Genomic DNA, 122,474 nt, shown 5'->3' on the forward strand with positions numbered 1-122,474 from the left:
AAAAACAGCCTTGACCTGAAAAAGGGCGAGAGGTGCCATATTTATGGATTCAGGCTAAATTCAAAATTTGTATAAAACGTTTGGTTTTTGATTGATTACAAAAATTCATTTTTGTCATTAAAAGAAATTGTATCTGGCGTGAATTACACTACAATTTTTATTCATAGGGCTCTTTGATTTCTTTAAATATTTTTTTTAATGATAGAGTGAATCCCCTGGCCCTCTATAATTACGCACAAAAGAGCGACCCCCCTTTAGTCAAATCTCTGCATTGAAGATCTGCTCGGAAAAGTTAATTCAACAGCAGTAACACTTTGTCTCAATAGAAAATGTATACTGTATTCATGAGCTATGAGTGCTTAAGTAGGAGCTTAACTAACAACATTTTAAATAAAGCTGGTATTCTTGATGGATGAAAACTAAGAATGGCTCATGAGAGACTAGAATAGCACATAAGAGAGAGGAGTAGAGAAGAATGGTATGTGTGATTATATGGTAATTGGTACATATACCCCGAGAGACAGAGAGAGGGTGGAAATAGAGAGAAATACATGAGGGAATTAGAGTGAGCAATAGATCATTAAGTCATGCATTAAAACAATATGGTAGGGGTCATATAGCTCGATCACAACAGTATGTTTGAGTTCATACCGTCGGTCGCAACACATAGTGGCGTAGAGTGATTTTTCAAACTTTCCGTTTCACATAGTGGCGTACAGGTTTAGAGCTAGCTATTATCATATAATAGTTATTTCTTGTTTACTATTAACGATACAGTGTTATAGTTTTAACCTTAAACTTCAATTTAAAATGGAATCGGGCCACTGAGAGATAACAGTGGACGAGTATCGACTCAGTTACTAGTAGCATATCCTTCGAAAACGTTTTGCTTGGAGACGTATTTTGTCCTTCACGTACGCCACTATGTGTTGCGACCGACGATACTCATGTCGACAGCCTGTGTGCCGTTTTATATTTTTAAGTTCATACTTGTGTTGACAGTCTGTGTGTCGTGTATACGTTTGAGTTCATACTTATGTCGACAGCCTGTGTGTCGTCGTTTAGACAGCCTATGTGTCATTGTTCTAGACAGCATATGTGTCATTTATCTAGACAGTCTATGTGTCATTGTTCTAGACAGCATATGTGTCATTTATCTAGACAGCCTATGTGTCATTGTTTAGACAGCCTATGTGACCATGTTTTAGACAGCGTATGTGTCACTTTTAGACAGCTTATGTGTCACTTGTTTTATGAGCTATGTGTCACTTTTTTTTAGACAGCTTATGTGTCTGCTATTTTCAATATTGTTATGTGTGAATGTCCATGCATAATAATCTAATGTGTCTAATATAAAGCCTGTCAAATTGTCAATATCGTTAAAATATGTTGATGCCGTCATCGTCCGTTTCGTTTGGACTATTCACCTACTTCATTCTTTTGGAAGACGGCATTGATCTGTGAGGTTTGATGTTTGTTGGCTTTTAGACACACCTGTGCAAAGTGGTTCATTTTACCACATGCAGTGTACTGGGCACCAGTGTTGTAGGTCTCGAGACCAGGTCTCGGTCTCGAGACCATCTCGAGACCTTTTTTGTAGTGTCTCGGTCTCTGATGTCAAGGTCTCAGTCTCGGAACTCAAAAGTCTCGGTCTCGGACCTCAAAAGTCTCGGTCTCGAACGTTTTTTTGTTCGAGACCTGTCGAGACCTGAAGAAAAAGATATGATTTTCTGTTTTTTGTTCATTATTTCTTCCTTACCCAAATTCCAATGAATGTTGAAGAAATTGTTAAGAATAAAGATACAGAAATCATTTTATAAGGTTATAAAAAGTTATAAATGAATCATAAGTGAGCTTGTTCGGATGTGAGCTTCCAATTTCAGTTCATGATTAAACATAGGTGGGCAGGTGGTGGAAGTGAGGATCCCACTTAACTTTTGCAAAGGGAACATTCTCCACAAAAGCAAAATAGATGAACAAATAGTTGCCCTGTGCAGTGCATGTGCATCTTCTTTTCAGCACGAAAAACAAGTGTGTTTTTGGCCCAAATATGGTAAAATTGCTCAATTTTGCACGCTTCGCGTACTCTGTTGTTTCCAGCCCTTCACACACTAGCCTAATTTTGCCTCCACTATCACCAACATTTTTGAAATTTTCCCAAAATTTGGAGAAAAAATTGCAAAAATTAAGACAAAAGTGTTAACTGCAGGTCCAAAATATTTGAACAGTTGGTACAATGATGGGTTCCCTTTTAAATTCTCAGCGGCACACCCCTACCCAAACCAAACTTGAGTATCCCAGGGGATTAAACCAAGGTCTCGGTCTCGGTCTTGGTCTCGGAACTTAGAGGTCTCGGTCTCGGAAGGGGTGGTCTTGGTCTCGGAAGGTTTGGTCTCGGTCTCGGTCTCGGTCTCGATCTCGGACGGGCAGGTCTTGGTCTCGGTCTCGGTCTCGGACATAGAGGTCTTGACTACAACACTGCTGGGCACCGACCTTTGTGTGGGTATTCGTTTCCGCAAAAGAAACACAGCTGTTGTGGTTGACACTCGGCTACGTCGGAGCTTGTGCTTGCTCTGTTGTGTGAGTTCATATACTGCTTGCTCTGTTGTGTGAGTTCATAGGTTTACAGGGTTGAGACACTCAATGTCTTGCAGCAGTGGCGGATTGAACCTTGGTAGAGATGACATGAGATTTTGGGCCCTAGTTGTTGACAGTTCTACGGTTCTAGCCATTTCAAGAAGTTTTTCCAGCGAAATGTCCTTCTGTAGTGCTTTTTTTCTTAAGGTATCAGAGTTACAATGGGCAAATTGTGTTTTCAGTTCTCGTTCAGTAGTATCACCAAAGTCGCAGTGGATGGCCAACTTGCGCAGATGAGTGCAGAATTGACCGACGCTCTCACCATGCAGTGTCTTGAGTCATTCTCCGAAACATAATTGTCTTGTATATTATGTTTTTTTGGATTGAAGTATTTTTGTAAGCACATCGATTGCTGGCTTGAGCTCGGTTTTGGTGCCAGTGTCTGTTAGTGTATCAAAGATATCATGAAGAGCTGCGCCACCGTAATGGAGCATAAGAGAACGCTGTCTAGCTTCTGTGTTAATATCAAAACCGGCCATCGCTGTCTTAAACCAGCTAACCCACTTATCCCAGCGTATGGATAGGCTGGCAGGAATCTCTCTTCTCTAGCTCCCCTGGGTCATGTGAAGGTACTTTGTTTTCATCACTATCAAGATTCTGATTTACATTTCTTTTATTATTTTGCACTTTTCTAGTACTACCTGTGCTTTCTCAGAAACCATTTGTAAAGTGTTTGATATGTGGGTACATATTTCTACAAGATTTGATAAAAATGTCTCAACCAATGGACAACTGTCTCGATCCTTTCACTTCTTCCAAAAGTGCATTTGCTGTGCATTTGCTGTCTGTAAATCTTTAACTTGTCCGACGGCGAACCCACTAAAAACCCACTAATTGTTATGAATTCCCGTCATAAAAGCCTATCCCACAATTCAATATTTCTACAGCGCAATTTGCATCACAGATGCCCCATTGCACTTTACAACTTAAAACGGAAATGCACACACATAAAATAAAATACAATATGAAATTTACCCATACAACAGATTCAACTTGATTGATGACACTGGATATTAAAAACTACACCTTAAAAGTAATATATATTGTTGATTCATTCTACCTGATTCTCTCTTGATTCCATGTCATTTTCTTCATGGTAGGTCGTCTGCATCTTCATATTGTTCAAGTGCTACGTGTGCTTGCGTAACCATATATTCAAAATCTGATGGGACCTGGTGGATTAAAAATAAAAGGTCTTTTTGGACTCTACATCTGGTACACAGATTAGTAGGTTGATATCTGTCAGAAACGCTAGTATATCTTGGAGACGGGGATCCATACGCAAGTGGAATTCACCACATGGGATGTCAAGTCAAGAGCAGATTCACTATAGTCTCGGTTATTCTGGTGGGTTGATTAACCAATTGAGTGAGATCAAACATATTGCAAAAGTGTTTCATTGCCTTAACAATAATACTGTACTTAGTGTTTGTACATATTAGCATCAGCATTAAAGTCACCGAGGATTGTAACTTCCTGTTACAAGATACTTAAAGAATAAAGATCATTGAAAATGTATAATACTTTTGCGGGCAGTAAATATATACCTGCCAAGATAGGTTTTGACTGTAAGCAAGTGACTTCATTCTCACAATGCCAGGATGATTGTCATGCAACTCATCGAGGAGAAATTTTCTCCCTTGGGGTGGGACTATTACCCGTGCTCCCCACATAAGACAACCTTGATGAAAACTTATTTCATCTTTGCGAATGAAGTACGGTTAAACTTCCGGATCAGTACATTCTTTAGGCCATCCAATGTCAGCGAAAAAGCTAGTGGTGGACGTACGACGTGGCTTTGTTTTCACTAAACAAGCCAAGCAAAGGTTTAATGATCTGTAGTTATCCTTAAGTCTCTACCATATACCTGTAGGTAGTAGTGGCACTTCTTGACTCCAAACACTACTGCGAGTCCTTCGCAATCTAGTTGGGAGTAATTTTGTTCCACTGAGTTTAAAGATCTCGAAGCGTACGCTACTGGGTGTTCATGTCCATCCTCCATTTGTTGCATTAACACTGCCCCAACATCATATGGACTAGAGTCACATGACAGCACCAGGGCTTTTGGGATCATAGTGCTTGTTTACATGCATCAAATGCTTCCTGCTGTGCTATATTCCATGACCAGTTGGTGTTCTTGCACAATAACACATGCAGCATGGTGCCAACAAAGTGGAAAGATTGCACATGAACTTGCCGTAATAGTTCACTAAACCCAAAAACGACTTGAGTTTAGTCACATTCCGAGGACTTGGAGCATTAAGAACAGCTTGCACCTTGTCAACTGTAGGCTTGAGACCAGTTGACCCAATCTTGCATGTGTCCACGATATGTCACTTCTGATTGGAGGATACACACTGCTCTTGATTAAGCAGCAGTCCTGCTTCCTTCATCCTGGTTAACAGTGTCCCAATTTTTGAAGATGTTGTAGCACCTGTGATAACTACAACATCGAGAAACACTGCTGTATGTGGAATATCAGTGAGTAAACTGTCCATTGTGTGCTGAAATACGACTGGAGCTATAGAAATGCCATAAGGCATGCGCATGTACTGAAACAACTCGAGGTGCGTATTGATGGTTACCAATTCTTTACTCTATAGTTGTCAAGTTGCAGCTGTTGATATGCATTACTCATATCTAATGTACTAAAACATGTGAACTCGTAGCCATAAATAGAGTTACAGAGGAAAAACACATGTAGAGTTACATATAAAGTTGAAGTAAAAGTTTTAATGTTCACTTGCTCTTGTTCATTCTCCGCAGTTGCTGTCGCTGTGGGTAGAGCTGTTGTGAAAGCTACACAATTTTGTAGTGACTTTACGTACCTTGTTTGAAGAGGCTGTTTTTGATCAAAATCTCGGGCGAAGTGCCCTCGTCGGCCACAGGAATAGCAGACTTTGGTATATAGTCTCAGGCCTTGCATCACTAATTTTCATTATATTGTCAGCCGTTTGAGGTTTTTTCAGATTTTCAGTTTCCTCATTGGAGCGTAGACGAGCTTTAAACTGAGGGAAAGTGATTTCACCAGCATCAGATCCTTGCGAAATATTGATTGAAAAAGGTTTATAGCTTGGAGGTAAACCCTTCAGGATCATGGCGATGATCAGACCGTCGCTTAGGGTTTTGTTAGGATTTCACAATGCTGACATATGATATATGCTCAGTACGTATAATATAATCTGTTACAGTCTTGTTTTCCTCCTTTGTAAGTGAGGTTAAATCTGTATAAAGTGATATCTCACATGGCTTGCTTACTCCAGCATAATGATTCTTGAGAATTTTCATCGCTTTCTTTCCGTCGTCAGCAGCATCTCGTCATAATCAGTACGAGTCCCAAGCTTTTGTCGTCTAGGCAAGTCACCAATTCGGAGTAGATCCACCCATTTATATCTGGCTCCTCTTCAGCCCATAGTTGCATTGTCCGAAGATACGCCAAGAATCTTGTCTCCCGGAGTTCATAATTTTCTTTGTTTCCGTCGAACAATAGTTTTCTTTGTTGGTCTGCACTGGGCCCATGACCTTGAACTTGTAACCATCTCAATTCTTTATACAGTTATAAGAACAGAGGAAAAACATTTTTGTATGCCTTGATTGGTCGGCATACATTTTCATGTTGTGTTTGGATTATTTGTCATTTTGACGGATAGCATCGTTAATTTGGGAGTGTTGTCATACGGAGGGTATGTGGGGTACGGTTGTGCGTGTTCTCATGAAACGTTCAACATGTAGTTCCATATGGTCATAGGGGCATTATCCTATGATGTCTGAATTCTAAATAGTTGTAGAAGTCTTGAAAATTTTTGCTTTAAAACGGTGGTTGTACCATTGTCTGATTTGACTGTCTCTGAAATGTTGTGTGTAACAAAGATCTGGTCCAACTTGGGAAATGTAGCTCTTGCTGATGTTATGATTTCTGCCATGCCCCCATTGCCCATCCTGGTAGCGCTGACATATCTAGTGGTTCTCTTTGTCGTTGACTCGTTGTCGCCTGACATATGCAGTCTCTGATAGCGTGTTCTGTTTTCTTGTCAAGGCCAGGAAACAATACTTAGTGCATAGGTATGGTAGGAGTGCTTTGGTTTTCGAAATGCCTTGGTGTCTGATGTGTGCTAGCGAGATAAGCAGAGCATTGCTATTTTGACAAATCATGCTTGCCTCTACAAAATTTAGTTATTTGTAAACCTTATTTGACTTTTTTTTCCCTTTCAGTTTTACAATGTCCACAATGATGGCATTTGTCTGACTCTTGTGTACTTCTTTCAAATAATCATACATTTTATAGACATAAATTATCACCAAAATACTGCACCGTGCAAAATACAATGTATGTTGGAAAAATACCAGCCACTCTCGACACAATACTCACACATTCATGCCTACAAACACCCTTATTGCTAGGTTGGTAAACTGTTGATTGGTTGATTAATTTATGATTTATGGATTGAAGTCTTTAATAAAAATAATTTACACATGTACGTCATCAATTTGAATCCTCCTGGGGGTGTGGCTGCATGTATTACCTGTGCAATCAATGCCACATTTTCAATGATGTTACTATGTCTACTTGTTTCTGGTTATGTGACAACATGCAAATACATGTTCATGATAATTTTCCATTCATTCATTCATTCATTCATTCATTTATTTCCATATATAAAAATATACAACTACATCAAAAATAAAGAAACACAATATGGCGGAAAAGGCAGGAAGGCCAATAAGGCCTGAGAATTGCCTAAAAAAAAAAAAAAAACAAAACAAAGATTATGAAATCAACAAAAATAAATAAAATGACTAACAGACATGACAAATTACAGTGCTCGAGAATGGCCTAATTGTACTTAGAGATAAGTTTTTGTTTAAGGTGTTTATGAAATGTTTTATGGACTTTGAGTCTTTAATTTTTTTATCTAGAGAGTTCCAAAGTATGGGCCCGCTGGTTCGAATGGAATGGTCGGAAAAAACTCTTTTATTTTTTGTTAACTGGAGATCATTATTTCGTCTTGTCTGGTAGTCATGGATGTCAGAACGTTTTGTAAAATACTCATTAAATGAATTGGGTAACTCATGTATGGAATTCTTGTACATAAATACACCAAGTTCAAGAGAATACATATCTTCTATATTTAAAATGTTGTATTTGGCAAATAAAGGTCTGGTATGACTTCTATAATGACTATTAGAAATTGTTCTTATTGCCCATTTTTGGAGTTTGGACGTCAGTTTATCTAAATAAAGTTTACATGTATTCCCCCAGATTAGAATTCCATAATTGAGGTACGGCAAAATAAAAGTACAATATAAGGTATATAATATTCGATCAGGAATAAAGTGTTTTAATTTGTTCATGATACCAATATTTCTCGATAAAGTTTTGGAAACGCAGTCAATATGACATTTCCAGGTGAGGTTTTCATCTATTAAGACACCTAAAAATTTGGTATGTTTCACTCGGTCCAATAGTGTGTTGTTTAGGACGATGTTTAAATCTTGCTGCACTTTGACTGATGTCATATGAGGCGTTCCTAATAACATATACTTTGTTTTGCTTGCATTTACTGATAACTTGTTTGCTCTAAACCAATTGCTTACTTCTTTCAATTCAGCATTCACGACATTTGTTTGATTCTCAATATTTTCATGCGAGTAAAGGATAGTGGTATCATCAGCAAATAGTATAAAATCCAGAATATTAGAGGTACTAGTGATATCATTAACATATAATATAAAAAATAGTGGACCTAATATTGATCCTTGCGAACACCACATACAATATCTTTAAGTTGTGAGTCACACGTGTTGTAGGATACATATTGCTTTCTATTACTTAGATAATTTGTAAACCATTCCAATACCACACCACGAAATCCATAATGCTCTAATTTATGAAGAAGTATTTTGTGGTCAATTGTATCAAACGCTTTTGATAAGTCTAAGAAAATTCTAATCGTTGCTTTATTTTTGTCCACTGCTGTATTAATTTTATCCACCAGCTGTAATATAGCCATATAGGTAGAGTGGTTGGATCGAAATCCAAATTGTTTGTCATTAAGGATTTCGTGAGTATCTATGTAGTTAACACATTTATCAAATACAAGTCTTTCTAAAATCTTTGAAAAACATGGTAAAAGTGACACTGGTCTATAATTGGAGAAGACTTCAGCTTCTTGTTTTTTTGTATATTGGTATAACCTTAGCTATTTTTAGTTTTTCAGGAACAATACCTGTTGAGATTGACATATTAAATATGCTTGTAAGAGGTTTTACGATTTCCTTAGCTACTCTTTTTATAATGAAATTTCCTATGTTATCATTACCAGCACTTTTATTTTGGTTAAATTTATCAATAATTTTTATAATATCCATTTCCACAATTGGGCTCATGTACATGCTACTAAATCTTGGATCATGAAGGTAATCATAATATTTTTGTCGGAATCTTGAATACTGGATGCAAGTTCGGGCCTACATTACAAAAAAATCATTAAATTGATTTGATATATCGTCAGAGTTTGTATATATGTTGCCATGACCATCCTTAAATTTATTCTGGGAAGATTTCTGCTTTCCTCGTCCAAGAATATTATTTATTGTATTCCATGTTTGCTTCATATTATTCTTGCTATGTTCGAATTTCAAGAAATAATATTTTCTTTTAGCTTTACGTATAAGCATGTTTAATACATTTTTATAAGTTTTAAATTTTTGAAGTCTATTTTGACTTGGGGAGTGAAGATATTGTTTGTATAATTTATTTTTCTTATTGATACTTTTTAGTAGGCCTTTTGTGATCCAGGGAGACATTGGTTCCTTCTTTCTATTATTAGTGCATTTCTTAAGTTGTACGCATTCGTTATATAACTTATCAAAAGTTTCTAGGAACTTATTGTAATCATCATCTACATTGTTGTTATCAAGAACTTCCTGCCACTTAACTTCTGATAACCTCTTTTTAAATTTTGCAATATTATCGTCAGTGTGATTCCTTTTGTAAGAAATTCTTTTAGAATTATTAGATGGACTAGTTTGGGTATTACGAGTTGTTAACACAGTTGGTAAATGATCAGTTATATCGGTAACTATTATGGAGGATTTAATAATATTTTCATCATTGGTTAAAATATTATCAATTATTGTTGCAGTAGTTTCAGTAATCCGTGTTGGTTTGTATATCGTAGGTAATAAGGAATAGGAATAAATGAGTTCAAGATAATCATGAGTAGGTCTATGGGTATCTACCTTTAAAAGGTCAATGTTAAAATCTCCCATGATATAAACTGATTTTTTCTCTGTATTCAGTTTCTTAAAGACGGGCTCAATATCTGTCATGAAGTCATCAATAGACGTATGTGCTCTATATACAACTCCGACTACAATGTTCTTAGCATTATTACATTCAATTTCAATAAAACAGGATTCGTAATTACAGTTTGCAATACAAAGATCTTTTAAGTAGTTTATAATTAATTTTGTCAGATACATACATGCATACGCCACCTTTCTCTCTTGCAATTCTATTTGTATATTCTACTTTATACCCAGATATGTTATAAAAGTCATTTGGTTTGTCTTTAAGGTGAGTTTCTGATATCCCAATTACACTAAAGTCATTTTTCAATATATTAATGCATTCTTTGAGCTTTTCGAAATTTTTTGATAGGCTTCTAATATTAACATTTAGGAAACTAAATTTGCCAATACTAGAATTAGAATCTGAGGAAAAATGTTCAGGGGTAACATATGAGCATTCATGACTCCTTTCCGTATCATCATTTACTACATCGTTATATCTTTTTCCGTTGAATTACAATCAAATCGTATAGGATTAAAAACCATTTTATCATATTTTTTAGGTCTACCTCAGTAACATTAAATTGAGGATTCTCGTTTAAGTCATTTGCATCTTCTTCAAAATCAGAATCAGGAATAGTGTTGTTTGAGCACTTTGAGCACACCCACTCCTTAGGATTTAGACATTTTAGTTGTTTTGGCTTGAGTTTTGTACATTTTTGTGCACATATCCTGCATACACATTTGGCATGATATATCTTTGTGGCATTTTTTACTATTTTCGAGCACACAACACAGACATCACGAGTATTTAAATTAGAAACAGACATAGAAAAATATATAAATATACACAAATATAAATAGATTAAAAATCAAAGGTTTATATAAAATGAAATAATGAGGATTGCTAGTGTGCGGATAAGGTTAAGCCGATTTTGAGGCGTTGCCACCGCAACCATTATATTAAACATATTCAAGTAGTAAATTGTATGAAGTTTTTAACGGGTTACTTGAGCTTCTTCTACTATTGATTTTGCTTCACGAAGTTGTAGATCACTTTTATTGAAATAAGCGCAAAGCTTGTCAACAAATTATTAACGAATCGAACATGTATCGATATATAATCAAGTTAACAATTACATTTGTGAGACATATTTTATTATACAGTTCTACATGCATGATGATTGTATTGCTTTTCAAATATGAAAACAAAATGGCGTGCTTGCCAGTTTTCCAATCTGAAAATAATATGATGTACAGAGTTCATTTGAAAAAAAAAGAACTATGTACAACTTTAAGTCACTCTCTCATTATAAATACATTAACATAAGCATAGTTTGTTTAAGTTTTTACATGAAACCTCTGTATGTACGTATACTATGAGTCAATTAGACCTCATAAATCACGAATGGATTTTTTACTGAACAATTTAATATATACATCAACAAGAGTATCTATATACATAAGATATTTTTCTGTTAAAGTTTCATTTCTAATTCAGACATAATTATAAGTGCCTGTCAGCTATCTTCCTGATCTCCTCGACAGTTGAAACTTTGTATTTGATTTTCTTGCCCCCGTCTTCCACCAGAATTGTGCATACCCCATTCCATGTCCACACTGATTTAGCTTTTTCAACGTGTTTTGCCATGTCTCTGGCCTCATTGTATATTGTTTGGTTTGTTTTTGTGAGGATTTCATGTATTCCAATTCCTGTGCCCTTCAGTGATTTTCGTGATGAGATAACCTTTTGCCTAATGACATTTCTTGTGAACTTGACCTCAATTGGTCTCGGGGCTGCTGTGTTTTGCTGTTGTTTAGGTTTTTGCAATCTCCTGGCATAGTCTATATCTTCTTCACGTACTTCTACTCCCGTTTTTTGGGCTATGTTTTTGACTACTTCCACCACGTCCTCTGGTATGATCTTGTCTGTCTCTGGGTCTTTCTTGACAGGTGACTCGGCACGCCCGTTATCCCAATGGAATTAAGAAAGGACTGTTGTTCTAAATAGTTCATACCTTGGTGGTTGAGTAGAGTATTGTTTATAGATGTGCTACAGTTCTTATTAGAGTTCTCTCGCAGCTTTTCATGTGATTTTTCAAGCTTCTCGTGTCCTACACGCGCATCGTGCAATTCTCCTTTCAACTCCTCAATCTTCTCATTGTAGTCTGCTTTCATCGCTTCCATCTTTTCATTGGTTTCAGCCTTTATTACATCCATTTTGTCACTTAAGATTTTGAGTTTCTCGTCTAAGGATTCTGATAACAGTGACTTCAACATTGTTCGAAATTGATCGCTTACAACAAGTGCATCAACAACACTCTTGGCAAGTTCGTCATTAGATTCCATTTTACTTACTGTCAAGTTACTTAGTAAATTCCAATGTCAATTCCTTCAAATTAGTAAGAACAGTGTACAATAATTGATAATATAAATAGTCAACGACAGTAGTACAGTTGTAGTATGCAATATTAATGATAAACAGCCGCAGTGGCAAGCCCCATCAGCTCATCGATTTGCTATTATCCGCTACATGTTTTAGCAGAGTCGTGAAAACACGTCTTCTCTCATTGAAATCGCAAAAAAAAACATTCTTCTGCGTTCTCCTGAAATGTTGTTTAAGTCTATCAGGTATGATGTAGCAGGGGTTGGAGATGAAGTTTTCGGAGGTAATTCTCACAAATAGAGGACTCATTATACAAGCACTTTCTTCATCAATTTATGTGAACTTGTGTAAGGATTTCTCTGTCCACATCATGAAATTCACATCCCTTGGCAAGTTCTCTGAGCCCCCGTCTGAGCCGTGTACACATTTGGTCAATTGTTTCCCCTTGTTGCTTGCTGTGACGGAAAAGAATTGTTTCATTTTGTTCTTCTTTGGTGTGAAGTATGCGGTAAGTGCATCAATTTCCGTTTTGTAATCTCCAATATCTCCTGTCTTTGGTAATTAAGTCTTGAAAATATCTGTCAATGGTTCACCACCAAAATGAAGCAGAAGTGCACGTTTACGCTGAGCAGTCGTTATGCTAAATCCAATCATCATATTGTTACCGGCATAAAAAGGTATGAAGTGTTGGTCCCAAACCGCTTTCCCTGAAGATTTCCATGCTTGCATCCCTGTGCAAAATGCTCATTACTGCCGTACTTGTAACAGTGTTTGCAGTGCTGACTGACCCCATCCTTCTGGCATTTTTCACAGCCTTGGGCTGAAGCTGGTCTCTTATTCCTGGATCCTCTCATGTTTGATGAGTTTCCAGCTGTTTGCTTAACTGCATCTTGCAGTGATGACACTGTGCATCTGAGCTCCTCCATGCTCGCCATCAATTGCTGTATCTCTGGGTGTGGATTTGTTTTAGGTGTCCTGTTCTTTGGGTGTTCTGCTCTATTCGCAGTAGTGACTTGGCTGATCTTTAGTTTCAGACTTTTCTTCTTCAGCTGCTGCTTTTTTTCAAGACTAACAGCTAAATTCACAGACTCCATCCTCATCTGATGCTTCCCACTCCTTTCATCTCTGCACAGATAGATTCATTTAAATCGGTATGAAGAGTCTGAAGAAAAGTGATCTGTGGATGGTAGTGTTATCATATATCAAGGGGGATGAGTCTCCTTGAGAAGCAAATTCCAACTTGTGTTCATCACCCTCATGACAAACTTTTGCAGTAACTCCTGCCTTTAGGATGTAGATGTCATGTCTTGGTAAGGGCTGTAGCAGTTTTGGCAGTGTGACATTTTTTCTGCTCTCCAGGTACACGCGGAGTGGCATTCCATGACTGGTAGCATTAATTAACGGTTGCCACTACCTCCCTATTTCTTGACAAGATTGTCTTGTATTTGGCGGATCAGGCTGTGATAGGACAGCTTTTCGTTATGTTCGGGCTTCCCTATCTGTCCATGAATCTTAAACTCCTTGTGATGAAGGGTAGCTGCAAGATTGAGAGCAGCTTGGAGTTCTTTAGTTGAAGGATCTGTCGTAGTGGTGGTTTAAGGATCAGAAGTTGTGGTCGTGGTCATTATTGTTGTTTGTGGGTCAGTGGTTGGCTGATCTTTCATCAGGATAGATCCTCTATTGCACCAAGGGTGCCCAAGCCTCCATCTTTTTCAGATGTCAATGGCTCATTATCCAGATGAGCCAAAATGTTGTTCCACATTGCAGAGTTTTTGAATATCTTGTGACAGGTACCTTTGGTGCGTTACGTTTTTCTTGGGTACACAGTACTGCTCGTACTTCAGCATTTCTGGCTCTAGTTTCATTTTTTCATCATCATTCATGAATTCAAATGTATTATATAGGCTAAGAGATTCATCACCCTGCATCGGTACTTGCCGACAAACCTGATGCAACCCTAAACAATTCAAACCTTTGTTTGAATTTCTTCCAATTTTCTGAAAGATTCCCATCTAAAACCAGTGGTTCAGGTTGTGTGAGGGTTATGTGACTAGCAACTATTACCTGATGGGCCATGGCTGTTTGTGTATTTTAACTGTGTATGTGTTCACCTATATCGCTGTATTGAAGCGCGCTTGATTTTTACCCGAAAATCAAGAAACGTAGAAATGCATTTCGCCAGTCGCTCTACCTCCTTCTTGGCCGACTCAGGATACGCCTTATGAGCCAACTCTCGGATGATCCTGCCAAGCTCCTGTAGAGTCTCTCCGTCTGTCCTCTTTCTGTTCTTCAGCTCCAGAAGATATTCCTCGCTCAGCTTCCCTGTCCCATACGCTTGCTCCAGAGCATCAAGAAGTTCCTGGAGGGTGACCTTCCCAGGCTTCTCGAACGCCATCATGACTCGGACGGCCCCTTGCGCAAGGATGCGGCTAGTGCATCCTTCGCCTCTTGATCTGTCCATTTGTTCGCCACTTTACACATCTCAAAATGTAGTTTGTAGGTTTCCCAGTCTTGGGGTTGCCCCTTGAATTTTTCAGGGACGATGTCCTTTCGCTCGGCTTTGTTAATGTGGAGTGGTGCATAGTCATGGTTCCCACGTTGCTCAGATCGAGGTCTTCCTTTCGAAATAATATTTCAGGATCTGATTTTTCACAAGTGCACTGGCTCTTTTCCTTTGTGGTGATTCAAACCAAATCGTTCATCTCTTCGCGGAGCCGAATCCCTTCTTCCTGTTTAAGCTTTCGCTCTTCTTCCAATTCATCGTATACTTCTTGTAACTTCCGACAAGCATTGTCGCTCATACCACCTAGTGTCCGAAAGATGTATAGTTTGATCGTCTTCAAACCCTCTTTAACTGACCCTCTCTTGGTGTTCATAAAAACCTTCACATATTGGTCAAATATTTCACTGCTCCTACAATAGTATACAACGTCTGGTTGTCTCGTGTATTGTCCTGTACAAACAATTAACAAAAGATACTGTAATCAAGATGATAATGATGAGATTAGGATTATGATATTTTATGCCATTTAAAATATCAAAAGTATCAAAAGTCCAGGGGGCAGAGCCCCCGGCGGGGGTACGGGGGCAGCGCCGCCGTTGGAAAATTTTGTTATTTTAGCCTCAATTATAGTCAATTTCATGCACAAAAACTGTTAATTTCTTCCATTTTCCATTCATTGAAAAAAGGGAAAAGTTACCATTTTAAGGGCAGAGTAATGGGAGAGAACATGGACCTTTACGAGCTTCATTATTTCTGAATTGTATGTCCAAAGTATATAAAACTATACATTTTGGAAAGGAAATGAGTCAAGGAATCCCATGGTGACGCCAGATTTGTTCAAAAATCTCAAGTTTTTGAAAAAATGACAAAAATTCACTTTTTTACCCCAATTTTTTTGTGACAACTTAGAAAAAAATCCGTTCAGTAGTAAAAAAAATTCAGTTAGCTTTTCATGAAGAAGAGACATGAATTTAGGGAAGGTTTTTTTATTTTTTTGAAATTCGTCTCTTTTTTCAAAAAAAAAAAAAAAACATGTGAAAAATGCCATTTTGTCACTCTATTAAGCTAAAAAATGCACATAATGTTGTATATTTTTGTTTAAAACAAATATTTTGAAAAAATGAAAAAACCTTTCCTAGACTTTGATGTACTCTAAAGGATAGTGCAAAAGGTTTACCCTTTGCTTGCATATTTTTCGAGTTATCTTGTCACAAAAATCGCGCGATATTGTCAAAAGTGAACTCTGAGAAATCGACGTTTTAGTAAAAAAATGTCAAAATTATGCACAAAATGTCCTTAAATTTTAAAACGGTAAGACTTTCACACTTGTAAAAGCTGTATCTGGTGCATGGTCTAAATATGCATCTTTTTGCACCAATGAATCTATAATGTCTGCTTTCAGTGCGTCAAAATTCAAAATAATTAAAAAATCTAAGTGGCATTTTGACTGCAAATTTTTGTTTTGTTTACACCACATTTGCTGGCGTTAACAACATACCGAATGCGCCTTTACTGCGTTGGATATACGCGCAGAGTTGCGCCGCGTTACGCGACGCGAATCCCTCGCGTAAGCACAATATTTTGCATCCGCGCATTTCTGACTCATTATTTCCCGCCAATTTACTAAGCTGTCTTGAGCCATGTGACATTTTAGAGTTGAAAAGAGTGAAATAAATCAAGCAAAAATACGAATAAATATTAGCAAGTTGTATTTTATCAGTTTCAAGTGAAAGAATACATCTTAGTGTTGATAAATATCAAAATATCTCAAATTCGGTCGTGGACGAATGTGTCTTCCATTACTCTGGCCTTAAGCAGTATAAACATCATAAAGTACATCTTCTATTTTTCATGTAGAAGAAGTTTTCCATCAATGAAAAATAGAAATACATGAAAAATAGATTCTATTTTTCATTGATGGAAAACTTCTATCTTTCAATGATAACAAGTAATGAAATAAAGGTGCATGGGTACTTACAGTTACATCTTTCTCTTGGCATTTTTCCTGGCCCTCCTTGACTCCTGCTGCAGCTCTATCCTCTGCTTGATTTTCTTTGCCAGTTCGTGCACAGTTGCTTTCTTCCCAGTTACTTTTCCAGTTCTATTTCTTTGCATTTTAAGTTTCCCAGTAGCTGCGCTTGTGCAAGGTTTAACTGGTTTCCCAGTTCTGTCTCTTTTCACTCTCTGTTTTCCAGTAGCTGTGCTTGTTCCTTTTTGACTTCTCATGTACCTGGGGGTGCTTAACGTTTACAGTTCTTGGCTGGTTATGTGATTGTAGCCTTTTCTTTGCAGCTACACTTTCTGATTGCTGCTTCTGAAGAGCTTGAACTTGCTTCTTCCTATGACGGCTGTGGGCTGTTCTCATGTGGTATGTGATTGACACATCTACCGGTGACTTGAAGATATCTTCATGGTGGTACCGTTTCAACGAAGTTGTTCCTTCTGCCAGTAAATCGTACTTTACAGTTTGGATAGCACATCCAAACGATTTGTCTTGGCGGTAATAACATTATTCATAATTGAAAAACTTTGCTCCACTCGTGGACCAGTAAATATTGACAGAGCACATTTAATCACCGATTTAGTTGCTGGATACATATTAAACACTTGGCTCCACCACTTGTCGATGCGCTCTCCAGCACCAAATTGAGGAAGATCATCAACCTGCAAAGCTCTGATTGCCATATCAAACTCATCCCCTTTATCAACGCCCATGTGTGCTGCAAACTTCTGACCCAGTTCCTTAAGGTGGCCATAAGTCATGCTGTTGCCTTGAGCAGCTGGGTCTAATGCTGTCAAAGCCTTTAGTATGCTGTTCTTCAGGGGCAGTTTCTTTTGCATGTACTCAGCTGTGTCAATGAAAGCCTTTTGGACTTTGGCAAGAACAAAGTCCACGTTTCTTGGATGCATTTTCAACAGAATGTTTTCAGCCTTTTTTCCGATGAAAATGTCGGATTTCTTGAGCAAATTTGACGCCTTCCTGAGGGCAAGATCACACAACTTCTCAGCTGACAGTCCATGTAGCAGTTCTTGTTTTATCAAACAAGCTAAGAAATTGCGAAAGAGAGAAGCAGTCTCCTGATATAGCTTGTGCATCAATGGCTCGGTCTGTTCAAAAGTCAATACAAATGACTTAAACAAAGTTTCTGAACAATTCTTTCCTTCCTCTTGGTTCCTAGGTCTGTCAAATTCTTCTTCTTCAGTTCACCCATGATAACATTTATCCTTTGGCATTGCTTTACTCCCAGTTTGTCAACAAGGTTCTTGTACAAGTTTTGATATTTAGTTTTATCAGCGAAGGCGAAGTAGAACACAGTCAAACTGTCCATCATATCCAGATTTCTACTGGCAACGTCAAATGCGGACAGCCACCTGTGCGCCACTGTTCTAGGGGTATTTTGAAGTCACTTTCAAGGATGTCAGTAATTTCTTTAAGGTATTCCTTCAAGTCTGGTGAATACTGAAAATCCCTGTATAAATCGTCACAGAGATGTTCGACATGGTTGTCGAAAGTTGAACAAAATTTCTTGACACTATTATGCATATGATGACAGATGTCACCATCCACATCCAAAAGATCGGGATTCTCTGCTCTCAACCTGGTCTCGAATGGTTTCAACCAACAGAATGTTGCTTCACTGACTTTGCTATCAGGATTTTTCTTTAGGCTACTATTTTGATGTCACAATGTTGCCAATATTGTACCGGCCCTGACCAAAAATGGTTGGTACCAAGTTTCCTCATTATTCTTCATATGGTCTTATTGATATCATGGCGCCCAACTTGACCGAGCTGTCATATCTGAAAGGAAGGTATTAAACATTGTCATAGAAGTCACATTTTTGGTCAATTCATAGGCATACTACATGTAGCCACTTGCAAACTATAAAATAAAAGTTAATAGACTTCTAATAGATACGGAAGAAATTATTGTTGTGGAAAGAACATTTACATTTTAAAAGGATTATTGTTGACAAAAACAACAAGTTCAGATACATGGAATAAACTTATTGCTTTCTTTTTATATCCCTTTATGTACCAGCAGTCTTACTGCCAGGGCTGTAATCTCCTCCACGGTACTACTGGTTTTGTTATTTATTCTTCACTGTCCTCAAGGAGCATGCTGGTCTCCACTTACCAATAGTGTGTCCGACTGATGTGCTGTTGGGCATCTTCAATCTTTTGAATTTTAATGAAGATTCTTACTTGAAAGCTAGCTGCAATGATACATGTAAATAATCAATAATAATAATAAACAAATGATAGTTTTATTTTGAAGAAGAATGCTTCATATAAATTCTTGAGAAATCTTAAAATAAACTTATAATCTGGAGTAGATTTTCATGTTACTCATGTTATTTCCTTGGGTTGTATGCAAACTGGGTTTGGGTCAACTGTAGCAGATGGTCTAGCAGATGCAGGTGCGATTTGGATTTGCTGGTTTGGCTTGACTGCAGCCAATGGTCCAGCGTGACTGAGGTCCCGCGATTTGGATTTGTTGGTTTAGGTTGATTGTGGCATGATTATGGCATGGGCCATTTCTTCCTTTTTCTTATCAGTGGATTCTGAATGATGACCAGACACTGACATTATGTCCCTGTCTTTAAAACCTGCATCTCTCAGGAATGTGATGCTTGTTGCACGCAGACAGTGATTTGTATACACGCTGGTTCCAGCTTTCAGGAAATCTCCTTCATCTTATCACCCAGCTTATTTTTCCCGAGTGGAGAGTTGCAGTACCATGGACCTGACGCTGGCACTTTTGACCATTCACACTCTGGGTTTAGCTTTTCCACATATGACAAGAACGAAGCTACTGCACTGTGCATTATTTGTTTCGATCATCACACCACCTTGGCTCTTTTCAAGATCATCTTCACGGTTGTTTTTTGTGAGAGTATCTTTCAAAGTCATGCATTGATCACTTTCTACTCAACTTTTATCTCAAAACTATCGCGTATCATTTCTCGCAGACATGATGAAATTTGCTCCGTTGTCCTACAAACACAACACATTTGGCTGATTCTATTTAAAGTATAGGTTGGGACATGTGTTAACATTATAAGTATGCCAAACAATTATGTTTGATAAAAAAAGTATCCAATTTCAGTTTCAAAAGATTGTACAATATGGCTTGAGCCATGTTAACTGTATAGGCTACTTGCCATGACATCATGTATGAGCCTTTAAAGTATGTTTATAGGAAACCAAGTTGGGGTCTGCTGTTATGGGGAAATCTAATGTATTTATTAGAAAAAGAGTATATTATAGCTATTGTATGAAGATCAAATTATTATACTGCATTGTAGTACTATTAATTTTACAAAACGTGTGTATAATAATTATATTTGTACAGGTATAATAAAATGATTTTATGTTTTTAAAAGAGCTCTCTGGTTGAAATCTTATTTTAAGCTTGATGTGTATATGGGTGTGATCTTGTATATGCATGTTCACTCATTACAAATATCCGCCATCACCCACATCGTGAAGGGGAGGGAGGAAAATGGAGGCCAAATTTTCGATTTTGAAGCCATTTTTCAAAACGTTGTGTATGTGAGGGTCTATACGTCACATTATTGGGTATAAGATGCCTTCAATGTATCCCCGGGGTGGGGAAATTCATTAATGTAACCGTAGAAAAGATGACCACCTGGCCCCCTCCTCTGTTATCTGAGGGTAGGGGTCTTAATTGTGATCATTAAATGGCACAGAACGACAGAACATATAGAGTATTCAATTATGCATTGCGTTGCACTATTAAGGGAGCTCAATTATGACCCCTACCCTCAGGTATGTGAGGAGGGGCTGGGAGATCATCTTTTGTGCGGTTACATTAATGACTTTCCCCACCCCCGGGGATACATTGAGGGCATCTTATACCCACAAATGTGACGTATAGACCAAAACACACATCACATACACAAACCCATCTCAATATGTGACTTGACCTTGACCATGGTGACGTTGAAAAATGGCTTCAAAATCGAAATTTTAGCCTCCATTTTCCCCCCTCCCCTCCCCTCAAGATGTGGGTGATAGTGGGTATTTGTAATGGGTGAATTTTGTTTACAACTTAGGGAACAAGTTATGTAATGAAAGATCAAGCACAATAATATTATCATCATATCCAATGTTTTCAAAAATGCTGATTATATAGAGGGTATTCAATATGACATCACTCATGACAGAGTCATCCTTATTTAAATAAAATTCTGTCCTCCATAAGGTAACACAGGGTAATTTGCATGATAATGCAATAAAACAGGTGATAGGTATGAATGGTTGTGGAATCGATCTAGAGACCTGTCCATCTGTCATCTTAAGCTATCTTAGAACTGTCCTCCAACGTCACTGCCATTTCAATTGTTACACCATTCTGGCTGGTTTATTGCATACTCTATTGAACTGATCCTTTTAATTCTTTTGAGGAGTGTAGTTTTTTTGGGGAAAATGTTTATGACAATAGGTCAAAATTTTCAAAAAGTTGGCTTTTCCTCATGCAGCTACATACATTTTTATTCTATATTATTAGATTTATAAAGTTTACTTTGAGGACTGTTAAATGTCAAAATTATCAATTTTTGATAATTTGCCATAACATTTGTACTATATTGCGAATTAAAAAAAATAAATTATTTGATATCATCAGGAAGCAATTTGGTGTGGCTTTTGGGTCCCACAAAAATACTGTCCAAGAGTCGCTATCTGATCCTTAGTATGTTTTATGTTTTTGCTGGGATCAGATAAATCGCCCAAAAATATAAATGAGTCCTACAATTCACTGGGATCACTTATTAATCACCCATAAATATTAGTGAATCCTACAGGCATTTCCTAACCATACCACCCTTGGGCTTAAATATTTTCTTTATCTATTTTTAGAGGGAAACTTTCGAAAATTATTTGCATTTGTATGGATATGGCCACAGCTACCGTATTTATTGCAAGCAATGGCATTGACTACGATGACAAGGTGAATTACAAAACTGTGCTACAGTAAACAGGCATAAATTCCACCCCTACCTAATACACCTGTTCAAACTGATTCGTTCCGATTGAACCCGAAGCATAAAATAATTTCTCGAATGCTTGTGTATAAATCGGTATCTCTTAGTATTATGTGCAGTGAAGAGTTCCAACGTGTACCATGAAAGACACGATCAAGCGTGGGTTATGTCTTGTGTAAGAGATGTCAATACCATGAAAGACACGATCAAGCGTGGGTTATGTGTTGTGTAAGAGATGTCAATTTGTCCAAATCTAAAGAGCCAAAAAATGATGATAAACATTTGCACTTTTCTTTCTCCATATTGACTTTAAAATGTATTTTTGCTCGAAGGATACTATGATGATTCATGACATTTCTTGTCTGCAATTTTGACCCCCTATCAATGCACCTGGTTTCCAAACTTTTCCAATCTGATTTGAAATGGTCTGTGGAAAGCTACACCCAAATTAAGTAAAGAGTTCAGACCCTGCCATGTTTGCGTGTCGCTCTTGGAAGGCAAAATACTCAAAATAGTGTACAAATTTTCAATGTGTGTATGTTTGCATTCTGCTTTGGTTTGTGCTGACAATGCACTCTACATATCGTCAGCCTGCTACGCTAAATGCCTAAGTCATTCTTACATGCTTCTCATTTGCAATTTTGATTTTCTAAGTAATAAACCCATAATTCATCAAATTTCCAGCCGCATTTTTCATTACAAGTTACGCAAGTTAATGAAGAATACTGCTGGAAATTTGATGAATTATGGGTTTATTACTCAGAAAATCAAAATTGCAAATGAGAAACATGTAAAATGACTTAGGCATTTAGCGTAGCAGGCTGACGATATGCAATGCACGCTACACATGACATGCAAGCTTAGAGATAACCAACATCCTTCAATGTTGGCTTTTGAAAATAAATTTTGAGAGTAAACTATTTTGGTCTCCATTGTAACAATCCAATATGTCGGATTCGCTATAGCGTTACGTACAGGCTATTCAGAGTCTGGATTCTTTGCATCTATCTCTTTAGCTAAACTACAAGCCAATAAGTACACCTTGCTACACATTTCATCTTCAACTGTAGACATGTTTATTCATCAGTGTCTACTCGTTTAAAACATTCAACAATCTTTAATTGGTAGGCTGGCGAATACCAGGTTACAATAATGGTCCGTTCATACTATGCTGCAATTGCGATGCGTTGCCGCACTGCATTGTACTGCAAACTACTGCATTGCGATATCGCAATACAATTTAACTTGGAAATGCGACGAGTTGCTGCAAAAAATAATCAATATATCGGCAACACAGCGCAAAGCAATTGCGGCGTAGTATGAACGGACCTTAACTGATTCCTATATTCATGATATAACCTATAAGTTCATTTGAAAGAACAGTTGCCAACAGACCGGAATTACAAAATACAACGCACAAGCTTGCTACTTTAATGAATAAACTAACCAATCATGAATGAGAAGGGTTCACATCCGTGTAATACGCATTACGCACACGCAGGTGTTCATCACTTGGTGCACATGGACAATCATCATGCTATTCATAGACCTTCAAGCTCTATCATGAGCTTGGAAGGATGTGATTTCCAAAAGTTTTCATCCATGACTGACAGCCCCATTATTATTTTGCTTCATCTCAAGTTAAGTAGTGATGTATGTGCATATTTCGCTGGCCGCAGTATCGAATCATGTACGTAAAGTTAAACGCTCAGTGTACACACACGCGTACATGGGCAGTTTATCGGCTCGCTTGCTAAACAACCACGGAAGAGCATTGACGTCATTACCAAACTTGAGGTGAACCAAATTATATACAGTTGATATTTTCCTATTGTGCAAAAAAGATACAAAGTATGTCTCGCAGATTGCAAAGGTTTTGAAATTCAATGCGAAATGTTTTTTCCTCCTTCCCCACCGCACTCAAACTAGATGCAGATCTTTGAAACTTTTATGACATTCTTATACACATCATGAAATATTCTACAAATTTAAAGTATATGGTGTTAATAATACACAACTCTTCCATCAAAATGTTTATAACATACTTTGACTGATATGTTAGACAAGTAAAATGTGAGGCAAATGCGCAGGCAACTACTTTGTTTGTCTATTATCACTCAGTTTTATCACAAAATCACAAATGTTTGTTGACAAAGTGTAACCCATCCCAAGTAGCATTTTTTTTTCCTAGTCAACATTTGTATCACATTGGACTATTCCAGTTGAAATCTCTACACCCCCTGGACTATGGAAGACATGACCTTAATCTCCCATACACAGAGTGTGAATTTCAGATTGAATCACCCATTCAGCTAATCCCATTTGATATTCACACTCCCTGTGTGGGAGATAAAGATCATGTCTTCCATAAGGCTGCGATCACATAGAAGTATACTGTATAAGCTCACTCGATCAGGTTGAGTTCACATGGGAGTATGCTATATGAACTCAACCTGATCGAATGAGCATATATCGTATAGTGAATACCGTATACTTCTATGTGATCGCAGCCTAATGGTTGTATGGATTTCAACCGGAATAGCCCATTCAAGTATGTGAAGCTAGATTCCACTCGTGGTATTCATATCACCAATTTATTTGCTGTAAATTCTCTTGCTTAAAAAAAAGGAGTTGAACTAAAATTCCTATACATACGTTGACTAGTTACAGAGTTCACACCAGTAAATACAAGTCTCCTACACCTTGGGAGAAAAAATCAGTGTTTCAAACGAGGAAATGTGCAATACAACTGAATTAAATCCATTAGAAAAGGCTTAAAACCCAACTATTAGGCCCTGATTCATATTTAATCCTCATTTAGGCCTGGGAAATAGATTGTCTGTGAAAAATGAGCAGGATCTGACTTTTTATTACAATTTGGCTAAACTTTCAAAATGTGTTACATTTCAGAAACACCAAGCTATTCGTGAGGTGGCGTACGCTGTATGGGCTATAGGGTGATCTAGTCGGCATTTTTCTGGAAAAAAATGCTGGACTCCGTATATAATTTCTACAATAGATGACTTCATCTGACCTTCGACTTGCAGAAAGGGTAAGTTTTGAAGAACTGAGTCGCTCTTATTATGTTTTCCTGGACCCTGTTTGTACAGAAAGTCAATGGGAGCTATTTACTGGTGTGCACCCTACAGTAATAAATATCCCACCTGGCCGTCACCTGATATGATTAATTTTTTATGAATGAAAGAAAAGTAACCAATTCTTATTCATTTTATTATATATATTTGTATTAATCACCTGATTATGCACCATTTCTTTCTCATTTTTAATTAAAAATCATTTCACAGCATTTTGTGCCATTTCACAGCATTTTGAAAATGACAATACAAACTGATTGTTAAATTTCTCATGTAGTCAAAATTATCAAAGATCACTACACTTACAATAGCTTCATATAGATGTGTAACCATAGATTATCATAAAAACATGTTTTTGATGATCTATGGTCTATGTGATTGGTATTTATTTGTTTTTCAACTTTCAATATATTAAAACAAGATATTTGCAAATGCAAATTATTACCATGTTTATACTGGGCAAAACTTGTTTTCAAATTTTATTTTGTTGGAATTTAACTCTACGGATTAAAGCAAATAAAAACACAAACCCATGTAATATGGGTGGATGGACCATTCATGTAGGCTCACCCAATTTTGTTTGTTTTGCAAATGACCCTACAAAATCACCAAACAGCTGTAAAAAAATAGCGATTTTTGTCACTTGCTTTGCTCAAAATTTTTCTGTCAAAATCAATCCACTTCTGCTGGTTTTACATGCAAAAGATGACAATAAATCATCAAAATGCAAAATCTCAGGTGGTGGTTGTTTTTGTCGTATTAGCATATACAGTAAAACCTCATTATAACGAAATCGGATACAAGAAAAACCCTGTTATAAAGAAGTATTTTTCCAACACCAAGATACAAAATTCTTTTGTTATTTATTGTTTTTACAACCCTGATATAACGAAATTTGGATATAAAGAACTAATTTCTCTGTCCCTGACAACTTCGTTATAATGAGTTTCCATGTACATTAATTGGGTAGTGGTAGTGAATTGACAGAGATAGGTTGACATCTGTAACCAGTTGCCTGCATCAGCCCACAGATATTGGCACACAATATCTGTGATCAGCCATGGGTTGCTTGTTATGGTTGGTCAATTACAATTGGTTTACATCAACAAAGTCATCACTTATGATAACTTCTTCAAATTCACTTGATGATATGAATGATGAACCAGTCACCATTGGAATTACATCTTTTGAATTACGATGAATAACACTTTGCTGGTATAGAATTCTGTTTCACAATGGGCGATTCTAGTTGAAATCCATACACCCCCTATAATTGCAGGGACTGCCTATGAGAGCAATCACTCCTCTACAGCTCTTCTTAAGTTGCATTTGCAAGAGCGATTTATAGCTCCTCTAAATGACTCGTTAAATTTTAAGCTTTAATGGCCACAGGTGCAACAGCTCTTCTAAAGCTCTTCTTGAAGAGACCAGTGCATTCTACAGCTCTTCTCTCATTTTCAAAAGGCAGTCCCTGCTATGGAAGACATGACTTTAATCTTCCACACAGGGGTGTGAAATATTAATGGGGTAGCATCTCTGGGTGACACCATTTGCTGTGAGATCTCCCTTTGTGGGACATTAAAGTCACATCTTCCAAAAGGGGAATATGGAGTTCAAATGGAATAGCCCAATCTTGATTTGTTATTAGTTCGCCCGCCCCTAATGACCTCCGTGCACTTTGTCACAACTGATGATTGAAATTAATTACAATCTAAGTGAAATGATTACAACTTTTGCCCAGTGTAAACAGGGATAAAAACAACAGGGTATAAAAACAATGTGAACAACAGTTTTTTAAATGTCCATTTATATATTAGCTGTCACTGTTATCATCTACCATGATCATCAACATACATTCTTAAACGGGTATAATAATCTTGGCAATCTGATTGGCTTATCCTACATGTACCTCTGCCATGCCTGTTATATCTTGCAATAGATATGCATGCACTACATATGGCGTCTACACACAAGAATACACTTGTAGCGCACTGATGCGCAGCAGTGTCCACAGTGCATGGTATTTTGCATTTGAAGTGTGAATGAGGACTCGTTGGATTCGCCACCTTCATGCATGGGAATGAACTTGATAAAAATGGTCATAAATGTGGACGTAACTAATTACATCTAAACATAATTTTAAGGTTGATCTGTTTAAGAATGACAATAAAAGTTTGCTATGAGACCTAGATGTGTATCTATTGTCTCATATATTAGACAATAGATACATAGCTGGGCCTAAAAACAATACTTTTTTCTAATCAAATTCAAATATGTTAAACAATGATTTCCAACCCTATAGGCATAATCACAGGATTAATGATTTTGTTAATACCAGCCAATGTCTTACTCAAAATTACTACCATCATCATTGACTGGCTATGATTAGTAACACATGTAAATTAAAGATAAACTGCAATGATTTACAACACTGCAGTAAATTTCTTCATTCTTCCGAGTACCAAGTATGCATTGTGATCGTCGATCGCGTAAAAGAGACATGTCTTCCCCTTCTATGTGTCAATTGTTACGACTGCTGATCAGCCAATCAGAATGATTGTTTATCATTTCTGCATTCATGTCCGTATATGCTCGACGCACAGTACATACTCAGAATAAAAATATTTACTGTAGGCAATATTGGGTTAGCGACTCTCCTCTATCCTCTAGATGACGTGTCTACAGTGTTTATAAACAAAGACCAGGAACTGGTCTATCGATATACTTGAGGGAACAGACATGATTACTCACTGTTCAATAGCATTGCCCTATATATTTGGTGCAGGTTTGTAAGCATAACTTTCTGCACATGACAACTGCCAACCAACTGTTTGGTTTGACATCACATGACATCTCATCTTTATTAAAGCAATATTGTAACATTTCCATAAAAACTACATTTGTATTTCTTTTCCTCAAATGTTAGTATCCATTGCCAGATATGTCCTCTTTTAATTATGAGCCAAAAAAATGAGCTAAAACAAAGAAAAGTGCTAATTGCAGTGCAAATGCATGTTACTCTGGCGGTTGTAGCCGAGGTTGGTCCTCTTGATGTGTTATGATCACATATACATTCAGCTAATATTTTGATCACATGAATTAAAGGACATCCTTGTATTCAAAATCTACAGCACCTTGATTTTTGCAGGGTATGTTAGTTAAAGTACGGTAATGACAATTGTGTAAAAACTAAAAATTCGAAATTTGAAAAAACATCCTCAGTAAATGTTACAATATTGCTTTAAGGAAGTTTTCTCCTTACATCTTAGAACCAATGTTTTGAGTTCAGATCTATGCATTGGGTAATCATGCCATGCTCCTATCACAATCTCCAACAATGGTTCACACATCTTTAACAATACAAAGTAGGCATTTTTGTAGCACTTTAGATCTGTAGTTAAATGGATATCAAAGCGCTTTACATTTATTCTGCTGCCACTAGGATATATCATACCATTTGACAGCCAACAATAACGATGCCTGAATGACTACCCCCAACAGCTCCCCATTTTACACCTAGGTGGAGTGGGACAAATGAGATAAAATGCTTTACCTAAGGACACAACATGATGACCCTGATGGGATTCAAACCCACAGCCTTGCACTCAACCGTCCTAACCATTGGGTTAACATCCTGCTGGACTGTGTGATATTGCCAAGTTTGTAAGCACTACAGACCTTTTCCCTATATCCCATAATACTCTTATCTTACAGTGGTGTTTTCAAAACGGGGCACAAAATGTATTGAGAGCTAAAATTGTTACACTCTTTTGATAAGGATTGCCTCCAAATCAAATTTAATTAGTTCTAAAAAAAACCACTGGAGCAATACATCACTGTATGCCATATGCATCCCTTAGGATTAGTAGCTTATCCAGAAAATGTGCCCCACATATGACATATAAGTTTATGTCCTAAATTACTTGTTATTTAAAGGGGGGTAACCCTATTGGTTTTGGATATGGATTGTCTTTAAAATTACATAATAATATCAAATATCGCCCCCTTTATGCTGCTTTGTGAAAAAAGCGAGAGCATTTTCAGCGTAAATGTGAATAAATAGCCAAATTTGCAATCCAATACCTTGGTATACGTGAATTGCATTCTGGGTAGGCAAGCAACAACAACCATTTCCGTGCGTATGACGAATTTAATGCTGACATGCTGTACAATCAATGCCCGGCCCGTATTGAACGAAAAATATTTGTTTTTTTTTTTTTTTTTCATCAAAAAAAGGAAACAAAATATATTTCCCCTTGCAATATGTACAATTCAAATGAATATAAAAAAGTTTGGGTTAAAATGGAGAGGAAAAAAAACCATTCCGCATGCGGATTTTGAACCGGTACCTCTCGGTAGAAACATGAAGCCGCTAACCGACTGAGCTAATCCGCCCGCTGCCTCCATCGTGGAAATTTTATAATTAAATACGGCACACCGCCTAGACGCGTCTCCTCAGCAGTTAGTGTGGTTCGCTTTTTTCACAGAATGTGTATGACGCGAAACCAAAGTAGCTGTTGAGGAGACTGATATTTCGAGCTATTTCGCTCATAATTCCCGCCCAGAAATCCAAAGTATTTACCATTGTTTACAAACCGGTAGCCTGTGAAAGCCGTTGTGTACCATAATTTCTACGGAAATACATAGACTTGGAGCGTCAAATTTCAGGATAGTAATGAGAAAAATAGTATCTATTATGTGATACCAAAACCTCATCAACAATGAAAAAAATCGGGGATGATGCTGTCGATCGGGTTACGGACCTTTAATGTTTGGAAACCATAGAAATACTGCTACTTAAAAAAAAATTGCCAATTTATGTTTACAAAGTTGGATAAAGTTGTACATTACTTTTACTTCTACTGAACAGCTAGCAGTATACTAATTCAATGTGTTCCTGACTGTTCAATAGAAGCAAAAGTAATCAAAATGTACAACTCTATCCAACTTTATAAAATAAAATTGGCATTTTTCCAACCTTGAATAACAAGTAATTTAGGGCCTATAACTTGCTTTTTTGGCAAAAAAATTTTTTGAAAATTAAAAAAAAAAAAAAAAAAAAAAAAAAAAAAAATTTTTTTTGGAAAATCAGATTTTTTTTGGAAAAATACAAAAAAATCGGAAGATTGGCATCTCTGATATGTGATCTGATCAAGCAAAATCAGCCTGACGTTGGATCAAAACAAATTCCACATTTTTATATTTTTAAAAGTAGGAATTTGTTAGCTTGATTTCACTGAATATCCCATGTTTCTATTATCTAGTTTCTATCATCTGTTTAGCAATAGAGGTTATCCACTTTACTCATGTGTGACTTCTTACAAAAGGCGCTGGTTCCCGTAGTATTCCTCATTCAAACCAATTCAATGCACAACCTCGGAGTTACCTGCATGACTTTGGCGGGCTATTTTGAAACAGTCATGGTTGCACATTCAGGTACTTCTTTTGAAAGTCCTAAACAAGGTATAGTAGTCGCTGATAGGATATGCAGCTTATGAGATGCCAGTCAGTTTCACTCAAAAAACCTGAAAAAGCGCATGAATGCAGGCCAAAAAGCCCCAAAACAGGCTGAAAATAAATAAAAACACATGAATTTGAACTCACAAAAAACCTGAATTCAGGTTAAAACCTGAAAACTGGCATCTCTGTTAGAACACGGATAACCTCTATTACCAAATCAAAGTAATTACATAAAAAAAACACACAACATGTTCCCTGTCTGCAAACCAGAATGTCCGACTTCCGACTGATTTTCCACTGCCTATTTGCTAATTTGATGATACAAATGGTGCAGAAGTGTTATTTCTTACTCGTCATTGCTTAAGCAGGCATGACATTTTCACAAAAATTAATAAAGGCTAGTAAACAAAATATTTTCGTGAAGTGTTGTCTGTAGCAAAATTCATTAAAATTCCATGCACCCAAAACACTGGGCTATTCCAGTTGAAATCCATACACCCCCTATGGAAGACATGACTTAATCTTCATCACAAAGGAGTGTGAATTTCAAATGGAGTTACCTGTCGAATGCGTAATTCTATATGAAACCTACACCCCCTGTGTGGGAGATTAAGGCAATGTCTTCCATAGAGTGTATGGATTGCAACTGGAATAGCCCAATTGTAAAAGTGGACATGGATTTCTGCACTACATTCATTTTTGCATATTCATTTTGGTGTATTCTTAATTCCAGCTTTCATAAAATCAAAAATGCTCCAAATATGTGACCATCCATCTCAAACCGCTCGTAAAGTCGGCAAATTGTATTTCGAGTTACAGTGCAATATATGCATAGTGGTTGTATTCATATGTCCCTAATATTTGTCCGACATGTTTCTCATTTTAGCCAAACACCAATCTTTAATCCTATTGTTGAAGAGGATAATAAGCTTATATACTTATGTATAGCATTAGTAAAAAGCTTAAGTCTTTGTGTGCTTTGGCTAAATCCTGTTCAAGTGGTGGGTTAACCAACAATTAAAGGACATTCCTGAAACTCGTTCAGTTGAGGATGATTTGAAGTGACCGCCAATTATGACCATTTGATATTTAATACCAGCAATGTGGAAAAAAAGAAATAATGTAGTGCCAAAATAATGTACCCTTTTACTGAAAGAGCAAAGTTTAACAAGTTATAACTCCGCTTCTGGATATCGTTTGAAGTCAAATGATATATCATTGTAAATAGTAAAGCTTATGATATATATTTTCTAAACACTGAAGAAAACAAATTTGACCAGGGGCCGACTTTACGAGCGTTTCGACCTGGACGGTCACATATATATGGTGTAAGTCTATGTAGTAAACTTAACCCCATGGGAACCATTTCTTACAGAGCCTCAAATTGGTTAATTACCTGATAAAATCATCTGAGTAATCATTCAAAATAGAGCTTTTTGACCAGAGCAGATTTTAAGCTCATATGTGACACGATCATGGGGAATGAGACGGATGTCGCTAATATTGATTTTGAGATATTGGCAAAGAAGGTGTTAAAATTTTTTTATTTTTTATTGTTTTCAGCGATTGATAAATTGACGTAACTTCCAAAGAAATGTCGTATCAACATGGGGTTTTCAGTTTCTGAAAGCTCTAAATGTTCTCTTTAGAAACATATGTAAAACTCTTTTTTTCTTTGAACAAGTTCATTAGGAATGTTGATATAAACTGTGAATTTTGTTCATTTTGAACAATTCCAAGTAAAAACGTAGTTGTTTTACTCACGTTTTAGTGACGTTTCACCACTACACTAGTGGCTTCTTCAGACTGGCAACTCATCACATCTGACTGCTTGCTTTTATAGGCAACAGGAAGCACCGTAGAGGGCGTGATGAGTTGGTCAAAGATGTTGTTGAGTGAGTAGGCCCCTCGTCCTTGTTTAGAGTGTCTTGTCCTTTTCGGCGGATCCAGATGGCTTCTTTCAGCCACCTGGTGGTCTTGTCTGCTTCACGATCAATCACTTTTTCCTCAAAACGAAAAGATGATAGTGAAAAAACCAAAGGCATGGTTGTGGTTCCCTATATAGAGGGCGTATCCGAGCGTGTGTCAAGGGTGTTTAAAAAACACGGATTTTCCACAGCCATGAAGCCGCATCGCACCATCCGCAATATGCTCGCCCATCCAAAGGATAAACTTCTCCCTCAACAGAAAGCGGAAGCCATTTATGAAATACCCTGCGGTGACTGCCCAAGTTCCTACATTGGTGAAACTGGTCGCCTTTGGTATCCGACTCAAAGAGCACCAAAAAGAGGTGGAGAAATTTGAATCAAAACCATTCACTCGAAAGCAAAACGCCAATCATCTGTCACAGACATTCACAAATCCGCCATCACTGATCATGTAGCCTCTACAAATCACTCCATCAATTGGGAGGACTCAAAAGTGATTGATCGTGAAGCAGACAAGACCACCAGGTGGCTGAAAGAAGCCATCTGGATCCGCCGAAAAGGACAAGACACTCTAAACAAGGACGAGGGGGCCTACTCACTCAACAACATCTTTGACCAACTCATCACGCCCTCTCCGGTGCTTCCTGTTGCCTATAAAAGCAAGCAGTCAGATGTGATGAGTTGCCAGTCTGAAGAAGCCACTAGTGTAGTGGTGAAACGTCACTAAAAACGTGAGTAAAACAACTACGTTTTTACTTGGAATTGTTCAAAATGAACAAAATTCACAGAATATGTAAAACTCATTTTCGTCCAGGGTCGACATGTGACTCATTCCCCTTGATCATGTCACATATTGACTATTCATACCATAAGTTATACTGAATGGTTTAATACGTAATACAATAGCTTTATTTCTAACCAATCAAAATAGTTCTTGGCGCCCAAAAACTTGACCACTGGTTCCAATGGGGTCAAATTTAGTATAAAAAAAAAAAGCAAAACATGTTTAAAATTACTGTTGCACAAACATTAAATTAGGTGACAATTTATCCACACAACAGTCAATTCAAAATCACATTAACCCTGCAACACAAATATCAACATAAATATCTTAAATACTGTTGATGTGTTGGAAATATAAACAATATATTTTCTGAGAAATAATGTCTTGAAATACATCTTAATTTAATATTACAATGTCTTTTCCATTAGTCAATACCACAGTTCTTGACATGGTCATTAAATTGGCACTAGGTACAATTGGAAATGTTTATCACATAAAAAGAACCAGGTCCTGCCACTGTCACGTGATGCTACATGGCTTGTTCAGCAAACAAGTTGTCAATGTTTTAAGTTCATCACTCATACATATTGTATAAATTCTAGACAATTCATGGGTTGATCAATTTTACCAATAACCACCAGTTTGATACTTTTTACCATACCAACTACCGTATTTCCTCGAATAGTTGCCCCCCCTTTATTAATTAATCGTCCCTGCCACTATTTCATCCAAGATGTTTCAAAAATGCTTATTTTTCCGTGCTATCTTACCAAGGTGAAAATCGAAAACCCTTTAGTGAACCAGAAGTCGTCAAGAGTTTTACACTTACCTAATGACTTTAACGAAAATTATCTTTCTAAAAATGACCTCTAATAAACGCCCCCCTTTTGGAAAATGCAACACCCCCGAGGGCGACTATTCGAGGAAATACGGTATGCTTATGCCACTTTTAAATAAACCTGTTCCTTGGTCTGTCACAGTATGCATGTCGTGTATATGCAGGAAAGAGGCTGCTCCATAATGCGAGCGTTACTGTATGGATTTGTCTGATAAGTTTAAAGGGTAAATAGGCACCATGGCTGAACATGACAATGTGTTTTCTTATAAAATATAAAACATTCTTGTAACATTATTAAATTTGAATATGTGTGAGTAATATAAAGCAACTATTAACTGTCTTTAATTTGCCAGCTCATGGAATTGAACAAACCATCTTTCACCTTGTGACTATATTTCAACCATTACACTCACAGAGTTAACATTTGTAGAACGTGATTCAATTATTAAATCCTAACCAGGCGGCGGATGACATGATCGAGCCGGCAACTCGTGAAACCGCCCGGCCGTATGGCATTTTCCATGTACTCGGTTAGTTTTGTGGGGTTCATTATCGAACCCCAACGGTTTTAGCTTGTAATTATATTATTTATCAACATAGGCCTATTTGTTTGTGATATTTCAAGCGTTTTAAAATTTCAAAATAATCCCATTCAATTACACGGTTGACGATGAAAATTTACTGAATTTAGGGACTGCACGTCAGTACACCACCTGATCCTAACCCACTTCTATACTTATGCAGTACACACAATACATTGGTTAAAAACTGGCAAAGAACCTGGATGAAAAGTGTAACATTTTAAAAACAAATCTGAGACTATGATAATAAAATCTTAAATATATATGTCCTAACAGTAAATACAAACATGACATGATACATGTGATATATATTATCATTAAGTGTTGTCATCAGCAAGGGCAATATCTAATATTCCTTTATGCCAATACAATTAAGTGCAGTAACATTATTGTAATTATTAAGTTTAAGTAAATTTCCTAATTGTTTTGAGTCATGGATATGCGATGGTGATTATCAAACACTTGAGGGGGAGTCTCTTCCCCTTCTACGTGCTCATGACCAATTGGATAATGGTCTTGTTGTAAATGATTGTTGATCATCAATCAGCATGATTGTTTATCACTTCTGCCTTCCTTCAAGCTTGTATACACTCAATGTGCCGCACATAACTCCAAACGAGTAGGAAATTTACTTATAATGCTCAAAAAATGGTGCTTGACAGGAAAAAATCAAACATTTACTTACATCATGATAAACAGGAATAATATGCAGCATTCTGATATTGTTGTAAAATAACATAACAGTCTAACTTTGTTGTAACATCTATCAATGGCACAAAAAGCTTGTATGAGTAATACTGGAGATTGCCTTCAAATCAGTATGGATCAAGGACGAAAATTTGTCAACTACTCTCACATGTATAAGCCAATAGACGACAATGTTAGGCCATTACAATGTACAGTAAATTGTTTGAGCCGTGTTTGAAACTAGATATAACACTGTGTGTACCTATGGTAAGTATGCCATACTGGATTGTCAACCTTGAGCACAAAAATAGAAGTGCTCCTCTGGTATTTATCAGCAAAAGCCCAGAGGTGAATCATAATTGGTGTTTCTAAGCTTGTACAAAGGTTTTGCACATGCAGCATTTAGTGTACATTATCACCACAATATAGCTCAAAGAAGCATGCACTTTTAATTTACCTCAACGCTTGCCATGGTAATGAGGAAATAATTTGCAGGTAACACTATTTTGCCCTCTATGAAATACACACAAATGTGGAGAAGTGCAGACTCTGTCATATCTACCTCTTTGTCTGTTTTGATACAGTAGTGCGAGTAGTTACTTTTGTGGAGTAGTAATATAACCTTTTCCAACAGAATCTCTGAATGTCCTTGCCATAATCATTTTGAGATGATCAAGATCATGAGTGTTTTGGTGTTAGTCTCGGCCGACTTTCAATGTTTAATCTCTTGGTTAATTTCAAGTTCCAGCTCTACTTGGATTCCGCACCTTCATGAATTTTGGTATCACTGACTTTATTTTTAGGTTGACTCAGTTCCAGTTCCAGCTGCATTTCTTAAACATTTTGTAACAGTAGTTTTTAATAAATAGCACCAAGCTTGAACTCATCTAGGATGTAGAAAAATGGTTCCATAGTCTTCCTATTTCTTCCGACTTGATTTACCTGTACACACAAAAGATGTAAGCAGAAATTAAGAGATTGTTAATATTTGAATTTTGTTTGCTTCGGTTCACATATTTTAATTTATCTCATAACTCATAGAAAGATTCTTGTCATTTACTATCATAGGTGGCGGAAGTTGGGAGACTTCCCTCCCTATACTTTTACAAGGGGGAGACGTCCCTCCTAAAAATCACAAGAGAATAAAAAATAAAGAAATAATTGCACAAAAACACTGTGTTTTGGGTCCTAAAATTGCACAATTTTGCTCGCTTCACACGCATTGGCACGTCAAATAACAAAGTACATCTTCATTTGGGACTAAAATAGTCTGAGATTGATTTTTTAAAATGCAAAATGGATCACCGGAACAAAAAAATGCTTGCCCCTCGACCCCCTTTAAATTTCATGCTTCCGCCGCAACTGATTACTATTGATTAGTTTTGTTATATTTAGCAAAAGACTTTTGCACTCCATGTGAGTGCAATAGTCCATTTTCCATTGCATTCACCCACAGCTACCATAGCAACGCTGTCAAACGCGAGCTAAAAGAGCATGGTGACCATCTCAACTCGCCAATTAAACGGTGTGGGTGTTGCTTCTAAAATAAATTTATATTAGATATATTTTAATTTATTCCGTTTTCCTGGTGATTTATGTGACTATGATCGGATGATTGCCATAATTTTAGCAACACATGCCTCGTGTTTCTTGGTCATTATTTACATACGTTTACTCTTCAAAGTACTGCTAGATTCTTGCGTTTGACTTGGTGAACGTGATGGACTCGGCCTGCTAGATGCGTGCGATGGACTTGGTAAGGGTGATGGACTTGACCTGCATGGATACAATTACCGTATTGAAATAAATTGTTGTGTTAGTGCAATAAAGTTGGCCAATTTTTGGTCATTTTTGCAGAAAAAACATGTTTGTGTTCACAGACTTTTGGCAGTCAGATGAAAATCAAAATGTCAGAGCACAAAGAAGAAAATTTCTTAATTTGCTAAAAAAATTTGCCATCAAATTAATTCATTTGGCAGAAAATTATTGATTTGTACAACATGTAACTGTTTATAAAATATATTACCGTCTGTTGGTTGCGCAATCAAGTCATATGCATCACATAAAACATTTTTATAAAGGATCACCCAATATATTAGTGCAAGAAACTTGGATACAATAGATATGTACTCTTGATAGTTGTTATTACAGCATTTTCAAGTAATGAAAACCAATTAATATTTACAAAATATAAATATCACAAAGTTTGAATTGAATCTTTCACTGGAACTTACTTTCATTACGACCTGCTACGTTGCATCTGATACCCTCGGACTTCATCAGACACAACGTAGCAAGTTGTAATGAAAGAAGTTCCAGGAAATTGATTTTTATGATCTTTGGTACCAGTAAAGATTTAGTTCAAAACTTGTGATTTCACAGACTGGATGACTGAGAATAGTCACTAATTAAATATAAATATCTTGTGGATTAATTTGAACCCCAAATAGTCACATTGTAAAATGAAAAACAATCTGCTGTATGTAAAAGCACTTATCCAGGTTAGTGCAAGGAAGTCATATGATCCATGGTGTGACAACATGAAAATGTCCAACGGATGAAGGCATACTAACCTTGGTTTCTGTGCTGCTCTTTTTTTCTTTGGTTTCGGTACATCGTCATCCTCTTCATTCATTCTGTAATACTTCAACTTCCTCATGTCAATATCTCTCCTCAGTAACTGAGTAGCTGTGATGGACTCCTGACTAGCCATGATGGGTTCATCCTGAGAGGAGCTCTCACTTATTCTTCTAGATCTCAAGGTGTGTGCATATCCTGTACCCGGCAGCAAGGAAGAGGATTGGGACAGTGACTCCTCCCTTTTCTGTTCTTGCCTTGTGGCTGAGCTGGGAAGTGGATATACACCAGATTCTTGAGAAGAATTTATGAAAGTTGAATACAGCTTTCCTGCAGATTGAGACAGCGCACTTCTTTTGGAGACTGATGGAACTGAAAGTTCGCTGGCAACTGAGCTTTCACTGTTTCTTTTAGAGCGACGGATCCTTGGTGGGCTTGCAACAGGGAAACTTTCGAGTTGTTTCAAGGTTTCATTGTTGGTTGCAGCTGCTCGTTTTTGACTGGAATGAGTTTTTTTCAATCTTTGACTTCTTTGAGGGCTTACATGTTCACTAGCTACAGAGCTTTCACTGTTTCTTTTGGACCTGCGGATCCTTGGAGGGCTTGCAATAGGGAAGCTTTCAACTTGTTTCAAGGTTTCGTTGTTGGTTGCAGCTGCTTGTTTTTGACTGGAATAAGACCTTTCACTAGTTTGTTTAAATCTTTGACTTCTTTGGGGGCTTACATGTTCACTAGCTACAGAGCTTTCACTGTTTCTTTTGGACCTGCGGCTTCTACGTGGGGGGCTTGATGGCTCATCCTCACTAGTATGTATAGAGTGAAGTGCTCTCTTAAGACTACCTTCAGATGATGATCCTGCTTTTATTGACTTTTTCGACCTGGAGTTTGGAATTGGAGGTTTACCAGGCACTAGAGTTGCTACTGGTTCAACGTTTTGATTTTTTCGGGGGCTTACAGGTACCGAATGCTCACTTGCGATGGCACTCTCACTGTTTCGTTTAGATCGTCGGCTCGTAGGTGGACTTGATGGCTCATCATCACTCGTATATCTAGATCGCAGCTGTCTCCCTTCAGATGCTGATGTTGCTTTCACCGACCGTCTTTTTGAGTTGGTGCTTGGAATAGGTGGTTTACCAGGTACTAGAGTTGATGATGATGGCCCATGGTTTTTACTTCGAGAACTTCTCCTGGATACGCTTGTCTCGCTAACCTGTGAGCTCTCACTAATAGTGTGGCTCCGTAAACCCTCGACAGGATTATCTAAACTACCAATATTATCAACGTCTTTGAGGTCTGATTTTGTCACATCAGAATCCTTTGTGGGGAATTTATTTAGGAGTACTTTAGGTTCAAGTCGTGATTTCTTGCTAGTGTTGGTCAATTTGAAGTCTTCTAGTGATGCTTGGTCAGACTGGCTGTCCTGTGATGACAATCCAATCCCTGCCATCATCCTATACACATTCCCAAAATCAGCTGCAGCTTTTTTGGCACTTGGTGGTGAAGTTACTCCGGATGTTCCATGTCGAGTTGAGGTACTTCTAGCTTTTTGTTTTTGCTTTTTCTTGCTCTGTGTAGGTGATGGATAAGATTTACTATCATCAGATGCTCTCTTAGACTCCTGGTCATTTTCAATGTCTTTCTTAGACCCTAATAAAATACCATTGACCTCGATGATCATCAGTGGTGTTGGGCTAGAAGAAGTCCTCAGGTCTTTGCTCCTATTTTCCACTGTGTCTTGTTTGCGTTCATGTCCAGCAACTTGACTTTGCATGCGTCTCCTTGGACTTGGACTCTGTGATGGAGAGCTTGATTTCCTTATCTCCTTTATACCTTCAATCACAACATCTTCAAGTTGTTTGTCTTTGCTCTTTAGTGCATCTTCACCATCAGACTCTGGAACCACTTCTCCATCAGGATGTGTTACAACTTGGCTTAACTGAGACTCTGTCAAATGAAACACTGGAGACAATGACGCTTCCTTTGCCGTTGTTTCTCCCTCCTTCACTCTTCTGGACAATCTGCTTGGCTTTGTTTTTGATACGGACAATCGCTGCTTTGATTTACCACTACCAGCTTGACTCAACTTTTGTTTACTTGGAGGAGGAGTTAACTTTTTAGGTGATCTTGTAGCGGTTATGACACATTCTTTATCTGCACTTCTTAACACCTTAGACTCTGCTCCTTGCTCCTCATTCTCGCTCTCAGAATTTGACAATTGTGTCTCTGGAATAACAGTTACAGATTCATCTTTGGATACAGACTTTGGTTGTGGAGAGAAAAAATGTTCAAGCGTAGTTTGACCAGCTCCAGATTTAGACCCGTTCATGTTTAATCTGGTCGATCTTCTTTTACTGTTACTCAGATACGTATTTGGCGTGTCCATAAAATTCCTATGTTCGGCAGGCATCGCTTTGGATGGAGGTGTCTTTTCCGGTGATTTATTCTTAAAGCAAACATCTTCATCGGCATCAAAGAATACATCCTTGTCATCCACCTCCTCAGTACAAGTAACAAAAGTTTCATCCCCATTTGATGTAAGTCCATCTCCACTTTCACTTGCTTTACTTTTCTGACGTGTACTTCTCATTCGGGACAAACTACGCAACTTTTTCTCTTGTCGTTCCTCTGTATCAGCACCTTTCATTTTAGGACTTCCAGCTGCAGACTTTAACCTCTTTGGCGATTCTTTCACATCTCTTCTTTCATCATCACTTTCTGGATCTTTCTCATTCTGCTGTTTTTCTTTATCGTCTCCCGCATCATCGTCGCTTTGTTCCTCACTGTCATCAACCTCACCGGCTTCCTCATCTTTATCATCACTTTCATCTTCTGACTCATTTTCTGGAATTTTGTCATCCTCTTCCTCAACAAGTTCATCCCCTTCATCCTGCTCCTCTTCACTTGAACTTTCCACCTCTTTATCCTGACTCTTTCTTCCTTGATGTGCTATTGATGGCTCTTGTTTACTTTCATCATCATTATCATCCTCACTGATCATGTCAACATCACTGTCTTCACTTTGGGATGTGTTGTCGCTATCAGGGCTCTTGTCCTGCAGAAGAAATTTTAAAAACATTTAGTTAAGAAACTTGCACAAGATTCTTGTCTATTGATTTGTTACACAAAATACAGACTTTTACTTGACTGTGAAAATTGCAACGTGTCAACGTGATATAATCAAGTGAGGCAAATTGTAAATACATTGAGTTTTCATTGCAAAATAAATGCTCATGAAGCAATCTTTGAAATGCTGGAAATTATTTGTAACACGTTCAGTTGTGAAGGTAAGGTTTAGCTCAAGATGAAGCTGTTTGCAGGCTCTGTTTAAGCCCCAAAACAGTTTGAGTTGCAACAGGTTCAACAAATAAAGGGTCAGCCGGTCAGATTTTTTTTTTCACATCTATTTGAAAAAAATTACTGGCTTTAAAAGAGATCAACAATTTATCTGTCTGTGCTCTATATAGGACATGCCAAAAACATCTTGTTCTCATGTTTGAACATTAAGGACATTTAAAAAAAAATTTAATAAAAAGGTCTGGGTCAGAGATTGTTAGGTTACGCCAATCAAACAGTTTTTATACACCTTTGCATGAAAAGAACCAGTGGATATCATGGTCACAAGATAACATTGTATGGTGGTGAATGAGACCAAATGGCTCATAACAAAATTGCATAAACCAACTGGGATCCCAACCTCTGCATTTACACCAGTATATTGGGGCTATTCCAGCTGAAATCCATACACCCCCTATGAAAGACATGTACATAAAGAGTGTGAATATCAAATGGGGTTACCTGAACAGTTTGAAATTAAGACCTACTCATTGACCCAATGGGCTTGGAATCCATACATCCCAGATGGAAGACATGGATGACCTTAATTTCCCACACAGAGTGTGAATTTCAAGTAGGGTTACCTGAATGGGTGACTCCATTTGAAATCTACACCCCTGTGTAAGAGATTAAGGTCTTCCATAGGGGTTGTATGGATTTCAATTGGAATAGCCCATAACATCATTCTGCAAATAGTATGAAAGATATCTGATAAATGGTATATACTATGATCAGGCGGGAATCATTCGGTTTTTGTTACTGCGCGAGTCAATAAAGTTCCAACTTACGCATGCGTAAATTCACAAAAGCACGCGTCATTCACGCAAAACGCAGGCTCTGCGCCTAGCTGTGTGTACGCCATTCTGTATCAATCCACAATGTTATGAGTCCCGCCTATTAAGAGCTGATCAGAGTATAATAATGTTCACATTTATCCATTTCAAAAACTTACTTGTGTGCTGTCAGAGTTCAAACCAAGTACCAATGTATTGATGTTCTTTCTTAATGTTTTGGTGTTATCACTTTCAGACTGAAAAAAAGAAGCAAAAACAAACGAGAATCAGACAGGATACTGGCTGGACCACACCACATTGGGCTATACCAGTACCAATCCATACACCCCCTATGGAAACCAACACCTTAATCTTCCACACAGGGAGTGTGAATTTCAAATGCGGTTATCTAAATGGGTGATTCCATTTGAAATCTACAACCCTATGTGGGAGATTAAGGTCATGTCTTCCATAAGGGCCCAAAAGGGGTGTATCAATTTCAACTGGAACAGCCCAATTAATTTAATTAATTTGTCTGTTAATCATGTCATGCCTTTCATCCAACCAACGGTGCATTTCACTCAACTTTTATGACACTTCCAGAGTCACAAAATCTGTCTCAAAATATTATGATTGTAAGTGTGTGAAACTTTAGGTATCAATTTTGTGAAACTGGCCCAGTCCATGGCAACCATCAACAGGCAAATCAACCAGAGAATATGATTTTCATTTTAGGTACATGTACGTTACATGTTTTAATTATCAGTTATCTTTCAAACTAGATATAAGTATCTATAGTGTGTCTTATCTCAAGTTGAGAGTAACGCCATGTTGGATTTCAGTGTCATATTCAAATCAGTGCGTTTACGCCGTTGCATCGCATTTCTATGTGTCTATACATTACGTGCGACTTGGTTAGCACCCACGATTCTAATCTGCCACTACAAAATTCCAACCTGATGCTACTCTCAATTTGAGATGACACCGATTATAGTCACAGGTTTTAATTTAAAAAATTTTGACGAACTTCTGATGCTTGTTTGAAGGTGTTTTTTTTTAAATATTTACCTCTGTATTCATAGAAGTATCCATAAAGAACAATGGCTGTTCAACCTGCTCCTCTTCTTCCTCCTGTGATGATGATGATTCCTCTTCACTGGAAGAATCCTCTAGAAGTGACAAGCCCTGAAGGGATGGCAAGTAAACAAAATGAAAATGTAGGCATTTATATAGCACTTTTAGAACATTTGTTATATAATCACACCATTTGTCTGCAAACAATAACAGCAGCAGTACAACCCACGCCCTAACAACTTCCAATTTTACACCTGGGTGGAGTGAGACAAGTGAGATAAGTGTCCAGGGTTTGAATATGCAAGATTGTGACCGTGAGTTGAATGCCCTAACTCGTTAGGCTATCATGCTATCTCTTTTTGTATTTTTTTTCTGATTTTGACACAAGTTACAATGACAAATATCTTTCTTCTGTGAGGAATTATTGAATATCTGGAGTAATAAGCTTTGCACCTGATTTGTTCCAACAGACCATTCAAATTTCAAATGGCATCACCCATTCAGGTAGCCCCCCATTTGAAATTCACACTCCCCGAATGGAAGATTAAGGTCATGTCATCAAGGGTGTATGGATTAGGCCATTGGGTCAATGTGTAGATCTTAATTTCAAACTATGAATAAAATTTGCCAACAGAACTTCACAAATTATGTCAAAGTAATACTGCTAAAATATTTAGCTATTACAGAGTTTTTTTCAGACTGTTGGTATCTTTGAAAAGATATGCATATTTAGCAGAACATGCACATGTCAGATGTAATAAAATGGGTTATTCCATTTGAAATCCATACACCTCTATGGAAGACATTACCTTAATCTCTCACACAGTTTGTGTAGATTTCAAATGGAGTCACCCATTCAGGTAAACCATTTGAAATTCACACTCCCTGTGTGGGAGATTAAGGTAATGTCTTCCATAGGGGGTGTATGGATTTCAAATGGAATAGCCCAAAATACATGGCTAAACTGTACACTTACATCTAGTAGACTTTCACACACATCCTGTGAGGCTTCCTTCAGGAGGTAGGTTGTCAATGCGTTAATATCTCTCTTGACCTTAGTAGGTAGCATCTCAACAGTGTCTGATGTCTTATCTGACAGCCAGGATATGATGTCTTTGGGAGTGTCTATGGACAGACAGGTCTGAAACAAAACAAGGTGGAATAACAATTAGATTGGATTGGAGCAATTTGCATTCAAATTGCTGTTCAGGGACAAAATGAGGAACAACAGAAAAAATGGAACAATTTTCTTTCCTGTAGCAGCTTGTGAAATATCCTGAAGTATTAGAAAATCCTGAAAATGGTGTGAAATTGGGCTAAAATACACCAAAACAGACTGAATAGAATGGCATAAATTTTGGCCACAAAAAATCCTGAAATCAGGATAAATCCTGAAATCAGGATAAATCCTGAAGAATCACACCTGCTGTAGATGACCTAAAACCCAATGGCCACTCTTCTATACATACATACATACATACATTATAAATATTTATATAGCGCTGCTACATTTAGAACGTAGCGCTCAAAACAAAAAACACAAAACAAAGCAAAAGAAGAACATGAATCTATCATATGTGACACGATCTGGTCCATGGGGGCCAAAGGAGGCATTTTTGAAAATTGAGTTACTGTAATTATTACATTATACATACAATGAGCTATCATTTACTGAAAACACCAAAGGTCTAGCATACTTGGTTCTAAAGTTATGAAGTTGATGTCTATTTTCTTATGTTTTTACTCCATATTTTTACCTTTATCTCTATCTTTATCTTTATCCCCATTGACCAGATCGTGTCACAAATGTTCTTTTGATCATGCATATCAGTGGCATAGCCGGAGTGGGCATGGGCCACCTGCCCCTGTGAGAAGTCTTGCCCTCCCCTCTTTCCCCCCTGTGGGATACTGGCTGCCCTAAAATTTAGCACTTTTTTGTACTTTTTAGCCCATTTTTTTACCATTTTTGTCAAACTTTGCTCCCCTTGAAAGTAACTTTGCCCCAATAATATTGAACATTATTTGTGCTATTTGAGTACGAGGTTACGTTGTCCTTTTTACCTGCAAAATTATTGCGACAATTTGGTGCCGTAAAGTCTACTACATAAAATACTTAAGTCATGCAACCCTACTTTTCAGAGGGAACCCCACCCAACCCAAACCGACCTTACACAACCCGGCCCAAGCCACGTACCCCAATCCAACACACTTACCTGTACAATGTTGGTGCTTTCCTGTGGGTACACATCTTTGAGTGTATCATAAGCTTGTCTACAACTGAGCACAAAGCTACAGTAATATGCACAGGAAGACTCACTCACATGGCTAAGACAACCCAACCCAACCCAACAACACACTTACCTGTACGATGTTGGTGCTTTCCTGTGGGTACGCATCTTTGAGTGTATCATAAGCTTGTCTACAACTGAGCACAAAGCTACAGTAATATGCACAGGAAGACTCACTCACATGGCTAAGACAACCCAACTCAACCCAACACACTTACCTGTACAATGTTGGTGCTTTCCTGTGGGTATGCATCTTTGAGTGTATCATAAGCTTGTCTACAACTGAGCACAAAGCTACAGTAATATGCACAGGAAGACTCACTCACATGGCTAAGACAACCCAACTCAACCCAACACACTTACCTGTCACGATGTTGGTGCTTTCCTGTGGGTATGCATCTTTGAGTGTATCATAAGCTTGTCTACAACTGAGCACAAAGCTACAGTAATATGCACAGGAAGACTCACTCACATGGCTAAGACAACCCAACTCAACCCAACACACTTACCTGTACGATGTTGGTGCTTTCCTGTGGGTATGCATCTTTGAGTGTATCATAAGCTTGTCTACAACTGAGCACAAAGCTACAGTAATATGCACAGGAAGACTCACTCACATGGCTAAGACAACCCAACTCAACCCAACACACTTACCTGTACGATGTTGGTGCTTTCCTGTGGGTATGCATCTTTGAGTGTATCATAAGCTTGTCTACAACTGAGCACAAAGCTACAGTAATATGCACAGGAAGACTCACTCACATGGCTGAGACAACCCAACCCAATCCAACCCACTTACCTGTACAATGTTGGTGCTTTCCTGTGGGTATGCATCTTTGAGTGTATCATAAGCTTGTCTACAACTGAGCACAAAGCTACAGTAATATGCACAGGAAGACTCACTCACATGGCTAAGACAACCCATCCCAATCCAACCCACTTACCTGTACAATGTTGGTGCTTTCCTGTGGGTATGCATCTTTGAGTGTATCATAAGCTTGTCTACAACTTAGCACAAAGCTACAGTAATATGCACAGGAAGACTCACTCACATGGCTAAGACAACCCAACCCAACCCAACAACACACTTACCTGTACGATGTTGGTGCTTTCCTGTGGATATGCATCTTTGAGTGTATCATAAGCTTGTCTACAACTGAGCACAAAGCTACAGTAATATGCACAAGAAGACTCACTCACATGGCTAAGACAACCCAACCCAACCCAACAACACACTTACCTGTACGATGTTGGTGCTTTCCTGTGGAGTGCACGCCTCTTTGAGTGTATCATAAGCTTGTCTACAACTTAGCACAAAGCTACAGTAATATGCACAAGAAGACTCACTCACATGGCTAAGACAACCCAACCCAACCCAACAACACACTTACCTGTATGCGATGTTGGTGCTTTCCTGTGGAGTGCAGCATCTTTGAGTGTATCATAAGCTTGTCTACAACTTAGCACAAAGCTACAGTAATATGCACAAGAAGACTCACTCACATGGCTAAGACAACCCAACCCAACCCAACAACACACTTACCTGTACGATGTTGGTGCTTTCCTGTGGGTACCCATCTTTGAGTGTATCATAAGCTTGTCTACAACTTAGCACAAAGCTACAGTAATATGCACAGGAAGACTCACTCACATGGCTAAGACAACCCAACCCAACCCAACAACACACTTACCTGTACGATGTTGGTGCTTTCCTGTGGGTACGCATCTTTGAGTGTATCATAAGCTTGTCTACAACTTAGCACAAAGCTACAGTAATATGCACAGGAAGACTCACTCACATGGCTAAGACAACCCATCCCAACCCAACAACACACTTACCTGTACGATGTTGGTGCTTTCCTGTGGGTACGCCTCTTTGAGTGTATCATAAGCTTGTCTACAACTTAGCACAAAGCTACAGTAATATGCACAGGAAGACTCACTCACATGGCTAAGACAACCCAACCCATCCCAATCCAACCCACTTACCTGTACAATGTTGGTGCTTTCCTGTGGATATGCATCTTTGAGTGTATCATAAGCTTGTCTACAACTTAGCACAAAGCTACAGTAATATGCACAGGAAGACTCACTCACATGGCTAAGACAACCCAACCCAACCCAACAACACACTTACCTGTACGATGTTGGTGCTTTCCTGTGGGTACGCATCTTTGAGTGTATCATAAGCTTGTCTACAACTGAGCACAAAGCTACAGTAATATGCACAGGAAGACTCACTCACATGGCTGAGACAACCCAACCCAATCCAACCCACTTACCTGTACGATGTTGGTGCTTTCCTGTGGATATGCATCTTTGAGTGTATCATAAGCTTGTCTACAACTTAGCACAAAGCTACAGTAATATGCACAAAACGACTCACTCACATGGCTAAGACAACCCAACCCAACAACACACTTACCTGTACGATGTTGGTACTTTCCTGTGGATATGCATCTTTGAGTGTATCATAAGCTTGTCTACAACTTAGCACAAAGCTACAGTAATATGCACAAGAAGACTCACTCACATGGCTAAGACAACCCATCCCAACAACACACTTACCTGTACGATGTTGGTGCTTTCCTGTGGATATGCATCTTTGAGTGTATCATAAGCTTGTCTACAACTTAGCACAAAGCTACAGTAATATGCACAAGAAGACTCACTCACATGGCTAAGACAACCCAACCCAACCCAACAACACACTTACCTGTACGATGTTGGTGCTTTCCTGTGGGTACGCCTCTTTGAGTGTATCATAAGCTTGTCTACAACTTAGCACAAAGCTACAGTAATATGCACAGGAAGACTCACTCACATGGCTAAGACAACCCAACCCAACCCAACAACACACTTACCTGTCACGATGTTGGTGCTTTCCTGTGGATGCGCCTCTTTGAGTGTATCATAAGCTTGTCTACAACTTAGCACAAAGCTACAGTAATATGCACAGGAAGACTCACTCACATGGCTATTAAAGACAACCCATCCCAATCCAACCCACTTACCTGTACAATGTTGGTGCTTTCCTGTGGATATGCATCTTTGAGTGTATCATAAGCTTGTCTACAACTTAGCACAAAGCTACAGTAATATGCACAAGAAGACTCACTCACATGGCTAAGACAACCCAACCCAACAACACACTTACCTGTACGATGTTGGTGCTTTCCTGTGGGTACGCATCTTTGAGTATATCATAAGCTTGTCTACAACTTAGCACAAAGCTACAGTAATATGCACAAGAAGACTCACTCACATGGCTAAGACAACCCATCCCAATCCAACACACTAACCTGTACAATGTTGGTGCTTTCCTGTGGGTACGCATCTTTGAGTGTATCATAAGCTTGTCTACAACTTAGCACAAAGCTACAGTAATATGCACAAGAAGACTCACTCACATGGCTAAGACAACCCATCCCAATCCAACACACTAACCTGTACAATGTTGGTGCTTTCCTGTGGGTACGCATCTTTGAGTGTATCATAAGCTTGTCTACAACTTAGCACAAAGCTACAGTAATATGCACAGGAAGACTCACTCACATGGCTGAGACAACCCAACCCAATCCAACAACACACTTACCTGTACGATGTTGGTGCTTTCCTGTGGATATGCATCTTTGAGTGTATCATAAGCTTGTCTACAACTTAGCACAAAGCTACAGTAATATGCACAAGAAGACTCACTCACATGGCTAAGACAACCCAACCCAACCCAACAACACACTTACCTGTACGATGTTGGTGCTTTCCTGTGGGTGCACGCCTCTTTGAGTGTATCATAAGCTTGTCTACAACTTAGCACAAAGCTACAGTAATATGCACAGGAAGACTCACTCACATGGCTAAGACAACCCAACCCAACCCAACAACACACTTACCTGTACGATGTTGGTGCTTTCCTGTGGGTACGCATCTTTGAGTGTATCATAAGCTTGTCTACAACTTAGCACAAAGCTACAGTAATATGCACAAGAAGACTCACTCACATGGCTAAGACAACCCAACCCAACCCAACAACACACTTACCTGTACGATGTTGGTGCTTTCCTGTGGGTACGCATCTTTGAGTGTATCATAAGCTTGTCTACAACTTAGCACAAAGCTACAGTAATATGCACAGGAAGACTCACTCACATGGCTAAGACAACCCAACCCAACACACTTACCTGTACAATGTTGGTGCTTTCCTGTGGGTACGCATCTTTGAGTGTATCATAAGCTTGTCTACAACTTAGCACAAAGCTACAGTAATATGCACAAGAAGACTCACTCACATGGCTAAGACAACCCAACCCAACCCAACAACACACTTACCTGTGCGATGTTGGTGCTTTCCTGTGGGTACGCATCTTTGAGTGTATCATAAGCTTGTCTACAACTTAGCACAAAGCTACAGTAATATGCACAAGAAGACTCACTCACATGGCTAAGACAACCCAACCCAACCCAACAACACACTTACCTGTACGATGTTGGTGCTTTCCTGTGGGTACGCCTCTTTGAGTGTATCATAAGCTTGTCTACAACTTAGCACAAAGCTACAGTAATATGCACAGGAAGACTCACTCACATGGCTAAGACAACCCAACCCAACCCAACAACACACTTACCTGTACGATGTTGGTGCTTTCCTGTGGGTACGCCTCTTTGAGTGTATCATAAGCTTGTCTACAACTTAGCACAAAGCTACAGTAATATGCACAGGAAGAGTCACTCACATGGCTAAGACAACCCAACCCAACCCAACAACACACTTACCTGTACAATGTTGGTGCTTTCCTGTGGGTACGCATCTTTGAGTGTATCATAAGCTTGTCTACAACTTAGCACAAAGCTACAGTAATATGCACAGGATGACTCACTCACATGGCTAAGAACTTTCCTGAAGGGAAACAAGTGTATGAAGATGACCAAGTGTTATTGACAAAGTAAAGTACATTCTTATAATTCTGATGAAATCTACAAATGTTTAACACCGTATTACTGATTAATTTACACTGCATGCCAATGAGGGAACAAACAAGTTCAGGACATTTGTACAGAGTATTCTACATGTCTCTGGCATTTAAAACCTAATAACTTGAGAAAACTTGATAACATATCTGAAGGCTGAAGACAAGGAAAATCTAAAATGGCCATATTTCTGAAACCGTAAGTCTAATTATGATGGGATTATCAGCACTGGGAAATACAATATCTTGTTCAACCTGACACTATTCAGTCCTATTGGGCTATTCCAGTTAAAACCCATATACCCCCTTAATCCCCGTTAATCTTTAACACAAGTGCAAATTTCAAGTGGAGTTACCTGAATGGATGACTCCATTTGAAATCTACGCCTGTGCAGGTTCTATGACTTACTTGTATATAGGCATCATGAACTGTGCATCTTGATGTCCTGGTTCTGATAGCTGTAATAATACACACAGCATAGATAACGGAGCATGACCTAGTAGCAAATGAAGCCTACATAGTGCTCTCTTCCCATAGTGACTTGGTGCTTTGTTCCGACTCCTGTGACACATAGAAAAGAAAAGAATTACAGACTGACACTAAGGTACCACCAGTCTCACCTGCAATAACAGTGCAACAAATTGGGTAAATGAAGCATTTTTTTTCCTTTTTTGGTGAGAATATGGGTTCAAACATGGTTGAAAATTTCCTTAGGCCTAAAAAAAAAATTGTTTGATTGGCATAACCCCACCGACCCTAAAATAAGCCCGACCCTGACTTTTTTCTTTCTTTGCAAAAAAAAAAAATTTAATTAAAAAAAAAAAAAAAAAAATTTAAAAAGGAAGAAAAAAAAGTTTCAAAGCCTTTGTCAAACAAAATTTACAGCTTAAAAAATAAAGTGAAAAACAAAAAATCCCGACGGACCTATCCCAATTTTTTTTAATGTTACGCCAATCAAACAATTTTTTTAGGCCTTATTATCAAAACTTGATTTACTTTGAGCCTAATGTTGTCATTATTTAATGCTGCCAGCACTTGTTTGAAATCATATTACATGTATGTGATCACTGTGCAACTAACATTTAACCACCACATTGTAAAATTGTATTTGTAAAAGGTAATGTTTAGTTTGTATACTTTGTGATGGAAGGCTTCATCACTGGCAACACTATTTTTATCATTTCCTGGCAGGGTCTGGCCTGTATATATTACTGTCACAGACTTTTGAACCAAATTGACATCATTAAACCAATCAATATTTTACTTATTCCCCAAAAGGATGTCTTAAAGGATGTCTCCGGTAATCACAACATTGTGCCTCATATGTTAGAAAATTAATTATGAAGCATGAATCATGTGATTTTATTTTAAACAAACTCATATTGACCATAAAAACAAATTAAAACAGCCGCCTCTCAACATACGATATATTCAAAATTTGCAGGCGCCAAGATTGTCGAGTGCCATGACGTCCCAGTAATACAATTAAAGGTGAACCTCATTGAAAATAAAGTTATATATCAATGGAAAGCTTATGATGTCAGGAAGCAGAAAATAATATTTTTATTTGCCTAACGTACCAGGCTAGACATAATCTCCATGCAAAGATTGGATATTGGCACCCCCTAAATTACAAAAGCGAAATCGTTCAAATTGGGCGCTTTAGTTGATGACTTCAGCTTCGAGGACACACAGTTACTTCCGGGTTCGATTGTAAACACAATGTCCATGCATTACTGTGGCATGCATCGGGGCAATGCACTTTACTTTACATGAAAAATATCTTCAATAAAATAAGAATAACATGAAGGAAACGTCATGATCAAATCAAGAATGAAGTTCCTGAATAAAGTGTGTGGATAAAAATAGAAAAAGTGCTGGCCGGGGTGATTTGGGATAGGCCAAGCTATCCACGATATGCATAGGGAATATTACAGTAAAGCACGTAGAGCGAAGATTCACCGAAGAACCGGAATGAAAACAGATTGCAAAAAATAACTGCTAGTGCTACCAGTTCAGATCGTCACACCAAGTTGAGATGAACTAATATCACAATGAGAAAATGAAGGAATAGAATAAGGTACATGTACAGGATTTTTTAATTATTTCTTAGCTTTACAACCCCGGGTTACAACCAGTCATGTATGATAGGCGAACTCGTAGATACATACGGGATGAACTCAGTGACTGACTGAGTCTCAGTCAGCGAGTGTTCGGTATCCGCGACTGTACTGTACTTGCAGACAAAAAATGACTGATTTGATATTCACATTCTGATATTTCCAACTTACTGCTACTTCATCAGCAAAATTTATTCCTGTAAATGTTCCAAATATAAGGGAACAATTGGCTTCTGCTTAAACACACAGCGCAAGTGCTACCGGAGGACGAAGCGAGTCGCCGTGTTTGTGCATTACACCTTGATTGGCTCCCTGCAATTTCTTCAGCAGCAATTTACGCATCGTGCTCGGTAATCCATAAAACATGAATGTTTCACTTTTTCAGTACCGTACACTGATTGTACTATCATTAAATAATCGTGACACAAGTGACACAGATTTCAGAATTCCATCAAATAACGGTCTACTAAGCCTAAATTGTATTTATTTTATAATAAAGTATCTGTTTCTTTCAATCGTGATTGTGTGGAAAGAATGTATTACCGCAATGCGCTAAATATGAAAACCTTTATATGGGCTGAATTTTATGAAATCGGCGGTTTTTTATTAATTTTTTGATTACTGCAAGACGATATTTAAAAATGAATCAAATGACGAGACTTATTTTGCGTTTATAAAAGTGGGTTTTACCGTACGGTAGATATCCGTTAGGGAATGTCACAAACAAGTATTCGATCATGTTTATTCAGTCCATGACATGAGCGGTAGCAGCAAGCATTTAGCATGGAATTGATCCCAGCCCAAATTCAAACTCAATTACCCAATTATACCCAGCCAGTTATGACTGATTTTGTCAAAAATTTACGGAAAATTTATGTGTTGAAAATAATTCTATTATTTCTAATATACAGCGTGTCCCAAAAGTAACTTAACATTGTGAATTTGCCATATCTCAAATATTTCCTACTTCATACCAAAATGGAGAACATATTCACATAGATTGATCTTTTAGAATTATTCTGATACCAAAAACAGCATTATTGATGACCCCTTGACCTTACTGTGCGACTTTACATATGTGTGTATCAAACCCACAAAAGCAAGCTCATATGTTATTTGTTCAAGCACATGAAAGATTTGTTTCCTTGAACAATAGAGTTGGGTTAACTCACTGCACACGCTACATTTAGGTATGAACATTCATGGATTACATGTCCTAGCGTAAGCGTGAATGCTGTTTTAGATTATAATTAGGATATATTGACAATATTAAACTTTACTTTAAAACAGTTTAAGTGAAGATGAATTTCCTATAGATCAACGGATTCAGATCGTATGGTTCTTTGCCGAGACAAAGTCGGACAAACTCGCTCAAGCAAAGTTTAAGGAACATTTTAATGTAAATTATGCACCCAGCGAAATACAAGTGCAGAAATTCCTATCAACTGGATCTGTTCATGATCTACCTCGGGCAGGACGTGGAAGAACAGGAAGATCTGCTACAAACATTGATGTCATACGAAGAGCGGTGGCGAAAAGCCCAAGACGATCAGTACATCGACTTTCAATGGAGAACAACGTACCGAGTACAACTGTTCATCGAATCCTCAGAAAAGATCTTAAGCAGTTTCCATATAAAATCCAGATAAAACAGGAAATGAAGATTACGCATTGAAAACAAACAAACAATCAAACAAACACAGCAAAATTAAACAAAACAGATTTTAAAACGATACGTTATATCGTGTTATCACGCCTCAAATGACGAGACTTATTTTGCGTTTATAAAAGTGGGTTTTACCGTACGGTAGATATTCGTTAATTTTATGCAAAAGGGTCATGACCACATAGGCATGTTTGGTATTATAACATTTCTAAAAGAATTGTCTACATACTGTGCAATTTTTGTAACAACACTATTAACCCAACGCAAGTTATGGCAAATTCACAATGTTAAGTTACTTTTGGGACACCCGGTATATAGAAGGAACCAGCAACTTGAAGATTCCTCTAATTTCAAGCTTTATCATGTTTATTGTGAAAATCAGACTTGCCGGGCAGCTTGCAAAGTACAGGAAGCAAGTCTTGTTTACGTGTTTCCGAGTAGGATCATGTGACTGCGAACCCTGAGCTTACGTCATGAGCATTCGCAATTCCCAAGGTCATAGACGATTGATTTGGGTGCTTTTTGGGCACCTTAAAAAAGGCCAAAAATTCATTAATTTTTTTAATTTTTCAGCTTTATTGGCCATCAAAAAATCGGAAAAAATAATTTTTAGTATCCTGACATCATAAGCTTTCCATTGATATATAACTTTATTTTCAATGAGGTTCATCTGTAAGGCTGACAAAAATTGAGCACAAATAACCACAACGTCATTGCACTGGACAATTTTGGCGCGCAAATTTTGAATATCGCATGTTGAGAGCCGGGCTGTTTTTATTCATATTTATGGTCAATATGAGATTGTTTTAAATAAAACCATGTGATTCGTGCTTGACAATTATTTTTCTAACATACAAGGCATGATGTTGTGATTGCAGGAGTCATCCTTTAATCTGTAAGCAATGTGTACACCATTTTCTATTTGGGTTAAGTTGTTTTAAACAATATTTTACAACTATAATATAAAACAATTTCATGACAATATACAAATTATTTAAAAAATTTGATATTCAGTCCTCAAAGTAAACTTTCTAATGATATGTACATAAAGTGTATGAAGCTGAGAGGAAAAGCCGAAAATCATTAAAAAATTTTTTGACCTTTATATTTCCCCAAAAGACCTAAAATTTTTCTTCAATACAAAAGGTCAATATTTTTAAATGGTGGTCGACTTTTCCTCCCAGCTACATACACTTTATGTACACATCAACAGATTTAGGAAGTTTACTTCGAGTACTGCTAAATATCAAAAATTAAAACAATATCAATTTTTAATAACTTGCCATAAAATTTGCATTACTTCTCGATTTAAAAAAAAAATTGATATCAGAAGGACATCCACCGTATTCAGATTGCAATTTGATATGTCTGATGTGCTCTCATGTCCCAGAAAAATACTGTGCAAACGTTGCTATCCTAGGCCTTAATGAGGTGCTGGAGTTACCATGTTGAAATCAACACAATTTTGAGTTACTCATTTTCACTACTAGTGGAGCCTTGGATAACAATTATAGCAAATGGGTCAGTCGGTTACTGAGTGCTTATTGTTGTACACAAGGACTCAGCCTTGACAAGAAATAACAATGACTCTGCTTTTCAATAACATTACCAAGCGCAATCAGCATCCCATGGTTCACTTGTTTAAATATGACCAGTTTGTTCTTGACCGTGTACTTACACCAGGAACTAAAGCTATTCCATTTATACTCCAAACCCCTTCATGTGTATCACAGATACACATGTGAGAGTTTCCAATGTTCTTTTGTTACATTATGACATAACACAAGAACATATTTAAATCTGTTTTCTTTGACTTGAGATTTAAAAGACTTGAGTCATTCTACTTCTCAGTCATTGGCTTCACCGGTCCTTGCCTATATTTGGGGGGGGTTCAAGCAGTAAATAGAACAGCCTGCCTCCTCTCTATTGCAGAACAATGAATTACAAGAACAACTCCTTGCAAATTGCATGCACAGGCTACTGGACATGGAGTCTTAATTTTTACAGCAATGTCTTGTAAAAATTGTAAAAAAAACAGCACTTTTTCTCTCTCTCACTCTTAGAGCGCCTAAGTATCACTGAAATCTAAGGTTTTACATCATGGATCATACAACTCAAAGTGGGGACAGTTGGAGGAAGAAACTCAATAGAATTTTGAGGCGAGAATTCAGCCCAGAATTGATTGGATTTAATGGAGTTCATGCCAACAAATTTGCCACACCACTGGTAAGCAGCATTTTAAAGGTGTAATATGCATATCCAAATAAGCATGATTTAAAACTCGCTATAATCCACCATTTATTAACTTTTTTCAAAGTATTAAAATACAATACAATACTTACTCCAATTTACTGAATGTTTTTATTAAATGTGGAATATATGTATTGGTTATGATTTTTACTTCCAAAAACAGTCATCTGCCATTTTTTCTACTGACAACTGAAGCTGTTTAAATATGGTCGCATGTCATGAATTGGTCATCTTTTGTGTAACATAATGTAAACTGATAAAAATATCACCAATTTTGATTTACTTCAACACAACTTTTAATGAATACATTTTAGACCATTATATAAGTATATATTTCTGGAAAGCTTATATTACAAGGATGCCAAATCAACAAAGTATAACATCATAATATAGGGTGGGTAAGAAATATACAGGGTGGAACATCAACAAAATTAGCATCTTTATTGTCATGGTGAACCCCATATTTTCCTTTTCTGAAAGCTATGTAGCTCAAAATAAATATGGATTCAGAAAGACATTACATGGGCCCTTCAAACAAATTAGGAAGAAAGAGCTTGGTATCCCTTGCGTTAAACATACAGGGTGGTCAAAAATTGTAAAATAATTTTACAATTTTTATGACATTATCAATCAAAACTTTTTTCCTCCATGTCTAGCACTAAAACTAATTGCATAATTGAATTCCTCATCAAATTTTACTAAAAATATGTGTATTTTTGAACAGGCCGCGATATTTTTTTTTTTAATTGCCCGATCGGGCAGCCATAACAGTAAAATGGCTTGCCCGAACTTTGCCCGAAAAATCACATAATATTTTCAAGGTAGAATAACATTAAAAAAACACTTCTTGTGCAACAAAAAGAAGGTGAAACTGAGTGTTGACTTACCACACTATGATTTTTTAAACAAACTCAGTGTCAAAACCAAAACAAGACACATACAAAAACCTCACATGCTACGATCAGTCAATTACTTGCCATTCGTGCATAAGTTTCATACATAAATTATGCAAATAATGGTAGATAGCTGCAAAGGTCATGACATGACGCTGATCAACCAATCGTAGAACGTATGCTAATGAGCGCACCCATTGATGATAGCTGCACGTGGATATCACCCAATCGCAGAACGGGCAATTAAAAAAAAAAATTGTCGCGGCCTGTATGACTGTATTATACTAATGAGCGCTCCGTAGTGATGATGAGTGCATGTGTGGCCACGAGGTCAAGAAGCTGCACATGAATTTTTGATACGCATAATTATTTAGTTTTATTTCAATTTTCGTGGAACAAAATAAGGTGAAGAAAAGTGAAGTCAGAAGTCAATATACATTAAATATGAGATAATAGTTATAGATTCACTCCATTTCCTCGCTCTTTTTGATGATTTGATTGATTTCTTATGAATACAATGATTAATGATTGAATGAAAATTAAATTGCATGAAAACATTTTTTCTTCAACAGCTGTAAAAATCCTTACCGAACTAAAACATTAGAGACACTGATTGGACGATGAAAATCATGAAATATCAAAATACGGGCTATTAGCCAATCACGTGTATCGTAACAAACAACCAAAATACGACTCGGAAAAAATGGCGACTCGTTTATTGTAAACATTTAGCGACTGTATACGGGAAGGGGGGGTATGATTTTAATGCATTGCACATGCATGTTACACTTTTTCGTTAAAATAAACAATGTCTAGGATTTGATAGTCACACTTGAGGACATTGAGGTAATGTTCTACTTTGTTTGCCGACTTTTAGTGGTGGTAATAAATCACATGTAAGCTTATCTGAAATATGGTTGCCCGATCGGACAGGGGTGTTTACATTTTTAATTGCCCGAACAAAAAATCAATTGCCCCGGGCTATCGGACAGGCGATTTGTCGCGGCCTGTTTTTGAATAAGCAGGGTGACTCGGGCAAGAGATAGGGCATTTAGAAATGTCGGAGCATTACGTGCACACTTTGTACAGTAACATATAGGAAAACTGTCTTAATTAGCATTTAATTAGGCAATTAATTAGTTCATCTTTTGTTATAGTTGATCTAGTATGAGGTAGATCTACAATCCTGGATGATATATGTGCAATTTGTGGTCCATGCTAGTTGTACTTTTTAAGATACAAAGGTTTAAAGTTTGCCATATTTTCACAATTTTGTGTACAACCCTATGGGGCTCCCCCGACCCGGCTCCTCCATTGACACATCTTACATTTTGAAGTATAAATCTCAAAGTAGTTGTCCGATTGACTTGGAGTTTTTTGTATTTGACAAAGAACATAATTATCCACAAAATTACACCAAACTTGCTACAATAGGTATTATACTTTTAGAATAAACCAAACATGAAGTGTGAAGAAAGCATTTTCATGTTACAGCTCCTCCATTTTTGGGTGACCTATTTGTGACATGCGATCATATAGCCAAACCTTAGTAAAATGCAAGAGAAACACATGCTGACAATGGAGTATTAGGTAAATTGGAAAAAATCAAGCTCTTCAATTCATTTATGTACAAAATAGGCCTAGGTTTTAAAAATAAAGTGAAAATTGCTGCCCATATTCAGATGTTCTGCTATCTCTTTTATATAACATTAATATTAAGAGCTTGTTACTGGGCTCGTGCATTAGATGCATCAACATCTCAGTACGTGTTGAGAAGTTTTAATATATCAAAATTAAATACCTCTAAGGTATAACACTCCCTTTGGAAGCCCTCAATGTTTCTAAAATTTACGATTTACACGTAATGATTTAGCTTTTTCCTTTCATTTTACCCATGAATTTGGCTCAAAATGGAAAGGGAACATAATTGATAGTGAAAATAATATCAATTTATCAATTTGCGAGAAAGTTTACATTAAGGGTATACGAGGTATTGTTGGTCGAAGCAGCCAAAAAAAAATTTCATTATCTAAATATTTTCAATATCTTATTGAAAAATAACACGTTGGTGTTTTGCAAAAGTTCATTCTACAAATCATATACTTTGAAAACTTGCTTAATTTATTGTTGTTTATGAGTTATGTATGTTTTACAAAAGTGTTGTTGTTTCAGCCCTCTTTACAACATAACTCAAGAACCACAGGACCTACAAAAGTATATCTGTGATATTTGAATTCTTCTACACGCTTATGAATTGAGCAATGCAATTTTTGCCAAAGCTTACTACCATTCGCAAGATGCTGTGAACTACTTTTTTCTGCTGCTTCGACCAACAATACATCGTAAACCCTTAATACTGCTTTCAGAAAAAGAAAAAAAAAAGGAAAAAGAAAAAGAAAAAAGAAAAATAGGCCCTAGTATTTTGAATAGGTAAAAGTTATAATTTGTTTGCATGTCATATTCTATTAATGACTTCAAAATGCATTGAACTTGTATCCATTGTCAACAATTAATGACCCTAGCATTTAGCTCTAAATCCAAAAAAAAAAAAAAAAAAAAAAAACAAAAAAAAAACAACAAACTTACAAAAAAAAAGCAATTTTTATGTTTAAGCGGTTAGTGATTTTCCTAATCGGATAGTGCATTTACATTTGGTTAAACGTGCAATGTGTAAACATAGACACCCCTAGATACGAGATGACATTATATAATATACAGACAAAGAAATACGGCAAGAAACATTTTGTTCATCGATGTTATATTGTTTTTATTCATTGTTTGATTTGCTTGTCATCTTCTGTGATCACATCTTTACACACAACATTGACTCGATCATGGCTCCAAAATATGAAAAATGGTGCACCAAATCACATCATTTTGGTACAGGGATGAAAACAAGCACTGACATAATTTCCTGAAACTGCTTTAACATTTCCTGAAAATGTGTATTTCCCTATCCAAGCAAAATTTCCTGAAGATTTACATCCATGTTGGTGTCATTTAAAAAAAGAATTCAGCTTGGGGGGGTGGGCACATCCCCTCAGACACCCCCTGGTGCCACATTTCCAGCCCTGAGCAGGTGTATTGATTTCAATTGGAATAGCACAATTTGCTTTTTTCTTTTCAGATTTATATACCCTTCCAACCCTACTCATGGATACTATATCGGTTTGTCACTGCATTCTACCTTAAACTATGGATGGTGCTACACATCATGAATTGGGAGAAAAACTACCCGCGTGAATCTGACAGCAAAGCCAAGATGTTTCTCTACCTATCTAACTGGGTCTATAGCCTTCTCTGTGCATATTTCCTGTTCAGTGCCGTGTCCACTTTGGTACACCATTTGAAGACTGCGTGTAAAGGTACTCATGAGCCATAAAGCCTGCAAATTATATTCTGAGTTAGTGTAAAATGTGCCTGAAGGTCATATTCATAGGTACCTCAATTTGTTGTGACATGTTTCTCATTTGATAGCGTGAGTCAAACACTGTTTAAACCAATCAATAATCCTATTGATGAAGAGGATAATAGTCTTCTAATATTCTATAGAATCCTTAAATAGCTCCTGTTCAAGTGGTGGGTTACAAAGTATTGTATTTTGTCTAGGTATGTATAATTAGGGATTCAATCATGTTTCACCGTTGTTCATCATCGATTAACAACGATGCGTCCGCATCATGCTTCTTTAGCTGCCCGAGCGAAGTAAACCACGCAGACGCGAGTTGTTAATCGGTGATGAACAATGGTGAAACATGATTGAATTCCTTTCAACAACGAAAAGAAGCTAAAGATCGTATAATTCACGATTATTTTACGAGGAATGTCAGTTAATCATTGCCACTCAGCCTTACAAAAACTTCAATGATTTCTCTTTTGATATCAGCAATGAAACTACAGAATAAAAGGTACCATTTTGTTGAAGGAGCAGAGTTCAACAAACCATAACCCAGAGTCTGGATATTGTTTGAAGTCAAATGATATACTATTTTAAAGCTTATGATGTGACCCGCTCTGACGAAACCCGCCATAAGTCGCACTCAGCCATTTTGAGATACGCCGAGTCAAAGTTGGGAAAGGGATGACAAACCTTGCAGATTTTGTTTTTCAGTTTTTATTATTTTTTGATTCCTTAATATGTTTACTTTAACATACCATTGAAAACAAAATATTCTTTTACATCTAAATCACCCAAATGAATCTAGCATTTTCTGAGCCAAACCAAGTCCTTAAACATGTCATTTTACAACTTTAAAGCCATTTTTCTTGCATTTGCCTTTTCTTCATGTGTCGCTCCCCCCTTCCCATTGAAAGACCGTAGAATGAGGACCACATGTTTCCAAAAACATAATTTTGGTATCAAATGAAAGCTGAAGACCTATACTAAATGATGACATCAAAAACTCAATTTTCAAAATTAGTGACTTATGTCTGGTTTTGTGGGAGCAGGTCACATATATTCTCTAAATACGAAATAAAACAAAATTGACCGGGCCGACTTTATGGCCGATTCGTAGTAGTGTACGGTCATATTTATACTAGGGCTGTTGTTGAGTAGAATTTTCATTGTCGACTATCACCCAATCTCAAGATCCAACATCGTCAACTTAAGTCAAAATATATTATATGTTCAGAAACCATGTTATGCATCATTTATTTGCATCAAAATATAATAGTCTCAGATATTACCATTTACCCCATGGGGCAAAATCAATAAATTTTTCACAAAATTGCCGCAAAAAGTGAATTTTTATTTTGGGCTTTTCACCTTAAAAGTGGGGGGGGGGGGAAGTGGGGGGAAGAAAAATGGCAAGTAACTATTAAATGTGTTGATAGTTCTAAATAGTGAAGGCTTATGAAAAGACAACTGATTTTTATATTGTTCTATTAATTACTGATTGATATTCTCTTTTTGTTTGACAGACACATCCACCACAGTCAACAGGGAGGATCAGCAAATCACAAAATCCATAGAATGCAGCGGTCAAGATCCATGCAAGAACATCACGCTCCCATGGTACTTCAAAATCACCTGGTTTTTGCAGAATCTTGCATTTGTAGGAACTATTATGGTAACAATATTGCGCTGGGGAGTTGATATCGGTGACAATCCAATGAAGCATGCATCTGACATTCACATTCATGGCATTGGTCTCATTTTTGTTTGCATAGATATATTTGTCATAGCATCACCATTTCGTCTTCAACATGTAGTTTATCCACTGATTTTTGGCTTAATATATTCAGCGTTTACTGGATTTTTCTACTTGGCAGGCGGCACCAAGTTCATTGATGATGATAAAAATACCTCAATTTATGAGACAATATTGGACTGGGGTACCTATCCAAAAGAACAGCAGTTGTTATAGCCATTGTTTTCTTTTTTGTAGTACCAATACTGCATGTGTGCATACATCTGATGTGTCACCTCAAACATTTGTTAGTGGGGTGGTTCTTTCTTTCAGGCATGAAAACTGGTCTTGGGAAAAAACACTGAAAACCATGTTTTTGTACCATTTTCTGTGAATTTGATTCAAAAATAGGCTTCAAAACACTGAAAACAATAACAAAAAACACTGAAATCAGCTAAAACGCTGAAAATTTTCATGCCTGTTCTCTGCAAACATTTTGTGAGTGAGTGAGGAGGTGGGTGGGTGGGTGGTGGGTACATGTATGTGTGCATAATTATACTTGTTGTGATAAGCGAAAAATGTTAGTGGAGTAGTTTCCTTTTCTTTGCAAATATTCAAAAGATAATGAGTGAGTTAGTGAGCGAGCGAGTGAGCATACTGCAAATCTCACATTTCTGCCAGCATCAATTTTGAAATCCAGTTTAATTTTCTTTCTGTAATACTGTAGGCCTTGACAAAGGCCCTCACAATCCAGAATCTTATTGCCAATGGCATGATGATAAGCACCACAATCTAGCAGCACCAGCCGGTCAAATTTTCAAATTATACTTCGATACAACCTGCATGTACAATTTACATGCTGGCAGTATATTAGTTTCACAGGCTGTGGCACAAACTCCGAGTAATAGTGTAAACCTAAATTATTATGTGAATATATTTGAAATGGGCATGACACACTGATTACACCAAAAGAGTTACTCAAATGTAGATTTATCATAAGATTTCACTAATTTTATTTCTTTCTGTGTGCAGTCAGTAAGGACCACGTACTCCAAATATATCCCCATAGCAGACATGACCCAAACATACAGGGTCATATAGGGCGTCCGCATTCTTCTTCTATATTTCTGTGGTTCATTATAACTTAATTCTTCCCATTTTGATTCAATCCCAAGTGTGGTGAAATGAAAGAGGAAGCCCCACCAGAGCAGTTCTTTTGGGTGAACCGAACCTGCCTGGTTATCAAATTTATCAGTAACATGGTTATCTGTGAATATGATAGGTGCAATAACATTTTATTAGCACCTGTCAAATTCAGAGATAACCTTGTTTGTTAATGTTACTATATAATTTGATAACCAGGCAGGTTTGGTTCACCCCAGAAGAACTGCTCTGGTGCGGCTGCCTCTTTAAGCCCATGCAAACTTACCTTGATAAGTAGATAGAAAGATCAATGAAGTGTGCCATGATGACTGCCATAAGGTCATCATAACTGGGAATAAACACCTCATCCTGCAACAAGTGGGATATCATATTGATGAGTGTCAGATTGTATGTTATCTAGCTCATTGCATTAGTAATGCCCCCCATCATACTAAACAATCCCAAGGAGCATATCGTCACCCTGCATATAAACATACTTATTCACCAATCTTTGGACAAGAACAAATGATAATGAGACAACCTAAAAGAAATGATCAGAAACAATAACTGATACATGTGACTTTCAGAGACTTTGACAAACAGCTAAGCTAGGCATAAATTCTGCTGTTAAAATGTCTAACTCACTATTTGTCACCCGTAAAAATGGCCAAACTCACCCCAAAATCTCCTTTATGATTGGTCAATGTCAATGGCATTATTACAACAGGTGCACATGCTAATAGAGACATGATTTAGGCAAACAGCTGAGTTTGGCTGAAAAGTGAGTTTGGCAATTATTGTAACAGAGTGACGATATGAAAAAGGATCAGATGTCGCTAGCATGCCCTGGCGTCAAATTGCAACCAGTTGACTTCAAGGCAACTGCTAGCAACATCGCTAGCCATGACTGAACACTGAACAGAGACAGCATTTAAAGATGGCTACTAGCATTTGGTCACCAGCAATTTGTTGTCACACACTGCGATTGTCAATTTGATATGGGCATTAGATATTTACATCAGGTTCTGGTATTTAGGCAATTCCATGCGCATCATTCTACAATGCGATGTTTGCATATGAATTTCTTTTTAATGTAGTAGCCAAACAAACTATTTTTGGTAAGTGAATGATTATAGGAGAAACTTTTCCAAACCACCCTAATTTCCTAATTGTATATATGCAAACTTGATGCGCTTGGAATTGCCCATTTAAAGAAAATGGTTTGTCTCGGAAGAAAATGACCCCAAATTTTGGTGACTGACCCCCAAGTTTTGGATTTTCTGTTGACTAGGGTGCAATGTTTTTAGCCTGTAATGCTAACCTGCTGGGGGACAGCATTCTAGGGTAGATTGAATAAATTATTGTCTGCCAATGGTATACTTTGATCAGCTCGTAATCTGTGGGAACGTTGAAAAGTAGACCCATGTTAAGAGTGATACAGTTGATCTGATCTGATTTTGTGTGTTAAAGAAAGTAGACGAAGTATAGGACTTTACAAATTGATAATTTGTAATACTTCTGGCGAGATGTCGCAAGACAATTCTCCAAATAAAATATATTGATATCAATCCACAATATGTTTTACAGCCCGCCGATTAAAAGCTGATCAAACTATATGTTCTGCTTGTTAGTGACACCTGTGTGACCCAGTTTGGAGGTGTGTTTTCATACAAATGTCTTTGATTGACAACACCCATAGACTTACTTTGTGCTTAAATTGCTCAAACTGAAAATGGCCAAATGTCAAAAAGTCCAGGAAAAAGTCTTGTAACTTGCTTCCACTGAAAAAAAGAAGACATTAAATGAAAACTTGTCAGATTCCAGTAGTTGGACATCCAGGCATTATTCATCTTCACACTTACACCAAGACTACCATACTCATTTAATTGTAATAAATGAGCTGTCAAAAGTAAGGGACCGTTCACAAACACTTGTAAGGGGAGCCTGATGCAAAAAGGGGGGCCCTGAAAAATGTTGACCCTCCTAGGGGGAGGGGCCTGAAAAAAATGACCACAAATTTTCCTTGGAAAATTTAGTTTATATGCTTTTCTATGGGGTTGACCCATAATTTTCATGTCAAAAAGGGGGGCCCTGAAATTTTTGAGATCTGTAAAGGGGGGCCCCGAAAAATGTTTGTGATACAAGTGTTTATGAACGGTCCCTAATTGAATTTTTTTCTCCCCTGGTGTCTTTAAATACCAAATACAATTAACAATTTTATAAAGTTATAGGCACCAGGTCTTTAAATTACATTTACATAAGAGGCAATTTTGTGATGAAATTAACACTCAATATGAAAACCAATGAGTTCTGTAGACAAATAGATGTGTTCTGAGCAATTTGAGACCTTACCCTATGACTTGATGAAAAGATACTCCGCTGAATAAAGGTAAGGTTTTAACAAGAGCACCAATGGTGCTGTAGTTCATTTGTTATGGGTTATGGTCAGGAATTGAAATTCATTGTGTTGGTGGTTGTGTGCAGGTTTTATTTGTTATGTTGTTTGTAAGTGCAGTTGTTAATTTTTATTAGTTTGTTGACAGGGCTGTGATAAAGAGTGTATATAAATGTCAAAATGCGGTGTGTGGTGCAAAAGGGCAACCCGCCAAACAGGCACACAGGCCCACTAGATGGGGTCCCTTAAACACACACCAAATAAAAGAACTGAAATTACACAGTAAATAATTGTAAGTTTTACACATTTAAAAAACGTGTGCGGTGTGTATTGCATGGAGATCACTGGCTTGCACGATGCAATGTTGCGCAATTTGTATTGGAAGGTGATTGGTGGCTTGAGTCACCGTTTACCAGAATATGATTGACGAAGAAACATTATTTACTACGAGGCGGTCAACCGTATTTGGCGGTTCTCGGCTGTCACGATTACCTGGCTAATGGTAACTTTACCCACCAAGCTTCATGCTGATGTATTTTTTTTTTTTTTTAAAAAGAGAAGAAGAATTGTCAGCAGCAATTTCTTTTGACCAATAAATAAACAAATTTTATTTGGGCGCTTCGATGATACCCAATCATATTGGAACTATCCCCACTTTTATTAAAGTTATTGAAAGCAACAATGTGTATATAATAGGCCTATGCAGCGCTGCTCTTTACTTCCGGAAGTTACTCCTAAGTATTCTATTACTTGCGAGGGTCGTGTTAAATTTAGCTGCGAGGCCATGGCAAATTAGTCAGAGTAGGGGTGTGTGTGTGTGAAGTTGGGTATATTCTGGTGTAAATGTACGCCAACTAGTACCCACGTAAGCGTCTGAACATGCCTTTTTACATGTTTACCTAAAATACAATTCTGTTCATCAACTGCAACCATTTCCAATTAAGGTGGTACAGGTGTTTAATAGAAACCCAGAAATCCATCATTATATCAAAATTTGGTTTTTTTTATTAGTAGTACATACATGTACTTTAGATATCTTGGAGACAAACATCTAGGTGAGAAGGAAAACTAGAAACAATTATATTGAGGGTTTAGGACCATACACTGCAAACCCAAAGTGCCTATATTTCAGCAAAACGTCTAGAATTGGTTTGGCAGTAACAATGAGTTATTAATTACTAAATATAGGCACCTCGGATAGGCACAAATTTAGACCACTATTTGGGGAGTATACCTCGAATCCAGAGAAGATCAGACCTCAAATGTAGTCTGATAAATACACTCAAAATTAGACACTATCAGCCCAAAACAGCATAGGGTGCATTTTACACATGGGTGGTTCTAGAATAAGAAGCAAACATGGGTATCATTATGGGCTCTTATAAATCATTGCAAAGGAGCAATTTCCAGTTCAGTGAATTAATAAACAATAGCAATTAATAAACATGGATTTGAATGGTGATGTTATTAAAAGTATTATTTGAACAGTAATTTTACATATAGTTGTACAACAATCAACATTGAATAATAGATAGTGATCTTTAGAAAAAGTGTAAAACAAAACATTTGGGCTGGTAAATTGGGAGCTAGCAGACCATGAATGTGTCTATAATTGTTTCCATAGGTAATTTTGTCCAGTATCAGTTTAACAAAGGCTAATAGTCTATTCATAAATCTCCAATACTAGAAGTTTTGCTGATTTTAGACGTTCTGGGTTTGCAGTGATAGCTGCTCCATAGACAGTTGGGTAATTTCTGCATTCTATATTGTACACACTTTACACCTGGCAGCTATTGCAATTTGCAGATATGGTTTTCTTGCCCTAAACCCCTAATGTGTATTTTATCTCTTATACACAAAATTGTAAAAACACATATGGTTTATGCAATAGCTGTCAGGTGCTCTATTTTTAAGATTATGTACAATATAGAATGCAGAAATGGTCAAAATGTCTATAGGGTAGCTATTGCTGCCAGATAAGACCTTCTCCATATCATTAAAACTTTCCCAACATGTTTGCCTCGCCTAATTCAGTGTATTTAATTAGCTCTCAGTTTATTTACTCAGTATTTTATGACTGCTAAGCCTTTATAGTTGTTTACTGGTCCCTCCCAAATCCTCCCAATTGGAAACATTACACATATTAGCACATAGTAGAACCATTGAGTTATTAGTTGGCCTTGGTGCGATATCTATGGACTTGCGAATGTACGGCAAAGCAACCCTGAAAAGCAAACATTGAAGCAATTAAATGCAGCATCTCTTTTACAAAATGCAACAGCATCGCCAGATCAAGGAGTTTGTACAGTGTTTGTAATATGATCAGCACGACAAACAGTCTGCAAAGGAGACTATTCTCTGAAATTTAATACAAATTTTCATCACAAAATGCTCCAAAAATCACACTTCCGGTCCGAATTTTTCTAGCTAAATAAGTAACAATCATGAACAATCATGCAAAGATCGCCCCCTCAAATTACCAGCTCCATTACTCAAACGATGTAGCAAGAGAAAGTAAAAAACATAGAGAAATCTAGACCATAACAATAGTCTCATTTGCGTTGCAAATGAACTAAAAATGACAAACTGAGTTATCACTTCTCCAAAGCGCTTTCCTGCTTCTTTGCAAAACAGATTTACTGTGGCATGACAGATTGAGATTGATTTTGTGGCCTACAACTGAACCCTGTGGTATCCCATAACTAAGTGGGCGAGCTTCGGAGAAATATCCATCAATGTGGACCTGTGTGACCCTGTTGTTAAGATATGAATGCACCCATTTCAGGACCAATGATGGATGTTAGTGAAATGAAATTAGTGAAATATTCAAAAAACTACCTTTGGATGAAAGAGTGAAAAAAATGACCACAAATTTTCCTTGGAAAATTGAGTTTATATGCGTTTCTATGGGGTTGACCCATAATTTTCATGTCAAAAAGGGGGGCCCTGAAATTTTTGAGATCTGTAAAGGGGGGCCCCGAAAAATGCTTGTGATACAAGTGTTTGTGAACGGTCCCTAATTGAATTTTTTTCTCCCCTGGTGTCTTTAAATACCAAATACAATTAACAATTTTATATAGTTATAGGCACCAGGTCTTTAAATTACATTTACATAAGAGGCAATTTTGTGATGAAATTGACACTCAATATGAAAACCAATGAGTTCTGTAGACAAATAGATGTGTTCTGAGCAATTTGAGACCTTACCCTATGACTTGATGAAAAGATACTCCGCTGAATAAAGGTAAGATTTTAAAAATGACAAACTGAGTTATCACTTCTCCAAAGCACTTTCCTGCTACTTTGCAAAACAGATTTACTGTGGCATGACGGATTTAGATTGATTTTGTGGTCACTGTTAGGGTGTTAGAAAAAAGTTCAACTGAAATTTTCTCATTTTTGCCCTTAGTTATTAACCCGTAACCACTTTCAACTGGCTTGGTTGCATTGTCTGCTAAGCTATTTTATTTAGTGGTATGGACTCTCCAGGGCTGATAAAATTTCATTTCCTGGGAAGATAAGCCAAATTTCAATTCAACACAGGGTTTTCTTCAATGCACAAATAGCGCGTATATACACATTCACACACTTTTTGTACCTCTTTAGATCCACAGAAGTGCACAAAATCTTGAAAAAGAACGTGTTCAAATATTCCATGATCTGCGATAGAAGGACCCAAATATTCTCATCTGGGGATGATGGGGTTTATATCTGCCTTCATCTATTAAGCATTGAATCATTTGAATGTCTCTCAAACGAGAAAGTGGTAGTATGGGAGAATGAGACAGTATTATACTTCACTGATAGTAGTTACTCATGAAAAAAAAAAGAATTGTTTTGTCTGAATCCTCCACCCCCTTTAAATTCTTGAGCACCCTGGCGAAAAAAAATTGGGTCAACAATTCAGTGAAATTTAGAAGAACAAAAAAAGTCTTCATAAATAAAATTATCTCCTTGGCAACGTGTTATATACCCCTTCAGAGAAAAAAACTCACTATTGAAAGGGTACAAAAATTGAATACACCCTTTCAGCAAAATGCTTTAAGAAACCCCTGCTCCAAGATAGTAGAATTCCCATAATTTCTAATATATTTCTTACATGGGGAAGGAAAATGTCCTTCCAAATTCTAAAAGTTTGATTCCCCACCTTATCCAGGCATTCCCTCCCCTCCCCAGATTATGAACAGCAGTACTACTAACTATTTCTGATATTATTTTTAAACCTTACCGTTTGGCATCCTTTTTCTCTATTATATCCTCCACCACTGGAACCATATTACTACAGATAAAGAAAACAATTAAAGAATATAAAACAAATACAACTATCCAAGCATATGCTGATAAACTTGAAAGCAACCTATTTTCACCCCTTGTCTAAAATTACACAATTAAAATTACATTTTAACAGGTGTGCTCTAGAACTCTGAAACCCTAACAAATATTTAGCTATTTTTTAACCTACAAAATGACCGATTGAATTTTTCTCAAATCCTGACCAATGTATAGGGATTTAGTTCTCAAATCGGGACCCATGTTTAATTTTTCTTACCTAAAAAATGGCTGATTTGACAGTTTTTGGCCAATTTTTTCTCAAATTGGGACCCATGTTTAGGGATTTTTCTTGCAAAAAAGTGACCCATTAGAGTAGCACATCCCAGTATATCTTCTATGCAAGCCCCCCCCCCCCAGGTCTAAATCAGCATATTGAAATTCTGGTAGGTAAAATGAATGTACATATATTTTTTACTAAGGGTTAACCCACGCTTTGAGATATGGATACTATTTTTTTGGCCATAACCCTAACTTTCCCTGCGCTTTTTAGCTATGAAAAAGGAAAGAAGGAAGGAATAAACAGAGAAGATGAACAAAACGTTATTTGTTTCCCTCGGGGTTTGAACCCCACACTGCAAAAGCACTCCATCGGTGACCAGTAGCCACTGGGTGTTTTGCTGGCCGGGCCAATAAAACTGTATGACTTGAGGTGATTGCATTTTCGCTTCACATGGGATGCAATCATGCATGCATGCCCAGTAGCTTTGTGCTGTTGGGTTTTGTTGCATAAGGGAGGGTAAGGATTAAGAGAAAAATAAAAATAAAAATTAGGTTACTCTTTGGTGATATGACTCACATTATAGGATGAATCTGACAGTTTTTCCAACCCTGAATATGATTCAAGGTAGGGTCAATAGACCTTTTTCCAGGACGTTACAATTAATCAAAATTAACTCCAAGAGACAGCCTGTAGTATATTGGATCTATATGTAAATAATCAATACACACAATTGATGTGAAAAACAGAACTCATCGCTTTTTTCTTAAAGCTGTTCACAAAATTGTTTGTTCAAATGTGATCCCCATAAACTGGTTTTGAACCTACAAAATAGAAAATAAATGAAATTGTTTTGATTCTTTGATCAACATTTCATCACTTGCTTATTTACATTGTGACGTCATGAAAGCAATGAGTATTGCGCGATAGTCACACAAGCATGTCGCAGCGCATCACGCAAACATATCTTTCACATTGGCTTTGCGTTTGCACAAAGATCATTCTGAATGTTGTTTTTACACTGGGCGTCTCTTGAACCCAATTTTAACTGATGACGTCGCTGGAAGAAGGTCTATTAACAGATTAACATGCTTACTTGTGAAATCTGTTAAGACATTGTAGGAGGGCTTTCTGCTCACGGTTACCAACAAGGATCATCATCTCCGTCCGACATAGCTTTATTAAATCATCCAACTGCTGGGGTGCTGATGTTGTACCACTGGAATTCTGGTAAACAGAGAAAACATAACGCAGTAAGATCTGGTCATGCTTGTTGTTTTCTTTGATAAAAATGGTTATTGATCATTCTTGAAGTTCTTTATTATGATTGTATGCTCTTATAAATTACTCCAATACCCTAATCTACACAGTGATTCACCTGTTTAAACTTTGATTTTTAGATTTGAATGAAAATTCCTGAAAATTCCTGTTAATTCCCAAAATTGCTGGTGGAAACTTTCCACTCCGAAAATTCCCGGGAATTTTACAACCCTACTCCATCGGTGACCAGTAGCCACTGGGTGTTTTGCTGGCCAGGCCAATAAAACTGTGTATGCATTTTCGCTTCACATGGGATGCAATCATGCATGCATGCCCAGTAGCTTCGCGCTGTTGTGTTTTGTTGCATAAGGGAGGGTAAGTGTTAAGTAAAGGGTTAAATAAAAATAAAAATTAGATTACTATTTGGTGATGACTCACATTATAGGATGAATCTGACATTTTTTTCCAACCCTGAATATGATTCAAGGTTCACGCATACAAAAAATGTATGTTCTTCCTTGTATTTTAATATTTTAGAAATTCTTTCAGACTCACCAAGTATCTTAATCACATTAGATGGAATAATTTTTTTTTTACTCAAAACAAAATGCTGCATTTTCAGGAATTTGGAAAGAAGGTTTGAAGTTGCCAGAAACATAACCTGTGTGAGCCTACCTAAACCCAGTCTCAAATTGACTCCCTCAATTATACACTGCTTTTACAGAGTACATCAGTTTTTAGTTGTTATTTATCAACAATATTTAGTTGTTATTTAGTCATAAATTCAAATTGTACATAATGCTCACCTGAAACAGGGCCTTTATAAAAAAAAAAAGAGGGAAAAAACTGAAAATGCTCAAAAAATGCTGAAAAACAGCGTAAAATTGGGGTAAAATAGTCTGTTGGGTCAATTTAATTTTGCTAGAAATCAAGTGTCTTTATAACTAGAGACTATGATGCACACCTGCAAGGTATGATAAACCAACATTATCCAAAATAGATTTAATTTTTGTCAGCCATGATAAATCCCTTATCAACTATGGACCTTGCCAAATAGAGACCTAATGCATTATAATGGGCACAATCTGATGTTTCAGTCAATAGAGGTCCGTAGCGGTACAGACACTATACAGAAACACATAATTCCACAGAGTTTAATGTTTTCAACACTGGTGTTATCAAATGAAGTAAACACATGAGTTTAATCGATGAATCCTCCACTTTTAAGCTATTCTTACAAATTTCAATTAAAATTATTACGCATTTGCCTGTATCACTAATGAAGCCCATAACACAATGATCAAACATACCTTCAAACTGTTCAGCATCACCTGTGATATCCTGACATCAAGGCCCTCATGTGCCCTGTGAGCTTGGGTTAAGAGGTTTGGGGCTGAGAGAGCAAAGTGAGAAATGTATAAAACAAGAGTACTGATGGTGCTGCAGCCTCGCCTGAAATGACCATTCACTATTGCCAAAGGGTGATGCCGATGTCTGACATGCCATTTTCAACCAAGTTTCAGTCAAATCAGAACAATTTACAACTTGACCTCAAGATGACTTGACTTCATATGACCTCTGTTTATTCTTTTTCCAATTCAGCTTTCGACATGAAAATTTTGAGTATTTCCTAGTATGTCATTGGTGGTATTTACCAATAAATGCCAATATTTCGCACCAGTTAGTTGTGCCAAACATTCAAATTTACTAGCTTTCCAAGTACTTGCAATGCAAAATTATGAAACATGATCTTCATCCATGGCGTTGTCTTTTTAAAGACATTTCTTGTTACATATCTCCCAAATTAAGAAGTATTTTGACCAATCTCAGTGGCATGGATTTTTGTTTGACATTGGGGGGGGATGAGGTCGGAAATTATTTTTAAAGTTCAGTGAATCCGGCACCTTTTGGCGCTAGAATAAGTTTATGGTATAAATGCACGCGAAAATGTTTGCCATATTGAAGCTAAATTGACGAAATATGGTGCAACATTGGAATAAATTCGTGCGAAGCGGGAAAAATTTGCACTTTTGGGGGCTAACATGGTCAAAAATGAGGTTAATTTGGTCAGAAACCCACATACAGGCGTCAACAATGGGGGAGTTGATTGTATGGACCATCCCCCCTGGTAAAATATTGGGGGGGATTTATCACCCACCCCCTGGGGTCTCGGCTATGACCAACCTTGATAATCAGGTACTGAAATAGTAATGTTTGGCTTAACTCAAATGTAGCATCCACACAATGTTTTTTGGTATTTTCTATTTATCTAAGACCTTCAGATTTAGAATCTAGTGGGAGCCAAAGATTATATAGGGGTAAAAAAATGGAAGGAAATCTAAAACCTCTATTCTGATTTGTTACTTCAGATCTTTGATTAAAGCATGTAATTAACCAATAGGGGAGAAAGCAGTAATGCCCATGGGTTAACCAAACCAAGGGATTCTTTTATGTGTAGGCACCTACATTTGTTCTACTTCTTAATAACCCAAAGGTATGTTTGGGACCTTTGATTGGTCGGCAAGACACATGATACCGGTACTCAAACCTTTGATGTATGATTTGGTACCACCAGCTTTTTAGGTATCGTACTTCATTAAAACTGGATGAATTCGCTAATCGGACATAAGCAAAACACACAATCAGGTATTAGTATGTGTGTACCTACTCACATCAAGTTAGATAATTTTGTTAATTGGATGTTGATTGCACACCTTCATGAATATTGATGGTAACACAGCTTTCAATTTGGTACAGGTCCAGACAATAGAGGAATGGTTTCACTCTGCTGGGATTAACAATGTCAATAGAGGTTATCCATGTTACTCAAGTGTGACTTCTAACAAAAGGCGCTGGTTCCCATAGTATTCCTCATTCAAACCAATTCAATGCATGACCTCAGAGTACCTGCATGACTTTGGCGGGATATTTTGAAACAGTCATGCAGGTACAGGGTTCGGTTTTTGCCGGCAAAAACCTGTTTTTGCCTGCAAAGTGGCAAAAACCTGGCAAAAACTGTTTTTGCCAGTTTTTGCCTGGTTTAAACCGCAAAAATGGCAAAAACTGGCAAAAACTCACATATAGTCATTCAAATATTAAAAAGTGACACAGAAAGCTCATAAACAGTAACACACAACTTTTAATGAATCATTCAACACATTTTTTGTCTCATCAAGTCCTTAAAATGAAAAAGTTTTGAATTTGATAAATGCCACATTTCGATTAATTGCACTTGAGCAATGAAAATGCATGCCTTTAATGTCTTAATATATTACTTATAATAACAAAATCTGGCTTTGTTACACTCAGGAACTTATTTTTGTAACTTAATGAGATGAAAAAATGAACTATAAATCACTTTTTAGTTTTTGCCATTTTTGCCGGCAAAATTGGCAAAAACTGTTTTTGCTAAGTGGTTAAAACCGCAGTTAAAACCACGGTTTTTTCCACCTGCGGCAAAAACCTGCGAACCCTGTGCAGGTACTTCTTTTGAAAATCCTAAACAAGGTATAGCATTCGCTGATAGGATATGCAGCTTATAGAACACGGACAACACCTATTAGATTTCTTGTATATACTCAATGTCATTTTGGTCCACTTGCTGCGACGGTAATTCATCAATATTTCAGATCAAAATTTTTTGAATCAATAACACTAAAAAACTTTTTTTTATTACATTGTTCAAATAACACAAGTTGTTGCAACCGTTTTGTGGCAGCATTTGAAAATGTTTTGCTAAAGTTTGTAAAATGTTGTATAACCCAAAATTTTTAAATTGTGGGTTATTTAAAAATGCTTTCTGGCAACCTTAAATCATCCATTTTGAAAATGTTACAAAAACATTTTCTGTTTTTTGGATTGCTTCACTCACCTGATGCTACATTAATTTCACCTCTTTCCAATCCATCCACGGCCCTAAGAAATCCCCCATCAGCATGCAAGTTGTATGCAAATTTTGTGTCACTTTTTTCTTTCTGTTTTTTTCTTGGTACCGGTACATCTTTTTCTAAGGACGCCTGTTTCTTGGCACTTTCTTCCTTCTGTTTTCTTCTTGGGGTGGCTTTTTCTAATGTTGCCTGCTTTGTGGTAGTTTCTTCTTTCTGTTCTTTTCTTGCTGTGTCTAATGTTGCCTGCCTAGTGGTACTTTCTTTCTTCTGTTCTTTTCTTGCTGTGTCTTTTTCTTTTTGCTTTTTGACTACCCATCTGGAAAGAGAAAAAAACGAGCTTTAAGCATATAATCAAAAATATATTACAGCCCTAAGAAATCATACATTAGATTTGTCCCACTTTCCCCTGTCAAAATAAGGTATAAGAAAAATGTCTAGCTCTATGACAAATAAAACACAATATTTTTAAACAAATTTCTGGGGGAAAATCCTGGTGCGGCTGCAGTATTAATTAGGCAATTCTGTAACACTTTCTTCATCAGATCTGTCCTTTTTTCATGTGCCTTTAGCCAAGGATGCTTGTGTTTTTGCTACCAGTAAAGAAGTGGGCATGTTATGCACCACTGCAATTTGTATCAATAAAGAATACCAAGGAAATTGAGCAAAAAATTGAATTTGTGGATACCAGAAGAAGTCCCTATTCTGAACTAAGAGTAGATAAAGCTGGATACATAACATTTTAATTACTTTGCTTCTATTGAACAGCTAGCAAATGTATGTTAATTCAATATGTCCCTGGCTGTTCAATAGAAGCAACAGTAATTAAAATATACAACTTGATCCAGCTTTGATAAAAACACCTCAGAATTTTTAACCTTTTTTTGTTTTTGAAATAGCAGTATTTCACTAGTTCTTTAAACCCTTATCAAATTGATTCTCAGTAATATATATATATATATATATATCCAGTGAAAAGTATGCAATCACAAAGGTAGAGAGTGCTCGATGTCCGAAAACAGAGCTAATAATATTCCATAAGGGTTGAACTTGGCTTAATACATTACACTACAGTTCTGTTTCAGATGACAGACATTAAAACCCTGCCACACTCCTCAGGTGCATTTGTATAACTGGCAAAGGCCCTAGATGAGAGAAATGCTTGGTTGAAAAAAGTTGAAAAAAGTTTATACACACTATTGATCAAGTGTAAAAAAGGTTCAAACACTTAGTTATTACACAACAAAAACTTCCTCCTGTGCCTGCAGGCCGTGACAAATTCACTTCTACTGTTTAGAGTGCATAATTCAGGGTGGCACATAATAACAAATTTTTCATATAAACATAAATTACATCTCTTAGAGATGTTTGTATATATTTTACAACGTTTGATGATTTTCCATTTGATGGAGTATTGCACATTTGATTCTTTAAAAGTCCATATGTATTTACTTAGTTCAGTACTGTTTTTATATTTGATGTTTCTGAATGAGCTTGTATGATTTCTGTATCTAGTTTTGAATTGATTTTCTGTTAGGCCGGCGTGGGTGTCCTGCTTGGCGATGGCGGATCGGATCTGGTGACAGTTGCTTGGTATATGATTGAGTCAGTGAGACATTTGCCCTCCAAAGGGCATTCGACTTTCTTGCGGCAATTACAGTTGCTTGACTTTGGTGTGGTATCTGTGGGCTGTGCTTTTGCAAGTGTTGATTTGTTGTGCATGTCAATGACCGATTTTAAGTTAGGCATGCAAGAATAGCTTAGCTTCAGTGCATTTCTGTTAAAGATCTTATGCAGCACATGGGTCTTGGGAAATGATTGATTGATTGCTTGGAAGAATTGATGTCCGATGTTGGTGGAGACATTGCAGCTGTAGGGGGGGTTGAACCAAATAATTTTTCTATGACGCGGCGCTTTTCTTTTGGTGGTTCTGGATTGAAATTAAGTTCGTAATCATAACCAGAATTCCTCAGGGCTTCCTGGTATGGTGGCGTGGCAGCATCGAGCGATTCCTTATCAGGCGAGATGGAAGAGAGTCTTCTGTTGATGGATGCTGGGATGTTGCGCAATATAGATGGTGGGTGATTACTTTGGTGATGAACGTACAGGGGTACATTGTTTGGTTTGTTGCATGGTTTGAAGACTCCTGTGCTTAAGTCCAGCGTTATATCTAGGTAGTCAACTGTTTTCTTATTTGCTTCTATAGTCAGGATTAAGTTGTGATCATGAAAAACCTTGCAGATTTCCTTCTTGATTATATCTATCTTTCTGGGTGACTCATTAAACACTGCCAGGCCGTCATCTCGGTAAAGGCCTATTTGGTTACCGTACTTCTGCAAGCTTGGATAGAAGATAGAGCCCACCAACTCACACGTTTGGCACCATCATGACTCCCCATTGTTACATCAAAGAGGGAGTCAGAGTTTCTTTAGCGCCATGGGGAATTTTTGTGGAAGACCAGGGTTTGTTTGGCTTGGATGATGATGTCCTATTCCTCGTCAGTGATTGTGTCGTACTTTGAAGCAAATTTAAGGGATTGCCTTAATAAGTCAACTATATCGAAACATATGAACGAGTGGTTTGCCTTGTTTGGTATGCCCTTGTACCATTCTATAACAGATTGCGTGCTCTTCCATTGGTTGACATTGGTGGCGCTATAACTTTGCGATTTATTCTTTCCAGTATCTGTTTGCTTATGATGCCAATGTCTGATTTTGATGGATTGATGAGTCTGGTTTTGGGGTTGTTACTAAAGTTTGGTTTGTATCTTTCAAAGTTAGGAATGAATCCTTCTGTGCAATGTAATCTATCCTGTCAGATAAGTCCAGTTTTTTGGCTGTCTTTTTCTCATTACTCACGATTTTTGATGTCGCTGTTTCACGGGTTTTCCTATATGATTGTGTGACGTTTGATTCCATGAGATTATTGTATGCGGGTGCTTCCATGCGATAAAAGTTGGTGGTTTTATCTGCAGGTACATACACTTTGTTATCCTTTTCAATGTTGTTGACATTACGTGATATTTCCTTTTGGAAGTCATTGCTGTGTTGGTTGAACGTAACATTTTGAACAAGAGTCTGCATTTTGTTCTCAAATTCGCTCATTTCAGGGACAGGCATTGGTGTTTTGGTGGTGTTAAAACCAAATGTTTCCTTTTGTGGTGGTGAGGCATCTGGATTTAAAAAGAAAAATGCCTTCCATCTCATGCGTTGTAAGAGAGATTCAGTTTTTTCAATCAAGCATCGCATATAATCCTCGGGTTTTGCCATCGGGATGTTCTTAGTAGAGTGTCCGAAGTTCATTTGTTCCATAGTGATCACAAAAGAGTGCTCAACAGTTAAGGAGCGATATATATTTAATGTCAGACTCATCAATCCATCAAAATCAGACATTGGCATCATAAGCAAACAGATACTGGAAAGAATAAATCGCAAAGTTATAGCGGCCACCAATGTCAACCAATGGAAGAGCACGCAATCTGTTATAGAATGGTACAAGGGCATACCAAACAAGGCAAACCACTCGTTCATATGTTTCGATATAGTTGACTTATTAAGGCAAGCCCTTAAATTTGCTTCAAAGTACGACACAATCACTGACGAGGAACAGGACATCATCATCCAAGCCAAACAAACCCTGGTCTTCCACAAAAATTCCCCATGGCGCAAAGAAACTCTGACTCCCTCTTTGATGTAACAATGGGGAGTCATGATGGTGCCGAAACGCGTGAGTTGGTGGGCTCCTATCTTCTATCCAAGCTTGCGCAGAAGTACGGTAACCAAATAGGCCTTTACCGAGATGACGGCCTGGCAGTGTTTAATGAGTCACCCAGAAAGATAGATATAATCAAGAAGGAAATCTGCAAGGTTTTTCATGATCACAACTTAATCCTGACTATAGAAGCAAATAAGAAAACAGTTGACTACCTAGATATAACGCTGGACTTAAGCACAGGAGTCTTCAAACCATTCAACAAACCAAACAATGTACCCCTGTACGCTCATCACCAAAGTAATCACCCGCCATCTATATTGCGCAACATCCCAGCATCCATCAACAGAAGACTCTCTTCCATCTCGCCTGATAAGGAATCGCTCGATGCTGCCACGCCACCATACCAGAAAGCCCTGAGGAATTCTGGTTATGATTACAAACTTAATTTCAATCCAGAACCACCAAAAGAAAAGCGCCCGCGTCATAGAAAAATAATTTGGTTCAACCCCCTACAGCTGCAATGTCTCCACCAACATCGGACATCAATTCTTCCAAGCAATCAATCAATCATTTCCCAAGACCCATGTGCTGCATAAGATCTTTAACAGAAATACACTAAAGCTAAGCTATTCTTGCATGCCTAACTTAAAATCGGTCATTGACATGCACAACAAATCAACACTTGCAAAAGCACAGCCCACAGATACCACACCAAAGTCAAGCAACTGTAATTGCCGCAAGAAAGTCGAATGCCCTTTGGAGGGCAAATGTCTCACTGACTCAATCATATACCAAGCAACTGTCACCAGATCCGATACCGCCAAGCAGGACACCTACGCCGCCTAACAGAAAATCAATTCAAAACTAGATACAGAAATCATACAAGCTCATTCAGAAACATCAAATATAAAAACAGTACTGAACTAAGTAAATACATATGGACTTTAAAAGAATCAAATGTACAATACTCCATCAAATGGAAAATCATCAAACGTTGTAGGCCATATACAAACATCTCTAAGAGATGTAATTTATGTTTATATGAAAAATTTGTTATTATGTGCCACCCTGAATTATGCACTCTAAACAGTAGAAGTGAATTTGTCACGGCCTGCAGGCACAGGAGGAAGTTTTTGTTGTGTAATTGTGTAATAACTAAGTGTTTGAACATTTTTTACACTTGATCAATAGTGTGTATAAACTTTTTTCAACTTTTTTCAACCAAGCATTTCTCTCATCTAGGGCCTTTGCCAGTTATACAAATTATGCACCTGAGGAGTGTGGCAGGGTTTTAATGTCTGTCGTACGAAACAGAACTGTAGTGTAATGTATTAAGCCAAGTTCAACCCTTATGGAATATATATATATATATATATATCACATCATTTATTGAGCGCTATATCAAAAATTACCACAGCGCTGTACAATAGCAAATAACATGGTTAAAAACACAATAACATAAAATTATACAGCAAAAATAAATATCACTTACATGTACAACAATAATTATTAAAAAGCAACACGATAAATCATCAATAGACCCTATTAACATGATTAAGATACAAGAAGTACAATTTAAAAAAAACCAAAGCAAATAATCTCATTGATCTACGCAACTTTTAAAACTAATTTTGAAAGTCAATGCATCTTTTTGAATGCAAAACACACATTGTATGATGCACTAAATTCAGTGATTCCTACTTGGCGCTAGACAATTTAACTACTTAGCAAGAGACATCAACTTTATAGTACAGTTGCAGCCAGTTTACAAACCTGTCCAATTTATTAGTATACGTAGCAATATTTCTCTGCAGCTCTGTCTTGAGTGGATCCTTTTTTGGCATGCGATTTATGACTTGCTCGAATACATGCAACAGGTCTTGACGGGATATTTCATGACATCCTGTGTATGACAAATAAAAAGAAAAGAAAATGAAGAGTTAATTTATTTTCAATGCACAATATACGCTTAATCTAGAGGTCTCATCACAAACCTCTGATGGATATTTCAGAAACAACACAATAATTTTTTTTTCAACAATTTTATATTTTATCTGTAGGAGACCTTCGTTTATATGGAGCTCAGTTACTTGCTCTCCTGGGATAACCAAGGAGGAGTTGTTTGATGACGTAAAATCGATAATATGTTACGTATAATATCTGGTAGAAATATATTATCGATTTTAACGTCATCAAACATTCGTTAGAACTTAAACATTACTGGAAATAGAATGGCAATAGATTAAATAACATAGATATATATGTTACATACAATATTGTACGTCTGATAAAAAGTCTGCATACTGCTAAATGCAAAGCTTCACCTAATTTCATGCAACAAAAACCGGTGGACCATCATATCACCTATAGAACCTATCCAATAACCAGATCGGTATAACAATTGAAATGGCAGGACAGATTGGTGGACAGATTTTTTTGCTAAATTTGATAGGGTCTATGCCCTAAGTTAAGAATGGACCGTCCCACTCGATTTGTGAAAAGGTCCCGAACCCTTTTGGTGGACCCAAGTAACTGCCTAAAATGAGGCAAAATTGAAAAGAAATGAGGTTTTAAATAATTGAACTTTGGAATTTGAAAATGTAAATCACCAGGGTTGTCACTACGCCGGACGGGGCCGGACGGCACTGTCCGGGGCCGTCCGGCACTCACCAAAAAATAAAAAAATAAATAAAATAAAATAAATAAATAATTTAAATTTTTTTTACATTTCCGGAAGTGGATGACGATATTTCATCATAAAAAGAGCAAGAATTTTTTTTTAGTGGGGTGGTACCCTCAAAGCCTATTCCCCAATCCCTAGCGTTCACTAAAAAGATAGTGCGAGGCGCGAGAGCTTCGCTCGCTACGCTTCGCCTTCAATATTTTAACCAGTACTTTTTTGGTCCTGGTGACAACCCTGTAAGTGTAAATCACGTTGGGTCTAAGGCTGTGCTGACACTTTTCTTTGATGAGTTTGACCACATTTTTTTATTTTTTCAAATATCTTAAAAATACAAGAATCTAAGCTAATTGAACAGACAGTAGTTGTTTGTATTGTGTAATATGCCAAAATATGGTCAATTGTCATAAATATTGTGATCTTGTTTCTGTTTACACTTTGGGTTGCTAGATGCAATGGAGTGGCAGCACTGTTTGGGATTCACTATAAATAAGGTCGTGCGTCATGAATTGGGGGCCAAACGCGTTACATGCTCAAAATTAGAAAAATAATCACGCTTTCACACAAAAATGATTGCAATTCATCCCATATTTGTCAGAAACATAGTTTTTATATCATCATAAAGCTGAAAGTGTAAGGAAGACAACTGTGCAACTTTTAAGTTGATATACAGGGTGCCACAAATATCATATATGGTGGAAAAGTATTCGCCGAGGAGGACAATTTTGACCTCCTCGTTTGTTTACAAACAGAGAGGTTCTAGACAAAAGGCCTGCCAAAATTGTTCCGCTTGTCCAAATACTCAAGTATCAAAAGGATGGTCCACAATAGAGTGATTCACGCAACATGAATAGGGGATTAAAAAACTGTGAAGTAGGACCATGTGCTTCTTTTGTCCAATTTGGCATCAAGATTTCGAATGCAAACAGTTCAGACCCAGAACACGATCATGTCAGAAATTAATATTTTGTTCTGGGTCTGATTCTTCGGACTATACGTCGAACAACTGAGTACATGCACAACGTGTGGACCAATATATTTTTGTAAACATTTTAGGCCTATAACAAAATGTATATTTTCAGTACAATTGTACAACTATCGTTTCTACCCTATGACCTATAAAAGTTAACTGTTATCAAAGTGTCCGCAAAAAACTGGTCATCGCAAGTATCTTTGATGCTGAAAACTAAGGATATTCATGCAGGGACAGGCCGAAAACCTTACCTCGATCGTAAAACCCAGCCCATGCATGTCATAAATAATTCATTATTCCATTGTGTAAATGTCAGTGATTGTGTCCATGTATTGTTATTGCACCTGCGAGTGCAGTTGTCACGCTGAATTTATACTCGATCGCTGGATCACCACGTGAATTCGCCTCTCGAAAACCTCTACGAGGTTGTTAAGCATCGAGCACGCTGACTGGCTTAGCAATTATCAAAGTAGTTTTGTAAACCAATCAGGTTAGACATACTTTACTGGCGGGTCACATTAATTAAGGCTGTCGCGTTCATTGATTGGCTTATGATTGTAATTAATAGTTTTTGCAACCAATCACAAAACAGGTTATATGGCGCCCGCCGCCCGGCCGTCAGAAATTTTACACACGTCCATGATGACGTCATGCCCCAGCGCCACAAGGTGGAGGCTTTGTTTTTCTGCAAAAGCGAGCGAGTGGTATGAAGTCAGTTTCACACCTGTGATTTAATGAAGCACATCATAAAATCTCTGAGCACATCCACAGCGCATTTGACAGATAAAAATGAGATTTGCAATTCTGAACAACGGGATTCCATGAAATTGACAATTACAGTTATTCTGCAGGATAGGTAATAATTAACAGCTGGTCTGCTTTATTTGAAGTGCATATTGAAGTTTGTAAGTTTGTGACTTCGTATGTCATGTGCAATTGATATTACAAAAATACATGAAGCTTAAATTGGCACGCTTTCCTGCAATTTGTCTGTCGCTTCCGAGAATTATTTGAGGTTCTGGGCACGTCCCGGGGGGGGCGGGGGAACTCACATTTCCCAGCTATACGGGTATGTGCCGCGGCGACGACCCCCTTTATCAGAGCCGCTAGCCGTTCCTTAGACCCTCTGAATTCATTGATTGCCCGCTCTGAAGCCCCGAAATTTTTCTAGCCGTTCCATCTAGACCCTCAGATCATCGATTTCCGCTCTCATTGGCATCTTGATAGGCGTGTTTTCTGTCCTACTATTTCAAGCCCAAAAGCTTCTTTTGCGAGCCCAAAAACTTCAAAGGGAATTTTCCATAAATTTCTTCCCCATTGAAACACATTGTAAGGAATAAGGTGAACTTTGGGCGGGATTTTGGGCTCCTTTTAGTAGTGGCAACACTAGTTGGTTGTTTGTAAACAGTGATTGCAGCACTGCCGAGTGCCTGCCGACGCCTCCAGCTGATGAACATTTTGCTAGAAATAAATGATTTTGAGATCTCTTTTGGGAATAAAATTGCCAAATATGAGGAAAAGTACCTCAAATAATTATGTACACATCCTTGCAGCTGGCCATAACAGTGAATTAAAAGGTAATTTACGATCTACTGGTCTAGTGGAATGGTGTCAAATTCTGCAAATTCAGTCAATCATCTCATCAAAGATACTCAATATCTTTGCTCTCATGCAGTTCAATGTAGGCCTACGGTAGTGGAAATGTTTTTCTTTTCGGCACTGAAAAAAATATTCTTGTGGGTTTGTTTTTATGGTGGGCTTTTATGTAATGCTGCTAGCTGCTGCTATAATTAACAGTAGGCTATGTGACCCCGGAGTGACGTCACAAGCCGTTGACCTCCGTTGACAACAAATCCGATTCAGAAGTCAAATTTGTAGTTTTCTGTGGTTTGTCCCTTTTCAAATCGTCCAAAATACTACCATTTCTATAACTTCTCGACATGGGGCCTCCAGCCAACAACAAAAATAAAGACTCTCCTCTACATGTTCATGTGTTCAGCTTCACATAAAATGCAATTTTCGCCACGTATTTAACCCTTATTTTACCGAAATCGGCCCGAAATATGCTTGATTCGAGGTCAAAACAAAATGTCAACAAACTGAATCAGCCTCTGTTACAAGTCTTCAACTAGTCGCACTGCTCCACGGTCTATTGTGGGTTGAAAAGCGTAAGTGTAGGCACTGTAGCGTCATGTAAAATTTGTTCGAGCATATTCTCTAACACGTAAATGCTTTAGCATTTACTGTTAGAGATGGCTACTATGTCATCCTTGTGCATAGTCCGGTTCATAAAATTGTACCGGAACGTAAACATGCTTCATAGTTCACAAACACACTTCATAAGCGTGTCATTATAAGCTTTATACTATTTCATATATTACGCCGTACCTTTTTACATTTTCGATACTTACGATCCTAAAAATTGGAAGCAAATATAAGCTGATTTTTGCTGACTGCACAGCCGACGAAAAGATGGCAGAAATTTAACCTCAACCTGTAGGGGCATTTGACGCAGGTAAATATTCATGAATAATGACTGGGAGGTCATAGGCTAACAGATTCTATAGATGAGAGTATCTTTACCACGTGAGCTTACTTGACGTGACCTGACCTTAGATTGCTGCCCTCAGTCAGGCGGCGGATGACATGCATGATGATGATAGAGAGAGACGGCAAAACTGCTAAGCCGTATGCACATGATGGCACTTTCCACACAAGTGCGATGAATTTCGCAGCTGCCGTGATCACTGATACGCGCCATTCAATTTGCACACTGAGTGATCGGAGCCTAACCAACACGGCGAATTACGTGAGAGTGACTCTCATCCAGTAATAATCAAATTTTACAGTATTTAATTAATTTGAAGGTTATTTTTGTAGGGTTCATTATCGAACCCCAACGGTTTCAGCTTGTATTAATTAACATAGGCCTACTTGTTTGTGATATTTTAAGCGTTTTTTTAAATTTCAAAATAATCCCATTCAATTACACGGCTGACAAAGCAAATTTACTGAATTTAGAGATTGCACGGCGTTCACCACCTGCATCTCTCTGACCTTTTATGCTGGTTTCATACTACCCTGCCGCTTGCCACTGAGCGGCGTGGCGCCACGCGCATTGCAGACAAACGGACACAATAAAGGCTTGCCATTGGTTGAAACGCCCTGGCAAGTATGCTGGAGGCTTTACTTGAATTACTTCCTGACAAAATGGTGACGCTAGCCGATCGCTGGAAAATATTGGAGCAATTTCTCCAGAAATAGTAATGAAATATTTACCTAAATGCACCTGAAATGACACATAGGACTGAGAATTACGTCAACAACTCGCATAGTAACAAATTGGTAGGTAAAGCTACGTACAATGAGGTATTTAGGGGTATTTCAGAATTGCCTATTGTTATTACAATGACATTACGTAACGGTAAGCTTACGTAATTTGTTTACCGACCGATATCACGGGCAAAGGAACACTAGCCACGAATGCGAGGGCATCCGTGAGCAAATTCGTGGCTAGTGTTTCTCGAGCAATGTAAAATAAGTACCCGGATGGCCGGGGTCACCTATACAGGCTAGCATAGATTGTAGGTCTGCAGGGTCTAGTAATATAGGGTATATTGCTGATCCATTAATTATCCTTTTCTGGTGCATTGTGGGATAGAAAAGGGAGCAAATTAGCGATCGATTTGCCCCCTTTTCAATCCCACAATGCACCAGAAAAGGATAATTAATGGATCAGCAATATACCCTATTGATTAGAATGCTGTTTTGCTTTGCTAAGAATTTTCATCGTAATAGGCCAAACCGACCTATTTTGCATTTATAATGGTTTTCCTGATTTAATAATTTAATGCACAATTCAAAGTGAAATCGATTCCATCAAAAATCTGTGGCAAAAACGCAACGAAATTGAACCCTGGTTTGGCCTGCATGGTTTAGTTGCCGAGATTTTTCAGATTTTGGTGGTTGATCAGTTCCCAACCCCCATTTTTGACCGGCCGATCAGTTCCCTAGACCCCCCCTTTTGACCGGCCGATCAGTTCCTTAGACCTCAAGTTCGAAACTGGCTGTGGCACGTCACATCGCAAGTGTGACGTGACCTCGCTGGGCATAATTCGGACTAGTCTAATTGTACAAAATAGTTATAGGCCTAAAATTATGTGCACAAAAATGTGCTTCCGTACATTACGCAAATCCATGAATCTTGGGATGTTAATACACACATATAGTCATAATCCATGATATGTCCATGCAATGCACATGAATCAATATGCGTGAGTACGACCAGGGTATTTTACCAGAAGACTGGCGCAGAGCAAATATAGCTTCCATCTTTAAAAAGGGCTCAAAGAGTGACCCTGCAAATTACCGCCGGTTTCACTAACCTCGTGTGTTGTAAATTGATGGAGCATATCCTGGACAGCCAACTTATGAAGTATTTAACAGCAAACTCAATCATCACTGATTTCCAACACGCTTTTAGAAGCGGCAGATCGTCTTGAAACGCAGTTAATCGCCACGATTCACGACCTGACTGAAGCACACAACGACAAAAAGACTTGTGATATTGCTATACTTGATTTTAGCAAAGCATTCGATGTAGTTCCGCACCGTAGGCTATTACAGAAGCTAAACTACTATGGGGTTAGAAATAAAACGCTCAACTGGATTGAATCCTTTCTCACAAACCGTCACCAAAGGACTGTTGTGAATGGGAAAACATCAGATTGGATGCCTGTATTGAGTGGTATCCCACAAGGCACAGTATTGGGGCCTCACCTGTTCATACTCTTTATTAATGACATCACGGACTCCGTAAAAGCGACGCGCAAGATTATTCGCTGATGATTGCATTATCTACCGTACTATCTCAGACCAGAAGGATGAAGAGTCTCTTCAACAAGACCTGAATAGCCTGGTAAATTGGGCTGATAAATGGGGCATGAAATTCAATGCCAAGAAAATGCAATGTCATGAGAATATCAAGACAAAGAACTCCAGGGAGTGCAAACTACACCATGATGGGGAACATCTTCAAGAAGTTACAAATCATCAGTATCTAGGCGTGCATATTGAAAACAATCTCAAATGGAACAAGCAAACAAAACATGCTTCTACTAAGGCAACAAAAGTGCTCAATTTCATCAGGAGGAACTTTTATAACTGCTCCAAAGGTGTTAAAGAGAAGCTGTATCTAACCTTGGTTAGACCACACCTCGAGTATGCCTCGATAGCATGTAATCCAGTCACAAAAGAAAACACAAAACTCCTCGAAATGGTGCAAAAGACGCAGCTGCACGCTTTGTCTTAGGAGACTATGGAAGAAAATCAAGTGTGAACAATATGCTTCAAACCTTAAATTGGAACACTTTGGAGCAGAGACGTGAAAAGCAACGTTTATGTGCTTTTCACAAAATAATTCATGGTGGATTTGAGCTTGAATTGAATAGATACACCACCAAGAAAGTTGACAGACCAAGACGGACGCACAACCAACAATACCAGAGCAACTCTAATTTCATCACAACAAGCCAGTTCGCTACATCATTTTTCCCCTTACAATTTCATCTTGGAACCAATTACCCCAATCGACTGTAGACATCAAAACAACTGAACCCTTTAAACAAGCTATTTCAGAAGTGGACCAGACCTCAACGACGACGACCAGAAGTAAACATTAGCGCCCCACACTCTCGTCAGCCCTGTGTTTCACTTCCACGAGGAGGTCTACGGGGAGAAATTCTACAAGGTACAAGGTACAAGGTACAAGGAGTGTCCGTGAGTGAAGACTGAAGTGAAGAGAAGTGAGTGAGTGATTCCAGTCTGATGATTGGAAAATAAAGCTTTATATTTCACGAAATGAAGGACAACAGGTTAAATACCTTGAGATTCGACTAGCTTTTTAGCTATTGCATAGACAAATTTATTTGCTTTCTGCTCCATGTTGGTGGAATTCTGTTTTTTTATAGTTTAAAGTTTAACGCGAACAGCAAACTCGTCTTGCTCGTTGCAGAAGACATTGCGAAAACAACACTAGCACATGGATATCTGCGTTCCTAACAACTAAGTAACACCTTCGTTGATTCGCTGAATATACCAAGGTCAAAGGTCGTAGCAGCGATGTAGAGAAATTCTTCCTTAGATTCTAGATAAATTCGGTAACACTGACAAATGTTGTAACGTCAGAAGGATCAATAATTATCTCAGGAACATTTCAGGTGTTAAATTTTGGACAAAATATTCGAAAATATGGGTAACTTTGGATTGAAAAATCCGGCTTGCCTGAAACAGATTTCAACCAATCACCGAATTATTCTGATGGGCTCCCTCACTACTAATTTTCATTACTTTTTCTTTTTTAGACATATTTATTATAAAATATAAAATCTGAAATCTAATAGATATATATTTTAAAATATATTTTAGTACAAAACTATATTTTAAATAATAACGTATTTTCAAATATAATTTATTGTACAAAATGTATAATTTATTTTATATAAAATTGTTCATTTTTAAATGAATGTATGATTACTAGAAATAAGTCACGATTCTTGTATGCATGAATCATGGGAAATCCCTGTGTTGTTGCACAGTCAGTTCTCAGAATGTGATAAGTTCCCTACATTTAGTGCCTCTAATTAAAGGCCTGTGGGGCCACTTTCAGAAGACGATGATACCTGCAGATAGACTATCTTGTCTTTCAACTTACTGTCTACAATCTTAAAACATTATCATGGACGATACTGATTTTTTCGAACATAAAATTGGTTCAACACCAAGTGAGTTCCTGATACTGTACATTTCACCATTCACTTGCACATTGATATCATTGAGTGATACATGTTTACATTGTGTTTTCAATGTATAAATAAATCAACATGCTATTGTTTATACATATTCCATTAATCCTAACAATTTCTTTTGTTTTTCACCTTTTTTTGCTGTCTCTAGATATCAACGGGCTGGTAGCGCCGATTCAGACACCTGGACCTTCCCAGCAAAAGAAATGGACAAGCTACAAACTTCTGCTTGACCCGCAAATCAAGAAGGGGCAACAAAAACTCTATCGCTATGATGGAGAAGTCCCTGGTCCACTGGTAAGAGGACTTAGGTGGCATGGATGGGAGAGTTTGATGACGTTCAGGAGTGTTATTTGCTCCAAACAATTCTGATCTGAATACAACATAATTATTGACCTCAGAATTGATCTATTTTTTTATTTTTTTTTTAAGATTTAAATTACATGTATTCAAATCATGAGCTCATACTAGTAACTAGACTAGTAGGTACACTTTTGCTTTGCATTTGCTTATGAGTTTCCTGTCTCCCAGCCTGCATTTGAAATTCACGCCCACATTTGAATCAATCAAATTATGATTTTTCAAAACTTACAAAACTTGTCTTTTTTTGCAGAACTACCATTACCAATAAAAAAAAGAATTCCAAATTTTTTCTCAGAATGACTACTTTATTGGTTAAGTTTTGCATTGACATTTGACAATTGAATTCCATATTTTGACGGATAATTAATGAAACCTCTCTGCTATTTTGAGTTTACCTGTATTTTGTCAAGACCAAATCTTCTGGCTTTCTCAAGTGGTGATCTGAAAGCTGATTAATTAACAGGCCTGATGAACCTCTTCAATCACATTTTTCTCTCTTTTCCACTGAGCACATACTTCGGTGCCAGTGCTTAATGAAGCCTGTTGAAAATAATGAATATTAAATTGGAATTTTTTTTGAAAATCTGTGATTGGAAAACTCTGATTCAAGTGCAAAGGTTCTAGTACTAATTATAGTCTAGGGCTGCTAAGAATACGCACTTATCCCGTTATTTGTGATGCAATTTGTGTAGCTCTTCGCATATTTGGGCTGCAAATACATTTTTTGACATTTGAGGAAAACATTTTTTTTAATTTGTGATTTTAATTTTTTTTTCTTTAATTATGTATTTGGAGAGTCCCTTGTCCCAATTGCTGCAAACCGCAATCATTTGTGGTTGATTTAAAATTTTTTAGATCTTTCATAGATTATGAAGTGAACACAAGTTACAAATCTGCACATTTTGGATACAAGCTTGTAATTTTTTGGTAATTTTTTTCCAAATATTTTAAAAATCAACCATGAATGATTTCAGCACTTGGGCTTTAGATTCAGGGATTTTGGGTTTTTGGTGGAAAATCACATGCTTTTGCTTTTTTTGTTCTTTTTTTTTTTTTTGAGGTGCATATTTTGTCCAGGTTCAAAATAGTGTTTTCCAGGGTCATAATTTCAATCCGCTGTATGGGAATCAATCTTGATTCTTGTAGGCTATGCAATTTGTGGGAATCATTTGATTCTTGCCAATCAACTAAATGTGTAAACTATACACAATTTTGCATTGATTCACGCAACTCTGTTTAAATGAGAATCTTTACGAGAATTGATTTTTGGATTCTCGCCGAAATTGCAGAATTGTTTTTTGTTTGTTTTCGTGCACTGTCGGCAAGGACCCGAATACACCTAATTTTCCCCCATAGCTGACAGGGCTGTTGTATGTGGTTGTATGGAGAGTTGGCGTTCTCTGGTTTTAATTCTGTGGTACAGCCGTGATGCTGTGCCAGAAAAGGTACCAGGTATGGTAATTGCTCTAATTGTTATTTGAAATATATGTCAGGTAGGTTCATAAAGCAAATGTCAAATATATGCAAATTGTGTACCCAGGTAAAATTAAAGATAGTCTTTCAGAAATGCCACCTGTTTTGAGAGTTTCATAAGTATTAAGTACCGTACCATACCAGTTTTTGTTTTTGTTGTTATGGTTAAGTAGTGTATGAAAATAGGTAGGAATCTGGGTCATTTAGTGTTTCTAGATCAATAAAGTACTATAATACTCTGTCAGCTCCAAGCCATGTCTTTTGAAAATTGCTGCCGAGTGACAAATCACTCTCCTCAAAACTTGTATTATCAGTAAACACCAAATGTAGGCAAGCTCTCCTCAGCTTCATTTTAGGTGAGTGATGGCGAGTGATCGCTCTCACTCGCCTCAAAAGACAAGGCCTGCAGCTCGCAATAGGTGGGATTGATTGGTAGTTCCAGTTTCACAATCTGTATCTTCATTTATCATTAGGACATTATCAGGTCCATATGTCATTATTTTTATGATAAAGACTGAAGTTTTGCTGGCAGGAATAGGATTGATATAGAATGGGGTGCACACAGCAGGGCGCAGCATTATACAAACTGCGTACCGGTATTGTGTGACTGATATGCACTTTTGTGAATTTACGCAGGTTTAAGTTATAACTTTATTGACTTGTGCAACAAAAAACAAATATTTCTCGCCTTATTACGAACTGATCATAGTTAGTACAGTGGCAACTCATGAACACAAGCTTGTCTGGGCCTCATGATTAAGGGATCTAAAATGAGCATTTATTGCATTTCGACAGTATTTTTTGTGGAACATGAGAGCACCTCAGACCTATCGAATTGCATTCTGAATACGAAGCATGTCTTTCTGATATCAAATAATTTTCATTTTTTGAAAATCACAATACAATACAAATTTTATGACAAATTATAAAAATTTGATATTTTTCAAATTTTTGATATATAACAGTCCTCAAAGTAAATTATATCAATCTAATGATTAAATGATATATTCTTAAAGTGTATGTAGCAGGGAGGAAAAGCCGACGGTCAATTGAAAATTTTGACCTTTCATATTGAAGATATGGATTTTTTTCCCAAAAGACCTAATTTTTTTTGGTGTTTTGGGGAAAAAATCCATATCTTCAATAATGAAAAGGTCAACATTTTCAATTGATCGTCGGGTTTTCATCCCACCTAAATACACTTTAAGTATAAATCATCAGATTTATAAAGTTTACTTCAAGTACTGTTAAATATCAAAAATATCAATTTTAATGATTTGCCATAAAATGTGTATTAAATTGCTAATTTCAAAAAATCGAAATTATTTGATATCAGAATGACATTCTTCGTATTCATAATGCAATTCGATATGTCTGATGTGCTCTAATGTCCCAAAATAAATACTGTCCAAACGTTCATACCCCACCCCTTAAGTTTGTATTTAAACAGAAATTTGTGTTATCAGGTTACATTATACATGTAACGTAGAATATAGCTATAAGAAATTTCATGTTAAGGTGGTACTACACCCCTTGATGAATTTGTGACTATTTTTGCATTTTTCTCAAAAAATAATAACACACTGGTAACAAAAGTTACATTATAGGGGCAAGGAATCCAGTAGCTACACTGGAATTTCTGTGACTCAAGACAAGCGGTATGTTATTTATGATAAGAAAAGAGGTACCGCTAGAATGTAGTATGTACCTCATATATATATGTACATGTAATGAACCACTTGTCTTGAATCACTGAAATTTCAGTGAAGTAATTGGATTCCTTGCCCCTATAATATAACTTTTTTGAGAAAAATGCAAAATTAGTCACAAAATTGATCAGGGGGTGTAGTACCACCTTAACAGAGTTTGTGTCAACGAGTTGGCAGTTGCCACTGTTTATAACTCTTGTGGAACAATCATCATTTTAATTATAACAACACTTGCTTGTAATTTGTGTTGTTGTGGTGCACTCACAGGTCTGAATGGCCATTGGGACTGTGGACGGGCAGTTTTTGGATCCTGGCTAAACCCTACCTACCTCTAAGACAAATGATTTGTCACTGTACCTGGAAGAGATGAGAATAAATATTTAATTCCTATGTATATTTTTTTATGTCTTTTTATTCTAGGGTGCTGATTTTAATGTTAAATTGATCAGAGATCCACGTTCTAGAATTACCAGGCTGTGGAAGGGCAGGGAAAGGTTGGACTTACCAGTACCTAAATTCAAGGTAATAATTTGAAATTTAATCAAGTTCTTTAACTCTGGAATAATGAGGAGCTTATACATATGTAGGCAACAATTTAAAATTATGTGATAAAAGTGATGAAAATAACTAATTCCCTGTTACAAAAGAATAGTAATTTTTGAACATTAATCAAATATGTTGATGTTTTTAGATAAATTTGACTCTTCTCTGTATTTGAATTGTAGGCCTATTATTATTGGTAAGGAGATACTTGTTGCTCCAAATTAGACACAATCCACATATTATTAGTCTGTACAAATCTTTGGACATTTGATCATTCAAAAATATCAAAAACGCAATTTCAAAATGTATATGTGCTTTTGACCAAAAAACAATCAATTGATGAAGTATTGAATTTTACCCCCTCACAGGTAAAGGTCAAAACGTTTAATTCAATCAGGTTTTGATTGGGCAAACTTCAATCAAAACCAAAATTGTCATTGGCAAGGGATTTCTCTGAGTTTTTCAGTCCTATAGGAGTCATTCCATATCAAATCACCTAATTTTCAGAAAAGGTTGGCTGGTCACCCTCTCAGATTTTCTTTAAAATCACTTATGTCATAGACCTATGGGTCAAATGAACACATTTCAAACGGTAGGTCTCAACTCCTTGTCGTTTCGGAGTTATGGCTTGTTGAATGTTTGATGTTTTTTGACGCAATTTGTCCACTTCCCATTGAAATACACACAAAATTGTCCTAAATACCAACCCAAATTTTATTATGTGGGAAATGAGCCACCATAATCAAACTCACACATATTCAAAATACTTCTATGTTCCTCTGTACCAGAAATCAAAGTGGTGTCAAGCCATCTTCATGGTTAAATGACTGTTTGGAGATCGCATTGAAATACACAGTAATGTTCTAATTCCCAGAATGCAAAGTTCATCAATTTACTGTGTATTTCAATGAGAGATTCAAACACTAATTTAACCATGAAGATGGCTTGACACCACTAAGATTTTTGGTACAGAGGAACATCATCTAAGTATTTTGAATTTGTGTGAGTTGATTATAATGATTATTTCCACAAGGTCAAATAAGGTCACGAATGGGGGGGGTCTTTTGGCTGAGGAGTCATATTTTAACCCCTGTGAAATTTTTATTAAGCCAATGAGTGGTCTACCCTGCTATCGGGGGTCACACCTGAACCTATATTGCCTACTAAAGGCAAAATAGATGATGTCTGACATCAAGGATGAAGAAGAGGGGGGGGGGTCAAAAACAGGAATTTGTCATAAAGTGCGTCAACACGAACATGCATTTTTATCTGTCTATATCAGCAAATGGGGTTGAGATACATTGTTTATGAGTCCAGAATCTGGTTATTTGAGTCAAAGACACCCTAGATTCCAATTTGTAGCCCTGTAGCTTAGGCCTACCCCTAGGGGAAGATATGGATGTCTAAACTCGGAAGAAAATTAATGTCGCGACACGCGTGGCCAAAAAGGGGGGTCTGACCCAATTTTCAATAGGCCGGTTCTCGGAAACGACAAGGAGTAGAGACCTACCGTTTGAAATGTGTTCATTTGGCACATAGGGCTATGATATAAGTGATTTTAAACAAAATCCGAGAGGGTGACCAGCCAACCCATCTGGTGATTTAAGATGGACTGACCCATAGATCAATAAGAGGCGGGCCATGTGTTGTGTGTCAGGTGCCATCATTAGGCAGACACCTGTTGTGCACCAATGCCTTGTGTTGAGTCGCGTACGTGCCAATAGCCAATCACAGGCAGCAATTATTGGCCGGGAAATTTCACAAGCTGTTTTGATATCATCCAAAGAGGTCAGGAAAATTTTTAAAACCCACCCACCACTCTTAATGAAAAATATGACTATAGATTACACCCATCGAATATGTGTCATCGGCCCCAGTCATCGGCCCTCAGACACACACACACACCCCGGCATAGAGTTCTGCAGTAGCATGTTTTGTTGACATTTTTTTAAATGTTTACATCCATGACAGCTTTATAATACCATCAACTGACAACTCAAATACAAAGGATATCAGTTGGCAATTTTAATGTTATGCAATCAATCAAGTTTACAACACTATCAGTCTTACAATGAGCAGAAAGTCACTGAGTCACGCTATTCAAGTACCGTACCATACAATATAAATGTTATAATTTATATAGCCTGATTAGGCAAAAAAAAAAAAAAAAAAAGTTTGTCTCAAAGCTGAAGAGTGATTTAAAAACAAATGCGAAATGTGATTTTTTTTTTTTTTCCCAACTTGATATTTTTATGGTGTGTCAAAATTGAAAATTAGTGTGGTGGCTGTCGAATTCAGCAGTGCCAGTGTTGTCTATACCCATCATTTCCAACACACAAGCTATCGGAGCACATGGATTCTCGCCGTTAAGTATTTCTAAAGCAACATCTTTTAGTGTGTTCGTAGTTTTGGTTTTGTGTAAAAACCATCCTTTCTCTTTATTTTTCCCGGATAATTTGATTTTCAAGATCACAAACTCGGATGATGCAATTGCTGCCGCTGAATCCATGCATGATGACTTCGGGTGGGAGGATTAATACTCCATGTTTTTAATATTTAAATTAAACAAACGTCATCGTGCGTCATAGTCATTCATATTGCCACGCACGTAAAATGACAACATTAAAAATGTTGATGAATATTCAGCGAGTACTCGGTACATGGTGTACAATTAAGATTTTTTTATTGTAGGATCGGTCTTAAAAAATAGTATGATTTAAATACGCACGTAAAATGACAACATTAAAAATGTTGATGAATATTCAGCGAGTACTCGAGTACATGGTGTACAATTAAGATTTTTTATTGTAGGATCGGTCTTAAAAAAATAGTATGATTTAAATACGCATGCAGGTGTGTCGTTCAGACTACAGTGTCATCGTAGGTGACGTTTTAGTTAGGCTGTTTTAAATTCTTGATCCAGGAGACGCAATGTGCGATGTTCGATGTTTTTGATATTTTATTTTGAGAAAAAAAAAATCTGATTTTCGCCCAATTTTTCGGGAAAAATGTAAAAAATTTTTTTTGAAATATAAAAAATTCCGCATTTTTTTTTTTTTTTTCAAATCGCGATTTTACAAATGCGCGCATCAGCTTTGAGACGAACCATTTTTTTTTTGCCTTATGCTGCTTAATTAAAATGGATAAAATCTATTTGTTGTCCCCGTACAGTATGACAAATGGTATATCGGTGAGCTGCCCCCAAAGCAGATCACAGTCACCAACCTCAATGACAATGTCCGTGAGCCATTCCTTCGCGAGATGTGTGAGAAATTTGGCACCATCGAAGACGTTACCATCTATCGGCACCCAAAGACAGGCAAACACTTGGGGCTTGCTGCTGTGGGGTTCAACTCGACGCGTTCAGCAAGGAATGCCGTTTTACAACTGAATAGAACATCTGTAATGGGCAACATAATTATTGTGCAGGTGGATGCTGGAGGTAAGAAAATATTACATTTGTATAGGCCTACTGTGTATGAAGCCATTTTGATTAAAATCTGAACATTTTTCAATTGTGGAGCCAAAATTTTGACCCTTGAACTTTTTGCCTTAGTACTCAAGGACTAAATATGTCGGAGACCTTACCTGTTCAAACTATACTTTTTTCAGAATGCTTATGATGAGAGGAATACATTTACAGTATGGTTTTAATCCAGATTTTACCAACTTTGAAATTTTAGATTTTTGCACTTGTCCACTGCTTGGGTCTTTTGACTTTGGATCATATGCTTTGTTGTGAACTTTTCCAAGATTGGTGCATGTAAAACGGATTCTTTTGCAAGAAGTGGTGGGCCATAACTGAAGTTGAGTGGACTAAGAAGCGAATTTATTCTAAAGTTTAGTTATCGATAGCGATGGATGTCTTTTGAGAAATTTAAAATATCTGAAAAATTTGTCAACTGTGTTGGTATAAAGGAGAGACAATCAAATTGAAATAAATCTTTTTTCATAAATTGAGCTTATTTGATGAACTTGGTGACATGTAGTGTTGGCCGATCCAACCCAAGATCGGATCTGCCGATCTCCGATCTGAAAATTAGCAGATCGGGCCGATCCGATCCCGATTCAGATTCCTTAAATGTTATTTTACAACCAGTAAAAGTTCATTCAAGTCGGGCCCCAGTAATGTTAACAGTCAAAGCTTAATTCCCCAAACCTGTAACTATGTAATATGATGACCGTTTTTAGAGGTTTTTCATGTCAATATCAACCCAAATAAAATACCATTTTACACCCCCAAGTCCCAGCGTTACTCACTCAGTGCCTCCGATTGTCGGAAGTTTAATCATTAATCCATTAAATGATGTACCATCGTACGGTTTCGTAGTTCTAAACTTCTATGCCACTAGTTTTAGTTTTAATATTGACAATGTGGCGACCGTCTATAAATAAATGAACACGCATGCTCAGTTATTCTGGAGGGGGTAGGTATATTCATTAATTCACAGATCCCTTCGGCCGAATGATGGCAGGCTTTATTTTTGGAAAATATTAGTCTTTGCCCGCGAGCGTGCAAGTTCAATTGATAAATACAACAGCAAGGTTTGCGGTATGTGCAAAAGGTTACAGATGTCAAACAGCAACAAGTCATGACGACAAAAGCGCAAGCACAAGACAGTGAGACACGTGATTGTTTGTTTACATTTTAATTCGGTCTATCAAAGGGTGGATGGATACATACATAAAATACAGTATGAAACGACATGATTCTTGCGGTGGTAACAACGTTTTTTGGAAATATATTAGCATTAAATAGTAGTAATGTTACATAAGAAAGTAATGGTAAGCTTAAAGAATTGTTGTGTACTTTTATTACTGTCAAGTTCAGAGATCGGTAAGCTAGATCGGCAGCTGATAGCTCATCTGCCGTTTCAGATTCAAGGCCGATGCAGTCCATATCGGCACCGATCTCCGATTCACAGATCGGTATCGGCCAACATTAGTGACATGCCAAAACACTCTGTGTACAAAGTCTGGGTTTTTTTCCAATCACAAAAAGTAAAGTCAAAAATGCTGTTTTGGAAAAAATTAAAAATTGGCAGATGTAAGTTTTTCTCACCCATCTACACATCCTGAATCCATTTTCAAGCAAACCTGTGCATGACACCGTAATCCTATATGGTCCTGTGTCACAACCTGGGGTACCTTTGTGTTACATAGGAAAAAACTGAAATGTTTAAAACATTTTACCTACATGTCTCATTTAAAGTGGTTCATCCTCCTGAGCATTTTGACACCTTTTTTTATGGAAATCGGTTAAAAAATGAGAGACTGCGGGCAAAAACAATCACAAAGTAGGTGGGATTTAACCCCACCTCTTTTCCACATTTACAATCATTCTGAGCAAGTATTAGTCTTTTAAATGACCTTCTATATTTATTTACTTGGTTTAGATGTCTGGGAGTTCATTTAGACATTTTTTTACTAGATTCAAATTTTTAATGGGGGTTTTAGATCAAATTTACGATACGAATCCCTCCCCCTAATCCTCCCCCCCTAATCCTCAACCACCCTTGGCACATTTCATGCCAAACGTCATGAAAATAATTCAAAAATTATTTTAAAACAGGTTAAAAACATGAGTAATATAGAATAAATTAGCCTCAATTTAAGACCTAATTGAATCTTCTAAGTGAAGGAATACTCATGAGACCGTGTTTTGAAATCCAAGCTGCACATCAAAATGTAACAAAACCACCTTTTTGGGTACCCCAGTATAGGCCTATGACACAGGATCATATACTATGTATCCCTGTTGAACTTGAAAATCATAAGATGTAAAGCTCCAAATATTTTAAAAGAAAGTGTATTTTATTCACAATAATGAAAATTTTGGCAAAAATGAAAATTAGATCTTTCGCTATCAGCAATATACCTTATTTCCATTCATTAGACCAAACATCCTGTAACCTATCATTTTAAGAGGCGGATACAGGGCTCCAGACACTTTTTCATCCCGAATCTTAGATTTTTGATGCTTATAAACCCTTGTACCTATGACTACATAAAATTGCCTTATTGTTACTAGGCATTAAGACATTTATAATTGCTGTGTCTTGTCTTACATGCTCAGAAATTCAGCAAGAATCCATTCTCGCAGAGATTCTCCTAAACTGATTTGTGTGAATCTAACAAGATTCTCACAGATTTTTTTTTTCATTTTTTTGTCTTTTGAGTGGCACCTTGGTTAGATTAATAAGTTATGATTACTTTCATTTGTTTTACCCACAGGTAAAGAGTGTGAGAGAATCTTTGAATGCCTAGCTACTGGCAAGGTCAGCACACCCAGCAGTATATCAACCACACCACGCGATCCTCGCTTTACAAACACACCAGATCCACAGACACCTACTAGAGGTCAACTGGATCCACGTCGGGCATCCCTCGAGGGTCGATCCTCAAGCCAAGATGCATTTGGCTTCCCAGATCACACTCCAGGTGGAGTACCTCCACCGCCACCACCGCCTCAGCAATATGGCATGGATGGTAATCAAATGACCCCTGGACTGTCTAGTAGCTTTCATGGGATGAACATGCATGATGGTGGTCGGCAAGCACATCATATGCAGCCTGGTTTTGACCAGTTTGGTCAGTTTCAGGCTCCAGGGGGAGCACCTCCTCCACCACCACCACCTCAACATTATGGTCAGCCTGTTGTGGACCAGTATGGTCACCCTCAAGGACAATTCCGAGGACAGCATCATCCTGGTGATGTTGGGTTTCCACATCAAGGGAATTATCACACCGATAATGACTCCCATCATGGCTGGGACCAAGGATATCAAGGTCACGATGGACGTCATAGTGGTAGAGGATTTGGCCACCAGAGAACTGAGGCAGCTGATCCTAGACACAATTCTGGCAATCAAATGCACCCTCCTAGTGCGGCACCCCAACAGTGGGATCAATCACATGGGGGTCCGCATGTTACTCAGGAATCAAAAACTCACTCAAGCCATCGAGACTCATCATCAAGATATGGGTCTCATCGTGGCCATGGTAGAACTGACTCCAAAAGTGACAGCGATTATCATTCCAGTAGGTCACATCATCACTCACAAAGAGATAGATATAGGGACCGCAAAGACTCTTTCAAAGATAGGCACAAATCTAGACATTCAACATCCTCTTTGTCAAGGGATAGCTCAAGAGAATCAACTCGGTCAGAGAGGTCACAGTCGCCACCCCCTCCGGCTCCGCCTCCACCCCCACCACCTCCTGCAAAGGAAAGTCCAAAACAAGCTAGCACAAAAGAACCAAAGAAAGATAGTAAAAAAGAGGATGACTCAAGTACAAGTTTAGATTTGAGGATTGAACAACTTTTAAACCAATCAAAAATGAGTTTCAGTTTTGATCTGGAATCATCTCAGAACTCTGGAAGTGGCCGGAGAGATAGTATCGGAAGCGAAACAAAAGAAGACTCTCAAAAGGAGGTCCCAGGAAGTGATTTGTATGAGGAATTTTCAGATGAGGATTTTGAGGTGGATAAGGAGTTGGAGGATGGTGAGAGTAAGGATGATACTAGAGATAGCTGGGGTGGAAAGTCAAATGACAATTATGATGATAGGTCAGACCGGTACAGAGAGGGTAGGGGGTACAGAGAAAATAGCCGTGGAAGGCACAGAGACTATAGCCCAGATAGATATCGTGATAGGCAAGATGATAGCTATGAAGACAGGGGGGATAGGGACAGACAGAGGGATAAAGATCATGGTAGGCACAAACGATCTCACAAACATAAAAAATGGCATGAAGACCGTAATCCGCTCATCTGATCGCCACAGAGGACGCTCAAAGCACTCGCATTCAAGGGACGATTCCGATGAGGAATATGATGAAACAAGGGACAAATATAGTGATCGAAGTCGCGATTCTTATGGGCGGAGAGACAGACGGTCATCCCTTGACCGCGAGGACGAGACGACGCAAGATGTGCCCCGTAAAAGAAACTCTAGGGATGCAACTCCTATTGAGGATGAAGTGCAAATTGTAGAAGAATCTTCATCATCATCTCTTATTAGTAAGAACATTGCAAGTTTAAGGCAAGCAAGTAAGAAGGGTTCACCATTTATGGTGTCAAGCCCAGCAATGGAAGTCAGCATTGTAGGTACGGATAGTCAAGGGTCGACACCTTTGACTGCAGAGCCATCAACTAGTGTACTAATGACACCCATGTCAGACACACAACAGGTAAGTCGCTTTCTTTTCTACATGTTTCTCTCTTTCACTTTCTTCTCTCTTTTTCCTCCGTCTTGCTCTCTCTCATACCTTTTTCTTCCCACTGTCTCTGTCTCATCTACTTCTCTCTGTGTGTCTTTCATTCCTTTTCTTTACGTGTCTCTTTTCTCCCTCTTGTCTCTATCTTTGTATGTCTGTCTTTTGTTCTCTTTCTAGCAGGCTCGTTCATCTTCCCCCATCCTTGCCCTGTCTTTCTCCACCTCTCTTTCTCCCCTTGCTCAGGACTATCTTGGTAACATTAAAAATAGACTTCTTTATTATACATGTATCTGTGAGTATAGGGGGGTTTGAATTAGTGAACAAGATTGAATATTCATTGGAAAGCTCAACCAGTGAAGAGGGGTGATATACAACTGTCAGAAAGCATAGATAAACATAATAGTCCCAGTTCCCACTAAATTTGACAATTTACAGAGAATGATCATGTTTCTAACAAAGTTTTTGTTTCCTTTACAGGGCGATGCATTGTCAAAGGATGTTCCACCACCTCCGCCACCACCACGTGCTCAAGAACTGCCAGCCACATCCATCCAACAAACTGTTGCCACAGGCCAATGGGTTAAGCCACAGCCACAAGCTCCTCAACCCAACCAAAACCATGCACAATTAGCAAACTTAGCCAAAGCTGCTGCTGCATACGCTCAATCCAAACTTGCCATGGAAACATCTGAAGCTCACCAAGCCGCTGCAGCTAATTTGAAGATCCAGCAGCAGGCGCCTGCAGCTAATTTGAATATTCCGCAACAACCGGCAGTGCCCCCACAGTACCCAGTCTCAAGTGCATATGGTGGAGCAGGGCACTACAACCTGGAGTGTATGGAACTCCAACACATGGCCTGCCACAGCAAGAGGGTACGACGCGTCCTGGTTATCCGTGGATGGGAGCGACAACAACTGGTGGAAGCCCTTACGGACAACACTTGCAACAGCATTCAATTTACCATATGCAGATGATGTCTCGTATGGGATTATGGCAACAATATAACGCTAACCCACCTTCCAATGCACCGCAGAACATGCAGCAGCAGCAGCAAGCCCAGTGGCCCATGCAGACCATTGCCGGTATGCATGCAGGCATGCCACAAACGCCACAATGGATGGCAAACTTTCCCCCACCACATATGCCACAGGGACCAAACCAAACTTGGGGGTCTCCAGGATTCAATAATCAGCAATTTCAAATGTCGCCGTACGGCAACTTCCAGCAGAACTTTGTCTCGCCGCCTAAGCATGATCCGGCAGAGGAATTATCTGAGGATATTATGGAGAAACTGGTGCTAGAACTGAAACAGATTATGAAAAAAGATCTGTGTCGAAAAATGGTTGAAACATCAGCATTTAAGTCACTTGAAAACTGGTGGGATGAGTGTGAAAGAAAAGCCAAGGTAGGAAAACAAGCATCTTTTTATCTCTTCAAATAAACCATTTAAAAATTATAAAAAGAAAAGGTGGATTATTGAACCTCTGGAATACTTTGGCGATTACTCTCAGTTGATAATTGGGATCTGACAGTTATGAATGTAGTGCTTTGATTATCTGGCCAGGGATAATAGAAGTTTTGCTTAGACTGCGACATGATTTTAGACATTCTTTTGCAAGCAATATTCTGCAAGTTTGTTACTCATGCATCTTTTTGATAAATTTCCTTTTGTTAGTGGTAAAAATTCTTTTATAGTACACTTGCTGGTGTAAGTTGGTGTCATGGTTAGAGGGAAATGGGGCAAAATATTTTGTCCCCTTTTACCGATAGATATAATGTATTCTTTTGTTCACCTCAAGTTTTGCAGCAACATCACTGCTTTTTTGTTGTTCCGCTGCAAGCATGCAGACAAACCGCCCTTGTATGCATGCAATTAGAAACTACGATCAGCAAAATATGCACATACATCTCTACTGAACTTGAGGCGAACCATTGTTTTATCACACCATACTTTGTCTGGAGATGCAGATGTAGGGAAATATTTGTTGTCGTTTGCCATTGACCAATAAATTAACATGATTATCTCATGAAATGAATATCGGTGAGGGGCAATAATATTAAATAACCATCATTCTTATGTCATTCAGGAGCCTGTCAAAACCGAGGAGGATCTGGCAAGAGAACGAAAACTGGCCTTGGCTGCCAAGACGCCTGAGAAGAAGCGTCCTGTCCTACCGCACATCCCTAGCTTACTGGATTCCAGTGCGTGGGTGAAATCATTCTCAGAAAACAAGACAAGTGCATTGGAAGAAATGGGAATGGGGCTTGGATTCCGAGCACAGATGCCCAAGATGCCGTCATTTAAGGTATCCTGTTTGTTTAATTGATTGTTAAATATATCTTCTTATGATACATGTATGTGGATATTTGAAATGAAATTGTGTTTTATGACAAATTGTGCAGTCCGTATATAATTTTTTGCTAAAAGAAGTTACGAGGTCCAGCAAAGAAAGCAAGATTTTGTCAGGGGCCAGGTTGAAGGACAGTGAATACTAGTTTGCAATTTGAATTCCTCTGAAGCCCTTTTGAAGACAATTTGGAGACAAAAGTAACTGAAACATTTTTTTCTTTTTTTTAAATTACTATGAAGTTGCTCTTTTTACGTTAGTCTGTAATCCTTCGCCTATTGGAACAAGCACAAGCATGGGACATTTTGGCACTTTCAAACTTCCTCTTTAAACCTCCTCTTTAAAACAGTCATTTTGGATTGATAAGAATTTAAAAACTGGAAAAATTTTTCTTGTTTTCTTGTTAGAAAAGCTGTAACTTAGTGAAGCTGTGACTGTAACAACCCATTATAATCGGATCATACTGCCAATTGTCAGACAGTTTGCTTGCTTGCTTATTTGGTTTACAGTTTTATGGCTGAGAACCATTTATTTCTGTGATTCCACTATGATAGCTTGATAGTTCTAGTACTAAATGAATATTGGCTCAAGGCTAGCAATTTGAGATTGAATGGTCTTGAATGAAGAAATTCTGATGGTTCTTTGAAGTTCACTTTTATCTTTGAGGGTCTCACAGGCCACACAATACCCATAACTTTCGACAAGTATCTAGCATTGATTTCTAGCTATATGGGAATCTGTGTGTGACCAGGCTGACTTTTCTTTTGTTCTTTTACTTCTGATTTTCATCATGGAAGTGTTTTATAAATTGTTTTTGTATTTGCTTGTATAACCAGCAATATTAATAAATCAAATCAAATCAAATTTTACAGAGACATGTTAAACCACTGATGCCAACTCCAAAGAAGGATCTGAAAGCTGAAAAGAAGAGAATGGACCGAGAAAGAGACATGTCAGGTATGGAACAAGTACTCTTACACAGTAACTGTGCTGCATATTTTTCTAAAATGTCTCGGACAGAAATAGTTGTTAGCTCCCTGAGGCTGATCAAACTGTCCAAGTTCTCATCCAAAGAAGAGATATTGAAATCTTGGGAAAAAAGCTGGTGAACTGCAGGGTTTATGTACTGGATTTTTTAACTAAAAAGATATAAGTCACTTTTAATAGCAAACACTTAGTTCACCTGTGTACATTGTTAAAGTATGTGTGTGTTTGTGTTGGTAGAAGCCTTCAACCAAGGACATTAAACAGAGTACACTTCATGTAACAGTAGACACACAACAACGATGGACGTCCTCAGTTCCTTCCCCCTCAGGCCAATCAAAAAGAAGATTGTGTTGCCCTTACCCATCCGACCTGATTTTGGCCAAATTTTGGATCGGCTTTTTTTTTATTAAAGTAAAAATATTTCGGGGGAAATCAAGAAAAATAACTATTGCTTGGCTAAAATTTCAAAATCTCATCAAATATTTTACCCAATTTGTTGCTGAAACCATCCACAAATTTTATTCAGTAGTTTTATTTCCTTCAAGCTTCAATGTCTTCCATTTTAGTACAAATTGTGAATATTACAACAGTTTCAAGTATGTTTGTGTCTAGAATCATGTGTGAATATTTTTGTGTGTTCTAGAAAAGTATTCACTCTTGAGTAGAAAACACAGCCAACAGTGTGTTTTCTGTGCTTTTACAGTTTAAAAAACCGTTTTGACCTCGCATTGTAGGTTTAAGATGGTTGAGTTGGTTTACAAACAGAGAAAGAAAAACAATCGGACCCTATCCAAAATTTTCATGTAAGGGCAGCATAAAAATTTTTGGACTCGCCAGTTTATTGCAAAGAACATAAAAATGCATATAAGACGATTTCTTGTTTACAGGTATAGTCAGGTATTGGTAGGATTGTAAAACTCCAAACATTTCAACATGTATTGGTGTTTATGATGAACAAGTTCTTTAGATATGTCCAAGTTAAGGCCCCCGTGTTGAAATCTTTGGTCCTTGTTGGCTGATCTTTACAAGTATGTTTGTGTGTATATGCTCGCACAGAATTATATATTTTGAAAGTTTTTTGTTTTTGCATCATTTCCTTAATATGAATGCACTTTATCGCTTTGTAGACATGGAAAAAGACAGACAAGAACGTGAAAAAGATGAAGAAAGCAGCCAAGAAGCCTCCGAAACAGAAGAGACCGAAGATACTACCATTGAAAGACAAAAAGAAATGGATGGTCAGCGATGATGAGGAAGAAGAAGAGGAAGAGGAGGAGGAAGAGGATGAAGAAGAGGATGAGGATGAAGAAGAGGATGATGAGGATGAAGAGGAAGAGGAGGATGATGAAGCAGACCTGGAGGAAGAGGAGGAGGCTGAGAAGGATGAGGAAGAAGAGGAGGATGTTGGCGTGGAGGTGGAAGTTGAGATTGAAAAAGATGAAGAGGAAGAAGAGATGCAGGTGGACGTCGAGGACAAGGAGAAGAAGGAAGAAACGGAAAAGAAGAAAGGTAAGGATTCACAAAATTTGCTTGTTTTGAGAAAAAAATGTGACTGTTTGAAAGAAATATACAGTAGGTAATTTCATGTGGAAATGTGAGATTTATAGACAGGGAAAGACAAGTAAAATGCATGTTAGCTTCCTTGTTCATAATGATTAAAGAAAAACAACAAATAAATTGATGATTGTGGTTTTACTTGAGCTGTGCTAATGCTTTGATAATAAATATAAATAAATAAAAATGAAGCTCAGAGGTTATCTGCTATATTCATAGTTTCAAGTTTCAGATATTAAATCAAAAAATTCTTGTATTTTCATTGTTTATACACAGATGAAGAATCTGAGGAGGAGTCAGAATGGAGTGAATCTGAAGAAAGCTCTGCATCATCGGGATCATCAAGTGAGGAATCCGATTCGGAAGAGGAGGCAGATGAAAGTGCAGCTGAGAAGTAAGTTAAGAAAAAAATGTAGGATTTCAATTTTTTTCACTCTTTATAAGCTCTCCGCCACTCAAAAAAGTCTCAAAACTGTTGCACATGTTCGGTTTGCAATGTACATTTGTCTTTTAGAGAAAAATGTTGGTAAAATATGTTTCAATAGCATTTTTTGGGAGACTTGTGTGACTAAATAAAATTACTTTTTATTTGGATCTAATTGCATTGAATGTATATCATTTGTACCAACATTTCACTAAACTCAATAGTGGATCCAGAATGGGGGTACAATGGGGGGTTTTTGTCGCCCATAGAACTGTTTTTACTCTCTTTACTAAACCTAGTTATTCTTATTACCCACAGGAAAGAGGAAGATGCAAAAGAAGGCAAGATCGGAGAAAAGATAGCAATGGAGGACAAGAAAGAAGGAGAAGAAGAGGTGGAAGTTGATGTGGAAGATGAAAGTGAAGAGGAGGAGGATACGGCTGTCAATGGTGACGTAGAAAGGAAAGATAAACCACTTGAAAGGTAAGTGCATTCCAGCAGTGCTACTGCTTGGATCATGAAAATCAGGATTACCATATTGGGCCTAGCCTATCATGTAAGTTGCACCCCAAAGGGTTACTTATTTGTCTTACTTTGAAACATGTCAAAGAATTTCCTGAGGATTGCAGCAGACTCATACACCTGGATAATACTGAAATGTTTTAAGCAACAGATTAGATTTCAAGTGTTTATGGCTATGGTAAATCCGCCATTTTTGGATTGCTAAGCATGGGTGCCAAAGTAGTGTGCCTCGGGCATTGATACAGATTGGGAAAAGCTCGAAATCAGATTGGTATCTGTACGCTTGAGCATTTTCAGCACAATGCATTACATACACAACCTAAAAATTTGGATCAAAGTTTGCCGGCAAACAGGGTCTTAGGCAGGATTTGAAGGTTTGGGTGTGTAAATTCAAAAATCTGGGTTTGTAAATTTAAGATTTGTGTACAAAGTATAGGCCATGTGGGCAAAAACTGGGCATGTATTTACAAATTTGGGTGTGTAAAACACTCCCTACATGGCTGGCTGCCTAAGCTCTTGCCGGCAAAATAATTTGGAGGTACACCATTTGCCCTCCATGAGCGACAAGCGTAAATGGCTGAGTCCAGTCTAATCTCTTTGGTGTTAAGCTGAGCTGGGATTATGATTTATGTGTCATTTGAAATTGAGCCTGAGAAAATTGAGTGTACTCCCTGCGGGAGTGTTAAGCTCTTATTCTATGTGATAACTGTGACAATTGGTATCAATTCATCCTTTTTCGGCTTTTTTACCAGATTAAAACTTCCTTCTAAATAAGTTGTTGTTTGTGACAGTGAACCTGGTGAAAAATTGTGTTTATTATATATAATTCCTGTCGATCATGTCACTGTTTTCCATGTTAAGTTGTTTCTGCTTCTAAATGCAATTTATGTGAACTTTGTTTGAGCAGGATATTAGAAGAAGATGCTGAGAAGAAGGAGAAGGAAAAAGAGCAGTCTTCTGGCGCAGAGTTATCTGAAGAGAAAGAAGCGGGCAAGAAAGACGCAGACTCCGAAGATGCTTCAAAAGAGACCACAAATTCCACTGACAAAGATGATAGGGACCTTAATGCCTTTGAGTTACTTGTTGAACTTGCAACTAAAGCCAAGCCAGAAACGGTTGCTGAGAAGGAGGCGGCCGAGAAGGCTAAACTGAGTGAAGATGCTGCCGTACCCTCAAATCAGAGCAAGGAGGAGTTAGAAGCAGCAGAATTGCTTCAGTCTATGAAGAGAGCAAAGGCTAGGGTGAGCTTACAGAAAATCCCCAGTGTGGAAGGATTGCCCACTCCAGAAAGAACTGAGCCATCGGAAAAGGCAGCCACTCCGAAGGTGGGCAAGCGACCACCGCCACAAGTGAGAATGCCAAGCGCAACAGAGTCACTGAGGCGACGACTTGCAGCAGGTTTTCCAGATCTGAAATATTTAATGGACTTGATGGGGATGAGGATGAGGAAATTGTCCAGCCGGATGTGCCGGTAGAACTGAGTGTTGTAGAAGAGGAGGTTATTGGTATGGATGTCGGTGGTGTTGTGGAAGAACCAAGTAGAGAAGAATATGCAGCTGAACCTATGGTAAGTGACCGGATAGATATATGGGGGATTTGAACCAGAAACCTCTTGAAAATAGAATTCATATGAAGCGATCAGATGTAAAATGTCACACTCATTGTGTGTGTATGTGTGGAGATCCAGTTTCAGGAAATGTGGCTCAATTTATCCTAGTATAAGAAAATGTTACACATTTTCAGGAAGTTTTAGGCAATTTAGGATGCATTTCACATCAAATAGATGGTTCTACACTTAAATCAATTTGTGGTGGTGGTTATCTTGGTTCATGGCTTCGTCAGGTGATGCTTTTAGTGCTTTCCCTTGCTAAATACTATTTTTCATCTTGGCATTGAGTCATTGACGTCAACACGTTGAGGTAGCCATGTTTTGTGCACATATATGCGGTGTCCTTATACCTGTGAAATATTGACATATATGCGGTGTCCTTATACCTGTGAAATTTTTTACATATATGCGGTGTCCTTATACCTGTGAAATTTTGACAATACCAACCCAAAAGATCTTATTTCGACCGATATTTTAACTTTTTTGACCCCCTCCTCCCTAACAAAAGGACTTCCTTTGTATAGAATGTCATCAAACTTAAGGTTTGTTCCCTAAAGGTATTTATGTTCCATTTCATAAATGCAAAACATGTTTCCATCTTATCTCAAAGGAAACTGGAACATTACCACAAATGACAATCCTGGATGACCACAGCTACTGCATACGACCGCCACCATCACCGCCTAAACCAGTGAGGCTGGATGAAGGGCTCCCTCTACCAGAAGTATCTGCTGAACTGCCTACAGAGGGAGCGGCCCAGGCTGTGCCTACAGGTAGGACTTGTGCATAGATTATGAGATATCGTAGCGTAGTTTGCTATTTATATATACAGAATTGTTGAATTTTTTTTTGTAATGGAAAAAGTCATGGCAAGGTCATGGAATTTTAAATTTTGCTCATGGAAAAAAACAACTTGTGGAATTATTTTTTAAAGAGAAGGTGAAAATTCGAAGTTGAAAATACGAACTTGGAAGAAGGCAGGGTCCAAGTAAAACTTGTCTTGATTAAAGATAGTTGGATTTGATGGAAGCTGTCTTTGTAATTTGATCTTGGTATAGCGGAAAGACTCTAAATATATACGAGGAGCAGTCTCACCCCATCCCCGTCTCTGGTTACATCACTGTTCACAACTTGCTTTTATGTGAAAAGTTTGCAGAATTCACTGTAGAGAGAAGTTGCCAATTAAGTGAGGTAGATACCTAAAAAATAATTTCATCTCTTTTGCCCCATTTCCTATCTGCAGAAACTTCTTCGGCAACAATCAGTGCCGATGAGGGCCCAACAGAAGACGAGGCGGCAAGTCGGAAACGCAAACTAGACGAAATTGAGCCAAGCATAGAAGAGGAACCACCCATCATCCCTGAGCCCTCAAAACCACTGTTTGAGCCGAGGAACTACTACGAAGAATGGTCGACACTTTATAAGTTCCTCAGCGAAGGCATTGATCATGAGGATGCCTATTTCTTGCGTAAAAGTTACGAGAATTTGTTGGAGGACAGCAGGATACCATGGCTCAACTATTCACATTGGGTGCCTCATCCATATATCCTTTACATTCATTCATGTGTTGCTAAAATTATACTAAAATGCAGCAAACCTTTTACGAGCGCGACTACCGTGATGTTGCAAATTCGGCGCTAACAACGCGTACGGCGCACAGTTCATTCATAAATTTCCACTCGGCAACAACAGATCGCCTCAGCAGCCAATCAGAGACAAGTCGTGCAACGCAGTAAATATCGATGTATCCTTACACTACGCTTGTCTAAGGTTTACTGCATTTCAGTATATCTAAGTAGGTTTTTGAAGTAATTTATTTCTCCCTAACTTGTGTGACAAAAGTGCATTAAACAATTCAAGTGAGGGAGCAGTGCCATTGGGCTATTCCAGTTGAAATCCATACACCCCCTATGGAAGACATGACCTTAACCTTCCACATAGGGAGTGTGAATTTCAAATAGGATTACCTGAATAGGTGACACTATTTGAAATCTACACCCTCTGTGTGGGAGATTAAGATCATAGGGGTGTATGGATTTCAACTGGACTAGCATATTTTGCAAGGGGAATAATGATGATGTACAACAGAATGATAATCTTGAAGAAAGATTAACCACATTCTGCCCAGCTTTGAAAATGTTATGGCAAAAATGTTAATATCCAGTACAACTTCATTTTTGCAACAAAAATCTTCAAACTTTTCAAAAGTATTTTTCAGAGTACTGCAATTTGTTGTGCATAGTGCAATGTAACATTGCATTGAATTTGAGCTATACTTTAGTAGAGACTATGTTATAGTTCAACATAGGGAATTTTTTATTTATTCTATCTTTATTCTGGTATAAGCTCTTTCCAATACATAAGTACTGATCTCCCAAGAGGTCCTGACCAGGCAATATTATTACAGCATCAACAATGCAAAGAATACAATAGCACAAAAAGATATGAAAAACAAATACGGAAGGAGCAAAGAAATAACTGGTAAAAATGCAATTAACCTAGCTAACAACAAGAACATTTGCCTAATTTCTATAAACTATTACACATAAGGCAAAAAAAAAAAAGTTTGTTTCCTGTAGCAGCTTATTTTGCGCATTAGAATTGTGGTGTGTTTTTTTTGTGTCACTTTTCAAAGAAGAACAAAAAAAAAATGGAAAAAATCACCAAAAAAATTATATAAAACACTACTGGAGTAAACATTTACACATTGCACAACAAATAAGCTGTGTAGCGAATCAGAAACTACTATATTAATATTATGTGTAATAATATTGCCCCTCTCCGGGATTGAGCTCTTTCTCACAGCAGTTTTTTTTTGTCATAACTTTGACATGAATTTAAATTGAAATTTACTATGGTAATTACCTTACTGCATCTCTGTATGGCTATTGTAAATGGCAAGAATATGTAGTTCAAAAAGGAATACAAATTATGAAATAACAAAATGAAACAGTTTATGTAGCCCAGGACTCTGAAGCAAGGGATTATGTGTTAATAGTTATCACTGATACCATCATTGACAATCGAATGGTTCACTTAATGCATGCAATTAATAAGCAACAACAATTTTGTTGCAGTGTGCACAATGATGGTTATTCCTTTATGTAATTTTACACGAAATTAGGGTTAGGGTTAAGGTTAGGGTTAGTTTAGGGTTAGGGTTAGGAATAGGCTTAGGGTTAGGATTAGGGTTAGAGTTAGGATTAGATTACACAAAATAATTACATGAAGGATCAACCACAATGATGGTAATAAATTTTAAACAATTATTTTATGCTAGTCTTGTAATTTTTCCTTGACTTCCCTGCACTAACCAAAATTCCCAATCCCAAGAAAAAGAGAAAGAGGAACCAGGATGACGAGTTGAATGTGCATGTGACAGGGTGTGCCAGGACGGAAGGCTACTATAAGATCACACTGAAAGAGAAGATGAAATACTTGACTAAGGTGGAGAGATTAGAAGACCATAGGAAACATGTGAGTACTCTCACTGTATTCATCCAGGCATTTATGTACACACATAAATATTAAATATACAGTGTGTCTGAAGTCAAAATCATCATAATTCTGAAGGAAGGTTTAGCTGGTAACTTTATTTAGACATTTCTCTAAGGTGCATTGAAAAGGAAACACTCCGACAGTTGTCACTTGAGAATTACCATAAGTGGTGCTTATTTAGGGAAACGTTTAGCTCAGCCAATAATTCCAGGTGAAGTAAAAAAACTGATCAGATACCAGAAAATATTTTGAGACTGACGGAAGCCTTGACCACCCCAGAACAGGTCATCAACAAAATTTGGTTTTGTCAGGCCACCAATGTTGGAAATTTTTTGGAGCCGCTGATCATGTATCATTAGATACCATATTAAACTTAATTATATTCAAGCTCCCTCACCCAAATTACTGGGGTGGGGGAGGAGGTCTGCACCCTTGATAGCCCCCTAACAATGATATAAATTAATTTCATGAGAAGAGATGATGATGATGGATTTGTTATTATCAATTTCCTTGTATACAGGATCAGATGTTGACATCAGCTAAGCATTCAATAGAATTGTCTCGTGAGGCTCGGTCCGACCAGAGACGTGTCATCGCTGCTTTACAAGCTCAAGAGGGAAGCACAGGATCAGATCTGCTCAGGTTTAACCAACTCAAGGTAAGAATCAAAGAATGAACACACCACTATGTTTTGTATCTTGGAGGTGGAATCGGTATCTCCACATTGATTCTGCATGTCATTTATGTACCCATAAGCTTCAAATGCTGTTAAAATACCATACAGTTCTCATGTTTTAGAACATTGATCGCCGATTTCACAATATCCATGTGGCGCCAGCCATTAGGCCTAAAAAATTGTTTGATTGGCGTAACATTAAAAAAAAAACTTAGGGTAGGTCGGTCAGCAATTTTTTTTTTTTTTTTTTTTACACATTTTAAGATGTAAATCATGAATGATAAAGGCTTTGGAACTTTAAAAAAAAAATTAAATTTCAATTTTTTTAAATTTTTTTTGTGCAAAAAATAAGAAAAAAACTCTAGGGTCGGGCATATTTTTAGGGTCGGTCGAGTTGCACCAATCAAACAAATATTTTTAGGCCTTATTATCGACAGTGTTTACAGTATTTGAGATATTGTTTGTGGAGCACTGCCAGATGGTACTAGTGACATTTTTAATGGGAATTTTCATTTTATACAAGACCTCTCTAAATAAAGCGCCTTTTGGAAAATGCAGGGGTGTTAATTCGAGAGGATATACTACCGTAAAAACTCGATAGTTAGCATATGTGCTTACTAATGTGCGCTTTTAAAACTAGCAAACATGTAGGGCTCCATCCACAAAAGTGTAAAGGGTTTTGAGCAAATCATCGATACACATAGTTATATACGGCCTCATTAGCTCAGTTGGTAAAGCGCCAGACTTTGGTACAATTTCATGTTTTCAAAAGCGCTCGGTGGTAAGCACATATGCTAAAAGTACAATATTGTTTCCATTCAAAAAAAGTTTCATGGTTCATAAAGTTACTTATGTCTTTCTGCTTTTCAGTTTCGTAAAAAGGAACTCAAATTCAACAAATCTGGTATCCACGGCTGGGGTCTGTACGCCATGGAGAATATTGCTGCCGATGAAATGGTCATCGAATATGTGGGTCAGTCGGTGCGCCAGATTCTGGCCGACGAACGGGAGGTGATCTATGGCAAGAAGGGCATAGGCAGCAGCTACCTGTTCCGTATCGATGCTCAGCAGATTATCGATGCCACCAAATGTGGTAATCTCGCTAGGTTCATCAACCACAGCTGTAATGTAAGTCGTACAACTTGCCTTTTCCCCTTTTCAAACAGGGTGTGGCCCCCTTATTTTTTGGAATTTTTGATAAGAAATAGAACAAAATTTGACTTTTTGACTTTAAAAAGTAATTTCTGGTACAATATAGTTGTTGTATTTGTGCACTTGGGTCTTATTAGAGGTGACATTCACTGTAACTCCTGGTGAAAACTAGTCCCGTTATGGGTACATGACGTGTTTGTAGAAATCTGGGATATGTTTATATAGAAATCTGGTCTTGCTAGGGGTATGCATGGATCTAGCATGGGTACCCACTAAATCCAAGAGGAACTCCCCCCCCCCCCCCTCAGGCTACAGTTGTGTAAGATAATATGCAGTTAAGCCATATACAGGCGTATGGATTTCACAATATAATTAATCCAAGCCAATTCTATTTGAAAAATATACACCCTCTGTGGAAGACTTTTAAAAATCTTTTATAGGGGTATGGTATATTTCAATGGAATAGTGAAATGTTAATTTTAATTTGTTTTGCCTTCTCTCTCCTCTAGCCTAATTGCTATGCAAAGATCATCACAGTAGAGTCAGTCAAGAAAATTGTCATCTACTCCAAGCAGAACATCGGAAGAGGTGAAGAGATCACGTACGATTACAAGTTCCCTATTGAAGACGAAAAGATTGCCTGTTTATGCGGTGCTTCACAGTGCAGAGGCACACTCAACTAAAAGGTGTAACAGGTACGAAGTGGGAAGCCTATCAACTCAAGATGGAAGTGTGGTAATGCAAAGTGATGACATGCTTTCTTACTTCCAGCACTGGATATGGTGAAAATGGAACAATTGCGGGAGATTGTATGTTAGGCAACAAAAATAAAACCCTGTTTTACGGGCCAGATTTTGCGTTTTGGGAGAAATCTTTTTCTTTTTCATTTTGCTTTGATTGATTTTGACTGAAAATGTTTGCATTTTTTGCCAGATTTATAACCTTTTGGTGATAAAATCGCAACTAACCAACCCTACCTGACAAGTCTGGCTGCCCGTTAACCCCCTGAGCACTACCTGCTGATCTAACATGGCCTCTGATTGGTCAATTACATGATGTCTTCATTTTAATCACCAATCAGAATTGAGCTTTGCAAATAATTCACCCCAATTTTTTGTGTGGTGAAATTATTCTAACAATGTTGCAGATTGGTCCAATTGATAAGGGAACAAACCAAAAGATCGATGACGTCCTATAAACGAAACTAGTTACGTTTATTGGACGTCATCGATCTTTTGGTTTGTTCCCTAATGAAAACTTCTGTTTGGCCAATCGGCAGGTAGTTCTCATGGGGTTAAGCAGGTTTTGTTTTTTTCATTGCCGTACCTGTCAAGTGAAAACGAGGTATGGTACATTCTTATGCGGAAAGTTCATAGTTGGACTGGTCATAGGTAGCCCCCTTGGTCAGGCTTACATGTATGGACCATTTTCAATCTCAAGAGGTTTATAATAATGACTTCAATAAAAGATTGAAAACACTCATTCCTATGGTATGTGTAGCAGAACAATTATTACACAAAATACAACAAGTCGAATTACTGAAAACTACTGGTCCTGGGGTGTTGGCTGATTCTGACTTCTTCCCGCCGTGCCAGCTGAGGGAAGTTATCAAAATCAGCCAACACTGAGGGACCAATAGTTTTCATTACTTCACAAAAAAAAAATAAAAATAAAAAATGTTGGATTTTTAACTATACCCCATAAATATGTTTTACTACCCAAAAGCATAATGACCAAATCTGTGTGCATAAGGCTATGGAACTATCAATCACAGAGAGTAACTAAAGATTACGGCTTACCTGGTTTTATCTGCAGGATATCTGATCAATTAATATAAAATTATTCCTGTTATCTTTTATACACTTAATACACAAACCTTTTGTCAAATGTGTGTGTTATTATCCACTGACGATTATAACAGACATTTGAACAGATGCCATTTTACAATAGCCTAGTCATCAGTTTATAGCAACTCTCATGTGGTCAAAATGAAGCAGCGCAGCGGGTCACGACTGTGTGGTAGTAGGGGCGCGGTAGCTTTTTGCTACTTGCCCACGTCTGTGTGATCATGCGTACATGGGAAGTAGTCAAAATACAGCATTCATATGCTTATGTAGTTGACCAATGAGATGTATGGTTTACTTACTAAATATTTCTGAGGTATAGTGATCTCAGCTACAGGCTGAATATGATTCCAACCAGGTACTAGTCCACCCGCAACCACAATAAGCCACTTAAACTCTGGGAAACCTGGCAACCAATAAACCAAATTGCTACGACTATCTGAAATTCATTGAACCTTGTTTGTACACATTCATACTGGAAAAGAAATGCAATAACCCAAAAACTTTCGGAGCCAGTTTTTTCTTTCAACTGCATAGCAAGTTTTGCCAAATCAAACAAAAACAGAAAACCTCCATGTTATGTGGTCAATGTGATTATGTTATGTTGTTGCTTGTATGTAACTAAACTGAGCTCAAAAAGAAACTTATAATAGGGATAACCATCAAAATTTCATGTTGACCCTATTGCTACAAAAGATTGTTTTCTGAGTAGAACTAATCAACAGAAGTATTTTGGTGGTTAAATGGTCAAAATCGGTCAAAACTTTCAATTATGAATTATCAAAGTTTCCCATTCTGACCGGTCATTGGAACGAAATAAAATGACAAGGTCCAAAAATAGCAGTTGGGAGCAAAATTGGCATAAGCATATATTTACCTTTATATATTTCTTTATTTTAACATATTTGCAAACATGAAACAAGCATATTGTGAAAGTATCAAAGGGTTTCTTATGAAATGGCACTTAACTAGTCACTGGCATAACTTATTTTTTCAAACCAAGGCATTGAAATCATGCATTTAGAGGACATTTGCCAAAAATCATCCAAGATAGCCGATATGGCACAAAATCAAAATTGCACTAAGTAGGTGAACTTTTTTTTCACAACCAAGAATTTCAATGTTATTGGGTTTAATATGACCAATTAGTAGGTGTATGTAAACAAAATCTTAAGTTTTGAAGGTCATTGACTCATTCACAACAATAGAGATTATCCTCATCATGCTCATGTGTATTCCTGTAGTATTACCTCATTCAAACCAAAGTAGCACTCAATACATTATGAGTATCTTTGTTCAAACCAATTCAATGCTTGACCTCGGAGTTACCTGCATGACTATCGCGGGCTATTTTGAAACAGTTATGGTTGCACATTCAGGTACTTCTTTTGAAAGTCCTAAACAAGGTATAGCCAGCAGCAAGTTGTAGATATTATAGGCCTAAATATAAGAAAACGTTTAGGGTTAAGATCAGGTGAACAATACATCGAATGAGCACGAAACTTCACATTTATGTTCAGAAAGGTGTCTTCTTAACATGATTTGAAAGGAATATAAAAATTCAAAAGGGAAGCTGGTGATTTAATTTGTAACTCGAGATCTACTTGTTCAATTTTTTAACCTTTTTACAGAGGGTATGATAGAGGTATTACTGGCAACTCTGCCAAATTACAGCTCAGTAGGCCACGTTTTCACCTGATCTTACTGATTTGAATATTTTGTGCCATTCTTGAGCAGTGCTAAACTCAGCCACTGGCAATTAAGCGCACTGTGGCGATGGACCAATTTTGACTCGCACTTACAGAAAAACAAAATAAGTTATGTTGCTGTAATTTGCAAGATAGTTACAAAATATAATTGGCAGTAACTTCCCCAAATTTTACAGAAAAATATTGAAAAATAAAAGAATGAGATCAATTTAGAAATGTATGTGCAAGCAGTGCACAGTTGAGCTCCCTGCATGTCTATGGGAGTGTTCTAATCAAGTTGATGGTTCATTGGTCATCCCTACTTATAATTTTTTACAACTTGTGAATCACAAGGTCATAACTTAAAATACTGTCAATCAAAATGAACCAAAATTACACACAGGATTACCTTAATACTCTACTCAAAACCTGACACAACAGCAAAATGCACTGTGATGGGACAGCTTCCTGGAGTTCCTACACTTTCACAGCCCAACATTGGGCAGCCAGGACAACAAATCTGTGAGAATGCACACAAGATCCTTGCACAGATGATAAAATGGTGCTGCTTTCTGCTTTTCATACACTTTTTTCATGAAACAGGGCTGGGCTGTGAATGTGGTCCAGGAAGCTGTCCCATGTCAGTGCATTTTGCTGTTGTGTCAGTTGGATAACTGCTTGGTTACTGACATGTGTTAAGAGTAGAGTATTGAAGTAAATCTGTGTATAATTTTGGTTCAATTTGATGGACAGGATTTCAAGATATGACCTTGTGAAAAATTATAAGTTTCTTTTTGAGCTCAGTTTAGATTGGTAAGTGCATAGTAATAACAAAGCACTTGTGTCCTTCTTGCATTCAATTGTTGAATTGTGATTGTACACATTCACTGACCGCATTTTTTGTGTGTAGCAAAATCTGTGGGTGACATACATTTCACCTTTTGATATTTGTGGTATATACAGGTTTACAGTTCACAGTTCCAAATACAGGGTTGCATCATGCACATTGTATGAGTTTATATCTTGGTGTAGATTATTCATCCAGTAGTATTTTGTAAATTAAATCCAATACTGGAACTAAAATTTTGCAACTCACTACTTTACTATGTTGCATCCAAAACCATCAGACTTCATCATGCATTTGATTGATGATGGTGTGGCGTACATGTGACTTACAACTTATTGCTACTGTTGTTCTGACTATATACTTACCTTAAGTGTGGAGTGCTGAATTCAACAACCCTTTTTCAGTTGTTTGACATATTTAATAGCAAATTAACTGTCAGTTTCGGAATTCAAATATGACTCTTTTGGTTCGTTTTGTGGTTCTTGAGATCAGACTGATGAAATTGTTTAACCAAGATTTTTTTCAAGTTTAACTAAACATTTGGATGCATATCTCTAAACCACAGACCTACATTTACACATATTTTGTTGAAATGTCAATAATTGAATAACTTTGTATTTCTGCAACAATATCCATGTGGAACTTTTCACACTGCTAATGCAAATTTAAGTGATTCTTAAAAACCAGGGCTGTCAATAATCATGCATTCGGCGAGAGGCTCAAACATTTTGGCACTTTCTCGTTAGTAAAATCTCACACTAAGGAGGTAAAATCTCAAGCCAAGGTAGTAAAATCTCACCCAAATAATTTTCATCCTTACTTTCCAACACATTTTAGATTATCGAGTGACCTGGTGAAAAACATCAGGGGTCAACAAGTAACAATTTTAGTCTGCAAACAATATTTCCGTCCCGGTATGTCCCTGTTAGACGATATCTCATGCCAAGCAATTGTGAAGTTGACAGCCCTGAAAAATGGATATTACCTTCATGTAAGCCTCCCAGTGTTTATAACTCCAATTATGCAGAGATGTGTGAGACATTGGACTAAACACATGTATGTACATCCAGCACAACTCCTGATAATGACTACCATCCACAGAGTTGGCCAAATATTAAGACAGGGGTGATGATACAGTGTACAGATTCAAGCTGTACAGTCCCTCGATGAAGTCTTGACAATAAGATACATTGGTGTAGGCTTACATGAAGGATATACCTAAATACATGTACATTCAGATGGATCCCTGATCATCACCTTCAAGTTGCTTATAAAGTACAAGGGTAAAATTTGTGCAGTGAAAGGGGTGTTTGTAATGTTGCATTGCTGCTCCTATGCTGATTCTATACTCTGATGTCAAAAGTAGTTGCAGTCGGCCATTGCTGCACATTTGAATTGTATGCTTGCAGCAGACTCGTAGAGATATGAATTACAAATCTGATAATAAGAGCCACATTTGCGTAATTCATCATCCGTAATTTCTGAAGCAGCATTTTAATATATTCTGCATAAATGCCATATCATACGACACCATGCATATTACACAAGAAATGTGATACAATTTAAGATCTCATGAATATGCAAATGAGACAGGTATGTAGAAAGCATGGGGGCTGTATGTGTGATTGCTATCCCTACCTTCATTAGTCTCCCATAGTATATATGATTCATGAGTGTGTAACCCTAAACACAAATGCAGTTTATAGGTAACATGTCTACAGATACTGCTTTGGGCTATTCCAGTTGAAATCCATACACCCCATATAAAAGACATTAATCTTCTTTCATATGGGATTACCTGAATGGGTGACTTCATGTAAAATCTACACTCCCTGTGTGGGTGATTTATGTTATGTCTTTATGTTATGTTATGTCTTCCATTGGAGTATATGGATTTCAATTGGAATAGACCTTTGTTACTTGGCAGGCAGGTAATTTTGAGTTGTCTGCTACCAAAGTAAAAATACAGTATTTACAGGGCTGGCGCTACCACTAGGTGGATGGCAACAAAAAAATGGCCCTTTTTATAAAGACTATTGGGTTGTAAAATGGAAACTGCCTAGGGTGGCAACCAAAATTGCAGCCTGAGTACTGAGTATCTACAAGTACCTGTATTGTCTGTAATAAATGCCCAGGGGTCCTGCAAGGGTGGTGTTTATTTTAAGAATATTTTCGGCAAAGTTAAAAATCGGAATGTATATGAAAAGTATGATCCACTTCCTGTTCATTTTCAGGATAAAATCCAATATGGCGGCACCCACGAAACAGGATATTATCGCAGTAAATACTACAAAAATTGCCCCTGTAAGTGCACTTTAAGCAAGAATGTGATGTACAGATGAAATTCTACCAGTAATATGACAAGGAACTGCATGAAAGTTCTAGGTTTTGTTTATAAATGCAATTTAACAATCTTGACAGCCAGCACTGATACTGAAGTTTTAAGCTTACACAATATGGTTCAGAAATTTTTGCATTTCTGTCATTGAAAAATTGCCAAGAGAAATTTATTAAGAGGAGGGGCATTTATTACAGATAATATGGTAAATAAACTAGCAGATACAGAGTTCTTTAGTTAAAGGAAGTTATTTTGAATTCGTCTGCACCCAAAGTAAATTGCTGTATCTGCTGTGGACAAAGTAGATGGTGCATTTTGACATGGTGGGTAGACACATTGTAAACCTCCATGAGCTTGTACGATCCAAATACATGTATGTAAAACTTGTTCATGTTTCTAAGACATTTCAGGCTTTTTTTATAGTCTTTGCTTGTTCTCGTCTCTGTATGCAGATATGAAAGGAAAGAAGTATTCAGCTTTTATATGTTTGATATTTAAACTAATAACACTTCTGAAGGAAGTAAAACTTGTTTAGTGTAGAAGTACAAAGGTGATCGGCTCATCACTACAGGGTGTCACAGAATGATTAGTACCCACTCATCCATGTGAGTTTCCATGGTATTTCATGTGATGATCAACATGGTTAAGCTAGATATCACAACACAAGATCCACCTGTTGTTATGCCTCCGCCGGAGGTATTATGTTTCCTGGTTGTCCGTCCGTCCGTCCATCCGTCCTTCCGTCCATCCGTCCGTCCATCTGTCCGTCCGAGCTTGCAGGTGCAATTTCTCGGAACTGGTAAGATGTACAGTGATGCAATTTGGTGGGGGGATGGTCGTTGGCGGTCTTCAAATTTCAGTAGGTTTGGTTAGTGGGTCAAGGTCACCCAAGGTCATCTAGGGGTCATCTGAGGTCAAATTAGCAAAAACCGTCATATGGGCATGAACCTTGGTGTACAGTGATGCAATTTGGTGGAGGGATGGTCGTTGGCGGTCTTCAA

At 37.6% G+C, this 122,474-nt stretch overlaps 4 protein-coding genes across 4 annotated transcripts; 2 read left to right on the forward strand and 2 right to left on the reverse strand.

Moving 5' to 3' along the window:
• Nucleotides 1-32,953: 32,953 nt before the first annotated feature.
• On the reverse strand, nucleotides 32,954-46,374 carry LOC140167712 (uncharacterized). Its single transcript, XM_072191007.1, has 8 exons — nucleotides 46,340-46,374; nucleotides 45,321-45,396; nucleotides 43,936-44,100; nucleotides 42,954-43,070; nucleotides 42,065-42,142; nucleotides 37,776-40,831; nucleotides 36,872-36,978; nucleotides 32,954-36,144 (listed from the first exon to the last, which is right to left on the reverse strand). Exons 1-8 carry the CDS (start codon nucleotides 46,372-46,374, stop codon nucleotides 36,122-36,124), a joined length of 3,657 nt encoding a protein of 1,218 aa, XP_072047108.1. The 3' UTR covers nucleotides 32,954-36,121.
• Nucleotides 46,375-56,101: 9,727 nt separating this feature from the next.
• LOC140167713 (protein rolling stone-like) lies at nucleotides 56,102-62,513 on the forward strand. Its single transcript, XM_072191009.1, has 3 exons — nucleotides 56,102-56,227; nucleotides 60,272-60,509; nucleotides 62,068-62,513. Exons 1-3 carry the CDS (start codon nucleotides 56,102-56,104, stop codon nucleotides 62,511-62,513), a joined length of 810 nt encoding a protein of 269 aa, XP_072047110.1.
• A 5,389-nt stretch (nucleotides 62,514-67,902) lies between these two features.
• LOC140167714 (uncharacterized) lies at nucleotides 67,903-88,890 on the reverse strand. The gene is made up of 7 exons (XM_072191010.1): nucleotides 88,757-88,890; nucleotides 80,995-81,124; nucleotides 75,495-75,826; nucleotides 72,934-73,016; nucleotides 71,460-71,590; nucleotides 70,043-70,093; nucleotides 67,903-68,038 (listed from the first exon to the last, which is right to left on the reverse strand). Exons 1-7 carry the CDS (start codon nucleotides 88,815-88,817, stop codon nucleotides 67,903-67,905), a joined length of 924 nt encoding a protein of 307 aa, XP_072047111.1. The 5' UTR covers nucleotides 88,818-88,890.
• A 568-nt stretch (nucleotides 88,891-89,458) lies between these two features.
• On the forward strand, nucleotides 89,459-115,602 carry LOC140167715 (uncharacterized). Its single transcript, XM_072191011.1, is given in 22 exon segments — nucleotides 89,459-89,656; nucleotides 89,829-89,974; nucleotides 93,643-93,744; nucleotides 96,937-97,207; nucleotides 100,000-101,420; nucleotides 101,422-101,958; nucleotides 102,463-102,915; nucleotides 102,918-103,391; nucleotides 104,074-104,292; nucleotides 105,207-105,291; nucleotides 106,449-106,519; nucleotides 106,521-106,830; nucleotides 107,152-107,269; nucleotides 107,618-107,782; nucleotides 108,729-109,292; nucleotides 109,444-109,465; nucleotides 110,041-110,203; nucleotides 110,674-110,973; nucleotides 112,741-112,907; nucleotides 113,449-113,586; nucleotides 114,475-114,732; nucleotides 115,266-115,602. Coding segments are annotated over 22 exon segments (6,204 nt in total). The 5' UTR covers nucleotides 89,459-89,610; the 3' UTR covers nucleotides 115,440-115,602.
• Nucleotides 115,603-122,474: the final 6,872 nt, after the last annotated feature.

This window comes from Amphiura filiformis, chromosome 13 (genome assembly GCF_039555335.1).
Source record: "Amphiura filiformis chromosome 13, Afil_fr2py, whole genome shotgun sequence".
In the NCBI taxonomy this organism is placed as follows: Eukaryota; Metazoa; Echinodermata; class Ophiuroidea; order Amphilepidida; family Amphiuridae; genus Amphiura; species Amphiura filiformis.

Bases quoted from the DNA above. Each gene is read 5' to 3' on its own strand.
- LOC140167712 (XM_072191007.1), bottom strand. From the start codon at position 46,374: ATGCATATCCACAGGAAAGCACCAACATCGTACAG. The intron at 43,071-43,935 runs GTAAGTGTACAG...CCATCCCTTCAG, and splicing joins TGTGTGAAAGTCTACTAGAT to GGCTTGTCACTTCTAGAGGA. The intron at 40,832-42,064 runs GTAAGTTTTTGA...TTTCTTCTGCAG, and splicing joins TGAACTCTGACAGCACACAA to GACAAGAGCCCTGATAGCGA.
- LOC140167713 (XM_072191009.1), top strand. From the start codon at position 56,102: ATGGATCATACAACTCAAAGTGGGGACAGTTGGAGGAAGAAACTCAAT. The intron at 56,228-60,271 runs GTAAGCAGCATT...TTTTCTTTTCAG, and splicing joins ACAAATTTGCCACACCACTG to ATTTATATACCCTTCCAACC. The intron at 60,510-62,067 runs GTACTCATGAGC...TTTGTTTGACAG, and splicing joins TTTGAAGACTGCGTGTAAAG to ACACATCCACCACAGTCAAC.
- LOC140167714 (XM_072191010.1), bottom strand. From the start codon at position 88,817: ATGGAGCAGAAAGCAAATAAATTTGTCTATGCAATAGCTAAAAAGCTA. The intron at 75,827-80,994 runs GTTTGTAAACTG...TTCTCTTTCCAG, and splicing joins TATACTAATAAATTGGACAG to ATGGGTAGTCAAAAAGCAAA. The intron at 73,017-75,494 runs GTGAGTGAAGCA...TTGCTCTCTCAG, and splicing joins TGAAATTAATGTAGCATCAG to CCCCAAACCTCTTAACCCAA.